Here is a 116,919-nt window from a genome sequence, read left to right as displayed (position 1 = left end):
GCCCATGTCTCAGTTGGGGTAAAAAACAGTGGCTATAGTCTATATTCAAAAGTATGTTGCCATATTATGTTAAATATTGTTGTGATAAATTTATGTTTGAGAGGATTGTCAGTCACAACATCACTACAAATAATACTAATACTAATAAAACACTATAAAGCTTTCATCCAACTCAGATCTAGCCTATCAAAACTTTAAATGAAGCAACTGTGCTTTTCTTTTAAATGCTGCCTGTTTCAAGAATACAATTCCAAGTCTTCTTTTTTTTATTTTCTTTTTTTTTTATAGGACCACCATCTATAGCATGCAAATTAGTGAGGTCCTGTCCAGATATTCACGTTTTAACGAGAAAGTTAGCTGTAATTAATTAGGCTGCAGGACTTTCTAAGCTATTTAGTGGGATCCGTTCATTGAACATTGAGAGCGCGTTTCTCCTGTCCAAGGGCTTTTCTCCTGTAGCTCTTCTCAGTTCGCATTGCCTCTCAGAGGGCAGAATAGCCCAAGCCTTGATCCTCGTCAGTTGTCATCCCCAGTTCGGGCCACTTTGGCCGCTGCTAGTGGGGAAGTCAGGCCTAATCCCTGGAAGGAATCAGGGCAAAAGAAAAGCAACAATAACCAAGTCAACCGTAAAAAATGAAAGCGAAATCTCTATTATCAGCCCCAACATTTCCCAGCGATGCAGTGAAATCAGGCTGGTTTGTCATTCGAGTCAGACACCGGGGGGAGAATCTGGGGTCGCTTTGGGTTGGTAGACTCACACGACGTTTAGAGAGCAATATTTCGGCGAAAGGGGCCTCGCATTTGCAAAATCCCCCTCACATCCCGCCATAAGCATTAAATGCAGTCTGACTTTATGTTGTATAGGCAACGCAAAACAAGAAAAGAGGCACAGTCCTTGCATAAAAGAACGCGGTTTTGGGGGATTAGGGACGGACCAAAGGATGGAGAATAACTTCTGCATAACTTTACAGCTCCTCTCTCTCCAGGTTTAGAGAGCGCACAGTCTTTAGTTAACCCTTAACTGCTCCCTACGAGACCAGAACCTAGTTTTGAATTGTATTTCATTTTTTATTTAGGCTACATTGAATTATATTTAGCTTATATTTATCTGGACAAATAAAAAAATAATCAATTGTCAATAACAATAAAGTTTTTAACGAGATAGATAAACGATAAAGAAAAACGAACATAGTCTAAAAGTTTAATATGGATGCCAAAATGTTGTTTTAGGATTTAAAACGCCTTAATAGGTCTCGGGTTAATGTAATCCCATATATGTGCAGGCACCATTTCTTTCACAAATGATTGTGAGGATCAGATGATCCATGAAATTATTTTCTTGAGAACCTGCTTTTCGTTTTAAGAATTCATTAGGACAATCTTTAGCCACACGCATTTCTATAATTTTCAAAATATAAGCCAAGTTATCCAGGCTCATCCCTTTGCTTGAGAGCTCTCCAGTCGATGAAGATGCTTCACTTAGGCAGCCTAATTAGTGATTTTTGTCCTCGCTCAATTGTCTCCGTTGTGCATTCAAATGAAGTCCGTAATGCACATGGCAATTAGGCCTGTCTGTATAAAAACCTGATTAGTTTCCTACTGATCAATAATCGTATTTATTATTTCTTCCAGGGCATGTGAGGTAGGCTATGTGATAAAAAAAAAAAAAAAAGAAAAAAAAAGGAAAAAGGGTTATTTTCACTGCAAACGTCCTTGGTATCACAGTATGATTCTGCTTGCAAACCGCTGAAATCAGCTGCCTTGGGTGACTTGGATCATCCAATTTAAGGCTATCACAATAACAGTGCTGCAGTAGTGGAGAGCTAATGCCACAATCCACGACATAAAACCAGCGAATTTACCCTCAGACATCAGCGCACGCAGTAGAATAGCCCTTAATGCGAGGCATTCTGAGTCCCCCATTTCCATCAGGCTCTCATGACTGCAGAATTGCCGCGGACTGCAAGTTATCAAGAGGCACTAATTTCACATTAAAGACCATTGACTGCAGTGGCTTGATTCGAGGGTTTGTGACAATTAACACAATCAGAATCGGAGCCCAGATCGTTTACCTTGACTCCGTAATTATTTTTTGGCCGCGTGCGCGCGCTAACACATTTGCAAAATTGCACGCGGTGTCAAAAACCGAGAAGAGAGAGAGGATGCAGCGCGTGTGTGTAAATCCACTGTCTCCAAACACAGAGATAATAAAATAATGAAAAAAGAATACAGTTAAGGTGCTTATTCCAGATTTTCATATCAATTGTTTGTTATTTCTGAGGCTGCGGACATTTTAAAATTCACCTTGAATTGATTAATATTAGTGGTGATAATTAAAGCAAATAGAGACTATTATGTGCATGATCTAAAACCGACGGAAAGTCCTATTCTGAAGCGCGGTAGATGTGTTTATGATCCAAGTAGGTTAAATACAGCAAATTAATGTTAAATGTATATTTCATAAAAGAAATGTGCATCACACATTTTTTGTTAAATAGCCTACGTACATGGGCAGAGATCACTGATCTAATAATTCAGCTCTTTCTATAATAGCCTACTTGTGCAATATGATCCTATCTATGAGATAGCTTTTATCTAAATTAAAGCGAATAGTTTAATTTACACAATAAATTATAGACACAAAACAAGTGGAGTTTGCTGAAACTGGGCTCAATTTCCACTTCTTTCAACTTCACCTGTCATTTAAAATCCCGTCCATCGCGAGATTTCCATAGTCACGTGATCGAGACGAAGGCTAGAAGAAAACAGGAAGCTGTGCAGAGTCTGGCAAAGCTACAGCATTCTGTGTTTGGAGTCCAAAAAGATATGGATTCGTTAACGAAATTTACATGTGTGGTATCATGCTTATTTTCAGGATGGGCGATTACATTAATTAACGTTGCTAACTGTTCGGTTTACCCATCGGGAATGAGTGTCGATGTCGCATTAAAGCTTCCATCAGCAGTCATGCCTGTATCTCAGGCAAGCGGTTTGGGGTTCTTCTACTCTCTCAGTCTTTCATCTACGTTTCCAGATGACTTGGAAGTGAACGAGTATTGTATTAAACTGCTTCATATCTACGGTGAACGCTACGTGACTTACGCCAACTGCCTGGTGTCTTACGCACGACCTGTCAAAGTCTGTCAGAACTGTTACACTCACTTCAACAGTCTGACGGAAATATATACAAATATATCATCAGACCAAGTAAGTGTTTAATTTACTCTAAATGTCCATCTATAACACTAAACGTGCCTATAAATGGTTTGAAGGTTGTTTGACAGAATTGGTCAACCACTGGTCACATGCACTCATGTCTCGTGATTGTGTGTGTGTGTGTTCAGTGTGTTTCAACAAGCCTGACTCACACTGACTCTGGAATGTTTTAGTGAGCTTATGCTATTTTAAGTTAATTTAAATTAACTCGAGTCCTTCTGAATAGTTGCACATCTTTGTCATCTTCTTATTGCACCTTTTTAAACTGAACAAATAGCTAAAGATGCCAGTACATACTGTATATATTTTGATTAACACATATGCTGGTTAGTGGGTGTTTTGTCACTGTACACACACACTGTTATTATAAAATAAGTTATGGTCTGCAGATGTAGAAGTTAGTGCTTAATAATTTGTGACTAAATTATGTCTTCTCATAGCTGGGACCCGGAAATGTTAGTTGTCACGACAGCCTGATGCGTTCTGATAGGTTGATGCTGCTCTATACCCTCTACAGCAATATGGAAGAGATCTGGGAATCAGCAGAATGCAAACGTAAGTAACATAACCTGAAACATTGTAAGGTTCAATTGAAATTGGCATTAGACTGGATCCTTTCTCTTAAGCACGTTTCTTTCATTTTCACTCTTAACCAGATGATATATTTCTCACCACTTGCAATATGAAGAAATTGTCATGTGTAAAATTCACATTTTTCCTCATTAGAATGTCTGACTGAAGATGGAGAGGCTCTCACCAATGAGACCGTGTACTTCATGGCCATTCTGAATCAGTCACTCAGCTGCTTTGAGCAATATCAGGTAATGTCGAATGGCTCACTTAGATCAATAGATCACAGTTAAAACAAATCCTTGAGTTTGAGAGTATCCTGTTCTCTAAGCAGAGGAACCACACCGAACTGTGCAAAGACTGCAAAGCCTCGTACAAAAGGTTGAACGAGCTCTATGGTAGAATGGAGAAAAACCAAACGCTCTGCATTGATATAGAAGACGCAGTAAGTACCCACTATACACAAACCCTGTCATTTGACAAAAACAGTCCAAAAGTTATTAGCAAATTAAGTTTTACAATGTGCAAGTTTGGGAGAATTGTAAAATATCACCCTCAATAGCACTACATCTGTAACAATGCTTTTGTACACTCAGGCCCCATCCACACTACTGCGTTTTAGTTTAGAAACGGAGAATTAAAACGAATACGATCTCCGTCCACACCAGCGTTTTAGCTGCGTATTAGAATTGATCTCCGTCCACATTAAAACGACTGAAAACGCGGATCACGTGACCATTCACCAACACTGGGCATGCGCGTGCCGGTGTAAACCTAGAGACTTTAAAACATAGACTGTAAAAAAATGCTTTCAAACATCAAAATGTCATTTTTTTAATATGTATTTGTGTCAAAATGACATATAAACATCTTTTCCTATTCTATTTTGCCTGGAAATGCTTCCAAGACGCTTGCGTGTCGCATGAAAAATAGGCGTCTGTTCTATTTCTAGCATGCATGCGTTTACCGCGCGAGCCTTACTTTAGCCTTACTACGAGCCGCGTTTACTTACTGTAAGAAACTGTTCCAGCGGGTGGAGTTTACTGGTACTGAATATTACCTGTGCATACTCCATGACTGATGACACCCAATCATAGAGCCGAGCATGAGCCTCTGCGTCATCGTTTCTAAAGTCCTCTGTTTTGACCCGTCTTCACTAAAACGCCCTCCGGAGATTCAAAACGAAAAACGGGTCGGCAGTGTTTCTAAACTTCTCCGTTTTGGGTCTCCGTTTTTGTCGTTTTAGTGTGGACGGGAGGTGCAAACGTAGCAAAAGGTCTCCGTTTCTAAACGAAAACGCAGTAGTGTGGACGGGGCCTCATTTTGCCCCCAATTTCCAGTCTGGACAAGTCGACGCTAGTTGATTCTGCAAATATTGGGAAGTTGGAGTTTCTGTAGTTTGTGATGGGCACAGACTTCTTTTTTTTTTGCTTCAGACTAGGATTGCATCCAGTTGGAAGATATCAAACATTTTTGATATTTTGAGCTGATTTTAGAAAACATATTGTTTTCATTTGTCACGCCTCCTAGCAATGAAGAACATGTTTCTGTAGCTGTGTCCCAATTCAGAGGCTGCATCCTTTGAAGGACCTTGCTCCCCAACTTCAAAGGCCACACCTTCGAAGTCCGCGAAGGTCGAACCGAGCGATGTTCGGGATAGTTCACCCAAAAATGAAAATTCAGTCATTTACTCACCCTCAAGTTGTTCCAAACCTGTACGAGTTTCTTTCTTCTATTCTCTTCTACATTCATCTTGAAGAATGTTGGTAACCAGACAGTTGATGTTAGCCATTGACTTCCATAGTAGGAAAAAACAATACTATGGAAGTTGCGACGGGACATGTCGAACAGCTCCTCCCCTTTTTTAAATAGCCAATAGCGTTTCGTCTGTATCACTGCTTGGCCAGAGCCGCTGAGCTTGGTAAACCCGCAGTTACCTCCTAATCTCGAACCATTTCTCCTCCTAATCTCCTCCATATCGCTTTAAAATATAGCATTCTGTGCAGAATTCAAATGGGTCTGATACATTTCCCTGGTATGCTCTGACTCGCGCATATGATCCGCTCTGTGCTATCATGTCTCTGGACCAGAGCAGACTGTGTGTGCGCTGCGGCGGTTCACGTGATACTAATGTGAAACCAGACTTTATTCGCCCCAATGTAAAGCATATTTACACTGTCTGAATCTTCCCTCATTCCCTACATAGTGCACTATGTGCCATTCACCATGTAGCAAATTGTAAATGTGTGAACAAATGAGCCATTTTAGCCACAGCTTCAGCATCTATTTATAATGTAGGGGACGGGATGCTTTAGATTCTAGAGAGCATTTGATTGGACAGAAAATCTGATCAAAATCATTGATCCATATTGGTGGAAGTGAGAAACCGAGAAGTTTTGAATGCTTTTGGAGCACACTACCTTATAGATAACAGTAAGGCTTACATATTCATACTAAAAGCACTAAAAACTTCATGGGTACTTTAATTGGGACGGTCTAGCCTGAGGATTTCTCTTGTTGCCTTGCAACTGTGACAGCGGCCATTGATGAGCGCCAGTAACTTTTGCACTGTACTTTTTTGAAAGTTATATTAAACTGTCTGAAAACAAAACAGGGTTTGCAACCTGTCTAAATCTCTTCACCTTGATCCATTTATGTACATAATAAAGCATCTTACTGTACGTTCACACCGCCGCCGACTTGAGCTGCAAAGAAGCTCTGATAAGTAAGATTTAAGTCAACATTTGAACCACTTTAAAGTTTTTTTTGTAAATTAATATTGTTAGATATTCGAGTAAGTTGAAACCCAATACTTACATTTAAGAGTGTAATCTGGCATTTTCTCAACAAAAAAAATTCTAGTCGTCACCAGCGCAGTGAATCTTGGACTAGGCTAGGCTGTGGAGGATCCACTCGTTCTATCCTTTGTGGCCTAGGAAATGAAGGACGCATTTGTAGTCTGCATTTGAAGGATGCAGCCTCTGAATTGGGACGTAGCTTATGTGAGTTTGTTGTGTTTGGGACACCTTGAAAATCTGGTTGTGTATGATGGCCAGTTTTCCTCTATAACCATTTACAATTCGGCAAAAAGTGTGCAATGCCTAGTGTTTAAAATATGTTCAGATTTTAAAAGTCATGTAGTGTATTCCAGTCTTAATAAACAGTAGCATTTCACACCATTCTCACGGCTTGATTCGCACAGAATGGATGAAAATGCATGATAAAATTCATTGTAATTTGCTTTGGATGAAATCGTCTGCCTAATGCAGTAATGTAATATAACACACTGATCCAACAAAGAAAAAAAAAAGTTTTTTGTCAGATAAAGATGGAGCCATTCGATATTGTGAAACTGATTACCTTGCTTACTTCTCAGATGAACATGACACGGCGGTTGTGGAGTAAAAACTTTAAATGCTCGTTGCCTCGGGAAGAGACGGTGCCTGTCATCGCGGTGTCCAGCTTCATGCTCTTCCTCCCCATCATCTTCTACTTAAGCAGCTTCCTGCACTCGGAACAAAAGAAACGCAAGCTCATACACCGTGAGTAACTTGCTTAGCTGTGCAAATAGTCTCTGCAGAAGGTTCAAGGAAAAGGACAGAGGTGTTCGACGGTGTTAACTGTGCATGCTTTCAGTTTTATGGTCAATTACTTGCTGACAGTACTTGCCTCAGATCACCAAGACTACTACTTTATTAGCATCTTTCAAAGCGTGTAATACACAAACTGTTTTTAATGCTCTGAGCAAAGTCTCTGACTTGAAGGTTAAACTGTGCAGTGCATCTCCTGCCAGTCTGGTTTTAATCTATTCCTTCATCTTGATCCACAGCCAATAGAGCCAAGTCCAGCAGCAGCCTAATGAATATCCAAGACAAATTCAGCTGAGTGGAGATGAGGCCAGGAAGAGAGGGCACTGAATCTTTAATTCACCTCTCCCGCTAAATCAACAGGCACTTTTATCATGGATGGATGGGGTTCATGTCTTCTCCTGGACTCCAAGCACATCCCGGTTCAAAGACTAATGTTCTCCAGCTGCTGTGATCACATTCTCTTAAGTCAGAAGTTTTTTTTCTTTTGTTTTGCACTATTTGTGATTTGCACTATTGATTTAGGTTCAGTGCTTTTTTTTGGCTTAGCTGTTAAGACATAATTCTACTGTTTTTCAGAGAGGATCAGTGAGCTTTTCAGTAATTAGAAAGGATGTTGGTATTATATTATTGTATTTAAGGTATGAAAAAGACGTGATCCTGAGAAAAGGTTGCTTTATCTTTTACATGAAACTGGTTATGCTGCATTTTTGAGAGAGCATGTTACATTTTATACTCTCTATTTTCCTTGGTAGTAATGAATGCGCGCGCACACACACACACACACACAAATAAATGACATGGCAATGTACCACTTCTGGAAGCACTCCATGTGCATTAGAGAAAGGTCTTGTAACAAATACCTTATTCAGGGTCAAAGGTGTATGCAGTGAGTAGAGGAGAAAAGTAAAGGATGGCAGAGGCAACATGAAGCCTTTTAGATGAACCATGTGCTTGTTTGCTTTTTATGCTTTTTACAATGGAGTTGCCATAGTCTTCACCTCATTGTATGGTTAGATACTGTCATTATAAATGTTTGACGAACAAATGAGACTAATTAGAGTTAGGCATGGAATAAGAAAGTTGAATTAACGATATATCAGAGGAAACTTTTGATTTTGCCCATTGCTGAGTATTAAATTATGTAAAGTGTAAGTTATAAGAAAACCCCTTGCATTCTTTTGTGGTTGTGAAATAGTTTTCAATCTACTAGTTTCCTCATACCTCTATTAAAATATGTTAATTGTGCTTAACTCCTAAAGCCTTCCTTGGAGGGATTGACAGGCTCGTTGTTTTCATGGCTATGTGGACTTTCCTTGGATTGCAAAGCACCCGTTTCCCCAGTCATTAGCAGCTAATCTAAATGTAGGATAAAGTTACTTGGCCGAATAATCGTAACAACACATCCGTTTAAGCCGCATTGGCTTTTTGGTCTTATGGAGCCGAGCCATTGCCTATCACACTGCCTCATAAGCGCATTTTGCTTGATTTGTCCAATCATATGATCGTACAGGAAGATGTGGGGAAAAATAGCCTTTTCATACGCGGCTCATGAGTGCAATGTCTAACAAGAATGACAGCTTTCATCCCTGCAATGGCATTATCCGTTAAGCATTGGTGAAAGTCATTACTCCTGACCTGACTGCCAAATGTAGCAACCAGGCGAATTTCATGGCCACGTGCTCGACGAACTGACGCAAAAGCTGAAATAGCTTTTGAGACGTATGACCCGAGCTTACTTTCCCTGACAAGAACCCTAGAGAGGATGAGGGGAAACTGGTGGAAAATATGAGATTATCCCACATCACGTTTTGCCCCAATAAGAATCAGAGCAGTGACTTTGGACCTTAAGCAATGAGCCTGTTAAGAAATAACCCTGAGCCTGAAACTCAGTAGGGGCTTTGAAATCCAACAAACCTTGAATGTTGCTGCTGCATTTTGTTTAAAAGTTGACATTAGGATTTTGGATGATTAGAAATGAAATCATTCTCGTCTGTTGATGATTGCTGATGCTTTTAAGGAGAATTCGTATACTAACAAAAAAAGTCTTATATTTTCACCTTTTGTAAAGCTGTAATTTACTTCGACTAATAAAAAGACATTTCATTCTAAAAATGTTTATTGTATAATTAATATTTATATGTATAATTTACTTAGTACAGCAATGTATATAGCAATGTGAATTGAGTTCATTACCACCCCTCGGGCTTGTTTCCAAGCATCAGCAGCTTTAATTGTAATTGACTAAGAAAATAATTCTTTGTTAATTTTATTTTGTGTAAAATGTAATATTTTGTACTTTAAAAAAGTTTCAGTTTCTGCCTTTTAATTATTTAAAATGGTCTCAATATTGCTCAAACTTAGTTTGAAGGAAAAATAAAGTAAGATATTGATAGTGATAACTGGTAAGTCATTATAATGTGTTATTTTGTTTCTTGTTAGTTAAAATGTGTACAAATTAGATAAAATACTGGAAAACACAACCGTAATTGCATGCCAAGTGTGTTGCAACAAGAAAAATCATCAACTAGCTGATAAAACCCTGGTATAATAGTAATATAATAATATATACACACCTGTTATTATATCATAATAATATTTGGGATATAAGTGAAATATTGTTGATTTAACACAAATTAGGTTCACTTATCAAATTTTTATCTTTAAACTTGTCTGATTTGTATCTCTGGTTCCTTCTATACCAATCTGCACTGTCATCCATCACATTTAGTATTTTTATTCTGTGTAACTTTGGTAGTTATGCAAAAAAAATTAAAGCTGTCAGTTAGTAAATTAGCTAAAGCTGAATATGGTGCTTTGTTGAAGAAATATAGCTTTATAATTAGAGAACTCTCACTTAAGAGCCAGCGTGTGTTGCTGAATGAAAGGGGCCATTATGACCTCATAAGGGTTAAAGTCTGAAGATCATGGGATTATGGTATTATGATTATAAAATCACTTCATCACAGTGGTCACTTACACCACTGATGGCTACAGAGCTCTCCATTCCAGCCGCTGATCATTCTTAAATGCTTCACCCCATTACAAAGGTCATATGAGAGGTCAGCTGGAGGAGACATCGCAGATGCTGATTGGTGTGTCAGAATCCTAAGGTGGATGACTTCTGTTCCCTGTAGCTTTTTTTAATAAGACAATGGGATCACAGTCGGCAAGGCTTACACAGACACAGGGGGTCTGGCAGAATAAGAGCTTTTGAATAAGGGGCTATGGCATAAGGGCAGAAACATCTGACCCTGTTGGGCACCCCTGCCCACTCATCTCTGGGTACAGTGCATTGCCCATCAGCTGGATAAGACGGCTAAAAAGCCTCTTGAGGAAAATAATACACAAGATTTCAGTGGGGAAATAGTGCTTCACTGTGGTGCTTCATCTTCATCAGTGATGAGCTGCATTCAAGTCTATTTCTAAAATGGGTTTAGCATCTGAATAGCTCGGTGCAACATAACAGAAAGCATAGGATAAAATGAATAAATTGTTCCACTTATTTAAGCCTATACATATACTTATTTAGCCTATATATCTTGTTACGCACTGAACTCAATATGCTAATATTTTTTACTCTCTGTTTGCTAATGCTAATGTTTGTTTACTCCTTAATTACATTCATACTGAACTTCCTCTAAGAAAGAAAAAAGTGTATTGAAGTGTACAAAATAAGCAGACGAGCTCTGCAAAAATATCACAGTAATATTAACATATTTTACCAGGGCAAACTGTTTGATAGATAGCCTATCCAGCGACGCCATGTTCGAAAATATCTGATCGTCGATCGATCAGAATCAAGTATTATAGAGTCTTGCGTGATAAATTGTGTAGGCTACAGGGTCAACTTTTTGTTTCAAACAAAGTTTGAATTCATTGAGTTCATTAGCCTACAAATGCACTGGGGCCATGAACACAATTCTTAAATATTTATGGACATGACCTTTATTTTACAATTTCTACTACTATCCAGTTTTAAAATAACCATGACCCTCATTGTAAAAAGAAAATTTACATAATATATTTGGGCATGAAACAAAATTAATTTCTTAATTTTCATGCAACTTGTTATGGTTGATTTTTATACAGATTTATGGCCTTATAGAGCATATAACCTCCATTTAATAATGTGTAAATTAAGATGAGGGTTGTGACCTACACAATTACTCCCTGCATATTTAACTCTGTCTGATTAACGGAGGACGGTAAGAGCATCTCTCAAGTCTGAAGTAAGCAGTCTCATCACTGTAGCTCTTATTTGTTATTTTCTGCTGCCATCATCATTCAGGTCAATGGGATTGAAGAGGAAATGGCAAAGGTTATTGAGCAGGGTTTGAGCATGATCACTTGATGTTTTTTTATTGTAAACAATGTGGAATTTATTAACAGTTGAACCATACTGAGATATATGGAGATGGATCATAAATAAATCAGATTGTATTACTCTGGTGCCATCTATCGATGGAATTTGATTATGCTTTATGATTGAATTAATAGATTGAGACAAGATGTTTTCATGCCATCACTGCTGAAAAAAAATCTTAAACCAGACTAAATTGGTTTGCTGGTTTTTAGACTGGTAGGCTACATCAGATTATTGGTTTTATCTTACCAGCATTTAAACCAGCTAAACTAGAGTAGAATACCTGATTGGCCAGGCCGGCGACCAACATAAACCAGATGAGACCAGCTATCTTGGGCTGCTTTAAGATATTTTCAGCCTAATTGATTGGTTTGACAGCAATATTCACTGAAGAAAATCAATCACATTCGGGAAAAGCCTCTTTAATCCACCACATATATGGATTTGCCATAAGAGGGCGGCATTGCACCAGTAGCCAACCACTGTCGGGCAAAAAAGCTAGTAGGACCAGTCGTGTTTCCACTGGCACGGGGATTGATCGTGCCAAATCGGGGGCAGCGGCCAGGGGTTTTTGTCCCACCGAATATCTTGGTCCAAAGCGGGCCAACTGGGAGTGGTCGGGAGTCAGGAGCACCGCTGCTCATTTCCCATGTTTTCATATCAGGCTAACGTTACCAGCTAACCTCAACATTTAAGGCATTTTAAACCATTTCAGCTCAAAAGACACTTTCAGACACCAGCGAAATAACTTGAAATAATAAATACATAAATGACTTTGAACCGGTTCGGAAAGCATGGCGCTGGAAACATGTATTGCTTTTTTATTAGCGGACAGTTATGATGCTGAAGATTTCTTATATTTCAAGAAAAATGCGACTCGCCGGAAAGCCAGGTGAATAAAAACGGTTAATATTTAATACTTAATATTATTGCCGTTGTTGCTTCATTTAGTAAACAAACAGCACGGCGCTCTTACTCACTACAGCTTGCAACAGTTAGATTATTGGAAGTATTCATTATGTTTCCCAGCCTGTTGAAAATCCATTTTATACTGGAAATGTTTCAAACGTGGTTGCTCTTCATTTGCTGGTTGACAATGTACTAAAAACAGCTTGGCTTAGTACCTTTGCTAGCTTCCTGGTTGAGGATCACCAGCACTCACAGGAAAAAAAGGTACAATTGCTGTCACTGGGGCAGTAGGTGCTAATATGTACATTTTAAGGTACTAATATGTACATTTAAAGTATTCATATGTACATTTCAGATACTATTAGGTGCCATTTAGGGGTAAATTAGGTACAAAGATGTACTTTTCTATTTTTCTTTTCTTTTTTAGCATTTGTGCATTAAGGGTAATGCCCCAGTGGCAGCTTTGTACCTTTTTTTTCTCCTGAGAGTGCCAATGACCAGCAGCAACTAAATAATAATTAATAATTTATATTTCAACAGAATGAAGCTGAAAACTAAACAAAGTGATAATCTGAAAAGGTAAGACGATCCACACAGCATTTGATGAAAGAAAGTTTCTGTCAAGACATCTTTATAATGAAATGTTAGATAAATGCTCTAACATTATTCTTTTTCACGTGTCAGAGAGGAAGAAAGAGAAGTGTTCAATACCGTGCTGCAAAGCTTGACGATAAGTGAGTTTAAGAGTCACTTCCAGCTGACGCCAACTCAAACGGAGGTACTTAAGCTAATGCTGGTCCTACTATTTGCTAATCTCATTTGTATTTTGTGAACAAATTGTTCTTTTCTTTTTGTGTTTGTAGGAGTTGGTTCGGCTGCTGGCACCCTGTAAATGGACTGCCATTAGACGAGAGGGATGGACCGTGTGGCATGCTGTGCTTGCTTCTCTGTGGGCTCTTTCTACCCAAGAGTCTTATCACAGTGTGGCAAACCGCTTCCACGTCACAGAGTCACTCATTTGTGATCAGCTGGATGAATTCTGCATCATTATTACCAGCAATTTGCCTAATGAAATTCACTGGCCTCAGGGGGAGGAAGCAGAAATGTCTGTGCTGGGCTTCTTTTCTACTGTGGGGTTACCAGATACTCTCTGTGTAGTAGGAACGTGTTTCATTCCTATTGAGAAGCCTTCTGATGTGCCAGATCCAGAGGTATATAGAGATGCAGAGGGGTTGTACTCTATAAAACTCATGGCTTTTTGCAACCACAAGGGTCGTTTTACCTATGTGACTGCAGAGCACCCTAGTAACTGGCATAACTCAAGAGTGCTGTTAGCCACGGAGATTGGCAAGGCATTGCAGGAAGACCCCGTGGCTCTCCTACATGGCAAGCACATCATAGGTGATTCCTCCTTCCCACTTTCAGAGCACTTCCTGACCCCGTTCCCTGATTATGGCACAGTCGGACATAAAAAAGTATGTTATAATCAGAAAGTGCAGTCATCTCTTGCAGTGGTGCAAGGCTCCATTCATAATCTGAGATCTCGTTTTCAAAGGCTCAGGTGTCTGCAGAAGCAGTCCATCTGTCAAACCAGCTTAGCTGTGAAGGCCTGCTGTATTTTATACAACATGTTCCTGGAAACGTATAATGTGCCAGTGGATAGCATGGAAGATGATATAACCCAAGAACCTTTCCATGAACTACCTTATGGACACTCTGGAAGTCTTGGTGGAATCTCTAAAAGACAAGACATCGCCGCCTTACTTGGGCGAACCACTAAAAAAAGAAAATGAATGTACAATTAGAAAATTATTTTCTCAGTTTTGCATTATAATCACATTAATATGACAATGTTGAAAAAATGTCCTAATTTAAATTGTAAGGTGACTTTTGTGTAAACAAGTCAAAAAGCACAGTAGTTTGTCTTTTTTGTTATATGCACTACTATGTCGGAGTGATATGTCATACAAAATATATTGAATTAAAAAAAAATCAAGTGATTGTCTAATAAAAAACATATTCTTTATTGAGGATTGAGGATCTCTATTCATCTGAAAATACTTTTATGGTTTATTTAAAATGATCCATTACAAAAATCTGGGTCCAAATCTGGTAAAGAAAAAAGATTATTATATAATATTGTATTGGGGTCCTTGGCTGAGAGTGTGAGGGCCCCAATGTCTGTAAAGGTTGTTGTTTAGCACGCTAAATTAAACGCCAATAGAAACTTAAAATCAGGGGTTTCAACTAAAAATACAAATTGTGTAAAAACAAGTAATACTACAACGCGCACGCGTAGAACACGTACACTGTTCCTTGAAAACGGCGCACAGGTTTTTCGTATTTCAGAGCTACGACAGCAAGCGGCGAGGCGTTATTAACACGCCACAATAAATGCCTATGTCGTGCTAAGAGTAAAAATATATTAATATTTCATCCTACCAACAACAATCGCAGTACTGTAAAATAAAATGCGTTTTAAAAATTATTTTTTACATAATCAACTGCGGGCAAAGTCTTAATAAAAATAATACAAAACACAGGGGACTTTTATTTTGAAAACAATAGCTATCGTGGCAGACAGTGCGCGTGGACGCTGGCTTCCCTCTCCCGCATATGTGTCTAGTCCTACAGTGAAGCGACTGGTACGGCGGCAAGGCGGCAGAAAAAATCGGGGATTAGTGCCGCTGCGAAATGGCTGGACAGCAGTTTCAGTACGACGACAGTGGCAACACTTTTTTCTATTTCCTCACGTCCTTTGTGGGACTAATAGTCATCCCAGCCACCTATTACCTCTGGCCCCGGGATCAGAATGCGGGTAAGGCCCCATATGCTAATGCACTAACGTTACCAGCTAACCAGTGTCCTGTCGCTTGCTGATCACCCTGATCACCAGATTGCCTTCTCTGCGAGGAATATTTGTTGACTTTTCTGTATTTAATAAAACGAATGCCGAGAGTAAATCCATTAATGACACCAAGGGCTCGCCAGAATGTTAATGTGTGGCATTAGCAGCTGACCCTTATTCAAATCAACTAGACTAGGTGGGATATTTCCAGTAACGGATCCTAATACAGATAAAAATAAGGCTTTTCAGGTTTCTATTTGAGCATTGCTACCATCACACATCAGCTACATGCGTTAAATGAAGTGGTCCTTGGCTTGTTTTCGTATGTCCTCATTTGTTTACGTTGTCAAACACATTCAGCTGATCTGATCATATAATATAATGCAGTGATTTAAAAAAAATATATATATATATTCCGTCTGCATGGCATTCAGTGCCACTCCCACTAATTTGTAAGCATGTGTTTTTCACCTTCTTGTGAATTGTGCTCTTTCATGAACTGCATGTTTATTTCATTTACATGCTGTTTACATGCAACAGATAGACATGCTATTAAGTCAAGTCAAACTTGATCAAATTCACAGCAATAAATCCAGCAGCAATGGCATGTAGTTTCTGCATAAACACAAAAATAAACTGACAGGTAAAGGGTACAAATTTATAATTAAAATTAAATGCCTAAAGTGACAAAACACATTTATGTTTAAGAGTATAAACAGCTGTATAAACAGTGCAAGTGTTCAGCTGTGCAAACAAGAATGAAGTGTGTAACACAAGCAACATTCAAGAAAAACTATAGTTTCTTGGTTTTTACAGCTTAATTTTTGTGTGTGTGCGGCTGCGTATAAAACCCTCTGTCTAGATATTGTTAACAATGGTTTGATTTCACAAAAATCATTGTCTTGTTCATTTCTGTTATATAACATTAACATTTTTGTACATTTTCAGGCAGCTTTTGTAATATGGCTCTCAATGTAAGAGGGTCACATTCAGATAAAAATATCAAATGCCATGCCAAGTTTGCAAAACCCCACTAAACTAAAAAGTACCATAGTACTGCCATGCTTTTTGGGCATGCTAAGACTAATATTGTTTCTTGCACGTGTACTGTAAATATGGCAAGCATTCATTCCAATGAAATATATCAATGTACCACAGCATTATTATTTGTATGTATCAGCTGTATGTTTGTTTGCATGGTGAGTGAGGATTAGATTTCATTGCACAATTGTTTTTTCTCATTCGTGTCTGTTACTTAAATTAATTCACAGAGCAATTGCGGTTGAAGAGTTTACGAAGAGTCCATGGGAGATGTCTGTGGTATCGCCTTCGGCTTATGAAATCACAGCAGAGCGTTGTTCCAACACTTAAGTAAGTGATTGTTTCTGTGAAAATGGTGCGTTTCAGGGGAATTCATCTCATTTAGCTTGATTTGCTGTCTTTGCATTTCGTTTTTAACATGCATAGATTGTTATTATTGCAGACCAGTAGTTGTTTGTATACAGTGTGCACTGGGGAACATTTGCATTTGAATGACTGAGGCATTTATATAGCGCTTTCATATGTACTACTGTACACCCAAAGTGCTTTACAATCATGTCAGAGGATCTCTCCTCAATTTGTACAACAGCATCTGTTTATGATTATGCACTTTTTAAAAATTTATTTGCCCTTTATGCATGTTAAGTATATTAAAGGATATAAAAAAACATGTATTGTTTAATATATTAACATATGATGTATTAGGTATTCTGAAAACATTATTTTTTATTACGATTCACCATTAGGACAGCAGTTATTTCATGATTTTGTAAGTTTTTGTTTATTGATATCACACTATTTGATTTGATTTCTGATTTTTCATATAGTGATCTAGATCTGTTTGATTTTAATGGGCAGATTCAAATGTACTCTTGTAAATTGCTGTGACAACTCAGCAATGCAGCACAGTGGTGCAAAACTTATGAAATTATTAATTCTTCAACAAAATAATGGCCTCAGACACTTTTCAAAGCTCTGCACCGACTATTTAAAGCACAAAGCTTGGATCAGTTCAGATGCATGGAGTATTCAGACATCCTGTCTTTCATGGTTTAAATCTGCTCTTTTGGCTATTTAGTCACCATTACATATACATTATATACTGTCTATTTAATCATAGCTGCCACCTTTTGAGTTTAGCTTGGAGTGAGATTGAGGAGGGGGGAGGAGGAGGGGGGAGGGGGAGGAGGGGGAGGAGGGGGAGGAGGGGGGAGGGGGAGGAGGGGGAGGAGGGGGGAGGAGGAGGGAGGAGGAGGAGGAGGGGGAAGGGGGTAAAAATAACAATATTGCATCACAGTAAGTGTATTGTGATTGTCAAAACATTTTAGTAACTAAACTGAATTTTATTAGGTTTAGTGACAACATGTTTATATGGTACAATTTCTGGTAAGCTACGCTTTTTTTATTTTTTATTGCTTGAAACAAATTTCAGGATTTCAATTCAGTTAAATTCTTGTGATTTGATTTAATATTGACTAATTTGCATAAATATTAGGTACACAAGATAGGCGTTAGTTTTTCTCAAGAAAAAAAAATAATAAAAAAAATAAATATATATATGTATATATATATATATATATTATATATTATTTATATATATATATATATATATATATATATATATATATATATATATATATATATATATATGTGTGTATATATATATATATATATATGTGTGTATGTATATATATATATATATGTGTATGTGTATATATATATATATATATATATATATATATATATATATATATATATATATATATATATATATATATATATATATATATAATGTGTGTGTATATATATATATATATATATATATATATATATATATATATATATATATATATATATATATATATATATATAGCTGCGAGCAGCGATGAAGGGCCAAAGCCGGCGGGACCGCCACCCCGGTGTTAAATAATGCGTTTTTTATTATAATAACTTTATTTAATGATATAAGTAAAAATATAATAAATATGTAATATAGTACACATATTTAGCAAAATACTCTCTATAGCTCTTTTCTTCTAGCCAACATGCCTATATTATGGTCATTAAATGGCTTTCCTGAGGTAAATGTTATGTGACATAATAGTTCTCCAGCTGTTTTATTGGCCCTTTCCGCGGATGAAAAACACTGATTGATCGATATTATGTATGATGAATATACATTTCGGTAAGTTTGACTGTATCTTTCAACATTGTTCATTCGTGTTTTATTTACTATTAGCTAGTAGAGATGATCGGTTCACGTGCCGCTAGGGATCTGTCACGTCACATTTACAAACGGCAAATTTCGTAATAAAAGTGACAGAATCTGAGAGCTGAGATTTTCTTTTTATATCATAACTAACCGGCTCTGTCTAGTCTGTCGGTCTCCGTGTCCTCTTTGCTTCGTGATTTTTCTGTGCGTGAGAAAATGGATGTGTGGCGTGAGAGTGTGTGAAAAGTGTTAATTGCGTGAGTCTCACAGTAAATGCATGAGAGTTGGCAGCTCTGATTTAATTGTAAATTGTTGTTACAAACTAAAATCCACTTTTTTGTTGTTGTTCTGTCATTTTAGAAAAGCAGCCCTGTTGTTTGGGTGGGCAGTATTTCTTTTCCTGGCCTATAAGGTGTCTAAATTAGATCGAGAGTACCAGGAGTATAACCCCTATGAGGTCCTCAACTTGGACGCGGTAAGGACGACATTCTTGCTTTCTCTCTTGTTAATCTTGTTCTTTGTCATTTTAATCTCCAAACTACTACTTCTCAAGATTAATAGATCCATTATGCTCCTCTTTAGGGGGCATCTGTTGCTGAGATTAAGAAGCAGTACAGAGTTCTGTCTCTAAAACACCATCCTGATAAAGGTGGAGATGAGGCCATGTTCATGAAGCTGGCTAAAGCTTACTCAGCGTAAGACTCCTGCCGCCACACGTTTTATTCATAGTTGCCTTTGAAATTTAATGTCATGTTATTTATGGCTGTGGCAACTAATTTTTCTGTGTGAGTCAATCTTGGTATTGCAGTGTGTTGTTTTAGCTTGCACAATACAATTCATAAAAAAGCTATTCATAAAAATGTCATCCACTGTGCCAGAATTAAATGCTCAATCTTCTTGAAATACCCACGCTGCACCTTTCTATTTTTTTTTTTTTACATATTTTTATTGAAAAACATGGAGCATAACAAGAACATTTCCAAAAAACAAAACATTTTATATATATTTTAACTATCTTCCCACCCTCAGCATCCAAAAAATCAGTTACACAGGTATAGACGTTATTATACAAAGGCTAAGACAGACATGTCCACATATTTTCAAATACGTAAGCACATCATATATACACATCATATCAATCAGTGGAGTGAGAGATATCTAATATTGCCTGTATCGATATTTGGTTATTTTCCAGAAAATGTATAAAAAGATAATCTTTTAGTTTGCCCTTTATACTGTAGGTTATTCTTTCCAATGCAATACAATGTGACAGATCTTTTAACCAATGATCAATGGATGGACCTTCTATGTTCTTCCAGTAAAATGCTACTTAACGTCTTGCAAGAACTAGACAAATCGCTGCACCTTTCTATTACTTGTCAATATGGCAGTGCATGTAATAATCAGTTTTTTTAATCATTTTCCACGCTCATACTTTCTCACAGTTTGACAAACGAGGAATCACGGAAGAACTGGGAGACATATGGCAACCCTGATGGCCCAAGAGGTGATGATTTCTTTAACTTGTTAATTTGATTGATTATTTAGTGTTCCCTAAACTGAAAAAAAATCTCATTTTATCTCGATTTCATTTCACTCTTGATCAGTGACGAGTTTTGGGATTGCTCTTCCTGCGTGGATTGTTGACCAGAAAAACTCCATGCTGGTGAGTTTTTCCAGCTAAGTTTTAACCACATTTTAAGAGTCAACTAAAAATGATATAAATGCCCCAAGAGTGCAATAACTGGCAAAACCTGTTTGCGTGTGCCTTTCACAGGTGCTGCTGGTCTATGGGTTGGCTTTTATGGTCATCCTTCCTGTGGTTGTGGTAAGCTAGTCTTCTAGTGGCGATCCATAACTTAGACATTAGATTTAATATAAAACATGTACACTACTGTTCAAAAGTTAGAATGTGTTCGAAAGAAGTCTCTTATGTTCACCTGATGTGTTTGATCAAAAATAATTGATATTGTGAAATATTATTACACACAATATTAGAATAAGTGTTTTCTATTTTAATATATTTTAAAATTGTATTTATTCCTGTGATGACAAAGCTGAATTACCCCAGTCTTTAGTGTCACATGATCTTTCAGAAATCATTCTAATGTCTAATTTAGTGCTCGAGAAACATTTCTTATTATTATCAATGTTGAAAACGATGTTTAAATGACTTAACTGTTGCTTTTGATCAATTTAATGTATCCTTGCCGAATAAAAGATATGAATTCATAAAAATAAAATAAAAATAACCTTTTAAACAGTAGTGTACCTTGTTGGGTCGTTTTGTACAGGCATTTTAGAAACTGTAGTATAGAAATCCTTTAATTGATTTCCTTTGATTAATTGATTGGCAAACCAAAACTGTAACCATTTCTAATTATTGTTGTGAGTGAGTGTGTGTGAGTGAGTGAGTGAGTGAGTGAGTGAGTGAGTGTGTGTGAGTGAGTGAGTGAGTGAGTGTGTGTGTGTGTGTGTGTGTGTTTTATATTGTACTTAGAAATGCCCAACCAGGGACAGGAGTTGAAAATTAGCATTAGCTATAAACTTTATATGCTGTGCATCAGTATTGTAACTATGTTTGACTGTATGCTCCCTGTTAAATAAATAAATAATATTCTGATAATCCGTATATTAATGTGTGCATTTGTGTTTAGGGCACATGGTGGTACCGTTCCATCCGCTACAGTGGTGATCAGATCCTGATCAACACAACGCAGCTTTTTATGCACTTTATGTACAAAACACCTAATATGAACATGAAACGTAAGTGCAACACCTAGAAGGACGTGAAGGCACCATTCAGAAAGCTACTTTATGACTTCCTTTGGGGAATTCCTCTGACTGAGTCTCTCTCTGTCTGACAGGATTGGTGATGGTGTTGACGGCAGCATTTGAGTTTGATCCTCGTAGTAACAAAGAGGCCATTATAAGACCAACAGACAACATAGAAGTTCCCCAGGTAAAACGTTCAAACATTTATATGCAATGTTTTGTGCCGAAGAGGGCTCTTGGATAATGATTACAATTTAAATATAATGCTGGGCGTTTGTTCCTTTATGCAGTTGATTCGGGAGCTGGGGAACATTAATGTTAAGAAGAAGGAGCCTCCGTTCTGCTATCCCTACAGCCTGAAGGCTCGAGTCTTATTACTTACACACCTTGCCAGGATGGATGTTTCTGAGAACATAGAGGAGGGTATGCATGCATTCACACACACCTCTCTAGTGTCAACATTTATTCCTGTAAGATAATACCACAACAACTACCTGTCTAATACAATTCATTACATTTATGCATTTGGCAGACGGTTTTATCCAAAAGAATTCAAGCTATACATTGCAAGTATGTGTGCTCCTTGAGAATCAAACCCAAACTTGTCGTTGCTAATGCCACGCTCTGCTAGTTGAGCTAACTGAACTGTGTTCATGTTGAATTATCATTGCAGATCATTTAGGGTTATTAATGTGAATTAATTGGTAGTTTTGTATCTTCTGCAGATCAAAGGTTTGTGGTGAAGAAGGGCCCTGCGTTACTGCAGGAAATGATCAATGTTGGCTGTCAACTCACTATGATGGCAACCAGTAGAGGAGGTAACTTGAAAACTATATTTTCAAATATTGACTGATCGACTAAGGCTTAATTTTAATATACATATACATATACACTACAGTTCAAAAGTTTGGTTGAATTTTTGATTTGAAAGAAATTAATACTTTTATTCAAGAATGCATGACATTGATTAAAAATGGCAGTAAAGACTTTAAATTATATATATATATATATATATACACACAGTGAGGAAAATAAGTATTTGAACACCCTGCTATTTTGCAAGTTCTCCCACTTAGAAATCATGGAGGGGTCTGAAATTGTCATCGTTGGTGCATGTCCACTGTGAGAGACGTAATCTAAAAAAAAATCCAGAAATCACAATGTATGATTTTTTTAACTATTTATCTGTATGATACAGCTGCAAATAAGTATTTGAACACCTGTCTATCAGCTAGAATTCTGACCCTCAAAGACCTGTTAGTCTGCCTTTAAAATGTCCACCTCCACTCCATTTATTATCCTAAATTAGATGCACCTGTTTGAGGTCGTTAGCTGCATAAAGACACCTGTCCACCCCATACAATCAGTAAGAATCCAACTACTAACATGGCCAAGACCAAAGAGCTGTCCAAAGACACTAGAGACAAAATTGTACACCTCCACAAGGCTGGAAAGGGCTACGGGGAAATTTCCAAGCAGCTTGGTGAAAAAAGGTCCACTGTTGGAGCAATCATTAGAAAATGGAAGAAGCTAAACATGACTGTCAATCTCCCTCGGACTGGGGCTCCATGCAAGATCTCACCTCGTGGGGTCTCAATGATCCTAAGAAAGGTGAGAAATCTGCTTTGGGGGTGTTTTTCTGCACATGGGACAGGGCGACTGCACTGTATTAAGGAGAGGATGACCGGGGCCATGTATTGCGAGATTTTGGGGAACAACCTCCTTCCCTCAGTTAGAGCATTGAAGATGGGTCGAGGCTGGGTCTTCCAACATGACAATGACCCGAAGCACACAGCCAGGTTAACCAAGGAGTGGCTCTGTAAGAAGCATATCAAGGTTCTGGCGTGGCCTAGCCAGTCTCCAGACCTAAACCCAACAGAGAATCTTTGGTGGGAGCTCAAACTCCGTGTTTCTCAGCGACAGCCCAGAAACCTGACTGATCTAGAGAAGATCTGTGTGGAGGAGTGGGCCAAAATCCCTCCTGCAGTGTGTGCAAACCTGGTGAAAAACTACAGGAAACGTTTGACCTCTGTAATTGCAAACAAAGGCTACTGTACCAAATATTAACATTGATTTTCTCAGGTGTTTAAATACTTATTTGCAGCTGTATCATACAAATAAATAGTTTAAAAAATCATACATTGTGATTTCTGGATTTTTTTTTTTAGATTATGTCTCTCACAGTGGACATGCACCTACGATGACAATTTCAGACCCCTCCATGATTTCTAAGTGGGAGAACTTGCAAAATAGCAGGGTGTTCAAATACTTATTTTCCTCACTGTATATATATATAAATCCTATTTCAATTAAATGTTGTTGTTTTGAACTTTCTATTCATCAAAGAGCCCTGAAATATAAATGTATCATGGATTCCAGTAATGCAAGTAATGGCTGCTGAAAATTCAACTTTGCCATCACAGGAATAAATTCAATTTAAAAATAAAATAAAACAGAAAATTGTTAATACTTGTAATTTGTAATACTTTTTAATTTATAAAAATGCAAATAAATGCAGCCGTGGTGAGCATAAAGAGACTTCTTTTAAAAACATTTAAAAATCTTTCTGATTCCAAACTATTGAACACTAGTGTATATGTGACCCTGGATCACAAAACCAGTCACAAGTCGCACGGGAATATTTGTGGCAATAGCCAACAATATTATCGATCTTTCTTTTATGCCAAAAATCATTAGGATATTAAGTAAAGATCATGTTCCATGAAGATATTTTGTATATTTCCTACTGTAAATATATAAAACATTTATTTTTGTGAGTGAATGCAGCACAATCGCGAACATAAATGGACGACTTTATAGGTGATTTTCTCAATGTTTCGATTTTTTTTTTTTTGCACCCTCAGATTCCAGATTCTCAAATATCGTCCTATCATAACAAACCACACATCAATGGAAAGCTTATTTATTCAGCTTTCAGATAATGTACAAATCTCAATGTGACTGGTTTTGTGGTCCAGGGTCACATATGAAGTATCACACGTGATTAAAACATGTTTTTTTGTTGCTTGTGTTTGATTTTCCAGGCCTTCGGGCCCCCAGGCTGACGTCCATAGAGAACTGCATGAAGCTGTCTCAGATGGTGGTTCAAGGCCTGCAGGAGGCCAAGTCTCCTTTCCTGCAGCTGCCCCATTTTGAAGAGGAGCACCTCCGATACTGTATCTCTAAAAAGGTACATCTTTCTCAAAGGCGTTACAGCACATAAAAGGATCTGATAGGGCAATTTTGTTGTTGTTTATAGTATAACTATTAAAAACTGTGGCATTTTATTTGGTAAATCCATGCATACTAATAGTTAGGGCTGTGAGGGAATCTGCTACATCAATTATAGTTGCACTTTCTAAATTGTGTTGGCTGTTTTTCTTCATAATAAGTTTAATACAAACCAGTAGGGCTGGGTAAAAAAATCTCATTTTTACGAACCGATATCGATTCTTAAATCTCAAGAATCGATTAGTCATCCTGTTTTCATTTGATGAATGAATGGAACATTGTTGCGCGCATCCCATCCAATAAATCACAATAATCTTTGTGCTTTGTTACTAATGATATGAAATAAAGTCTTAAATTTCAAATTAAGTCCATTTTCTTACGAAATCCAAAAACATAAACAGTTTTGGCGCTGTGGCGTGAGATCGCTCTGGCTCAGCTCAAGAGAAGCAGCAGCACATGATCTCTTCCGCCTTAATAATACCAGTTACAGCGCGAAATAAACATGAATGAGCGTCTGAAAGTGTGTACAACTTATCGAAATCCGTATCATGTCACATGGAATCGCTCAATCAGTGTTTCAACCGTGGAAAGACGTCAGTTAAACAGCTTGTAACATGTCATGTAACGTCACATTTGACCATAAACTCATTAGTCAGCTAGAAAAATGAACTCTAGAGAGGAGCATTTTGCTAAATATATGCACCATATTACATATTCATTATAATGTTCTTCAGTATTTAATGTTTGAATAAATCTGGCAAGTTTTTATGACAGCCACCATTTAAATGTTTATATTTCATATAACTTTCTTATTATACAAATAAATAAGTGTAATTTAAGTGTATAGCTACAAATCAGTTAATTTTTACCTTTAACATTATAGTAGGCTACAACTGACTCCCATAGTTAAGCGATTTGTTTTCCTGCCATGTATTGTACCTGATATCCAAAATAATCAATATTGAATCGAATCGAATTGCAAGCTTGTGAATCGAAATCGAATCGAATTGTGAAATTTGTGTCAATACCCAGCCCTACAAACCATAGTTACATACCCCCACTTAAACTATTGTTACTATGCAAAAACTATGGTTTTCAAATTTGCAAATTTCTCTTATTCTCAGTATAAGGTGCGGACGTTGCAGGATCTGGTCGGTCTGAAGGACTCTGACAGGAGAAACATGCTGAGATTCCTGGGGGATGAGAAGTATGATGAGGTCATGACAGTCCTCGCGAGCTTCCCCCATATCACCATGGAAACTAAACTTCAAGGTGTGTTTGTTAGTCAGCGTTTGTACACTCTTACGTTCAATAAAAACAATATGTGTGATTTAAAGACTTTAACTCTGTGTATGTTTCCTCGCTCTGCAGTGTTGGACGATGAAGATAGCAATAACATCACAGCTGGATCCATCGTCACAGTTACGGTTACCTTGACGAGGAAGAGAATGTCTGTAAGTAGTATATTTACAAGAATATCTCATGGGCCACCATTTCTCATCCAGATGTTTACTTGAAAAAGGGTAGTGCTGCTCAACTATAGTGGTTGATTGGTACACACATTGCAGTTGCAGCAGGCATCCACAAGAGGCCAATGCTGAGCTGGTTTTTGTTTTTTTGGTTGAGAATTAATTTCAGTAAGACAATCACATTTTACCAAAAAAAAGTCTTGATTATTTGAATTCTTTTCGCACAACAACATTGTAAATTTGTACACTAAGGGTCTCATTCATGAAACACGAGCAGAACGAATTTGTGTGTAAATCGTGTGTAAAGTGGTTCTGGCGTATATTTTCGGATTCATTAAAATGTTCGTATTTTCCAAATGTTAGTTGGTACGAAAGAAATCTACACCTGGTCCCAGCCACGCGTAAATAGTGCGTTTAACATCCGAACGTTTTGCTCATTAATAAGCTGCATTTTAATTCACCTTAATCGGATACATATTTACACAGCATTTTGAAAAAATATTATATATAGTAATTACATACGGTTTTTCTTTTTACTTTTATTACGAGAGCCAGTAATAGCATCTGCAAACGGAACAAGTCGCAAGTCTTTTTTTTTAAATCTTTTTTTTATTTATTTTTCTTTTATTTTTATATTCACGCTGTTTATTCATTTTTTTTTTTCAAGTCCGCAAGTCACAAGTGTTGCAGTCAAGCTTCATGTCCAACCATTTTCTTTTCACTTCTGGGACTGTTCGATTAACAGATGAAACTCCATTAACTGCATCTGTAATATGCTGCCAAGCATTTTTACCTAAAGCATTTAGGTAAAAGCATTATTACCTAAAAAATCCTTTTTTTTAGGACCTGATACGCCACTATGTACGCTTGAAAATAAAATGTGGCGTTTTGAATGAACTTCTGATAATAAAACTTCAATTTCTGCATCTGAGAAATTTCTCTTCTTCATTCGCTTTTGAGAAGACATGTTGAAATCCTTCGTTTCGTGTCATAATATGATGCATATAGTTGTCAGTCGGTTTTAATGGGCGGGATTTATGTTAATTGAGAGAATGAGCGTGCACGCGCGTCCCATTTACGACTGATTGGAATTCATTAACCCACACACACATTTCACTATCAAATCTGACGTTTACGAAGTATTTGTGAATCAGGAGAAGAGTTTTCGGGAATGTCTCTTTACGCGCAAATCACTCACATATTTACTTGTATATTTACGAATGTTTCATGAATGAGACCCTAAATTTGTATTTGTGTTTAGGAGATGTTCGAGAAAGAAGAGAATACACCCCTATCTACAGAGGAAGCGAATACAGAGGAGGTAGTAATGCTTTTAAGTTACACATTAATCAAACACAAAATTATAACGATTTAAAAATACACATTTGCATCTCGCTATTTTCTCATTATCATGTTTGAACGTTTTAAAATGATTAATTTGTCATTTGCAGCAAGGCGATGCCAAAAACAAAACAAAAGTTTGGCAAAATAAGAATAAAGGAGCTAAAAAAGCTGCCAAGTCCAAAAAGAAGAAACTGACTAAGAAGAAACCAGTCGCCCAACAGCAAGCGAAAGGAGACAAGGCCAAACAGGCCAATGGCAATGTGGCAGGAAATGTAAGGAACCTAGAACTTTCTATATATTCACTGGTACATTTTTTTATTTTTTTTTATTTTGATAAAAATAACCTTCAATTTTACCGTACAAAAGATTGAGGTTAGTACGTTTTTTTAATTATATTATTAATACTTTTATTAAGCAAGGATGCATTAAATTGATGCATGAAAGTGACAGTAAAACATTTATAGTGGTACAAAATATTTCTATTTTGACCAAATGCAGTTCATTCATCAAAGAATAATTTTAACATTAATAATAATAAACGCTTCTTGAGCACCAAATCAACATATTAGAATGATTTCTGAAGTACCATGTGACGCTGAAGACTAGAGTAACGTCTGCTTTGTCATTACAGAAATAAATTACATTTTAAAATGTAAAATTAAAATAGAAAACTGCTTTATTCCAATAATATTGCACAATCAAACAAATGCAGCCTTTGGTGAGCATAATAGACTTCTTTAAGACAGTTATCTTGCCATCCCCAAACTGTAGTGTAATCATTTTAGTCAGTTTTACTTTGATGCACATTTTCTGATATTGTTGACAGCAACCACAAATCTTTCATCCCATTGCTTATGTCTTTGTTCACAGGAAGTTGCTGCATCAAAAGAGGAAGAGGACGATCTCTCTGATAAAGGCAGTGAATCCGACGAAGCAGAGGGAAATAAGGACTCACCCAGCGAGAGAGATGAGGAGAGTGACAAGCAGAGTGACACGGAGTTGGACGAGATTGCCGGAGATGATGAGGAGGTGTGTGTCGAATCGCTTGGATGAGTGACTGCTGATGGTAGTGTTCCATAACCAGCACGTCTTTTTCCTATAGGAATGGGAGGCCCTACAACAGAGCATCCAGCGTCGTGAAAGGGCGCTATTGGAGACCAAGTCTAAGGTCACACACCCTGTCTACAGCTTGTACTTCCCTGAGGAGAAACAGGAGTGGTGGTGGCTCTACATCGCAGATAGGAAGGAACAGACACTGGTGTCTATGCCCAATCATGTGTGCACGCTCAAAGACACCGAGGAGGTGAGGCCACTACCACTTGTTTGTGCTCTATCACACCTTTCTGTTGAGGAAAGTTGAAAGAGGTAAAAGAAAGGATGACATTGTGTTGCTCATTGTTTTGGTGGTCTTGGAATTTGGCTGGGTAAAAAATATCGATTTCTCGATTCTCATTTTTACGATCCGATATCGATTCTTAAATCCCAAGAATCGATTAGTCATCCTGTGTTCAGTTGATGATTGAATGGAACATTGTTGCGCGCATCCCATCCAATAAATCACAATAATCTTTGTGCTTTGTTACTATTGATATGAAACAAAGTCTCAGATTTCAACGAAATTTTCTTACGAAATTTAAAAACATAAATACCGTTTTGGCAGCACATGACCTTCTCTTCCGCCTTAATAACACCAGTTACAGTGCGAAATAAACATGAATGAGCTTCTGAAAGTGTGTTAAAAGATAGAGTACAACTTATCGAAATCCGTATCATGTGACATGGAAGACGTCATTAAAACGGCTTGTAAACAACGTCATGTAACGTCACATTTACCTCAGAAAAACCATATCCAGTGACCATAAACTCGTCAGTCAGCTAGAAAAAGTAACTCTGGAGCATTTTGCTAAATATTTGCACCATAATACATATTCATAATAATTGTTAATATTCTTCAATATTTAATGCATGTTTGAATAAATCTAGCAAGTTTTTATGACAGCCACCATTTAAATGTTTACATTTCATATAACTGTATTACTCTAAAATTAAATAAGTGTAATTTAAGTTTTTATACAAATCAGTTAATTTTTACCTTCAATATTATAGTAGGCTAATGAAGCCTATAGGCTACCACTGACTCTCATAGTTTACAGCATTAATTAAGAGATTTGAAATTTGCCATGTATTGTACCTGATATCCAAAATAATCAATATCGAATCGAATCGAATTGCAAGCTTGTGAATCGAAATCGAATCAATTGTGAAATTTGTGTCAATACCCAGCCCTAATATCCAGGTTTTCCCTCTTTTTTTCAAGTCTTTCAATAGGAAAACAAAGGCATTTAGAACTGGAATAATAACAAAAACAAATCACAATATGGTGTTCCATTATAATATAGTTAAATGGAAGAATAATAGAATGAGTGAGTGTTTTGCTGTGTGTGTGTGTGTGTGTGTGTGTGCGCTGCAGTTTTCCCCATAGCCTGTTGCCAGGCAACCTCCACACTGCAGTCTCTGTCTGGTTACAGGACAGCCAGATGCCTGTCATAATTCTGTCTGACATGCTGAGTGCTTCCTCTCTGTGAGGAGCATGAGAATGCAAGGATGTAAACAAAAGGGTCATAAATCAGCCCATATTTCCCAATTACTCCTCCATATTGAGTTGTGCAAAGTGACCAATGATTATGTAAACTTCCTGTTTGCCTCAGGTTGAGCTGAAATTCCCCGCTCCATCCAAAACCGGAAACTATCAATATTCTGTGATTCTCAAATCAGATTCATTCATGGGATTAGATCTGGTCAAGCCACTCAAGGTCAGTTTACCTTTTTCACTCTCTCTTCTTTGGAAATGCTCTTTCTTATTTGTTAAATTATTTTTTATTAAATATTTGTTGAAATATTTTATGCAAAAATATACGCACACTGGGGTCGATTTAAATTTTGTACTTAAGTTTCATTTTTAATGTTTAAATTTTTTTTTTTAAAGAAGTCTCATCTCTTATCTTATCAAAAATACAGTAAAACAGTAATATTGCAAAAAATATTATTACAATTGAATAGAACTGTTTTCTATTTTAATATATTTTTAATGTAATTGTGTGATGGCAAAGCTGGATTTTCAGCAGCCGTTACTCCAGTTAATCAATATATTAACCAATTAATCTTTTTTTGTTTGGTTTTAGCTGGAGGTTCACGAGGCGAAGGCCATGTTGGATAACCACCCGCAGTGGGATATCCCAGAAACTGAGGAAGAAGAGGATGACCCAGAGGACAGTGATGGCATTGAGGAGTCTGAGGAAGACGAGGAAGACAACGACTAATCCAGTCATTTCATGCAAACTTGAGCACAGCTCATACACCCATGTGCCCACTCATGCGTGCACGCACACACACACACACACACACACACACACCCCCACACATGCTCCCACGCACCCACATAGCCCCAGACCATTGCCGTCTTCTGGGCCGCCACACACCGGAGGCAAACAGGAGACAAGGACGTTGACGCCCCCTCTTCCTGTTTAAAACCCTCATGAATCACAAATCTGTCTGAACCGTTTATTTTGCCAATCAAAACAAGACTTAAGGAACTGTTGGTTATCTTTCCCTGCGTTCATCCAGTCGTTATCAGTGGGATGTCACAGTGGTTGTGTGTGGGATCCAGCTGTGTTTCATATTCCTCTCCACTTGACGAAAAACATGTCTGACCAACCAATGCGTCAGAAAAAATAAAAACCAGAGTACCGCTGAAAAATCACACACCTCATGACTGTCATTTTTCAATGTCATGTCCGTTTATGCTTCAAGGGTGTTTTCTACCTTATCATTTTGTAGTTTTATGTAGTTTATTAGATTTCCCAGGTGTTTCCACTTTTCCGAGGCTGTGTGGAGTGTGATGTGGAGTGAGCACAAGGACTCGTTGCGAGAAGAAGCCGCACTGTGGGTTGCATCTCAGATTGTCTCCATTGTCCTGAAGTGTGGAAATTCAATACATTTCTAAATCTCACCTATCTTAACTTCTTCCAGCTTCGCATCACGAGCGCAGGTTGTCTCAGCCTCACTAAAATGACTGCAGACATTCCACAGCCAGGTCTACTGTTCAGTCCGGATTTAACTTTTAGTGTTGCTTTACCTATAACTATTGTTCCGCTGTTTCACAAATAGACAGGTAGACTGATTTCTTGCCACTGTGTATTAACATGGCCTATTTTTTTTTTTTTTTAACTCCTAGGACAATTCAAGTTTTGGAATATTGAAATGTGAATTTTTTCCCCTTATATATTTATCCCACTGACTTTTTGAACTGGAAACAGAAAATTCCCCACTGTTACTGACTGCAGTTGTTACAAAGAGTGCGTTTCTAGCGTGAATACACACAAGTACAGGTCTTTTCCCATCAATCTGTTGGCCATATAGGGCTTTGAAAGACAGGTGTGTGGAATTTAAACCAAAAAAATGATCAAATGACATATAGGACTTTTGGCTTCCCATATTCCTCAATTATTGATAGTTTAGCTTGATTTATTTTTTTAATATAATATATAATTGTTTTACATTCCACTCTCATCGAATATGAATGCCTTATTCAATGTATAAAATTTGTAGTGGCCACAAATATTGCAAATGGTTTCGGATGGAAAAACACCAGTGATGGGAATAATTGAGGGTCAGTGTTTATTTCTGTAAGGTTATCTTTTTTTTTTTTTTAAATGGCTTAAAATTAATGGGAGATTTTTTTGGATGTGATTTTCGTTCCATTTAAATGTTATTTTGCACCAGTGGAAGGTCTGACAGCGTATTGGAAGTGCTGATTTAGTGGTTGTGAAAATACTAGTCTGGTTTTTTTATTTATCAATCAGTGGGAGAGGTGAAGTGACTGATATGAAATTATTTGAAATGTAGAAATGCGAATGAAATGATAATCTTTCAATTTATTGTTAAAATTTTTTATCATGAATTTATGACAGGAAATTGGATTTTCTTGTTTGTTCCCAATAATGTATGTATTTTATAGTTACATTTGGAAAATTGCAAACATCCGTAGAAAATTATTTGACTTATTTCCCCTCGTGTTCATTAGCATAAACACAATGTAATCTTTATTGACATAGGGAAAGTGTCATGTTCTGGCTGCATGTAACTCACACATTCACAACCAATTTTATGAAATAATAAAGGTTTTACAGATAAATAGAAATTTTAGTATTATAGCTCCAAAAAAGATTGTAGCCTCAGAATTCATGCTGTGACAGAAGCGCACAGATTATGAGAAACGTCTCCGAACACACACAGAGAAACTCACCGGCCAGAGAAAGGGGAGAGTTGCCTAGTAAACAGTATCTGCCACTTTTGTTTACAAGAAACTGTCATTGTAAATGGAAAATATATATTATTTGTATTTAAATAATTTCAAATAAAATAACTTTTTAAATGATTTTCTTTTTGATTACACATGACTGAACACAGCTTTGAGATGTTCTCTGAATCTGCATCATTCTTTGATAAATACATGGTTTTATAGACTAAGAGTTTACTAAGCTTTATTTGTCTGAAGATATGTGGCCTTTTGGAGATTTTTTTTCTTAATTTTCCATGACATTTTCATAAACATTTTGAAGAAATATTTGTTAATGATTTGTTAAATATTATAAAAAGTTACTTTAAAGTGCTACAAATCCTGCTTTTTCTTCAGCCTATTGTTGGTGAGCTGAGAATGAGGTCCTGGTCTGTAAAGTCTATACATCAGCATCCCGTTTATTTTTCAAACACACAGTTTCTGAAACTTCTATATGAGGCTCATATATAATGGGTTTGGCTACACACACTGTCAAATCTGCTATTTTGGACTTTGAATTTATTGAATTAAACGAGAAACAAATGCATTTAAATGTCTAGATTTTAGACGTTAGATGTTTTTACATGTAAAAAGCAGCTAGCTATCACAATTTACAGTGTAATTTTTTTTTTTTAAATACTGAGAGTATATTCCTAAATAATTTATAGTAGGCTACTCATCGACATTTTTCGCCTTTCTATAAATATTTTTGCCGTTGTAAGGAATTGAATGTATTAAACCAATAAGTTAGTCAAGTCTGCAGCTTAAAGTCAAAACTTCACGCGCTGACACGTCAACATGTTATTATTAGGCTATTTATATATATATATATATATAAAACTAATGTGGACAATATTCGCTCTATAATAGATAGACAATAACTATATTCGTGCCATGCTTTAGATATTTAAACGGATTTCCGTGATAATATAGGCTCTGTGAGTAGCTATGCTCATAAATGTGCCGTATTTTCCTCATTTTTACCACATAACACTATGACTGCCATGCTTTCGGTGTATTTCTGCAGTGCGAAACCAACATCAGTTTTCGTCCCATGACCTTGAGTGGCTTCCCGAACAGGTTGCGATACATATTCAACACCCAAATCCAATATGATTTTTTTCTCCCCCCTCTTCTGAATAGCTTTGAGTAGGCTAAATGACCACAAAGAACAGTGACATGCATTTTCAAAAGAAAAAATAAATAAACAAATAAATAAAGACGAATATAGGCGAATCAACTCAATGCACGAAACAACAATAAATTAAACGCATTTTTTTTAAATTCTGTGCAAGAATAATAATAATAAATAAAAAACACCAAATAATTTGAGTTCTTAAACATAGGCCTACTATTAATGATTTTACATTAGCTGAATGCGGGCAGAAGGGGTTGTAAGACGACTGTTGGTAAATTGAGCTTACTGTAATATGAAATAAAATTTGCAGTGAACTTATTTTAAACAAGCTATTTATGTAAGCCTATTAAAAAAAAACACGAAACTGATACAATTTATTTATAGTGAGCTTGTGCAGTGGGCTTTTAGGACAGTTGATGCAACACATTTTTAATAAAATTACACCGATCCTGCTGTATTTTCTTCCTTATAAGTCAGTTGACAATATAAAATCAACTGTTAAAAAATCTAAAGTTCATAAACGTTGCTTTATTAGCGAAAATAACCGGATCGGAAACACTGTTTAAATTAGCTCACAATCCTCCACGGAATTTAACAAACAAGTTTCAAGTGAGTTCAAGTGGGTTTGTTCCAAAACCCAAGAACCGAAGAGAGATTTCCAGCTCCATCCACACACACACACACACACACACACACACATGCAGTATTTATGCAATAGATTTTGGGATACAGTCGGATATCCTGTGTGGGTGTTTTACTCTACATCGTTTTGCATACCTAGGCGAAATATATAAACGTTTCACCATACGCCCCCGTGCCTAGCCATTTAATTAGATCCCCGGGGTGCGGATCAGTTTGGCACCGTGTCTGCGCGCCAGCGAAACCGGCTGTTTTTTTGTTTTGTTTCTTGCTCCCGGAGCCCTGGCCGCGGTCCTCGCGCGAACTCACTCCAGCACCGGCGGCGCGGGGAGAAAATCGAGCCCGCAGTCCAGCTGCTGCTGCCGGGGTGAAGTGTTCTGCACGACTCGGACTCACGACCATCCAAGCGTTGCAGCCGCCGACAAGCAGAGGTAAATCATCTCGGCATTAGCTGCTTTTTCCAAGTGGATCTTTGCGGTTGTCAGAGTCATTCGAGACGCCAAGTTCATCGATGCAAATATGAAATGGTCACTGCGATGCCGTCCGACTGGTGATTAATTAACATTATAGACTGTATAATTACTGTTCATTGCATATCTGTCTGTTTATAAGAGTATCTTGAGATAAGATTGCACTTAATATTGATATCGCTGTATACAACACAGATTGTTCTAATGAGGTCTTTGAATGTTTGCAACTTTGAATCTGCAGCAAAGCTAATTTATTTCATTCTAATGATACTAAGAAATATAATATAAAATGTTACATATTATATTTTTTTTATCTGAAGATCAGTTTTAATTACACCCACAGGAAAGAAAAGTCAAAGATGAGGTGTTTATCCTATACAGCAATGAGATTAAATGGAGAAAAATGCTTAATTCTCCTGAAAATGACCCCAGCAATCTCACATGCAACCCCCCCCCCCCCCCCCCCCCCCCCCCCCCCCCCCCCCCCAGAGAAGTTTCAGAAGAGATCTCAGCAATGTCTCACACTGTGCTCGGAAACTGGCAAGATACCAAAACACTGCAATTAAAAGCCAGATATGTTGATTTCTCATCAAATTATCTGAGCCATGTATGAATCCTCATTAAATGTGTAATTAGGAAACTTCTGAGGCGAAGTTGATACCTTAATGAAACAACTTTCTAAGTCTCCTGAAAAAACATTTCCTCTGGGAAGGGTTGTTTATGTGTTTTACTCCGCTGGGACAATATCTGCCCCACCTGTGCTGGCTCTTGTTTTGCTGGCAATTTCCCTAAAGTACTAAAGGCCTGCATCTCAGCCTGGTGGGATTTGTGAATAAGAAAGCTGAATATGGTTTGCTTTATTGCATTCAGCTAAGTAAACTACATTTTGCCAGAAAAAAATTGGTTTAGTGTATTGTCAGAGAGCCATTTGTGGGCTATACTTTCTTATTCTTCTGGACTTTGATGGGATGAAACTTTGTAGTCATGATTTTTAGCAGTCATCATTTTGGGATAATTATTAATCCTCCAGTAATGTTTTTTTGGGGAAAAAACAGCAACTTCAGGGATTAAGCACGTCTGAAATGTCTTCTGTGGAAGGTCGCTCACCCACACACACACATAGACAATGCAGTGGTGTGTGTATTAACAGACCCTCAGGCACTGTGTCAGAGTGAATAAGTGGATACACACATTCTTTATTATTGAACCAAATAAGCCCCTAGAGATGGACTGTGTGAAAGTGTGTTTGGTTACAAGGTTAGAAAAACACGCTGGCGTCACAGAGAACTTCAGGGTCATGCAAAAACAGCCCTGCCCTTTTAGTTTATGGTATGTTCATGTGAGGAAATACCACTGCGTGATAGATAAATAATCTTTTGTTGACCCTGCGTTCAGGCATCAGAGATATCAGCAGGATATTGTACGGTACTTTAAAATTCACCCTGGTTCCTGATCTGAAAATGGACCTGAAATAAGACTTGATTGTGGAGTAATTGGCCCAAAAGTGGCTAATCTTTTTTTTTTTTTTGTGTGTGTGTGTGTGTGTGTGTGTGTGTGTCATAGACAGAGACATAGTACCTTTCCAAGTGCCGATATGAGCTTGGCAATCTTCTGAAGTGATTCTTGAGAGTATGATTACGATTGAGATTCAGCTGGGTGAAATTTTAGATCATCCTGAAGGTCATTTAGATGATCCTCACCACGAACTCCCCTATTGTTATGTGTTCCCCACATCACTTGACAATTCACTATTACCATTGTTTGACCCTCCCCGTTTCTGATTGCACTGTTACCTCTTTTATATGTGGCTTTCTTCTAAATCCTGCCTTTTGCCCCATGTCTCAACCTCCTAGTTTTAACTGAGATATTCAAATATGTCTCCTGTTCTGGAAACACATACATTAAAGCTGAAAGAAAGTGAGTATTTCTTACTGAATGTAGTCCAGAATGAAACTCAGTCTTCTTGTTTTGATGACTCAGCCTAGCAGAGTATCAATGACAGTCCGAGCTCCGCACTCCTCACGTCAGAAGGAAGGGTCAGTTCAGTTTTCTAAGGTTGTGTTTGGTGTGTGTTAAATTCATCATAAAATCTCACTGTATTTCAAATGGTTTTGAATGGTTTTGTTTGTTATGTTATGCATGTTGAGATTACCCAACCACTCAAAAGTAAGAGGGTTTAATGTTTTTGAAAGAAGTCTCTGGCCCACCAAGGCTGCATTTATTTGATCAAAAATACAGTAAAAACAGTAATATTGTGAAATATTATTACGATTTAGAATATTTTAAAATGTAATTTATTCCTGTGATGGCAAAGCTGAATTTTCAGCATCATTACTCCAGTCTTCAGTGTCACATGATCCTTCAGAAATCATTCTATGGCAAGCCGTTTTAACATTTAATCATTTAAACCGACTAGTCTCTATTTTCATGCTACTAGTACTTATTTTTTAGATACTAGTATCTATTCCATTAAGTACTAGTACTTATTCATTAGCTACTAGTGCTTATTCTTTAGGTACTAGTACTTATTCAATAGATACTAGTACTTATTCATTAGTTACTAGTACACTGTAAAAAATTTGCTGTAGTTTTGCAGCTGTTTGCCAGTAACTTACTGTAGATTTAAATCGATGTTATTTACTGGCAACAGTTTGTTCAAAGTTAAATGAACATTAAACATTAACAAGTCTTTGTCTTTACAGAATAAAACTATAAAATAACAACCTAATGCAAAGCATTCTGGGAACCAGAAATCTTCATCAACCTTTTTCTGTTTTTTTCCTTCAGATTTTGGTTCCCAGAATGCTTTGCATGAGGCTGTTATTTTAGTTTTATTCTGTAAAGATAAAGACTTGTTAATGTTTAATGTTCATTTAACTTTGAACAAACTGTTGCCAGTAAATAACATCAATTTAAATCTACAGTAAGTTACTGGCAAGCAGCTGCAAGTAATACTGTAATTTCTACAGATTTTTTTAACAGTGTACTTATTATTAGATACACATTTAGACACTTTAACATTTCAGAAGGATGTGTGTGTGTGTCTGTGTGTGTGTGTGTGGGGTGAATGTGAATCAAGAGTCACTATTTGTACTGGGCACAAGTGAATTTTAATGTTTAGATGCTGAATGTGTCTGTGTCTCTGATTCTGTCGGCTGCTGCTAAAGTAATTTCTCAAGGGGAGACTAAGCCTCTCTCAGCCTACAGAGCACAAGGGCAAATACGAATAAATATGATAAAATATGGATGAATGCTAATAAAGCACTGGCCAAATGTGGCCCTCACTAAAAGGATTATCTGGAAGGGCAGACATTATTACGGGGGCAGCTGACGGTCTGCCTTAAGACCAAAGCATGCAAACTTCTGCATCCAGATTACTCATCTCAGTTTTATTTATTATATAATGGCTAAAAGGGATGAGGGTTCAGGTTTGATTTAGCTTTAGTTTTTTGTGGTAGTGCAACCTAGCTCTCTTTTGCACTGATTTGTTGTGCTGAAGGCTAAGGAGGTATCAAATGTAATCTGACTCTCAGGGTGTTATATGACTGAGTTTCATTACTCTCATTAAACTGAACGGTTCATTTTTAGTGATTACTTCAGCCCCCTGGTAAACTCACTTACATCACACATCGGTCACTGTTTACAACCCTTTGTTACACTAGTGTTTCCCTGGAGTTAGCTCACTAACATAATATTCAAAGCCCAACCACATTGATTTGGCTGTTAAATTAAAATGAGGAATGGAGTGGCCAGAAAATGAAACAAATTGTAGGACTATTTTTCTGTGCACTCCATACACTGTTATGCACAATTTAAACATCCAACTACTTTAAACATACAATACAATGTACACAAAATGCTGGGTTGTTTTAACCCAACTTTGGGTCAAATATGGACAAACTCAAACATTGGGTTAAAAATGCAATTTAAAAATGTAACCCAACGGTTAGGTTTATCCATATTTGACTAGCATTTTTTAGAGTGTAATATTCTATCAAAGGCTGCAATCTGTGCCTTAACACCTTTCAAATTTAGCAGTGATTTTACTTTTTTTCCATTAAGATGCACACTCTAAATATCAAATGTTTCCCTTAGGAGAAAAATTTGGACAAGTGAAAATATGATTAAAACATTACGAGTTAGCTATGGAAAAGGGTAAATTAACCCAATACCGTTCGCAAATACATGTATCGATAAAGCCACCAAAGGTACTAACCAGTAAAATATGAATTTATGAAAACTAGGTTGGTGGTTGGTTCACTGTTTGACAGAAAAACCTTATGTGCCGTGAGTTTGAATGCTTTACGTTTCCTCTTAAGACTGTAAAGAAATGTCTCAAAGGATGCTTGAATTATAAATTAAAGGGGTGGTTGATTATGATTTCACTTTTCTAACTTTAGTTAGTGTGTAATGTTGCTGTTTGAGCATAAACATCATCTGCAAAGTTACAACGCTCAAAGTTCAAAGCAAAGGGAGATATTTGCTTTTAAAGAAATCGCTTTTTAAGGACTACAACAAACGGCTGGTAAAGACTACACAAGCTTCCTTCCGGGTTAGTGACATCACTAACCCTAAAATTTACATAAACCCCGCCCCCGGAACATGATTTATAGATTATCATGACAGAATATGCTGATCAATGACTAGAAGATAGCTACACATAAGCTACATAAATTCACCAACTAACCATTCAGAAATGTTGTCTACATGTTGCCACTTCTTCTTGAGGCTCTCCATCATTGTCTGACTCTGGTTTGAACATAAAAGGTTACAAGTTTTTGACATTTTCAGTGCATGTGTGTGTGAGGTAAAAGGACACGAGCTGTTGAAGCTCCGCCCCCTGTGCTGGGAGCAGCAGCTCATTTGCATTTAAAGGAACAGACACAAAAACTGTGCATTTTTGCTCACCCTCAATAAGTGACATGCTATATAAAAATATCTGTGGGGTATTTTGAGCTGAAACTTCACACACACACTCTGGGGACATCAGAGACTTATTTTACATCTTGTGAAAAGGGCATTGTACCACCCCTTTAAACGACAGGAAGAAGGAGAGGAAGGGACTTTTACTTTTTTTGTCTTGAGTGCTGAAAATTCATCTTCTCCTCCAGTCCAGTTTTTCCTAACAACAGCTCTACTGTTTGGTACAGTTGGCTAATTTGAATCTCATTTTTATTATGATTACTTTTCTTTTGGTCAGTAGAAGTCATTGCCTTTTTTTTTTTTTTTTTACCCAAATTCAACATCTGATTTTAATGATGCACATTTTGTTTTGATGCTGAGAGGGATGGAAATGGTTTACTTGTGGTTATAAGGACTGGAATCTGAGCACTGAAAGTAGTTTTTTAAGAAAAAAGTAATTCTGGTGGTGATTCTGATTAAAGGGATTTGTCCTCCAAAAAATGAAAATTCTGTCATCATTTAGGGTAGGGTAAACCCTACATTGTGAGGACCAAATGTTTTTGTTTTACTTTTTTTGGTCCCCATGAGAAAAACAGCTTATAAATCATACTAAGTGATGTTTTTTTTTTTTTTTTTTGAAAATGTAAAAATGCAGAAAGTTTTCTGTGAGGGTTGTGTTTAGAGGTAGGTTTAGGGTTAGGGAATAGAATATGCAGTTTGTACAGTATAAAAATCAATATGTCTATGGAAGGTGCCCATAAAGCATGGAAACCCAATGTGTGTGTGTGTGTGTGTGTGTGTTTGAGTGAGATGTCCTGACCACTTTGGGTCATCTTTACTTTGAAGATGTATTGCATCACCACTCTGTGGAATAACAAACATGCCCACCAGTGGGTGGGTCAGAAATGGCTGCCAAGATATATTCCTTTGCCAAAAAAAGCAATTGGTCTGATTTTTTTTTTTATTGCACTGAACTTCTAACACAATGACTCCTTCAATACCTTGTCAATGAAAACCTCCCTTGCACTTTAAGAGGTATTTAAATGTGCTTTTATGTGTGTAACTGGTATTCTGTAGTACCAAAGTCCAAGTGTGCCTCAGATATAGACTTTTGCTAGCCATTGTTAACTTCTATTCAGTAGCCTACACTATCCAACTCGCAGCTGTTTTTTCCATTTAATGTGTCTCTTGAAGCTTGATGTTGCCCAAAAGTTTCTTGGATCACCTTGATGCAAATGCTTTTTCTGCTTGTGTGCATTTTCTTCCGAGCTAATGAAGGTCTGTTTACTCCCACATCAAAACTGAAGAAGCACAACACTATATTCGTACCAAAAGCAAAGCGCAAAGGCTTAAATGTAAAATATAAATTCATACAATATATAACACACCCAAAAATGTTTGGGTAAAAAAGAAAAAAAAATCAATTTTCGATTATTTGTTTTTTTTTTAAATGTGGTTGATTTTCGATATCGATTCTCAAAAGCCACGAAATCGTATCAATCCCCAGCCCTAATATATAGTATGCATTTATAATTCCTTGTATAAATGCACATTAAACACTTTTACATTTAGTCAAGAATTACTTTGCTCTGCTTATTTTTCTCTTTTACCAAAATGTTTTTTTTGTTAATGATTTTTCGTTGCTCCACTGACAGCTGTCTATCCAGAAAACACTTTTTTGGGGAAAAAATAGTTAAATAAAATAAAAATGTATTATTTAGATTCCAAATATTCAAAGATTTGTGAATATAGACCTTTAAATTCCCAGTGTTAATATAATACATTTTATAATGGATGGTGAGAATGAGATGGTCTCCTCAGAGAGCGATGGAAGCTATTTAACATGTATTGGTCATTTTGTTCACATTAGATGTTAGGCTACTTGTTACCTTAAAAGAAACGGTAAAGATGTCGCTGAGAATGATTCGATGCACTCTAATGTCCTCAGTGGTGTGTGTTTGTGTCTCCCAGTGTAATGTTTTGGTCGCTGTGGGAATGAGACTGCGTGGCAGGGATTTGGAGGATTCCACTGTCTCCTGGATACCAAGTGTCCTGGGTGTGCAGAGCGTCAGGCTCCGCCTTCGCCTTGATCGCCGTGACGACAGGGGGAGGGGCCTTTGGCAACTGGTTGACCTGGGAGAGGAAGTGCAGAGTGGGCAGCGGATACGTGATAGGACACCTCCTACTTGTTCACAAAGTAAGACATTCATTCATGATAACTACAGTTCAAAAATATATAATCCATTGATCCTGAATTGCCAATGTGTTGTTTTTATAATGACAAGAACATTATGTGCATGGCTTGGAGTTATACTAGCATTCTTGTTAGTGTCGTTTCCTCACGTCCTGTTCATGAATGAAAAAGGTCAGTTCTTCATTGTATAAACAATGCTATATATATGCATACAGAGACCTGTTTGTGTAATACTCAGGGTTTTACCATCATTAATAGGGATTTAGATGGTTCGCCAGCTGGTGGAAAGGACCGCAAAGATATGAGAGAAGAATAATTAGGCACAAGAGGGAAAAATACAATATTAGAGAGGATAAGACTGGAAGAGCGAGAAGATCCTCCGTTCATTACATTGGACCCTGGGATTCTGCGCTGCTTGACTCCAGAAAGATTAATGCAGATTAATGTGTCATTCTTAATTATTGCAGTCCCTGTTCTCACGCTGTGTGAAGAAATGCTTTGTTGTTTTGTTTTTCAGGTAGAATACAGTATTACTTGTCTAACACATACACTAATTTTTTGTGTTATTTTCTTACATTTCGATCACATGGTCTTCAGTATCAGGTTTCCCTTGTCTGTTGCTATGGCAACTTGCCATGAATGAAGTAAATAACTTTTTGCCATTAGAGGGTAACACATTCATTTATTTTTTTTCTTTCTTCACAAAACCCCTCCTCTATGCTAGGCGTTGGCTGGAGGACTTGGCAAACAATGGTTGATTTTCTATTGTTATTAAGGTACAATAGAAGTTAGTAGGTGTGTGTGTGTGTGTGAGAGTGAGTGAGAACTGCATGTTTTGTGCATGTGTGTGTAATCAGTGGGAATGTTTTAGGTATGATTTCCAGTCAGTGGCTGCATGTGACTCTGAATCCAGACATTGATGATCGATCTCTCTTTGGTTCACCTAGAGCTTTTGTTCCAGTCAAAGCAGCAATTTGTTGACATTTTGTGAACATTATAAAATGCTGTGACAAAATAGTGTCAATAAAATAATATGAAAATAGTGATAATCATTTATTTCTAATGATCCTCTGGTTCATTTTTAGCATACTTCTCTGACATCATGCATGCCACATTTGTCATGGAGAATTAAAAAATTAAAATCCCAAACCTTTTAAACTGAGGTTATTGTACCATGCTTCAGGCTTTTGTCCAGCTTCCTCTCCTTCTCTTCCATTTACATAGACACATACATGAACACACTCACACGGTAGCAGTCCCTCATCTGCGGTGTTAATGGGTTTGAGATGATTGAGTTGCCACTAAAGATGAATCCATGACTTTAATTAACTTTTGATTTATTGGCTTCTGTATTCCAGGCATAATTAGAAATTAAATATAGTGATCCGCTGGATGGGTGAATGGCGCCCAGCTCTGCGTCAGGCTGTGAAATGTGTCTAAATGTATTTCACAGAGTGTCCAATGAGACAGCCGTGAATGTCCCCTTTCTGAGTTTTATATGTCACTGGTTTTCAATAGATGGGTTTCGGTAATATGGCAAATACTAATACAATATTTAAAGCTACACTGTGTAGGATTTTCTCCCATCTAGCGGTGAAATTGTTTATGATTACCAACTGAATATTACTTTCTAGCCCCTCCCATCCCGAGGGCATTTTAACTCCTACGGTGGCCGTATTATTTCAAATCTGCCGGCAGTCGCGAGTAATCTCCCCCTCGCATTCGTCACGGTGCCACTGAGTGTAAAACGCGAAAGGCGAAGCTTGAATTTCCAGGTATGTCCCTCTTTGGCTAATGTATTTTCAAGATGGAGGCGCAACATGGCTGCCGCCATTCGAGCGACTCGCTCGTATGTATTCTATGGCAGATTCTACGCTTACGAGAATACTTGATTAGTTGGTAGAAGTAATTACACATTAATGAGCACATATCATTTTGAATCAACTTAAAAAATCAACTTAAAAAATTACACAGTGTAGCTTTAAGGTGCGGCTTACACAACACTGTTATAAAACGGATTTGGAATTCTTTTTTTTTTATTAAGTTTTGGCCGTTCATGTACATGAAAACGGCATTTTGGGGGCCTGAAAATGTAAAGGTTTGAAAATGTGTTTCAAAGTGCAGGTTTTTGAAACCGATACCTTTATCATCTCTGTGAAAACCCCCCAAAAAAGTAACTTTGTGAAAACGGTGATGTCATGCGCATGCATCAGGTGCGTAGTGTTTCTTTACAAAGTGACATTGTCAACTACTGGGGCTGCTGTCACTTTAAGAGCGCATGCGCAGACTGAATATACTGACACACATCCAGTTTCTTTCTCAACTGTTCACTTATGACAGAGAATACTTGTCGAGATGGGTATTTTGACATCATTTTGTGTATGTGTCCGTTCAAGCGCAAGTAAACGCGAAAGAGGAATCAATTCGGTGCTCGAGCGCTGTCTGAAACGTGCCTCTCTCTCTCTCTCTCTCTCTCTCTCTCTCTCTCTCTCTCTCTCTCTCTCTCTCTCTCTCTCTCTCTGCATGCGCGCTCTTCAGGTGTACTAGGCTAACGGATAACCACGCATGAGTTTTCACCTCTTCTTCCGCGTTTAAAATTGTTTGAATGTGTAAATTTGCAAGACAAGCACGAACTTTCATTCTATGATGGTTAAACTTAGCAGTTGATCACTTAATCAGTGTTCCATTTATTTGTGCAGTGCTCACGTTTAGGGGATTTTTTTCCCTTTTAAGCAATTGGTTTTTATCTTTGGGCGAGGGCTTTTCCTTCATATTGTTTGTTTATGGTCCTAGGTATTCCGTTCAAAGGAAAAGGATTTTGGTTTTAATACATTTTTTATCAGGCACTGCAAAATTAGTAATCTGGAAAACAAGGAAAAATAAACTTCTAGGGCAGGATGCAATAAGTGTTGTTCCTATGTTTTTGGGTCTTGTGGCAGCTAGACTAAAAGTAGAGTTTGCCTACTATAAGTTGGTGGACTGTTTACCAAAGTTTGTAGAAATCTGGTGTGTTAATGAGGTATTGTGTACTTTATGTGAATAATTTAACATTAAATTGTTATAATAAAGGTTTATTTTATTTTATATTAAAATTCAATAAAAAAATTCTCCTCATCCCCCCTCTCTCTGTCTCTCTCTCTCTCTCTCCCTCCCCCTCTCTCTCTCTCTCCCCCCCTCTCTCCCCCCCCCTCTCTCTCTCTCACTCTCCCCCCTCTCTCTCTCTCTCTCTCTGCATGCGCGGTCTTCAGGTGTACTAGGCTAACAGATAACCATGCGTGAGTCCCAATTTTCACCTCTTTTTCTGCGTTTAAAATTGTTTGAATGTGTAAATTGGCAAGACAAGCACAATAAACTTTCACTCTATGATGGTTAAATCTGTTGATCCACGAATCACATGCGTGCCGAACCGTGAGGCCTGGTCCGTACGGTAGTTTTGATGCTATGTTGGGTCAGTCACCATTTGGTTCTAGTGTTAAATGGGTCCTAACTCAAAACTAGTTGAACCAGTGCTGGGATTTGTATAGAGGCTTTGGTTTTTCTGAATAATTTGTGTCAGACTAGCTTGGTTTCTAGCACAGTTTTCACGAGTTTGCTCATTGTTTTTAGTTTGCTTCCTCTTAGTGGCCAGTAAGACGGCTCCCCAGAAACCACTGTCTTTCAGCCATGAGCGGATGTGATTTCTGTGATAGCAGCTAGTGCTCTGACTGCCAGCAAGAGTCTTTACAAGTCCCTTTAAATAATCTGTCTTTCTTTCTTTCTTTCTTTCTTTCTTTCTTCGCTATTATCTTTGCATTGGCAAGTGCTGTTGTCATAGCAACCCACATAGGTTATTGATCTTGCTGATGACCCATTTGATTTTGTGTACATCTATTGTAGTTTGAACTTTGCTGGTGCTGCTGTTTCTGTTCACGGGTTTATCCATTTGTTGTGTACAAAGCATGCGGCTCTTTGTTGAAAAGGGCTTGTAAAAAAAAAAATATATATATATTTTTTTTTCATTCCACTGAAAATTATGACATGGTGATGCTGAACTTTAATCATTTTATTCCAGTTCAGTTTGTTGGTGTGTATGAAGACGTGTGTGTGTGTGTGTGTGTGTGTGGTGGGACTTGAAAGACAATTGGCTTGACCTTCTGTTGACCTGGAAGCAGTTTATCACATGCAAGTATCCAAGTGGGAGGTCAAGGACAGGTCTGTCTGATAGACGGCGTGTGAAGAAGTCCCAGTTGTGTGTTTGCTGTGTGTGTTTGTGTGATGGAAACAAGTGTACTTTCATAGTGCTTGTAGACTTACCGAAACAAAGTGCTGAGATAGAAGGGGCCAAAATGTAATTTATTGCCTCGCTGCCCAATGGTTTAACCTTTTCATATAAAGACTTTTCCTGAATCTTATTTCACTGTCCAGCTCACATAGTGCTTAATCTTTCGCCTGTGTATTTAACAGCATTCTCCTGCACAGAGCAAGTCAGCAGATACGTGACTACGCTGTCTGTACACTCGCCAGTATGTGATAGTGTGAGTGTGTGTGTGTGTGTGTGTGTGTGTGTGGTACATGAGCCAGACCCCCCCCCCACCTCCGACTTAGGGAGTGCTACACATTCCCAGCGTTCTTCCGAGGGGGGTCGGAAGGGAAGGAGGAGGCTTCGTCCAGCTCTGTACAGTGCCAGGACTCAGAGTGTTGAGATTATCCTGTAGCTCAGTTATCAGGCCAAGAATAGGGGGCTTTATCCAGCTGCGCCTCGTGAAATCATCTGCTTAGGTTTGTCTGGTCAGATGCATGGTTAATGAAGCTACCTTTTCATTGACCTATTGACAAGTGACTAGCACCATCACTGATGAGTGAATGTTACGGCGAGTATAAACTCATAAGTCTCATAAGGGCTGAGAGCTCAGAAGCGTTCTGTTATGTGCTGTTGGTTCATGTTTGTGTTGTTGATAAGGTGAATTTAGTCTTTCCTCTGGTTTGCCTTTAATATATTGTATGGGTTTTTGTGTTGTTTTTAATTTGCTCTTTTTTCTTGGAGTGTATTGTGCTGTTTGTGTTTTTGACACACTTATGCAACATTTGTGATTAATTTTCATAGTAGTCTAATTAAAAAATGCAACTTGGTCTTGATTCATAATAAAGTACCTGAATTTTTGTAAAAGAGGTTATCTAAAGTCCTCCAAGCTTTAATAAGGGTGTTTAAAACTATGCAGCTTGAATTCCTTTGTATAAGATTATTAATTAATCTGAAAGGGACTTGAACATTCAAGAGCTGGATTTTAATATACAGTACTGGTCAAAAGTTAGGAAACATTACTATTTTTAATGTTTTTAAAAGAAGTCTCGTATGCTCAGGCCTGCATTTATTTGATCGAAAATACAGATTAAAAAAAATAAATAATAATAATATTAATTCGTTTAAAATAATGGTTTTCTATTTGAATATACTTTAAGATATAATTTATTTCTGTGATGCAAAGCTGCATTTTCATCAACCATTACTCCAGTCTTCAGTGTCACATGATCCTTCAGAAATCATTCTAATATGCTGATTTGATACTCAGTTATTATCATTAATATTAGTAACAGATTGTAATGTTTCCAAACTTTTTACCGGTACTGTATATTTGTTTATTTATTGTTTGTTTACCCCTAAAATGCAAACAATTATTTTGCATCATGAGTTCATAACTGTCAATGTCAGTAAATAATATAATGCCACCCTATTTAAGCAATTAAAAATTGTCTGCAAAATGTAATAATAATAATAATAACAGAACAGGTTTAAATAAAAGATTAATTAGCCTACAAAATATAATTTCACCCATATATTGTATTTTTTTTTTTTTACATATTGCTTTGTTAAATATGATAAAATGTTCTCAATTAATAGCTAATTCATGCTTTTTACTTCTTTTTTTAACAGTATTTTAGATTAGTTGCATGTGTTTGTTTTATCTTTTTAAAATATTATATACTAGCCTACATATAAGGTAATCTACAGTTAACCAGTTAAATGTAGGCTAACATTTTTACATTTTCAATCTATTAAAACTACAAGTTCTTTGCTATGTCCGCATAATTGTTTATATTATTTAAGCATAGAGAAAAAAAAACCTTGAAATCAGTTTTCTGTCCAAATTATGTGAGAACGCATACATATATTTTTGAAGGGTTTTAAATGTTATATTAATCTCACTATACTTCCAATTTGTTCTAGTTTAGCCTGTAGATTTAAACCTACAGTGAGAATCTGCAAATTCAGTTTTACGCATTTAAAATTGCCCCAAATATTTAACTACTATTAAGGTTTTTTCGTGTTTTTGTTGTTGTTGTTGTTGTAAAACAACTCGCCCGCTCTTTAAAATCATAGTTATTTATTAATTATGTATTATATTAATTAGTAGCCTACGTGTGTAATGAATCTTTTTTTCTTTCTTTTTTTGTGTAAGCTGTAAGCTGGTTACATCATTAATATATATTTTTTAATCAGCTAACAAAATTCGGTCCATTAGCTCTTGGCAGTGGGGATTGCGTTTTGGGAGTCTTGGCTGTGGTGTAAATTATTCCGCAGGCTCCGCATCAGCATATGACTATGGCAAAGGGAGGATGTTAGGCGCCCAGTTGCCATGACGACGGAAATGGGACGAGGTAGCGACTGCGGAGCGCGCGGTGGTGTCGAGAGCGCGCGGGGGTTTCAGAAGCGGCCGGTCTGTCTGTGGAAGCGCGCTTGATACGCTATTCTTGACATTGCTGATAACGAATCCGCTCCAGAGCTGAGTGGTCGGTGAGTGTTCATACATTAAAAAATGCGTTTGCGGCTGATTTCGCGGTGAGATTAGGAAATAAGGAAGGAAGACCTCGCGCTATGCAACACGGCTCGTAAACATGAACACGCGCATGAGGAACGGTGCTCTATTTTTGACGCTCTATTTTTAATGGCGCGCGCGCTCTCTGCTTTCTGAACGGTTTGCTGTGCACCGGTTCATAAATTCATCGGAATTAGAATGGATTTATGCATCTGTAGGAAACCACAGTGCTCGAGAAATAGATTAATGTAATTACGCATGGCCTGGCTGATGCATGTGAGGAGAGAGAGAGAGAGAGCAGGTGAGCGGAAATAATCTGATGTTTAGAAAGTGGCTAGGAAAATAACTTTGAATCAGGGTCATCCCTATTTATCTTGTAGACAAATAATAGTTATTAAAATGACCCATTTCTTTATATTTCGGCATAATATGTCACATGACATGTTACCTGATGCTTTGGGCAAATAACTTATTCTTATAAAGTATTCACTATTCCTCATTTAGTCTTATGAATATTTATCTTGGATAAAGCAGATGCAGATTCATGTCTTTCTTATTATCTCTGCTTTAACAGCCGAGCTTCAAACTGTCTATTGTCTGTGCACACTATACAGCGAATGCACTTCACACATTGCAAAGCATATTTATTGCAAAAAAACCTGAATTTGAAAGTAGTGTGTTCTGTGGATTCGATTACAGAAGATTATAATGTAGTATGATGGAAATAAAATAAAGTAAAATTAACAATAATTGATTAACCTGTTTTTTTATTTTATTTTTATTATCATTATTTTAATTGTAGTTATGAGATAAAATGTGTCTTATTAGTTTCTTTTTCCAGGAAATCATAATTAAATCATAATAATTAATTTCACCTCGAAAGGTCCAGGTTCTACAGAGTTCCAGGGAATACTTAGTTAAAAAGGTTGGATGAGAGCAGGGGAAGCCGTCTGTCAGGGCTGATCTTGAGGCCAGGCGCCACAGCTGGAGGGGGAGGGGATGAGAGTGAATGAGGGCTGGGGGAGGGGGACCGACTGAGAGAGAGAGAGAGAGTTGGAAGAGCAGAGGATAGTGAAGATGCTTTTATGTGGCACAGTGTCTGTTTCTTCCACCCTCTGCACTGTGTAAGCCACCTCACAGCTTTTGTTCTTCATATATTTCCAGCCCAGTTTGCTGAGAATTTCATATCTGTATGGTTTGAGCATGTTTATCTATGGAAGTTTGTTTCTGCCACTGAATAATAAATAAATAATAATAATTGCGACTTTTTATCTCACAATTCTGACTTTTTTTTTGTCACAATTGCGATATATCAAGTCAGAATTATGACTTTTTTCTCAGAATTGCGAGATATGAAGTCAGAATTGTGAGAAATAAAGTCGCAATTCCGAGAAATAAAGTCGCAATTCCGAGATATAAAGTCGCAATTCTGAGAAATAAAGTCGCAATTGCGAGATATAAAGTTGCAATTCTGAGAAATAAAGTCGCAATTGCAAGATATAAAGTCGCAATTCTGAGAAATAAAGTCGCAATTCCGAGATATAAAGTCGCAATTCTGAGAAATAAAGTCGCAATTGCGAGATATAAAGTTGCAATTCCGAGATATAAAGTCGCAATTCTGAGAAATAAAGTCGCAATTGGGAGATATAAAGTCAGAATTGCATGATATAAAGTCGCAATTGCGTGTTATAAAGTCAGAATTGTGAGATATAAACTAGCCTATTCTGAGGTAAAAAAAAAAAAAAAAAGTCAGTCTTTTTTTTCCTTAGAATTGGACTTTATATCTCACAATTGTGAGTTTATATCTCACAATTCTGAGAAAAGATGTCAGAATTGCGAGATATAAACTCGCAATTATGTGATATAAAGTCAGAATTGCGTGATATAAAGTCGCAATTGCGAGAAAAAAAGTCAGAATTCTGACTTTATAAGACGCAATTGTGACCTTATTTCACACAATTCTGACTTTATATCTCGCAATTCTGAGAAATAAAGTCAGAATTGCGAGATGTAAACTCGCAATTGTGAGATAAGTCGCAATTATCTTTTAAAATGTTTTATTCTGTGGCGGAAACAAGCTTCCATATTTTTCCGCTATTTATCCAATGAATATAAAAGTTCCTTTGTGTAACCATGGTCAGAACGTGTGGTTTTTAAATTTTTTTTTTGAATATATTTATTTATACTAGTGATGTTTCCAAGAACAGCAGCTTTGCAGGTTGAACTACAAGTTGCAGTGTTTAGGCCGTGGTCATATGTTTGAGTTAAACTTCTAGTGTTGTTAGTTTTGCTTTCTCAAAATCAATGTGTTAAAGCATTGACTGTAATTTGAATGCAAACAAACTGTTTTGATTTTGGTTGGTTTGATGTTTATTTTCTGTGAATTAAGTTTAATGGAAATGGCAAGGTTCTCATGGTCATTGAAAACATGTAATATCGGGGAATCAGTTATTATAATAAGTATATAGCATGTACATGCGGAACAGGACTGTAAAATAAAATACTGCCATTTTCTTTTCTTTTACTATTTTTGATTTATTGATGTCTATTCTTTTCAAAAAATTTCATCAGCTAAAATTGCTATATTATATTATTATTTTTTTTTCTTTCAGATTACTAAAATTATCCAGTAATCACGAATGACTGACGAATGAAAAGTCATGGAAATTCATTGGTCAAAAGGTCTGGGAGCCCAAAATTTCTTACTGACTACACATATATTTGTGTGTGTGCTTGTTTGTAGTTGGTGAGTGAGTTGGAGAGTTACAAGATGAATTGATGGTTGGGAATTACAAAAGTTGTGGTTTGTGTCTTTGTTGCTGTTTATAACTTTGAATTATCCAATGAAACCCAATCCAGAAAGTTCACATAGAAGACATAGTATACAATTTAAAGTATTTTTAAAAGGAAAATCTCCATCACATTATGCAGTCGAAACAGTACACATATCAATATGTTTACATTCAATCAAGAAAAAATATTCAGCATACAGTATTAAAAATGATTAAATATCATTGTAAATGCAGTTCAGCATTCTGACATTGACACTGTGGTGTTCTCTCAGGTCTGATGAGTATTCCTGCTGCTGCATCAGTTCAGTCAGGAGGTGGAGAGATGCAATCACCTGGGGCCATTAGCCCTTCATTCCTCCCGCCCCCAAGTGGAAAAGTTCCAGGTCGCAAGAGGGGTCGCCCACCCCTGAAGAGGCACCCGGAATATCAGAGTCGCTACCCAGAGTCCCTCCCACCCATTAAAGTGCCTAAGAAAAGAGGAAGGAAGCCTGGCTTTAAGGTCAGTACACATCAGAGTGTTTGTGTGTTAATTTAAATATGAGTATGTATCTGTAGACCACAAAGATAAGGCCTTTCCATAGTTCAAAAGTGTCTGCCAATTGCATAAATGGTGCATTTAAATACATACTGGTGCGCGTGTAATGCTTATTGCATAATTATTTAGCTAGAGGAGCAGAGTAATGTCTTGTGTGTGTTTGTATATAGGTAGGCCCGTCTGATGTTGACTGTGAGAGAAGGAGGGGACAAGGTGGTTGTTCTTTGACTGATGTATCTGCAGTCTGCTGCTGCGGAGTTATTTTTAGCTGTGTGCCTGAGCACAGGCCTCATAATGTCTCTGCTGCTGATTTAAAGAGCTACACACTACCACAATGTGTGTGCAACTGTGCATGTTAGGAGATTTGCAGTAAACATCCTTGCAAGACTTTTAACTACCGGATGTACACTGATGAGCCAAAACATTATGACCACCTGCCTAATATGCTGTTGGTCTTCTGTGTGCGGCCAAAACACAGAGGCATGGACTTTGCAAGACCCCTGAAGTTGTCCTGTGGCAGGGCTGGACTGGGGCTAAAATTCGTCCCTGGACAAATCCAGCCCATCTGGTTCCCCCGGGAATGTTTTGCTGAATGAATACAATAAAACAGCACAGAAACAAATAATAATAGATATTATAGATTTATTATACAATGCAGTTAGCAAACATCTGGGAAAATGCTAACTTTAGCCTGATAGCACTAAAAGCGCACGTCCCACCCTCCCTGCAAATCGCCGTCCAAAGCCACGCCTCCTGAAAGCATGAACAGCCAAGAAGACCGGAAACAACGTTACTGTAATACCAATATCATGTGTCATTCACCGGTGAGAAAACTTTATAGTACAGTTAGTAACACTACAATACCAAACGTAAACAAATTCTTAAAAACAGAATATTTTCGTTTAGTTTAGCTAGCAAAACTTGTCAGTGTGTAATAATATTTCTTGCATGACAGGGTTTCCACAATGAGAGTCTGTTTGGCTCCGAGTAAGATAGATAGATCGTAGATCCTTTGCCAGTGCCACTTGTTGTCGGTTCAGAAGGAAAGTTAGGCTGTTGCTGCTTGCCTGCCATTCTCGCTCTATCTGCACAGCGTATGTGAACGCGCTGATGACTTATGTCTGCGTGAACAGCCTGCGCAGTGGTACGCAAACATATATATATATATATATATATATGTATGTATATATACAGTGCAATGCATAAGTGAATACACCCATGCTAAAGTTGACTAAAAAGAGGAATAAAAAATCATATTTTGGAAATTGAACTTAATGCCTTAATTAAAAAAATTAGGAAAAATCCAACCTTTAAGGACACCAATTTTCTTTGTGAATGAATAATGTATCGTAAATAAATAAATGTTCTTCCTTAAAATACATGGTGCATAAGTGAGTACACCCCTATGTTAAATTCCCATAGAGGCAGGCAGATTTTTATTTTTAAGTATTTAAAAAAAAAAAAATTTAGGATACTATGCATCCTGATAAAGTTCCCTTGGCCTTTGGAATTAAAATAGCCCCACATCATCACATAGCCTTCACCATACCTAGAGATTGGCATGGAGTACTTTCCATAAGATCATCTCTCAATGCAAATCAAACTAGCTTTTAGGCTAACTGAAATAAAACCATGCCAATCTCTAGGTATGGTGAAGGCTATGTGATGATGTGGGGCTATTTTAATTCCAAAGGCCAAGGGAACTTTATCAGGATGCATAGTATCCTAAAAATTAATTTTTAAAAAATACTTAAAAATAAAAATCTGCCTGCCTCTATGGGAATTTAACATAGGGGTGTACTCACTTATGCACCATGTATTTTAAGGAAGAACATTTATTTATTTACGATACATTATTCATTCACAAAGAAAATTGGTGTCCTTAAAGGTTGGATTTTTCCTAATTTTTTAAATTAAGGCATTAAGTTAAATTTCCAAAATATGATTTTTTTATTCCTCTTTTTAGTCAACTTTAGCATGGGTGTATTCACTTATGCATTGCACTGTATATATATATATATATATATATATATATATATATATATATATATATATATATATATATATATATATATATATATATATATATATAATTTTTTTTTTTTATTATTTTTTTTATATATATTTATTGAACATTTTCAACTTTAACAAAACACAACACAGATTCAAACCACGCTAAAAATAAATAAATAAATAAATAAATAATACCAAAAAAAAACAAAAAAAAACAGCATAAATGGTACCAAGCACATTTAACCTAGGCCCCCTAAAGAGTAAAAAAATAAGATGACATATATTTATAAAAATACATTTAGACCACTTAACAGAGTGATTGCTATCAGGATATGAGAAGACTTTCAACCAGCATAACAAAAAAATGTTACTGCAGATAATCACCTATGGCACCTTAATATTGCATTTTTGTCACAAAGAAATGCACTTGACAGTAAAGCATTGATTTTGAGCTGGGATGCAGGAGAGTAAATTTACTGCTATTAAATTCTGTCATCATTTGGCCCTCGTAAAAGTCGCGTAGATCTTCATTCCTGCCCATTTCTCCTGCATCCGATCCAACACATCGATTATTAGAACTGATTGTTTGCTTGCCATCTAATCTACCCAGACCTTAATAAGTGGACCTGTTAGGAGATGATCAACGATATTCACTTGTGACTGATCATAATGTTTTGGCTCATCAGTGTATATCAGATATAGTTTGTTATTGTAATTGTTAGTTTACTTGATTGTATTTTTAGTTGTAATAAAACATAATATAAAATATGACATGGCATATATATATTTTATAAATATCTTAATATATTTGTATTAATCAATTATATAATAATAATAATAATAATAATATATATATATTTTTTTTTCAGCTGAAGTCTCGCTTGATGACGCCCCTGGCTATCTCTCCTCCCAGCAGCACCCCAGAGCCAGACATGAGCTCAATCCCCCAGGACGCTGCTACTATCCCCCACTCAGCCACCCCGCAGGTCCTCACAGGTAACGGACACACACATCCGTAGACTACCAGTTTCACTATCTGTTGGGCCCTATAAAATCCGTTTTATTTTTTCCCAAATTCCGTTTTATTTTTTTCACAATTCCATTTTTTCCATTTTAATTTTTGCAAATTCCTTTTTTTCCGTTTTAATTTTTGGGAATTCAGTTTTTTTTTTTTTTTTTTACCCTTTACTGTTATTTTAGTCGTAAAAAGAGTGCTTTTAATGTTAATGATTAAAATGTACACAAATAAAATAGGAATGAACTTAAATTTATTGAGGTAACAACATCACATTTACTTTTCAGGACAAATACTGCATGATGCAACATAACACTGCACTCTATTACTTCAAGTAACAACAAAATATTAAAGGGACACTCCACCCATTTGCATTAAGCTTTGCATTGTTAGAAACCCAGTCATACTATTGAATGGTCGTGCAACACTCTCTCATTTTCCCCTGAGACGGGAGAAATCCGTTATTTACCTCTTACACTTCCTCCTACAATGACGCAAAAATCGTCATTTTGCGTCATTGTAGGAGGAAGTGTAAGAGGGGGGGATTTCTGTTGAGACTACAGACACTCGTTCCTCATCTTTCCCAGGGGGCGGGAACCGCTCACGCTACAGACCTATTACAGATCAGTGGGTGGGACTTTACTCTCTGAAACTGAAAGCAATATCCTCCATCTTGTTTGAAGCTAAGCTAACAGGCGCTGTGGAGACAGATGTAAAGTTATGACAATAGCGGAGGAGAGTGCTCAATGTGATATAGAAGAAGAGGATTTCGGATGTCTGATGCTTGAATCAGGTGTTTGTGGCTACCTTTACAAGCCGCATTATAGCGAAGAGCAGCCGAGGCAGAAGACCTGCCTGCCGCGGACGAGGAGCCCAGACTGGCTCGAGTTAGGGCGGACTGGTGGCGCCGGTGATCTCACTATGCAACTACGAACACAGAGATAGAGTCCGTCTGCGGCACAGAATTTAAACGATGACAATTTCTCCTGGACGAAATCTCTGAATCAGACGAGGACACGGACGTTTGTGTTGTGAACTATCCTAGTTTCGCACCGCATATGTTCTGACTGAACATCCAGGTACCATGCAATAATTCACCTTTTCGAAAGAAATACAAACGAGGAGTAATGCACTAATGAGTTCGCCAACTAACTAGACATTTTGTGTGAAATGAATTTCAAGCTCTGGTGGTAGCTAGCCTTGTAGACGGAAGAGTGATTTCTCTTATAGGCAGATATGCGCTGTTCTGGATTAGTGGGAGTGGCTTGCGGAGCTGTGCAATGTGGTGCATTGTGGGAGTTGTTGTCTTTCATACAAATGCGTCCTGAAGTTATTTTTTGTCTTTCCTCGGTCACGAAGGCACCAAATTCAAAATTTATTTTACATTTCGACTACATATATGACCCACTTTAAATAAAAAACAATGTTCAAATGGGTGGAATGCCCCTTTAATGGTTATGAGCTTTAAACTGTCAGTAAAAGTAAAAAAAAAAAAAAAAAAAAAAAAAACTCTTAAAAAAAATTCTGCTTTAACACTAGATTCCACGTTAATTTGCCAATTCCGCAATTCCAATTCCGTCCACGATTCCGTGATCGCAGAAATTATAGGGCCCTATATCTGCAGTCTGAAGTATTGCCATGCCAATCCCAGAAACTAGTACCCAGGTCTAACTATTAAGGGAATAATAAAATGTGAGCATTAGAGAATCACTCTCCTCAGAGGAGTCACATTATGACTCTCTGCCGTCTCATTCTGTTTTTAGTGGCCAGTAGGGACTGTAACTATGATAACTGTTATTTTTTTAATCAAAATGATATGATGGGATGTGCGTCTCAGGGGTGAGAGAAGACCACCAACACTGTCTTTATAACAAGACCAGATATTTTCCCTTATCTTATTTAAAGTTTTTCAAAAATGAAAATTCTGTCATCATTTACTCTCCATCAAGTTGTTCCAAACCTATATAAATGTATTTCTTCTGCTGAACACAAAAGATATTTTGAAGAATATGGTTAACAAACAGTTGATGGACCCCATTGACTTCCATAGTATGGAGAAAGAAACGTGGTCCATCAGCTGTTTGGTTTCCAACATTCTTCAAAATATTTTCTTTTGTGTTCAACAGAAGAAACTCATACATATTTGGGACAACTTGAGGGTGAGTAAATGATGACAGAACTATCTATTGACTAACTATTTTGGGGGAACTATCCAAATAGACAACATCTATTCCAATGGAAAATTATCAAAATGTTTTGCCTGTTTGGTTTCATTTGTACTCATTCTCCGTCCTTATCTTATCTTATAGAAAGTTCTTTAAAATTCAAAATTATTTATTGAAGAAATGTATTGCCATATTATACACTACCAGTCAAAAGTTTGAGATTGTAAGATGTTTTTAAGTGTTTGAAAGAAGCTACATTTATTAGATTCAAAACAATACAGTAATATTGTGAAATCTTATTACAAATTAAAATAATTGTTTTTTTTATTAATTAAACGTAAATAATAATACGTTTTATCATTAAACATATTTTAAAAATGTGATTTATTCCTGTGATGGCAGAGCTTAAAGGGATAGTTCACCCAAAAATGAAAATTAGCCCATGATTTACTCACCCTGAAGCCATCTTAGGTGTATATGACATTCTTCTTTCAGACGAATACAATCATTATTGTAATTATTGAGTCCTGGCACTTCAAAGCTTTATAATGGGAGTGAATGGGTTTATGTCTTTGGAAGTCTATCAAAGTACATCCATTCATATGGAAGCTTGTTTCCGCCACTGAATAATAAATAAATAATAATAATTGCGACTTTTTATCTCACAATTCGGACTTTTTTTTCTCACAATTGCGATATATCAAGTCAGAATTGTGACTTTTTTTTCAGAATTGCGAGATATGAAGTCAGAATTGTGAGAAATAAGTCGCAATTGCGAGATATAAAGTCGCAATTCTGAGAAGTAAAGTCGCAATTCTGAGAAATAAAGTCGCAATTGGGAGATATAAAGTCAGAATTGCATGATATAAAGTCGCAATTGCGTGTTATAAAGTCAGAATTGTGAGATATAAACTATTCTGAGGTAAAAAAATTGATAATTAAAAAATCCATCTTTTTTTGTCCATCTAAACTCGCAATTATGTGTTATAAAGTCAGAATTGCGAGATATAAAGTCACAATTGCGTGATATAAAGTCGCAATTGCTTTTGCAATTCTGACTTTATATCTCGCAATTCTGACTTTATAACACGCAATTGCGACTTTATTTCACGCAATTCTGACTTTATAACACCCAATTGCGACTTTATTTCACGCAATTCTGACTTTATATCTCGCAATTCTGTAAACTCAGTCGCAATTATCTTTTAAAATGTTTTATTCTGTGGCGGAAACAAGCTTCCATACATTCATGATAAAAGTGCTTGTGTAAAAAAAATATCCATATTTAAAACTTTATCAACTAATATAACTAGCTTCCGGCAGATGGCCATACACATCAATTTACGCCAAAAGAGTAACCCTTGAACTTGACGCACAACGTAATGACGGACGCGGTTGCCCAGCCCTGTTTGTTTGAACCACGAGAGGCGTCAAAGCTTACGCTACTCCTACATCCTACGTCATACATCGTCAAGTGTTACTCTTTTGGCGTAAGTCGACTTGCGTAGGCCGTCTGCCGGAAGCTAGTTATTTTAATCGATAAAGTTTTAAATATGGATCTTTTTCTTACAAGAACGCATGGCTTCACTTCAGAAGGCCTTTATTAACCGCCCTGGGCCGCGTGGAGCACTTTAATCAGGGATGGATGCGCTTTGATGGACTTCCAAAGACATAAACTCATTCACTCCCATTATAAAGCTTGGAAGAGCCAGGACAATTTTTAATATAACTCTGATTGTATTCGTCTGAAAGAAGAATGTCATATACACCTATGACTTCAGGGTGAGTAAATCATGGGCTAGTTTTCATTTTTGGGTGAACTATGCCTTTAATATGCTATGATTTGGTGCTCAAGAAACATTTCTTATCAGTATTAATGTTGAAAACAGCTGTTTAATATTTTTGTGAAAATTAATATTTTGTAACAATATTACTGTGCAAGTACAAATTAAGCATGCAAACATTGTTGTGTCATTTGTGATAAGACTTTAATAATAGATCTGTCAATCCTAAACTCAGTATGTGTGAATGTAGCCAGTAAAGATTTCATACGGCACAGACACACTTACTCTTTGGGGTCAGGACCCTTCAGTCCATACTGCTGCCCATCCAGTTCGGAAATAACATCCATGACTAGAAGGAAAGGGAACGGAGAGAAAAGAGTAGTTACATCTCTTATTTCAAAGGTTAATAGGTGTGAAAGTCTCAAGGGACATTATTGAGGAACCTGACTGCTCTAGCCTTAGAGGCACTATCATCCAATTTATCTCTTCATTACAATGGATAGATCAGTTCTGTTCTGCTATATTGCCTTTTTAATGCAATAAAAAAACCTTACTATTTTTAAAATATGAGCTTGGAATGAATTCACATCACAACTCTAGCATGTGTAATTTTCAATTATGCCATTCAAAATGAATGCAGACAGATCTCAATGCTGTTCAAGGTCTACTTTAAACATGAGAAGTTGTGACGTATGGCTGAACTCCGGCTTGAGTTCTCAAAGCTTAATCCGTTTGCTGTAGGGAGTAGTTGCTGAACAAGAGGCTTTTGTCTGCCCACCAGGTTTCTAGACTTTAATTCTTTTTGCAATGGAAAAGTCATGCTCTCTTTTGGTCCCTCTCCTATATTTCAACAACCATGTTCATTTTGTTCAGGTTCATGCCTTCATGACACCAGCATTTTGTCTTCAATTCTTTTAAGAAAGAAATTTGACAATGCATCTCGGCGCTCGCAAACCTGCGTTCCGATGTGAGGGTGTTACCGAGGGAGTTGTTGCCGAGGTCATGACCTTAATGACCTCAGGTCATTGTTAACAGCTTTGGTGTTTTGTTTTATTCGGAAAACGTGTTTGTATATGACTGCTTGCAATTAAATTATATTGGCTTTCCTGAGGGTGGTTCATTTTCACTGTCGTTAAGCCTACACGTCTGGCATGTCAGTAATCTTGCTATTGGTTATCTATTTTAAGACTTTGTGTGTTATCTCTTGCTGTTCATTGACTTTATCCTGTTACACATTCTCAAACATAGCACAGGCTACTTCTTGAGATTATTTTAGGTGTGTCTGTGTGTGTGTGTGTGTATGTGTGTGTGTGTGTGTGTGTGTGTGTCTGTGTCTGACTCCTGGTCATGGTGCTTCTAGATGACAGACGACGAAGGAAATCCCTAAGCATGGCAATCTGTCAGATTAAAGCATCCTCATGCTGCAGACGAGCGAGGGAAGTCAGTGGGGACAGATTGTGTGGAGGAAATGGGAGGGGGACGAGTGATTGGTGGATTCCCACACACACTCTCTCTCTCTCTCTCTCTCTCTCTCTCTCTCTCTCGCTCTCTCTCTCTCTCTCTCTCTCTCTCTCTCTCTCTCTCTCTCTCTCTCTCTCTCCATATTTATCATTGCCGGAACGTCCGATTTATTCTAGTGAATCAGTTCGTTATAAACGATTGCTGACAGGTCTGATTCCTCCTAGTGAAACGCTCCTCTCGCTCTCAAAATGTTGAATTGGACAAAACAATTCTTTCTAATAAAAAAAACTCTCATTCAGTGGAAAGTCGAATCATTCTAGTGAGTTCAGTTGGTTCATTTGGACGGTGCGTCCAAATGAAAAGATTCAGATTCATTGATTCTGTAGCTACATGTTATTTACGCCTTTTTATAAAATATTTAGTTTAGCAAAATGTATTTGACTTCGTTATAGCAACAAATTAGTGAGTATTTTAGTTATTCTAGTTAGTCTTCACAGTTTGCATTTGATGTTGCCGCCCTACTTGTGATTGTTCATTCATTCAAAACACTCATTGCTCCCACAGCACTGCATTTGTATAGGGATATTTACCCATAACAATTTACAAAAAGTTATAGTTATGCTTAAAAAAAATAAAAAAATAAAAAAATATATATATATATTTTTTAAATTTTATATATATATTTAATATATATTTAATATAAAATATTTATAATATTTATATCTCAACACCAATCAACTAGCAGAATATCTGTAGTATTCCCTTTCGATTTCAAAGTGATTAATCTTGTGTGGTACAAAAGGAGCTAGCCTAGCATATAGCCTCTAGATATCACATTATCACTCACTGTCTCTCTCTCTCTCTCTCTCTCTCTCTCTCTGTCATATTTCTGTTATGTACCTGTATTGTTTTTGTTGATATTAAACGCTCATGCTTGTGTTTTTCCTCGTTTGTAAGTCACTTGGGATAAATAAATGCATAGAAATGGAAATGTTTCCTATTAAAGGGTTGTTGTTTTTTAGGGTAATCAAAACATTATTGGCTCTGGATGGCTCATAAAACCGCAGATGCTTTTTAGGTGTGATTTACAGTATGTGATCTAGTTTAATGGTATTATTTTAAGAAGAGGAGCAGGTGTATATTTGTAATGTTCTTTGTATTTCTAAGTGCTTGAATTTGTCAGAGAATAAAACTAAAATGTAAAGACTATTTTTTTGGTACATGTTTATATCAGGTTTAATTTTGATAAATAATTACTTTGCAATTACTGAAATGCACAGTACATGGCACATGATTGAAGCTGTCACAAGCGCTGAGTTTTTATTTTATTTTTTATTTTTATGTCGTTTCTCCTTTGTTGCCCTCTCTTTCTTTTATTGCTCGTCTCTTGGGTCTCATGACGAAACGATCTATAAATGTGGCCTCAAATGTTTGAAGATTCCTTGACAAATACCACAAGCCATTTTGTAGTGTCAATAAGGAAGACGTGCAGTGTGTGCCAATGTGTGTGTGTGTGTTGTACAATTTCATGTAGGCATTGTCTTTATAGATCATGGATTCATTTTTTAAATACTGTGGTGATGCTGTTAGTGCTATTGATTTTGCTTTGCTTTGCTTTTAAAAATACTTATTAACTTAAAGGAATGGTTCACTTAAAAATGAAAATTCTGTCATAATTTACTCACCCTCAAGTTGTTTTAAACCTGAATGAATTTATTTCTTCTGCTGAACACTAAAGAAGATATTTTGAAGAATGTCGGTAACCAAACAGTTGATGGACCCCATTGACTTCCATAGTATTTCCAAACAGTATAAACGTATATTTTCAGTACATAATACAAAATAAATCTCCCAAGCAAGAGCCGAACAAAACCAACGAATTGCCCTCCATTAGCATTCCAAGACTTAGTCAGACCATAACATGAACTGAGAAAAAAAAGAAGCAAATCCAGCAGTTTCATATTGTGCTTATTCTGTTAAAAATGCATGCTGAAAGCAGATATTGCTAATTTTAAAATCTCTCTCTGTCCATTTTATTCCAGTGTGTATCTACGTGAATAAGCAGGTGAACACGGGGCCTAACCTGGACAGGCAGAAGGTGCTGCAGCTGCCGGATCACCTGGGTCCCGCCAGGCCCTCTGTGGTGCTGCAGCAGGCGGTCCAGGGCTGCATCGACAGCGCCTTTCAACAGAAAGCCGTCTTCACCCTGCTTACAGAGGGCTACGGAGGAGAAAAGATCTCAGGTTCATTTGCATAGCCACCCTAATGCGTGCCTCCATGTATATACATATATGCACTACTGTTGCACTACTACTGAGCAGCAAATCAGCATATTAGAATGATTTCTGAAAGATCATGTGACACTGAAGACCGGAGTAATGATGCTGAAAATTCATGGTTAATTGAATTAATTGTTTTATTTTAAATTTTAGTGTACAAAGTAATGATCTAGCACAAAGTTAGTGCTGGTTTATGGGACATTTTTAAATATACTGTAAAGGTACATGTATACACACACACACACACACACACACACACACACACACACACACACACATATATATATATATGTATATGTATGTGTATGTACACAAGTGAGCACTGAGTAATATTACGGAATTACATATACTTGCTGTATAATTATTTTGTGAATCTACTTGTAATTGTGCAATTTCAATTAATAGAAACATGTGATTGACAGATATCCTCCAGATCAGATTAATCAGTATTTGGCCATTTTGAGGTCATCGTCATCGGCCATTAACTATGCCCACTTGGCTGATTATCAGAAGTTACATTTTGTTTTTGTAACAGTAACATAATCTACAGGTACTGTCGTCTTTACCACATTTTCTGTTTTCATGTTTAAGTTTAAATTTAATTTCAGCAATTGTGGTGCGTATTATTTCAAATGTTTATATATATATTAGCATTATATCTGGCATCTGGTCCGTTTATAGACCGTTTATAGGAGCATGTAATGCGGATAACACGGACACTGCAAAATAAAGTCTTACGGTCCTTGCACATTGAGTCCGAAATTTTCGTATGCAGTTTTTCATATTCGTCATTCGGGCTCTGAATTGTCAAAACACCTCTCAAAAGGCTTGCTATGGATGCGAAAAACAAACCCGATCCGAATTTTTCATGACGGACGAAAGTTTCGGAGGCAGTGTGTAAACGTGATTGACACAACGTGAGGTCGTATTTATTTTTTAACGTGGGAAAATTTTGTTTTTTCGTATTTACTGTAACGGCATTTACAACAGTGTGCAATTTACTTGAATTTAAACACTCTTTCTTTCTCTTCATCAGCCACCTTTGATGGTAAGCAGCATCTGTTGAGTTTGCCAGTGGTCAACAGCGTAGGTTATGTTCTCCGCTTCCTCAAGAAGTTGTGCCGAAGCCTGATGTGCGAGAACCTCTTCAGTGACCAGCCCATCGCTTCTTCGTCGTCTCCCTCCTCCTCTTCCTCATTCCACGCTGAAAAGCACTCAGACGGACAGCCCAAGTCAAGTGCGTGCTCATCAAGCTCTGTTATTCTACCCTGTTTTAAATACTAGAGCTGTGTTTCCGTCTATATCTACACAGCCTGCAGTTGAAGTGAACTTTTCTATATTAGACAATTCTTGTTTTTGTCAATTTTTGGTTTGGATGTTTTGTAATTTGGCTGTTTGACTGGATCTGCACTCGTTTCTGTCTCTGTCCAATTTGCCCTTCTGAAAATCCAGAGGAGGCCTTTAGTGCAAGCTGAGCTGTTTAAGTGGCAGTGAAAGGTTGAGTGCCTCTGTGAGTGGCCTGTGGTTTGAGTGTTTGAGTTCTGCTGGCTCCACCTCTCTCTCTCCCCCCCCCCTCTCTCCCTCTCTCTCCCTCTCTCTCTCTCTCTCTCTATCTCTTTTCCCCCCGTGAATGTGGTTTGGGAGCTCTAGAGATTAGAGCATTAACTTCAGTATGACACAATATCACACCGCTCAGCTACATAGGCAAAGGTTGTGTTGTGACTTAATCCCATGTCAATGGTTAACGTGGTTAAGAGAGGAAAACCCACTCCAGGGGGAGCCTACGTTACTCGTCAGCACTGTATGTTTATCAGTGTTTCCTACAGACGGGTGTGTTTGCAATGTCTACCAGCTACCTATAATTCATTCTAACTACATTAATAAAACAAAACTATTTAATAATATAAATTTTAACTAATTTTTTTATGTTTTATTATTCAGGTTAAAAAAAAAAAGTTTTTAATTTATTTATATATATATATATATTTTTTTTTATTGAACAAACAGTCAGTATAATGAACAGTCTGTATAATCCACTAACATTTTGAGTCAGACATGACAAAGTATTCAGAGAGTTTATTCAGTGAAGAATTCATCAGACTAATTCAGTCTCATAACTACATTTGTGTAATTCATAACTACACTAGTCATTCTGTATGTTTGCTTTTTAATGCAGAAAAACATAGAAAGATGTGTTTGCTTATCATTTGCATATGTATATAATTTGGTTTGGATGAATCCATACACAATCTGCTCTCAAAAAAAGCAATAATTGTCCTGAGCCAAATGACATGCATGCTTAACATGCATTATTTTCCCTAAATTGCTTTTCTTTTTGTGCAGCAGACTCGATGGTGGATGATTACCATGGCGATTCAATGGACCCTAAGCGCTATTCTGTTGACCCCAGCGACTCTGCTTTTGGAGCGATGTCCTCACCGTACACGGCGAGTAAACCTGCATATGGTTTTCGTTCTGGCCCCGTCTACTCTGGAGGTGTGTGCAGGCAGGCAGCCAGTCCCAGCACATTCCAGGAAGGAAACAGAAGTGGTAAGAAAGAGGAAATTAACACTTAAACAATAAAGCAGCAAAAGAGTTTCTGCACTACTTTAAAACCATGTTAATCAAATGAGATGTATACGAGAAGATGCCAAGAGATAATCAAAAAACTGAAAACTAAATAGTATATATAAAGTAGGCTACCAATAGCTCTCAAGTAAGGGGGGTTGGAGCCCACTAGGAGGTCTCAAGATGACCTCAAATTATTTAAACAACAAAAAAACAGATATTTCTTATATATATATATATATATTAATTAGGGATGGGACGGTATGAAAATTTCATATCACGATAATAGTGACCAAAATTGTCGTGATTATCAATATTATCACGGTTTTGTTAAAACGAGATGAAAGTGTTCAAAAATAACTGATGCTCACACTGAAAACATTTCAACAAGTTTTTATTTGAAAATCAACAAACAACAAATAAAACCAGCAGCTCTATGCTCTTTTTTAAGCAATATTATATTCTGTGGCTTTTCCTTCCTTAAAATGACCATCGTCAATAACAACGCATTATAACACAGCGCACATGTATCGCAACGGACGCACACGCGCTCTCTCGTTTCATTCAAATACAACTTGCCATCTTGCGTCTCCGTTTTCGATTGTATTGAAAATGAAATCAGAGTTGATTTATTGTTTACTGAGTTTGATAATATTTTTGTGATCATGTAAGATTTAAAACATTAATCTGCCTTCCGCCATTCCTTCTCGAATAAAAAACAACAACATTGCGCGCTGCGCCTGCGTCAGCCTGTTATTAAGTGAGTTATTAAAATCTCGATAATCAAGCACGGTTTTAATGATAATTCAATTTTAAATGATAATACTAACCGTCAGTACATTTTATCGTGGCTTATAGTGAAACCGGTAATCGTCCCATCCCTAAAATTAAATATATGTATATATATATATATATATATATATATATATATATATATATATATATATATCCTTATTAGGAAATTCACTTATATAGTGAATCACAAACAACTGGAAAAGTCATGGAGCCTTCTAAAATGGTTGTGGTCAGTAAGTAACCACATTTACTGCAGATATGACATTTTGGGAACACTTCCTATGAAGCCTGTATTTATAATGCATTATAAGGGTATTCTTAATGCATTATAATACATGCATAATGCCTTACAAACAACTTGTGTATCATCTGATAAATAATCATAACAATAGTTACAATACATTAAAATACTTAGCTATTTGTGGTTATAACTTTTAAGAGTATAATACATAATAACACCAGATAAAGCCTGTATTTATAATGCATCAAACTGGTATTCTTAATGCATTATAAGGCCTATTGCCTTATAATGTGTTTTTACTCTTAAAATGTATAACATATTATAAGGTTGTTTGTAAGGCATTATGTATGTATTATAATGCATTAAGCATACCCTTAAAATGCATTGTAAATACAGGCGTTACTGATATTTCTAGTTTTAACCAAGAATGATAATCCTAGCCTTGTCTGAACCTGATTTCTCTGTCTAGCCTACAGTCCATCCCCAGATGGAGGGGAGGCGAAGCCCCCACCCAGTAAGGATCCCTCCAGGTGGAGCGTGGATGAGGTGGTGTGGTTTATCAAAGATGCAGATCCTCAAGCGCTGGGCCCGCACGTGGATCTCTTCAGAAAACATGTGAGTTTGACTGACACATTTATTTACAAGTGGCAAACAAACACCATGTGTTGAACATATTGTCAGATAACTAATCCCTGTGTAGGTAACATTAGTTCAGCTTCAAGTTAGAAAACCAGATCAATTCAAGGTCACATGATTGGTGATATAACCACCTGAGCTGAATGTTAAATGGAAAAGATTTCAAATCTTTGCACATTGCTTATTTGAAACAGAACAAAAAGCAAAGTACAATTTAACACCATCTAATGAAATTGAATTTTACTCTTCGCACAATTAAAGTGCAAAAAAGGCTGTGATTTAATTAATTATGGAAATGTGTCCAGTATGTGCTCTGAGTTTGCTGGTTTGTGTGGTTTATCATGCGAATTGTAATTGGAAAGCACTGCAGGTTCACTTTGGCTTCACATTATGTAATTCACCACATTTGCTACAAGTGAAGAAATAGAGGGGGAGATTATTATTATTATAATATAAATAGAGATTATTATAATATTTTCCAGGTAGAATGAGCAGTTCAAGTCAGAGTAAGTGGAGCAAAAGCATTACTATACCATTACCAATACCATTACTACTTCTGTGCAAAGTTCATCAATATTTTTGTATATTAACTCTGGACCGCTAACACTCTGTTAAATCTAATGTAGTTTTTGGGCCAGATTTTTGTGCATGTGTTTTTCCAACTCAGAATATTCTAATATCCTTAAACACTGTAAAACATTGTGTCATGTGTACAGTAAGCATTCTGTTGTGGACATTGTGATTACTTCTTCAGGAGATTGATGGGGATGCTCTTCTTCTCCTGAAGAGTGACATGATCATGAAGTACCTGGGACTCAAACTGGGCCCGGCTCTCAAGCTCTGCTACCACATTGACAAGCTAAAACAGAACAAGTTCTGACCGGTCTCTGCACCTTACACACACACACACACACACACACAAACACAGATGGATTCACTCACAGTATTTACTCTCACTCTCATTTGTTGTAGTACTGGACGTTTTTATCGCCCATTCTTTGGTCATTCAAGGACAAGCACCAGACCATTGTTTTTTACTTGTGTGGTTCGTCTGCCTGTATATTAGGACATTTCACTGACCAGAACATTTGCTTGTTCTAATTTTAAGCGTTTTATTGATTACTTGATATCTGAACACTGCTCTAATCAAAAGGCAAGTCATCTCAGCTGCTTTCTGGGATTTGTTTTTTGGTTTTTATCCTCAAGTGAGAGTGCAGATGAATTATAACTGTAAATCATCCTCCTTCAAATGGACGGAGTTGTAACAAACGTATTCGGTCACTGACAAACTCGCTCCCGTTTTTACAGAGCCATGGACTGTGACTAAAACCCTGTGAACTTCAGCCACCTGCTGGTGAAGTGGAGTCACTGCAACTCTGTGACACTTTAACCCCCCCCGTTCTAACCAGGAACCATTCAGCTTCTTATTTTGCGGAGAGCTACTTCGAAGGCCGATAACCTGGGAGATCCGTTACTAACAGAATTCAGCATTGTGCTTTTCGACTAAACAGGTACAGTGTGCACACAGTCTTGGCAGGGTACAACTATGAACACTTTGCAACCAGCAAATAACAGGCACAAATGCAACTCTATTCAGCAATGGACCACCAGTCATGTCTTTGGAAAGCGTCCCAGCCAACCAGAGTCAGAACTAAACAGGATGCACTACAAGGCAGTGACTGCTTCAGTAGAAATGGTGCATGACGAACATAGTAATGCACACCAGGTGCTGTTTCTCAACCAGCAGGACACGTTTAACTAAAAGCAACTATACTGGTATTATACATTTCATACTGTGGACCAAATACACTGAAATTCTCATCAGTCCCAAAATTTCTTTTCGGAGCAGAGGCGTCATATTAAAAAGCTGCTCTGATATTACACAAATGTCAACTTGTGATTTACTTACAAAATACGTAGCACTTTACAATAAGGTTCAATATATTCAATACATTGGGTATAATGAACTTTGATACTGATATCTAGAACTTTGATAATGATACTTGTATCTAGGTTAATAATAATTTCTACATATTGCTTTAATTTAAATTTTAAATTTAAATTTAAATTTTAAATCAGCATATTAGACTGATTTCTGAAAGATCATGTGACACTGAATACTGGAGTAATGATGCTGAATATTCAGCTTTGCCATCACATGAATAAATAACATTTTAAAATGTATTAAAATAGAAAACGGTTATTTTAAATTGTAATAATATTTCACAATATTACTGTTTTTACTGTTATTAAATAAATGCAACCTTGGTGAACATAGCATTAACCTAGATTAATAAATGCTGTAAATGTTTTGGTTTATTGTTAGTTCACGATACCTAATGCATTAACAAATCTAAACAAACTGAACTTTATTGTAGCGTTGTCACAAATTTTGTAGGCATGTTTCAACCCATTTTTTTAAGTTGTGTAAATTGTCTTTATTTCACTAACATTTCGACTGTGGATTAGACGTGGATTTTATTTCATAAATGTACAGTGTATACGTGCACGATGTACTTTAGAGGTACTTCTCTGATCTAATGTTATTTTAACAGTTACATTTGAGCTAGGTTTCAAACAATTACTGCAGTTTGCTTTCTTTTGTGAAAAATGTGTGAAAAGAGTCATTTTAGTCTCCTGAGGCATTTCAGGAAATTATTTTATTATTATTATTATTATTATCCTTTTTATTATTGTTATTTTCTTCTTTTTAATATATATATATATTATTTTTTTGCACAAATGGCATTCAGAATTACTGTATTGCTTTTCAGGTGAACCTAAAGGGATAGTTCATCAAAAATGAACATTCTGTCATATTTTATTTACCCTCATGTCGTTTCAGACATGTAAAGTCCACACGAGAAATAAAGTCATACAAATTTGGAATGATGAGTAAATGATGACAGAATTTTCATTTTTGTATGAACTATCCCTTTAAGTCTGCCCTGATGATGTCATACATCTCCCAAAGTGGATTACACCCAAGTGTACAACATTTCTGTATCTGCAACCATGTGTAAATATAATAATTTATGTAGTAGCCACAGATTAAATTTACAATTTCAAAAGTAAAAAGAGCAAATTATGTAAAACAGTTTAGATTCAATCATCCAATGAACACATAGAGCTTTAACATGTAACCAGCTTTGCTGTGCTAGACTTCATTGTTGTACGATCTGCCTCTTAAAGCGACTGCTATGCTAACTTGCTATGCTAGCATCTGTACAGAATCGTTGTCTATAATTTTGCATCAGGGAGGCTGTTTAAGTGGTCTGTTTTGTCCCCACTTTTTATCTTTTTTTTCCTGTAGCGCCAGTTGTCCTGGGTTTAATAGCTTTCTCAATGAAAAATGTGTAAGAGGAGAATCATAAAAACACCAGAAAAAAGGGAATTAATCTGCGAGCTCTTAAATCTGGTGAGGTCAGGGTTCTTTATAAGTGAATTTACTGATTTGAAAAGAAGCGTATTCATTTTTTTTCTTTTTTTTCATGAACCGTCTCTTCTGATTGGTTGGAAAAAGTTCAAAGGTATAAACACAAGATTATAGAAATATATTACCCATGTCTGATGTTCAAACTCTTGTATTAGCTTTAAAAGCAGACTTTTTTTATTTCCACTCATGTACTCAAACAATGGGAATATCTTGTTGGTTTTAAAAGCCCTTTAACTGAGTAATAGCAGCACTGAGCTTTTAAATATGTTTGCAAGCATTATTTTTTATGGCTGCACTTAACTAAAATCCTACTAAGCTTTGACACTTTCATAACAATTTTTAAAAATGTTTTGGACTGTTTATGACCTCGCACAGATATTCTGCTGACATTGACCGGCTCCGATGTTCCCGTCAAGATATTACCAATGTTTGTGTCAGGAATATGAGTGGGCTTTTATGGATGATCTATTCTTCAGTTCAGTTCTGGATCGTTTTGTGTGCATTCATATGTCAGGTTTGCGTTTGCCTCCGCACCATGTCATTCATTGTCATTTTTGATATATAACGGAAAATGTAAGTACATTTATGAATGCTGCTCTCGATGATAGTCCCATGTAAGACTTTAAATTTGTCAGCTCACAAAAGAGTTTTCATGGAAAACGGGGGACTTCAACACGGACCATTCATGTTGGTGCTATAATATGACTGTGTATTTAACGAATAATGATTTTATGCATATGATTTTCTGGTTGGTTTGCTTTATTTCTTCAGATAGGCTTCAGTGTTGTGAACTCTCGTGACTGACGACAGGCTCTGCATTGCGTGTCTGTTTGTGAGGTTAATATAGAGCATTATGAAAGAGTTAGAATAAAGCATTATGAGCACCCTATATACTGAACTCCATTTGTAAATCTATACGTGGCTATAGAGTGGTGCAGGGAGGATTTTGAATTATCACAAAAAATAACAAAAGTTTATGATAGGCCTTGTCCATCAAGATCATTTTCACAAATGAACACAACTTTAATGAATTTTGAAGCCTAAATACAACCATCAGAAATAAAAATCTAACCTTAGGCTATAAACAAACTATCAACGTCACCACAATCAAGCTTCCGAACAACTCTTTCAGCCTTAATTAAAAATAATTTTTGTAACGATACCATAGAAGAACCATTTTGGGTTCACTAAAGAACCTTTCAGTAAATGGATCTTAAAATAACCATTTTTTTTTCCTGTGAAGAACATTTTAATAATCTAAAAGAACCATTTTTTCACTTTAAAGAACCTTTAGTGCAATGGAAAGGTTCCAGGGAAATAGTTTCTTCATGGAACCACAGATGCCCATAAAGAACCTTTATTATTAAGAGTGTATAAGAGTGTTCCTGTATCCCTAGCACTGCTCTTGTGTAGACAGACACAACTCGGTATAGCCAGAACATGCATATAAATGTTGCTCCATGCTCAAGGCCAGAGACTTCAGAGCATGCTGAATAACACTTCCCCAACTCCATACATCTTCATCCACAATATAGCCATTCTATTGTGGCACTTTTCCAAATTCAAGGTAATGACACTGTCAGTTCTTTTACAGGTTTCATTGTACAAAACAATTTTCTTATATACTGTCCAGATTTACAGTGTGTATTGAAGGAAAGGCTGATCATCTCAGCCATCTAAGCTTGCCATCAACTGAGGCAAAGAAAAATGTGATATTTGTGATGTGTGTTCATGATAAAAAGAAAGGAAGGTATGAAGGTTGATACTTAAAAACAAGCTAATCTTAACCCTATATTAGGGAATAAATGTGCAATTGATTAAAAACATTTAAAGTGAATTATAAAGCCATTTTGAAGTGGACAAATAAACATAATTAAAAAATATTTATTAAATGTTTAAAAATGTAGTTAAATGTAACAGGAAAATAAACTAATAATGCCAGTTTGCATAAATAGTTGTTTAAAACGGTTTATTTTGAAACGTTTTATACATACATATACACACTTAAATGTTTTATTTAATTTTAATTAATACATCAGTGGCAATCCTAGTCCTCCATATAACTGTTACACATTGAAAAATATTGCCTGTTATTATAACCTGTCCTGTTGTGATGTGCTGACTATCTTCTACATATAGGTGGCACTATTGTGTCTTAAATGTGCTGTGTGTAAAAACAGCTGTAACAAAACATGGGCTAATATATCATACTTTACTCCCTCGCCTCACACTCCAATGGTGTGTTTTGGAATACTTATTTCTGGAGAAAAAAAAGAAAAAAAAAAGACCACCACAATGATTAATAAGTGTCATAATCTGAATATATGCAATCAGATTTTGTGCAATTATTTTGCATAGAATTTAAATCCATCCATACCTGAAGATAATTAAATAGCTTTTCAGCTATGGTTATTTTTTTATTTACTTTTTTTTTTTTCTGCTGTTTGCCTGACCTCTCTCTCTCTCTGGCAGGACAGAGTATAATAGATACGAGTTGATATTCACCACATGTTTTCATGGAAGGGAGGTTTTAACCTGAGTGCTACATAAAGAATGCACATCATGAGTGTACATGTTGTTATTTTTTCACATTTTTTTTTATTATTATTTGTTTATTTTGAGGCTGTTTTTTTGATGGCATCAAAGAGCACCCAAGCACAAGAAAAATATTACAAGAATCAGAGAGGGCAGGTCAGGCTCGCTCTAATCTTTTTGAAACTGGAGCGTCCATAGAATACAGATGCATCTGAAATGAATGTGTATCATGCTGAAGGGGAAGCACTCAAAAGCTTCTCAACATGCAACAGTGGAACAACAAACAACACTACTTCCCCACCAAATAAAACCCAATGTGCCTTTGGCCAAGTGTGTCTGAACGGAAAACCAAATATAGAGTCTAGAGATTCTGGAGAAGCTCTTAAATTAATGTTGAAAGGATAAAATGTGCACCCTAAAGGCATGAAGAATTTTTTTTATAGAATATTGCACAAAGAGTATATGTAAGGGATAATCCACGGCTAGTTGTGCATTAAATTATTTTAATACACGACGTGGAGGCAAAGAACCGCCCAACGCGAAGTGCGTTAAAATCGTTTAATGCACAACTAGCCGTGCATTATCCCGCGTATACCATGGTCACTTGCCAGCATTGACAACTTTAAGCTGTTATTGATGTTTGCAGCGTAATATTTGACCGGAATGGTAAAATGTAGGCTACTGTTATTTTCGTCAGTTATGGCTTGTTAGATCTAGTATTCTGTCCGCTTTGAATCAGACACAGAGATGAAGTAGTGCGTTAGATTACATTAATTTGAATGAATGAATTATAGCATTTATTTGAATTAATTATCGAGAGCGAGAGAGATGAGAGAAAATAAATACGACCTCACGTTATGTCAATCATGCTTGCACACTGCCTCCGAAACTTTCGTCCGTCAAAAAAAAAACTTCGGATCAGGTTCAATTTTCTGCGCTTTTCGCATCCATAGCAAGCATTTTGAATGGTGTTTTGACAATTTAGAGCCACCGAATCACGTATATTCACGAATACGAAAAAACGCATGCGAAAATTTCAGACTCAGTGTGCAAGGATCTTAAGGAACACTTTTTTTACCTTAAAATAATGTTTCCAAAATCGTATCAGTGGTTCATCAAGTCGTAACAGGGTGAAAGGCACTTCTGGATTGGCTTTTTACAGCCGTATATCTGCTATAACCACACCATGCAAGTTTGCCAAACCGGGTCGCGTTTCTGTAGTTCGAATGAGACATAAGAAAACTACAAATTTGACTTGCTTTACGTCAAGTGTTACAATAGTCATTATTTTGTTTTTCTTCGTTTCTGATGTCGCAATACATCATTCTTTCATGAAATCATGCAACATACTCTACCTTGTCAGTGGACATCGTTCATTCCAAAGCCGGTGCTAGATTAACAGCGAGCGTGCGTGCGACAGTCGGCTGAGGGCGGCGAAATGATTTACAACAGCGGTAATGGACAATTCCGCTTCCATTCCTGTAGGGCGACCGAAGAGGAAAAGTTCCTTAGTGTTGCTTTAATATAGAACGGTGATAAAACAGACTGTGCATAAAATGGTTTTATTGCACACCTTCCAGCCAATCAGAATAGAGTATTCAGACAGACCATGGTATACTATAGAATATTCCCTTTCCCACCATTGGAAATGTAAACATAACCTCACATAGAATGAAGTGCTATATATGTGAAAATCTGGAAATATATATTTCCAGTTTGTGTGCTTGATGAGAAAATATTACAAAGAGTGTGAGTGTGTGTTAAAGCTTTATTATGTGAAAGCTATCACCTATTGAACACCTATCTATCTATCTATCTATCTATCTATCTATCTATCTATCTATCTATCTATCTATCTATCTATCTATCTATCTATCTATCTATCTATCTATCTATCTATCTGTCTATCCATCTATCTATCCATCTGTCTATCTATATCTATCTGTCTGTGTCTACAAACTTTGCTTTATAGTTAGAAACTATAGTTTTATTTATTTGAGCATCAATTTATGTTAATTTTACTTCCTTACATTCAAATTTGTACTTTGTTCTGTTTCCTGTTTGGTGTCTCAATTCAAATTCAGGAACTGAACTGGAATTTTAAAAAGTGATCTCAATTCAACTGAACGGCACTCAACATGTTCAGTCTAAACCCTAGACTGTGACATCGATACATCTTTATTATTATTATTATTATTATTAATAATAATATTTTAATTTTAGTCTTTTTGTCTGTCATATGAAAGTGTAGACTTTTTTCTTTCCATAAATTTTTTTTTTTAGCAAATTATATCGTCAGCATAATAATTGTGAAAGTCGAACAGAAAAATTAAAAAAAAAATTTAATCCAGATATTCAATGTAGTTTCCGACTTTTGAACCTGAGTGTCTATCGTAACACATGAAAGAAAAAGCTTTAGGGAAACATGCCCACAGCAGTGCAGGCTTCTTGTAGAAGAGTTATCTGTCGACTCATCATCTCAGTGATCATGGAAGAGTGTCAGCAGACCAACTGAAGACAAGCCTCTCCTGTACATACAGCTTATCTCTCTAGGACGAGAGAGATAAGCTTTACTTTGGCACAAATATGTCACAAAGATATTGAAACATTGTGCAGTGTGCCTCGAATACCACAGCAAGCTCTCATCTCCCCCTACACCATCCGTTTGGAGATGTTTTTAAATGGGGGGACAGCAGCAGATGAGAAAAAAGGAAGTAGCTTATTGGATTTGACAGACGGAGAGTGGGATATGTCATGCCCTCCCTGTGGGTTCCTCTAAATCCTGTTTGAGTAATCATTTTATTCTGAAATAGTTTGTGAGACAACTCTTTTGCCTCAGGAAATTAAGATAGATCACTTTTATTTGCTGCTGCTTCATCATGTCTCTTTCTTTGTCTCTGATTTACTCTCTCTCGCGACAATTGGAGTAGGGCTTGCAACATTGCTTTGTTATCAGGTCTTGTATGTATGCATTTATTTATGCACACGTGTTTTACCAGAGCCTGGCTTTTTGTTTTGATGCACATGCACCAAGGAACAAATGATGGAAACATAACTAAATCAAGACATGATTACAGAGAAGATGACAGGCGAAGTTAGTGAGAAGGGGGCAGGGGAGCTTCTGTGAGTCTGTTCCTTCAGATTTGGCGTGAAACTGCGCCGTCTGTCGGGCTGAAATTATGATGTTACCAGGGTTTGACTGGCAGACTGACGGATGCACAGTTTGCATCTTGAACATTATTACAGCTGCTCCAGGCCTGATAGATGCATCTACTTTTTCTGCACTCCCACACATTCACATGTCTCGTCGGGTTGAGCAGGAGAGCAAATTCTCTCTCTCCGAAACGCAAAGGAATTGGAATCACATGGACTAAAGATACTTATGGTAACTTGAAAAGGTATGTAAAGGCCTGTTTACACCAATATAACTATATTAGCATCCACACCAGCGGATGAAATTGTTCTATTTATTCTAAGCCTTCTTCTATTCTGCTTGTCTGCCGCTTTAAATGCTTGAGTTTGTTACAGCAGGATGGATTCTGATTGGCTTTCTGATTGTTATTTCTGATTGTTTTTCATTGTTCATCAGCTGGATAATATCGTTCTGAAAGGGATTCCAATATCGTTTGTTTGTGCCGTTATCATTATAGTTGTGGTGTGAACTCTGCTATTCTTTAAAGGGGTGGTATAATGCCCTTTTCACAAGTTATAAAATAAATCTATGATGTCCCCAGAGTGTCGATGTGAAGTTTTAGCTCAAAATACCCCACAGATATTTTAATATAGCATGTTAAAATTGTCACTTTTTGAGGGTGAGCAAAAACACACCGGTTTTGTGTCTGTCCCTTTAAATGCAAATGAGCTGCTGCTCCCGGCACAGAGGGCGGAGCTTCAACAGCTTGTGTACTTTTACCTCACACAGACATGCACTGAAAATGTCAAAAACTTTTAGCCTTTGATGTTCAAACTGGAGTCAGACAAAGTTGGAGAGACTCAAGAAGAAACTACACATGTAGACAACATTTCTGAATGGTTAGTCGATGAATTTATGTAGCTTAGGTTTAGCTATCTTCTAGTCATTGATTAGCATATTCTGTCTTGATAATCTATAAATCGTGTTCCGGGGGCGGGGTTTATGTAAATTTTAGGGTTAGTCACTAACCCAGTCCCTACAAGCCATTTGTTGTAGTCTTTAAAAAAACAAACAATTTCTTTAAAATAAAATATCTCCCTTTGCTTTGAACTTTGAGCTTTGTAACTTTGCAGATGATGTTTATGCTCAAACAGCAACATTACACTCTAACTAAAGTTAGAAAAGTGAAATCATAATCAACCACCCCTATAATATTGAAAACGATTTTTAGAACTTCATGGCTACTGTGAATTCGGACATACTTTTGTAACATACTGTTTTTCGCCTATATAGCAGGAAAGTATGCGATTTCGGCTGCAGCCCATCTCTGGAAAATTTGCTCCAGCTACTTTGACTGAGGAGAGTCTGCTGACAAAAAAAAAAAAAGACAATGCGACTGAGCTCGTAATAAAACGAGAATCAACTTTGGCTTGGCTTTTTGGAGATGGCAAGAACTGTATTTGAAAAAGGGACACGGAGATGGTGTTTCTATTACTCAACAGGTGAGTAAGGTATTTTAATGAACAGATAAATTGCCATATGTAGCTCAACAGAGTTCATCGTAAAGCATTATCTATCTTTTATTATGGTTGCTGTGGCTTTATGCTGGAATATATTTTCAGTGAAGTACTGGGTCTATTAATGGGTATAGCTACAGTAACATCTTCAGCTAGTCAGCTTGAGATCCTGTTTTCCATGTAAACTGATTATATCTCTTAAGCCTAGTAGTGAATGATTTATGAGCAGTAGAATAACCATATTCATCCACACGGTCACAAAGCACAATTAAAACAATTTTCTTCTGCAAAATGCATGTAATTTTGTTTTTTAACTGCTAGTGGGCCAAAAGTTACATGGTATACCTTGAAAGAGTAGGACTTGCATTATTATAATGTGTCTTTGGTATTTAAATTGTATTTAAATGTTCATGTAAATTTAATGATAGCATCACTTGTGCAGTTTTTTTCAAATGCATGTCCTTGTTTGCACAAGAATGTTTGAAATGTATTTGTGTACAGAAGACATTGACTACATTATGTTATGAAAATAATAGCACGGTGTTTCACTTTAGTCTCACTAGCTAAAGGGAATAAAGCCACATTTATCAGTGCAACGGGTATTAAAATATGATGTTTCATCAAACAGATATGACATTTTAATAATATCTCTATAGAGGGGAAAGATTCAGCTGTAGGTTGTCATTATCTATATGCTGTGACTGTAAGCCACAGAGCAGCAGTTCAATAATGAAGTCTGCGAGGAATGTCCTGCTACTGAGCGAGAGTGTTGAAATCCTCCCGGAGACCAAGCAACGATCACACCGACAGCTTAGGTGAGATTCCCCATCTCCAGCTTAATTGAAATGCCAAAAAGAGCCTGTCCTACATGTGTGAGAATGACAGGTACAATTTTTCAGCCCCCAATTTTTGCCTTTGCGCCTGTGGGAGCGATGGCTGAGGTAGGCCTCGCTTTATTCCCAACAGCCGATCCCTGGGCTGGGAGTTTGGGATCTATGGATGAAATAACCCCTATGAATTTCCAAGTCAAAGAATTAGCATTCTTGTTCTGTGTTCTGGGAGTTACTTAAAGGAAATTTAGATTTGAGCTTAAAACACTGTGTTAGCTGTCAGCTTTTCAGCTTTAAATTTACATATGAAAAAGAGGACATGATCAGAAAGGATAGTGTGCACTGTTGGGAAATTATGTTAGTTGTGCGGTGCAGGGTAGTTTTCTGAAAGGTTGAAGCCTGTCAGATTTTTGGGAAAAGTTGTGAAGTTAATTCTAAAAGTTGTTAAGTCATTCTAAGGATGTTACTATATTTTTTAAGGAAAACGAGGCTAATGATTACAGTGCTAATGAAGGCTTCTGTAATTAACTTGTTTGATTGTATTATTGTAATTCCTGGCAATTTTCAACGAATGATGAAATGATTAAATTATTAAAAGGGATGTTCCACCATTAAAGTTAAATATCAGTCTTTGACATATATCTCAAGTACTTTGCCAGCTATTTAATCTTAATCAGAGTTACAAGAAATATAGCCCCATTGTCCAAACGAAATCCATTTCATTTTATGCATAAAAAAACTTGCAAACAAAAAAGTGCAGTTTAGCCAATAACAGCCCTATTTTTCAGTTCAGGGAGTAAATGGTTTCTTAAAGTTCTAGCACTTTAATGCCAAGAGACTTAATACTTGTGTAACTTTATTCCATTTGTCAATAAGAAGTGGAGATTTAAGATATGCAGCAATATATAGATCGTACAGAGATTACAACAGTAAAGAGATTGTTATAAGGTGTAAAATAAGTTAGCATGGGAGAAATAAAGTTATACTGCTGTCAGGGAACCAAATAATTTATCTTTAATTTTCATTAGTATAATTTATGTTTGTAACCTTAAACACTCTCTTGAGTTGATAACCATTGGCTGAGACGGATATTGTATTGCAATCCGGAGCCAAAAGAAAGTGTACACCAGAACATACCCATGCTTGTTGAATTTCATATCCATGGGCATGAAGAGGAAAGTTGGTCCTCCATTTGCTGTTATAACAGCTTCCAGTGTCACTTGGCATTTACTTCTTTTCAGACACAAAAGTATCACTGAGGTCAGGCATTGATGTTCGTTGATGGGGTCAGGCTCACAGTTGACTGCTCCAGTTCATTGCAAAGGTGTTCAGTGAGGTTTAGATGTGGTCGTCCACACCATACCCATAACCATTTCTGTTTCTGAGACCCTGTTTCATTCACAGAAGAATAAAAAAGTTCCCCATTCTACTATAAATGTTTTTTTTTGCACTTGTTAAAGCTTAAATAGCCAAAGCCATTAATTAGAATGGGGTGTTCACATACCTTTGGCCATGTTGTGTATCTCAGATTTTCTAAAGTGCCTTTTTTTCTCCATTTTTTGTGTGATGCAGATTGTGTGTGTGTGTGTGTGTGTGTGTGTGTGTGCATTGTGCAGCCAAGTCTGTGAACTGCGGCAATGTCTTGCCATGGCCCATTCACTCCAGACTCACGAATGCCTGCCAAGTGTCTCTCTGGAGCACCATTGCCCTTTACATATGACCCTGCTAAATATCTTCACCTCCTCTCACAAATCTTTTGCAAAAAGACATGAAACCCAATTTCTTGCGAGTGTGTGCACATACACCTGAGAGGATCGGAGTAATCCATGATACCAAATAGGCATTTGTTGAGAAAATGTCTGGAGGAAGGAAGAATGCAGGTATATTTGGCTGCTCATGAAGTCTGCGCCTTTGTGTGCTTGAGAGAGAGGCCAACAGGGCTTGTTTAAATCGCTTTTAGCACACTGGACGGTATCAAACTGAGGTTAGAATTCAGCCTTTCTGCAGATTTGTGCTGCTGGATAGAAAAAGTGCTCTGACAGCTTTAAAGGCCCTTGATACGCAAGCTGTGAAAAATGTGCTATGCTGGCATATAGCGGCTAGTAATGTGTGCTGTCTAGGTTGAGCACTCGCCATAACATAACACCTTTCCCACTGCAGTAAGTCTAATCCTAAAGCTATAATCAGAAGGATAGTGGCATCAATTGTGAGAGCAAATGTGGAAGACAGAAGCATTAAGAACAGACTCATCTGTCTATAAGCAGTTTATTTTGAAATTCCAGCCTTGAAACAGTTAATATATAATTTTATACCATACCATTTAAAAAAAATGTCTTATGCTCATCAAGGCTGCAATAATTTGATCAAAAATAGAGTAAAACAGTAATATTAAAAAATATGATTACAATTTTTAAAATTTCTCTTTGACTGTATTTTAAAATGTCATTTCCTGTGATAACAAAGCAGCATTTTCAGCAGCCATGCTCCAGTCTAGTGTCATATGATCACATGATTTTTTAAATGATGATTTGGTGCTCAAGAAACATTTCTTATTTTTATCACAACTGAAAACAGTTGTCCTAATATTGTGTGGAAGCCATGATGCATATTTTTCAGGATCTGATGATACATAGAAAGGTTAAAAGAACAGCATTTATTTGAAATAGACTGTGTAACAAAGTCTTTACTCTCATTTTGGATCAGTTTAGTGCATCCTGAAGTGAAGTATTAAAAAAACTGACTCCTAACTCCTAATATATGGAAAGAGGGAGAGAGAGAGAGAGACCATAAAAGGTCAGCCTTCTGTTTTCTTCTATTCGATGGTTGGACTTTCCTATTGTTTTATAATTAAAAAGTTTGTCTTCATTTGTAATCTTTAAATCTTGATAAAGGTGTGTGTGCCAAAACACATCGAACTGGTTTAAATATAATTCCCCCATCAACAAGTGTTGATCGATTTACTTTCTTCAGTAGTTTCATAGCGTTTCCATGCACACCTGACTAGTTCTCGGTCCTGTTTCACAGTCCATATTGCCCTTTGCCAGGCCTTCCTCTATCTTCAAACTCTGTCTGTTTGAGTCATGTCAGCCCACCCAACCCATTACCGATCGGCAATCGGCTTGAAACAACTGCACTTCATCTCAGCAACCATCAAACATTCTCTATCAACTGCCTAAAACCCATCCTGCTCAGCCACCTCTTGTAGACACTCATTCATCAACATCGTGTCTGTCAGCCACATCTTATGAACACCAGTTAGCTCTCATCGCCCTCCCCAAATGGCCTATCTAACAGCGTCTCAGCTGTTAGACCCTCCAAACTGTGCAACTGCATTCTCATATCGCATCTCTCCACACACACCCACACATACACACAGTCTGTGTAATGGGCTTGAAGAAACATACTGGGAACACTATCAGTGTGTTTGGAGACAAAGAGAGATGACAGCTCTGATAGTGAAAGAGAGAGAAGGACATGATGATGTAGAGCGAGGGAAACGGATGCGGAGAGCCAGAAAACAGCATGGAAAATTCAAATTAAGAGAGGTGGCGTGCTGTAGTGGAGAGATGGATGGCAACAAAGTGGTTGGGGAGGAACGATATGGAAAATGATAAATACAATTTCACAAAAGAGAGAGGGAGAAAACGGCATGAGTCCCAGGCTAAGCAGCATGCCAGCAGTGAGGTATTTCTCAGATTGATTATCATGGGACACGCAGAGCTCTCACACTGCGAAATGGCTGATTGGGCGTAATTGGAAGGGATTCAGGGTTAACAAAAAAACTAGCCTCAAATTGTGCTATACTGCCTCCCCAAAACATTTAATGTGGCAAAAAGGGACTTGGCGTGGAGTGGGAGCCAGGCTAATCAGACTCATGAAGCTTTGTGAGCCATGAATGTTTAAAGGGCCAAATAAGCAGAGGTGGACAAAGTACACAACTTCCTTACTTGAGTGAAAGTACAGATACTACTGGTCAAATATTACTCCGTTACAAGTAAAAGTTGTAAAGACCGATTTTTACTTAAGTAAAAGTACAGAAGTACTCGTTTTTAAAAGTACTTAAGTATCAAAAGTAAATATCAATGCATTGTTTTATTATTGTTGCATTGTTGTGTGTAATACTTACAGTACCTTATGCCTCTGAGTCTATGCCTGCCCTCATATCAATATCACATTTATTTCTAGAACACAGTTCCAGTAGTGGGATTGAATGTGAGATTGAATAAGTCACTCAATAACGTCCACAATGGTTTCAGACACCCAAATGGCTGTTCCTTAAATAGTGCCCTATTTAAAGTTTTTTGGCTTTTAGTATGAATATGTTAGCCTTACTGTTATCTATAAGCTAGTGTGCACCAAAACAATGACAAAATTTGCATTTAGAAGACCAAACCCAACGCTGAAAATGAAAATCAGGCTGATGTCAGAATCCAACGCTGGATTGACATTAATCTCCAACGCTGGACGGTGTATTGTGGTTGAAAATGAAAAACGGGTTGACGTCAGAAACCAACATCAGTCGGGTTCTGACGTCAATCTGACTTTCATTTCCAACCAAAATGCAACCCCAGCAACCAAAATCATCCCCTGACTGACATTACTACTTTCTACTCAAGGACCTTGACAGATTTGTAGCGGAGTAAAAAGTACGATATTTGTCTTTCAAATGTAGTGAAGTTAAAGTAAAAAGTTTCCAGAAAAAATAATACTCAAGTAAAGTACAGATACTCAAAAAGTGTACTTATTATGTACTTGTTACTGTCCACCTCTGCAAATAACTCTCACTCTCTGTGAAAATCAGGGAGTTTTTTTAACTTCACCCTCTTGGACAATCAGGCCTCAGTTAGAAACATATGCTCCATTCATGTCCAAAACAGCCATCACTCTTGTTTTTTTAGATAAAGCTTTGATTTTGGGGTCCTAATAAGCACTCTAGCCTAAGCAGGCATTAGAATAATAATAGTTTTCTAATAATAGTTTACATTTATTTTTATGAGTAATTAAATGATCAAACAAATTCTCTGTGTCTGGAACTTTAATTAAGAGAGGCTGGGGCGAAAGTGCATAAGCAACCAAATAAAGATCCCATGAGAGGAAGACTACGAGTGCCGATCCTACACTTCTGGGGGCCCTAAGCAAAACTTTGTGAAGGGACCACCATCGAAATCTATTCAGAGCAGTTTCACTGTCAACAAACAGTATGCGAGTTGAATGTCAATAAACATTAGTACTAATGAATATGGTATCGTATGAAAAAAGTATATAAATATGTAAAGAAAAACCCTTTAAAACATTAAACTGCCAGTTAGAACAATTTAAATTAAATCCAAATTTCCATTGACCGCTAAATAAATGCTTTATGAAAGTGCGGGAAGTGCTTTATGAACATCTAGCTGTCAGATATCACACAGCTGAAATGATTTTCCAAATACGTGATTCAATAATTCTCTAAATGTACTAACTTTAGACTCCTTTTTTAGACATTTTTTTTTAAAGCACTTGGCAGGATTCACAGGACAGCTTGCACGACTGCACAGGAATGTGTTTATTTCTTATACATTAAACCATGCACAAGAACGTTTTGATTATTGATGTTTACTGACACAAACTGAAAATTACATTTCATCATGGGACATTTCTAAAGAAACACAGTTTACTAATATTCAACCCAGAGATCTGGACTCTGTTTTTATGACTTTATTGGTTTGTCAAGACTAAATAAGTAAATGTTATAAAAATACATTACTACTTCATTCTGGGCACATTGTCTTCCTTTCTTTTTTTTCTCTGCTTCGGACAATAGCTTCGTTGGGAAGCCAGCAATTTGTCTGCCGCACTGCATGATGTCCGAGTCCAGACAAATATCCTGTCCTGTTTCACAGACAAGGCTTAAGCTTATTCCAGACTAAAATGCATTGAGCTGTTTCAACTGAAAGAAACTTGCACTAACACATCTTAAAATATGTCACTGCCATTGTTTTGTCTCAAGATGCAAACCAGTAATGTTTTTTTCGGTAACACTTTATTTTACACTGTCATTGTTACATATGTTTACACACATAATTACTGTAGTAATAACTATAAATTATGCATAATTACATGCAATTAACCCTAAACCAAACCCTCATCCTAATGCTAACCCTATAGTAAGTACATGTAGTTAATTATTATTACTCAGTACTTAAATGTATAATTACACTGTAATACTGACAGCTTAAAATAAAGTGTAACAATTTTTTCTAAGGCACATTTATAAAAGCACTTGAATGCCCTAATTGAACTAAAGCCTATTCCTGGCTTAGTCTAAGCCCTGTCTGTGAAACCGGGCCATTATGTTTTATTTAGCAGTCATGTATTCACTTAGATCATAGATGGTAAAGACTATTTGCAGCTAATACAGGCAGTTTACCAAGGAAATGCATGGTACATTTTTTTTTTTTTTTTTTTTTTTTTTTTTATAATTATTGAAAACCAGACTCCAGAGAATCCAGTTTTGGTTCTGACCGGGCAAAAAGTCTACAGGACTAGTTCGCAAAAGTCCCTGGAAATGTTAACAATTACAGTAAGGTTTCAGTGCTACGCACTTGAACCCCTAATAAACCAGTATTGGAAAAAGGACATTTCCACATGACTCCATTAAAGTTGAATCTGCATTTAAATTAGCATGTTATAAAAACGATGTTTATATTATATAGTGGTATGCCACTTAAATAATCTTTGAGAGCAAGAAGCCTACGCACAGGTAGTTTGTGTATAGGGAGAACTGGTACTACGTCCTCTGAGGGGCGATTGATTTCAGGTCTTTATTGGAGCAGGAGCAGATACTAAATCACTGCTAATTAATATGCTAAAACTTTCCCTCTAGCACTTATCTCTCACCACAGAAGCCTGGGCTTAATTATTTAATTACTGAAAGGAAAAACCCACCCTGACGGGCAGCTTCGAAAGCAAGACAAAATAACCTTTTTAAAGCAGTGCGGGCTTTATATATTATATATCATTTAACTAATATAGCCATCACAATAAAACATTATTAATACATTTAATTAGATTAATATAAAAAATGTCATTTTACTAATATTTAGAGTGGGAACTGATATTTATATGCATTTTTATATAGGCAACCTGTGCTTTTATTATTAAAATCACATTGATTCAATTTCTCGCTATGACAATTCTCACTACCATAATATTATTTTATTCATAATAGTTTTCATAATATTTAATATATATGCATTTCAGTTATTATATACAGTGTATATATATATATATATATTACCTGATTTCATTCTTTGTTGTCATTTAAACTCAAAAAGTAGATTTTTATTTTTCTGACTATACTTTCATAAAGATGATGTGAAATACTTTCTCACATTCCAGGTTGATTTAATAAGTTTAAATCAATGGCAGTCAGGGGGACTATTCAGAAAACCTGTTTAAAAAAAGAAGTAATTACTTTAGTCATTACTTGTTTGGTAAGTGGTGTCATTAGACATTTCACCTGTACAGCTTCTTTGAATAAAATTATGATGCAATATGTTGGATTTGAGGTAATGTTTAGGTTTTTCTACAGGTCTTGCTCTTTATCGACAACTCACACATTCATGCATTTCAAATGAATGCCCATATTCAACAGAATGAAAGGATCTGTCAGGAGGACCAACCTTCCATGCCATGCCAATCGCCTTATCTAACCGCAGCAGTCAGCAAAATCTACAACTCAACCTTCGAACATCTAATCATCTCAGAACATCAGGCCTCTCTCCTCATCCCGTACCCGAGTAAGTCCAAATAAATAAATAAATAAATATAGCAGTCCCTGAACATGCCTGTTTGTCTGTCAATGTCATTTGCACTTCAAAGTGTGAGGAATGTAACCGGAGAGCGAGCGTCTCGTTGTCAAACATGTTTGGGTGAATCGTTTGTTTGCCCCGCGGTTGTCTCTCTTTGGTTTGTGTCTGGCTGTGGTTAAACCTAGCATTGATGCCGGCTTATCTCTGCCACTCAGAGACTCTGCTGTCTCTCTCTATCTCTGTCTCTCTCTCTCTCCAGAGATTGCCCTGGAGAAGGATGTACGAGAGAGGGAAGAAAAAGAATAAAAGTAACATAGAAATATTGGAAAAATATTGTAAAGGTCACTGAGATCACATCTGTGATAGTAGTGTGTGTTAAGTCTGAGGTATAAGTTAACCCATGCGGTACTTATAATGAGTACATGTACATACAGTACTGTGCAAAAGTCTTAGGCATGTTAATACCCCCCCCCCCCCCCCCCCCCCAAATGTTTTTAAGTCAGTAATTTATATCTTTTGCTGTAGTGTGTCAGTAGGAAATATCAGTTTACATTTCCAGACATTCTTTTTGCCATTAACTGTAATAATCCAGTGAGATTTGTGTATGCACAAGGAGTCTGACAACAGCCGGTATGATCTGATCTCACCATCATCGAGTCCGTCTGTGATTACATGAAGAAACAGAAGAAACTGAGACAGACTAAATCCAGAAGAACTGCGGGAACGTCTCCAAGATGCTTGAAGAAACCTTCAATATTAACATGCCTAATACTTTTGCACAGTACTGTATGTACTTATTATAGTTATTACAATAACTGTGTAATAACTCGGCACTTACCCTGAACCTACTCCTAAACCTACACTTAACCAATGTAGTTACCTTATATTAACCATACTTTCTTAGGTAAGTACATAAGTGCCAGTCTTAATCAAAACTTGTATGACTTTATTTTTTCCCCCTGCAGAACATATGAATTTCATATGAATTCATGTGAATTGTGCAAAAACATAAGATGTAAAAAAAAAAAAAAAAAAAAAGTAATCATGAAATTCCTCCCCTAAACATAACTGTAACTGGGGTGTAAGCAGATAATACGAAATGCACAAATTCATACAAATTACGCACCAGTTCGCCAAAACATAAAATTGCAATGAGAAAAGAGTGAATGGAACAATTCTTCGAAATGTCTCCTTTTGTTTTGCACAAAAAAAAAAAAAAACGTTTATGGGTTTCAAATGACACAAGAGTAAAGTACATAATAATAAAATGGGTTAATTTTCCCTTTATTTGGAAATCTTTCTAGATTAGCCTTGTTTTGTAGTTTGCCATTAGTAATGTGCGTCCTGTCCCTTTACTTCACCTCGTCCTTTGCTCCACTTCTGCATCATCTCCTGTCACATTCCCCCTTTTCCTCTCCGTCTTCACTCGACTTGTGCCGTGTTGCCACAATCCCAGTTGGTGCTGGCATTCCCTTTTGAAACGCATCCAAATCAATTAGCAAACTCCTTCCCTCTTCCATCAGCTCCACTCTTTCCTTTTCTTGGTCTGTCTCTTCTTGTTTCTTGTCTCCCGCTATCAGTGTGAAATTTGCGAGGAAATACACAGCACATATACAAGAATTGTAATACTATAAACCTTATGTAGCTCCGCCCCTTTTCAGCGCTGCGCTCGTTGTCTTTTGACTTCCGGTCTGTATTTTCACAGCGATCTTGCGTATTTATGAATGAACGGCTCGTTTTAAAATCTTCCCGTTCTACTGACATTTGTTAAGACATCTGTTTTAAACATTACAATCCTCATGATAACTTTCGTTAACTTTACATTAATTAAATCCACTTCAAAAGCTAATTACTCCTGACCAGCAATACCATAGAAATATACAGAGCGACTGCAAAAAACGGAAGTTCAAAGACAATATTCTAAAGATGGCGGCGCCCTCGTTTCTCTGGCGCATAAGGTCTATAAGTCAGAACATGTAAAACAGTGTTATTGTCAAAATAAATAAATGAATTCATGCTGCAATAGGCTTGTCAGTGGACAGCTGCACATCCTCTCACACACACTGAAACACTGAAAGATTCTCTCCTTCTTGTCGACGGTGAGAAACATGGGCTAGTAGACCTCTGATGGTCTTCTTGTATTTGAGAAGATAAAGAAAGAAATGTGTATGCCGTTAGTATATAGAAAATATTTTTTTTAAATTTCAGGGTTTCAGGGTGTAATACCTTTATGAGTTAGGAGCCATGGGTTAATCCCTTAAAATGTCCATTTAAACAGAGCTTGAGGGGAAAAATCTGTAAATAAATGCTTTTTTTATATTAAAAGAACGGTCCTATCGACCTTCAACTCAATGGACGGATCAAACTTGAATTACTGTAATTGAATGAAAGTAGAAATAAAAGTATTTTTCTCCAAAATGCCGCTAGGTCAGTGTTGTTTTAATTAAATGAATCTAGAAATCTATAGTGTCTCTTTTCAAAAGGAAAAAAAACAAAGAAAATGAAGGGAAAGTGTAATATGAGAGGAAAGAAAAAAGATGGCTCATTTGATCAATATCTCCCTGCCTCGAATTCAATCAGCGGGGATAAAAAGCAATTCTCCAATCGCCCAAAATAATACATCTCCATTACTCCGCACGAACTCCCATCATATCTGACCCTTCGTTCTATCCACACCTCACACACTCACATCTTTTTAATCTGCGCAGAGATACAGGAGAAGAGCGGTGGAGTTGATGGTTGATTGAGTCATGATAAATCAATCATCCCAAAATAACCCATGCTTTTGGCACCTGTCATTTCATTTTCCTGACCCCAGAGCTTTATGAGGGGAATATCGTGTTTGATAACATTGCTTCAGATTTACAAGAATGTCAGCTGTAAAATATGCAGAAAAGGATGTGCATCCAAACATGTGCGTGGTGGTTCAGTACATGTCTGTGTTATTGTTTCACAAATGGAAGTTGTAGCAGCTGTCCATCACTCAAAGGCATAATCAAGAAACCAACAGCAATAACAGCGTGACACATTCAGTATTCCCCGAGAGCATGTCTGGAAAAGTACAGTCTCAAAATACTGATTCATGTTACAGAGGCTGGTAGAAAATAACTGCGGGATATGAAAGCCCTGTGGGGAAGGCTTTGCTTATCTCTGCCTGTTTATAATTCATTCCACTCCAACACACCTTATCTGTTTCCTATACCTTTAGAGGCTTTTTATTATGCTTTAAATTTAGAGTATCTCTGCACACTGGTTGGCGTTAGAGGGCAACAGTACATGTAGATTAAACATTGCATAATGGCTCACCTTTGCCAAATAAATAATAATAAGGGAATAATGTTTCTTAAATAGGGACCAAAGACTATAAGTAAATGCCAAAGTTGTTTTACATTTAAGGAGTGGTGGGGACCCTTACAAAAAATAACTTTATTCTATAAGTGCTATAAGTGTGCTATTAGTATACTTCTTATAAACTAAAAATAAGTAGCTTCTCAGAAATATACAAAAAATTACACCTAAGTATACTTGACTTATACTGTCAGACAAGTCTAAGTATTTTTAGCCTCTATTTGTACTCAATATTTTGATCGAGATCTACTTAAAATGATGATTAAGTATTCTAAGTATACGCCTTTTAAACACTTTTTTCACATAGTTTTACTTGCATACATTGTTTGAAAATATTGATTTATAAAGAAAACACTGCTGTGACGTGTGGTTCTGCAGTTAAGCATTGCTTACGCATGTATACGCTAACACGATCATTAAACATTAAACAGCATATAAATAAAACTGCCTAACGTTACTGAATGAAATGAAGAGGAAACGACTGTGAAGCTTTAGGGGTGTTGATGGACTCGATCTACTCCATCTGTGCTTTGATCATCGTTCTGAATCCCATACAGATTTAGTCTTGTACAAAAACATGATTTTCTCCACTTCTTGCTCAAAATGTTGCTTTTTTTTAAATGAAACTTAACCACATTCTCGATAATGTTGATGAAAAAGAATGCATGAAGCTAGAATTTGTTTTGTTGTCTTTTTAACCAAAAGGCTCTATTCTTTCTTTTGATATAGGTATGAGATATTCATACAACAAAATATTCTGGGGGTCATGAAAGTTTTGTGAAAATGATTTTTAAAATATGCAGGTATAAAATGAATAGCCTACTTAAATAGGAACATATTCAAAGTGCAAAAAAATAATAAAAATAATACATATAGTAAACTATAAGTATGATGTTAAGATCACTTAAATGTGATGTTAAGTTCACTTAAAGAAAACTTAAAAGTATGCTTGCAATATAAAACTACAATCGTAAACTAAAAAATGTGCTATATTTAACTAGTAAACGATCAGTATCTATAGGCTACACTGAAAAAAATGATTAGTTGAATTTAATCAATTTTTTTATCGTATGTGGTTGCACACAATTGATTTGACCTACATTTAAACAAATGCATTAAGTTGAACTAAAATTGATTAAGTTCAACTTAATGCATTTGTTTAAATGTAGGTAAAATCAATTGTGTACAACCACACATGATAAAAAAATTGATTAAATTCAATGAATAATTTTTTTCAGTGTAAGTTCACTTGTAGTATAGTTGCAGCAGTACAAATGAAAAACACAGTTATAAACTAGTCGTGTACTCAAACTGTAACACTTAAAGTACACTTAAAAGTATACTTTTATACCCTAAAAAGTGGGCCAATTTAGTCCCTAATATTGAAATAGTACACTTACAAGTAGGCCTATACCTCTTGTATTGATATTAGTACTTGATACAGTACTTCCACTTAAAAATATGCTTGAACTTTACTTAAGTATACTTATAAAATACTAATAAAATGATTTTTTTGAAAAGGGAGTAATTTAACTACATAGTGTGTGTGACACATGGCTCAGCTGCTTTTCCAGAACAAGCTACTTTTTTTGAGCTATGTTTTTTTCAGAGTGTTTTGAATGATACGTTGTAGCGACTTGACTTACAGAGAAGTAATTAAAAATCTCTCTCTCTCTCTCTCTCTCTCTCTCTCTCTCTCTCTCTCTCTCTCCATATTTATCATTGCCGGAACGTCCGATTTATTCTAGTGAATCAGTTCGTTATAAACGATTGCTGACAGGTCTGATTCCTCCTAGTGAAACGCTCCTCTCGCTCTCAAAATGTTGAATTGGACAAAAAATTTTTTCTAATAAAAAAAACTCTCATTCAGTGGAAAGTCGAATCATTCTAGTGAGTTCAGTTGGTTCATTTGGACGGTGCGACTAAATGAAAAGATTCAGATTCATTGATTCTGTAGCTACATGTTATTTACGCCTTTTTATAAAATATTTAGTTTAGCAAAATGTATTTGACTTCGTTGACTTCGACCTCATATATATATATATATATATATATATATATATATATATATATATATATATATATATATATATATATATATACTGTATATAGATATAGATATAGATATATAGATATTTAATATAAAATACTTATATAATATTTATATCTCGGCACCAATCAACTAGCAGAATATCTGTAGTATTCCCTTTCAATTTCAAAGTGATTAATCTTGTGTGGTACAAAAGGAGCTAGCCTAGCATATAGCCTCTAGATATCACATTTATCACTCACTGACAGATGAGGCTCTGGGATGTTGCAGAACAGCATTTTTCCCCCCTTACAGATTCTTTTTCATTTATCATGTTTATCTCCGCATATTGTGAATATTAGCTATAAGAAACAAAGTAGTTCAGACCACCTTAGAAGCTTTTATGAAGCATTGTGATTTAACATTTTAATGAAACCAAACCAAAACAACGCATTGTTTGCTTGTCAAAGCTTATTAAAATGATAGCCTGTATTATAAAAGACTTTTTGTCAATGTATGACTGAACTTGAAATGATTCATTTTCAGATGTAGGCCTACTCCGCTTGAAAACAATTCCATCCCATGATACAGACGATGGCTCTCCATCTCCCGCCAGCGCTATGAACATAGTGGTGTGAGTCAAACCCTTTTAATTAGATTCCCAACCTCAGTCCTCCAATTTTTAGCCGGAGACATGGAAAACAGACCATAATCTGACAGGCGTCTGGAGGCAGATGGAAAACTCCAGTCTTCCCTTTAGAGAAGCAGTGAAATGTGGTGCATTTCCCCTCTCTTCACACCCTATTACCCCTCCATCTCGTCCCAATCTCCCTGATGAGAATGCAGCGGGATCCAGGAAGGAATGGGATGTGTGGCTACACAGAGGCGCAGTCCTTGTGGTCCACGAGCACCAAGGCAAAACCGCAGTGTGCCGAGAAGGTTCTAATTCAACGGGCAGGAGACGGGCTGAAACACATTCCTCCCGTCCACCTCGCGAGGAAATGGCACATTTGGAATTCAATATAAACTCACATAACACTAACATCTATACTTATTAATAAAACATATAAATATATCCAGTTGGGGCTGGCCTGTCGGAGGAACTTTTTAAGGCACTTTGTCTGGGGGGTTGATAGGCTGTGCTTGAGGGGGTTCCTGACATCTGGTGCTTGGGTGTGTGAGCAATTGCTATAATGCACTCACTCCATTACCTTGCCACAGTGGACAAACGGGTAATGGGTTTCTTAAAGGTAAACCCTTCCTTCTCTCCGCCTTACCTGCAAAGCTAAATCGAAAACGTTAGTGACTCTGACATTAGTAAATCAGATGCAGACCAGTACTATTTAGAAGGGACCCGTCCATGTTAATGTGACTTATGCTGCATTGCATTTGAAATGCTAAATGTTATTTATTTCTCTTATTTTTAAGAATAAACCTCACTTAATAGTGTATTGTTAATTGCTGTTCATGCTTAAAATAAGAAAAAAGTTCACAAAAATTCAATAATTCTATAAATATTATTTGAGGGGGAAAAAAAGCAAATCATGCAATTTTACTTTTTTTAAAAAAAAGATGTTCAATTTTTTTTTTTACTGGAAATAAAGGCAAAAATAATTTTTTTACATTTTTTTTTGTGTGACAATAAAATCTCTGAAATTGAGCCTTTATGTTTAAATACAAAACCATTTCCAAGTGTCTTGCTTTCAAGCATCTTTGGTGACTGAATCTCTTGGATTTTTCTGTGACTGGAAGGCTTTCAAAAGGATATCAAAAGTAGGAACACCAGCACCATTATAGCTTTGTTCAAAAACTTTTTTCTATATGCCAACATGGAATTCATTAATCCTTATCCAGTCTGACTAGACATTCTGGCTTTTTATATTCTTCCTCTGAATGTCTTTATTATAAAGAAAACAAAATCACCGATAACTCCTATAAAGTTATATTTCTTCTTTTTATATTTCTTCTTTAAAATGCTCTACACTGACAGCAGAATTAATACCTCAATTAAAAAGCAAAGTATAGCAATTACCATGCATTTACATTTATTTTGCATAAATCAAAGGATTGCGCTTGTTTTTAAGTTTTTCTAAAACTAAAATTTATTACCCTTTAAACTCACGGTGAACAATTTAAATAAACTCCCTGAGAGTAGAACACTGCGATAACAGTGCAGAATCTTTTTGCAGAAATAATAAAGAATATATTACTGAGTATAATGGATGAAATTAGAGTGTCAAACAACAAAATGGCAGCCACTGTAACAATCAAAATTCAAAATGCGAACAATATTACAAGCTATAAAAAATAGTGGCATGTTAAACAGAGCAGAATTATTGTAGCAGGCAAAATAGTAGTGCAGAGCGCACATTTGACTTTAACCTGCCTATAGCAAATATGAATCTTGACTAAGCCTAACATATAGTAACATAATATTTTGGGTGGAATCAGGTCATGTGATGTTTTTGCAGTCATGTCTCAAGTCTTAACCTTGAAAACCTATTAATAAAAATGAATAATTTTTTTTTTTTTTTTTTACTTTATAAAGTACTTTGGTCCACAAACAATTTGTTTCTCAAAGGTCAACCCAGTATGAGGTAAAGTATGGAGCAGTTTCCAGGATTGGATGTTGAATGGCACTGGAAAGCCCACACTAGGGCAAATGGGAACAAACAAAAACACTAATATTAGCTTGCGCAGTGGAAAGTCATCTTTTATGACAGCAAGTGTAAAGGGTTATGATGCACTGAGACAGGGTGTTATTCTCTTATCATCCTTGACAAGCATATTTTAAACCTTGTTGGCTATTGAGTGTATTATTATTTTAACTGTGAGGTTTGCTTAAGATCAAAAGGAACATATTTATTATATTCTTACTGATAGGTTTATCTGTGATTCAGTCTTTATGTTAATATTTTATGCTTTTTGTTATATTGAGCTAAACAAATGCTAATCAAATTTGTAAACAGCTGTATACAGATACATTACTACTGCATAACCCAGCAATATTTTTAACAAGAAAAGCATGCAGGTGGCAGGTTTTTCCACTATTACTGTAAATAGATCTCTGCTTGAATTCAGAGAAAAACAGTTTAATGCATGTTGACAACAAAAGGTCACATCTCATTTCTCATCAGGTGCGTGTTTTGTTTGCAGCAACAGGTACTTTGATATTGCAATCAATTTGCTAAAAGTCAGATATCAGGCTTGACACCAAAAGTATCTTTTAATAGTCATTTAGTCAGCTATCGTATAATCAACCGATGGACTGGGTTTCTAACCTATACCGTTAATAGTATTTTATCATTTCATTTCATTTTATTTATTTTTAATTTCATTTAATTTCATTAAAAAATGGTCCTTGAAAGGTTCATAAGGCTGAATAATCAAAACCGAATCTTATGAGCTGTTTCATTTTCTATTCGTTTTATATGGTTTAAATTAAAACAACCATTACCAAAATTGTTACGTGGCTAAATACACTTTGTGAAATAAACATGAAAAATGTTATAATATTATGTATATTTTACATTTATAAAATAAAATAAATAAGGGCTGCAAATTTGTATATATGTATATGTATGTATGTGTGTGTGTATATAGATGGTATATATATACATGTATATATAGCCTACCTGCATACCTGTTGTCCTATATATATATATAGCAGTATCTGGGAAACTGTGACCTCTGCTGGCGACAGTAGAAACTGCAGGCAGTGATGTGACTAATTCTGAAAAAAAAAAAAAAAAAAAACAAATTCTTTGTGGTTCTTGTTGATATAAGAGGTACTCAAAGAATAAATTGACTGTTGTTATTCATAGAATTTGTATTGTTCCACTTGGATAGATAAGATGAATTAATAGATAGAGGAGCAATTCCAGCACAAAACAACAGATGCATCAAACATAAAGTAAAACAAACCCCACAATGCATACAAGACAAAACAGTGTACACTGCAAAATACAAATGCGTTTGCTTTACACTTTAATGCGAAATGCGAGTGAATTATCTGGTGATGCCATTGTGCCCTGAAATGAGAACAACTGTCGGTGCGGTGCCATGTTGTCACTCCTCATGGGGGTTACTGTCAAGTGTAATGTGTGGCCGAGGACTGTGGGGAGAGGAGGAGACAGTGTTGTATTGTTTGATAGGCAGGATCACCTGTGGTGCTTCTTACAGCATCATGGTAGAATAAGCTGATGGCTAAAGGTGTTCCCAGATTATTACAGTGCTCATTATAGAGAGGATGTGCAGACTTGTTCATTATGGACTCCACTGTTGCTGCCTCTGCCTCCAGTGGATTCATGGGTCATGCTAACTGAGTAATGGTAACTGAGCATTCTTAGATACTTGAAATCTCCGCATCTGATATTGCAATAGTAAAGAGAAACAAACTGGACACTGTTACATGGTGAAACACTCGAGTCATTTCAGAAGATTCAACTCCCTTTAATGGCATACCTGTTGTCCTCCACTTCAGTGAGTTTGGAATAAATGTATATATGTAGCAGAGCAATAGCACATCTGAACATAAAATATTGCAATCCACATTCCACACAACATAATGGGAGACATATCAGAATTCAAAAGAGGACACATTTTTAGTGTGCGTCTTACTGGCTCATCTGTGACCGGGACAGCAAGTCTGTGTGGTGTGTCGATATTTATGGCATCCAGAGTAATGTCAGCATACCACCACGTAGGACAGGAGTAACTGATGACGCAAGAGGAAGCTGTCTGAAAGGGATGTCCAGGTACTAACCCGGATTGTATCCAAAACAGAAACATAAAACCACAGCAACCCAACTCACTGCAGAATTAAATGCAACCTAAAAAAAACCTTGACTATCCTGTTCAACGAAACTGTTCGTCGAGAGCTCAATATTCATGGTCGTGCTGCTATAGGTTTCATTTGTTCCAACAGTGCAAATCTTGGGCTGTGGACAATGTGAAACATTCTTTGAGTTCACCTTCACTGGTGTGGAGAAGCCCCAAAGAGGTTTAACCCCCGGACTGTTGCTGGCCAGAGTGAAGCACGGTGGTGGATCAGTGATGGTTTGGGCTGTATTGCCAATATACTGTATATATATATATATATATATATATATATATATATATATATATATATATATATATATATTGTGCTTGATGGGCCAAAGACTACCGAACCATGGAGGACCATGAGCACCTAATACATCTCCCATGGCATGGACAGCCACCATATCTAAAGGGTTTGAACATGGAGATGGCAATACCAACAAATCACACATCTTCCCACATTACTCCCATCTTACGCAGTCTACATTGGTTACCCATCCGCTATCGCATTCAGTACAAGATACTCCTTATTACATTCAAAGCACTCCATGGTCTTGCCCCAAACTATATCTCTGAGCTCATCCACACATACACACCTGTCCGCACACTTAGATCATCTGATACCGGTCTGTTGAAAATCCCACGACACAAACTATCATCATTTGGTGGAAGGGCTTTTTGCACCGCTGCGCCAACAAATCTGCAATCTCTCATCACTACAAGATTTCAAAACCCGCATCAAAACACATCTTTTTGTCACTTGTTTCCCTGACCCCTGAATGTTCTGATTCTATATGTACTATACCTCTACTATGTTATCCTTCACAGTTTATATGTATCGTCTCTATGTCATGTTTCTATGTTATGTGTATTTGTAATTATTGTAAAGCGACCTTGAGTCCTCAGAAAGGCGCTATATAAAATAAACATATTATTATTATTATACTGGGAAAATATATAGCTTGAAAATACATCACTGGATAAAAGCATCTGCTTTTATAAAAGTAAGTAAATGTCAATGTAGTGATTCCCAAGAAACACTGGGTGTACTGATAAAATGTATATAATGAACTGTAAATTGCTTCTGAGCAATTTGAGTCAAATGAATAATGTAAAGGTAAACATTACAGACATCTTATCTAGTTTAAAATGAGAGTGATAAGGTGAAGACTCAATTGCCTGCCAATGAGTTGAACAGATGAGGTCAAAGACAAGGCAATCAATGAGCCAACATTGAGATCAGTGACAAGATCATCTCTGAGGTAACTGATGAAGTCATTACTGAGAGTCACATGGCTCCTGTGATATGTTAATCAACAGTGCGTTATGTACCTTTACAATACTGAGTGTTCTGAGACATGTTTAAGATGCTTGAGAAAGAAAACCAGTATACTACTGTAAAGGGGGAACACCAGGAGTCCTCAATGGGCCCATTATTCTCCTCTGCCCTTTGCTCTCTCGGCTGAATTGAGTCTCTCAGCTCACACCATCTCTATTTGTAGGGGTCACATTTCTGCGGGTAATCCCCGGCTTATAAAGTCATAATGCAATGGTCCAAACATGCTCTGTATTTCAAAACTTGCATATCTGATGGATAGATATGAAAATGGTAAGATATGGTAATGGTAAAAAAGATTAAATAAATAAATAATTTCCATTTGATAAATTCTTCTAAGGTCTCTGGGTGATGTTCGGCATGTGCTTCTATTTTCACTTATCTTCAGGACGAATATAGACCAATTAGAATTGGTTTCGTTCATTTACTGTGGAACATGGATGGATTTTCTATCTCTGTGTCATGAATTAAAAGGATTATGTTGTTTGTCTGATCACATGCTAACCTTGAAGTATCACAGTGTCTCTATGGTTTTAAAAGGATATTCTGCTAATGTGTGTGTATAAAATTGAAAAACTGTTTACAAGGGACATTTTTTTCAAGTGTCACATTGATTGCTAAATATTCTGTGTGAGACATATTTCTTTGTAAAAATGTCTGTTATCTTGCTATTTTATGACAGTAGAAATAATCCATTTAAATGTGTATATTCCCTTTTTTTGCCCCTATTCTTATTGTTGTGTGCTTTGTGCCTAATTTTTCTCTTTTAGATGCATGCTTGAATGATATTTTGTGGTCTTTGCAGAGAAAAAGCAAGACAATTTTACCCTTTTAAACCATGGGGAGGAATTGAACAGATGAGTTATTGAAGCTAAATATTACTGTAAAAGGGCAGATCACAGAATAAAAATTAAACCGCCTTCTTACTTTTGAATAGGTCAGTGGTTGAATGATGTGAAAGGAATCACTTCCACAACACCTGTTATACGCAGATTGTTTCTATTATATATTATATATATTGAACATTAATAAAATATCTTTGCATTTGCATTCATTATTGTGGTATTCATATTTATTCATAGAATTTACTTCCACTGTTCCCTAAGTTCAAACAAATGGCAGATCCACAACTTCTGATGGCAGAAAGTAGATATTAGATATTATTATATATTGTATATAAATAATACAAAATGTGCTAGTACAATAACCAAATGTCTAAAATGTGTGTTTTTCATATTTTTGAAGGGTCTATGGCATTCCCATTAAATAAGCAGTTCAAATAGTGAATGAATTTATGAGAACATTTTCAAAAAATCTTTTAAAGATTTTAAGATTCTTTAAAAAAAATCTACTTTTCCAAAAAGAATTGCTACATTTAAAAAAAGAATCGCTACTTTTCCAAAAAGAATCGCTACTTTAAAAAAAAGAATTGCTACATTTAAAAAAAGAGTCGCTACTTTTCAAAAAAAGAATCGCTACATTTAAAAAAGAATCGCTACATTTAAAAAAGAATCGCTACATTTAAAAAAGAATCGCTACATTTAAAAAAGAATCGCTACATTTAAAAAAAAAGAATCGCTACATTTAAAAAAAGAATACTAAAAAAGCTACTAAAGCTTTGTTGCCATTTAGTTATTACTCTCCAGCATACTCTCCAGTATGTGCATGGTAGTAAATGCATACATAAACCTACCCCAACATTTAAACCAGCTGAGATAGTCTGTGATGTTGCCGCATCAAAATATTGAATCTAGAGCACAGTAGCCACCGCCTTTCAAGTGTCTTTGGTCAGCCAGGCGCACAAACTCAATTTAGAGGTAATGATTACTTTATTGACAAGCCTGTGGCTTGCTCACTGTGGTATTGGAAACCAAGCCTCTCTGCAGCTCCAGCTATGAAAGGAGAAGTTAAAGACGGACAGAGATGAGCAGAAAGTGGAACATAAATCATAGCTCTCTCAGATGACGAGCTGTATGGTGAATCTAGCCAAAGCATTTATCAGACATTTCTACAAAAAAGCAATTGCTTTTCTACAGAGACAAATATGGACATCCTGTTTAGATGTGAGAACACACATTAAATATACATAGCTACATCATGATTTATCAATGAGAGTAAGGTTATGTATGAAAATTTATACACATTTTTTACAGCAATATATTTGGTGTAATTTTGCAATAAAACAAACTGTACATTTGATTGAAATAATAGTACACTCTAAAAAATGCTGGGTTGTTTCAACCCATGTTTGTGTCAAATATGAACAAACACAACCTTTGGTTTAAATGAAATTACATTTTAAGTAAACAACTTTCATAAACCTCTTTTTCAAGTACTGTATTAGTCTAAAATATAACAATGGCAATGTCTTTAAATAAACTATGAGGTGTTTGTATTTGTCATGCTTATGTGTGCACTGTGAAAAAAATTGTCACCATTCACACTAAAATCACATCTAAAGTGTGTCAAGTTGAAATTAGACCGTGATCTATAAGTGTTTTCCTTTTTTTTTGAGCATGCAGAAGTGATTGTTGAGTTGCTGTGCTCTTAAGTCTCCACTATTCATCCTCTCATGAAAATTAAATTGCTGACTACTGTTATGACATTCCACACATTAATCTCATTTTAATTCCTTATGCTTATTCTCACTCCCTTCTTCTCTTTTCTTTTGTCTTTGGACCGCTTTAACAGATCACTTTCTCCAGCAAAGGGACAAAGAAGACGATTACTAATTCTTTAGTCTCAAGTGTAAGGGCCGCCCCAAACGACAGTTTCCGATAAGTGGGTGAAGGTTTCACGTTCGGTCTTTTCAGTGTGGCAAAGTAGTTTAATTCCAATTAAACTTTTATCTGACTCCATTTCATCACAACCTCGAATTTAGGTTAGAATGCATTGGATTATTTTTTTAAACTCTTTATTAGGCTCTCCCCTGTGAAGGCCTCATCAACATCCTCAACAAACCTGTCTCCATAACAGGTTTTCTCCATGGCTGTCTCCATGAAGACTCCAATCTTTAACCAGATGGAACTGGATAAATATTCTAAATGTTCCGATCCAATCTGATTTCTGACCTGTAATGCCTGAATCATAATCATACACTTTTCGTTCGTTTGCCAGAGGAGAACTGGCCCCCCGAGGGGTTTCTCCCAAGAAGTTTCTCCATTCTGTTACCTGATGGATTTTTGGTTCCTTGCCACCGTCGCCTTTGGCTTTTGGCTTGCAGTTAGGGATACTTAACATTCTACAATATTTGTTGATGTGCATGCATTGACACTATTAAATGAGAACTGAACTGACCTGGACGCAGACATCACTGTTTTCTCCATAGTGGCTGTATAGATGAATTAACTAAATGAATAACTTTTTAACAACAAAAATGAACCATCACTGAACTTACTTAAGCTGGACAATGACAATTTTCTTCTAGATCTGCTGTACAGCCGAAACAAACTTTATTTACAAGCATTATTTTCCTGTTATCACTGTAAAACTGCTTTGAAACAATCTGTATTGTAAAAAGCAACATATAAATAAAGGTGACTTGACTTGACTTTATTGAAATTACACCCGTTCATCCAGATTCCTATAACACTTTGAGTCTCGCACCGGCCGGTAATCTCATTATCACAAACTCGTCAGTCTTGGTCATTAGACAGAGGCGATTGACTAATAATCTGGACAGCCATACTCTACTTGCTCATTCTAGAATATATTATTTAGTCCCCACAGATCTGAACACACTGAATTAACAACACACTGTTGCTCTAAACGTAAAACCAAGTATTAGCCTCTACTATCTAAGTATACATGACTAATACCAATGTGTCAGTCGGACACAAGCCAAATGTAACAATTTATTATTAGTCAGGTAAATGTATCATGCCAATTACATAATCAGTCCAAAGATAATCAATACATAACATCAAATGCTCTGAGTGTCTGCATTACGGGCTGACGGGCTTTCACCGAACCTCTTGAAACATTTCTTTTAAATACTCGGATCAAGACAGAAACCTGAGCTAACAATGGGAATTTGCATTAATCAAGGTCCCAGACTTGGGTAGTTTACACCTTACTGAGGACAGAAGGTACAGTAATATGCATTATCCACCCACTACATAAGCAAAATATCTTTAAACTCTTAAAACCTTTATTACCTTTTGGTTTACTTCTGTGGGGATGAGACCATTGTACCAGTCGCACTGAGACATTTCAAATGATATCAAACATGTATAGTGTTGTATGATAATTGTTCACATTAAACCACATAGATTTTTGGGTGAATTTTTGATTCATCCAAAGAGAGAGAGAGAGGAGATGGGGGAAGAGAGGGGGGAAGGAAAGAAATGTAAATTAAGACAATACTGAGGTGATTTACTAAATAGTTTATGGTGAATTTTGCAAGAGAGAGTTAAAATGTTAATTTCCAGAATGGTCCTTTTTTTCCTCAGAGAGTATGCAGACTGCATTACTTTTTAAGTATTGCTGCTTTTGTTTGACGCCTTAGCAGCTGTAAATCCTAGATTGGTTTGAAAACAACAACAACAACAACAACAAAAAACTATTTACACCAAGGTCTTAGGAGAACAATATCTAAGCCTTACCAGAGTGTGTGAAAACATTAACTTGATGCAATTTTGGACTTTTTTGGAAAGTCTTATAGGTTTGGAACGACATACGGGTGAGCAATATATGACAGAATTTTCATTTTTGGGTGAACTATCCCTTTAAAGGTATAGCCTAGTTCACCCTAACTATTGGTTGGACCTCAACATTCTTCAAAATATCTTCTTTTGTGTTCTGCAGAAGATTAATCCCCTCTAAAACCATAAAAACTCACCAGACTGACCTGCATGGCAAGACCACAATAGGCTGGTTTAAGTCGTTTAGAAGTACTTCAGAAGGCTAATAGAAAACAACCCAAAATGTATAATTTGTCTTGATAATCAATTTATATTTGACAAATATCAATGAACATATTGAGGTGAATGATTTTATATGGCTGCCAAACAATCACTTTAACATCTTTTGAAGGGCAAAGGACCCTTTCTCGCTCAGCAGCCACATTATCTCAGCATGCCAAAGCAACATGCTAATACTAATCAAGAAAAGCAGTGGGATCGATCCTGTCACAATGAATCTTAAATGAAAGAAGGATGAAAAAAGGCATAGAGGGAGGAAAGGGGAAGGTAACTGATGTTATGTTCCTTCTTGAATATTTGCTAGCATCTGTTTGTTGCGTTCAAATATGCTGTAGCTTTTGTTCTCCTAGTCTAATCAGTATTGTAGGCATCACAGGAAGGTAATTGTGATTGAGAGAGTCTGAGTGGGTTTGTGTCACTATGCTGCTCAGAGCTACATGGGCTGCTCACATCTGATTTGCATAACTGTGTTTTAATCAAGTTTATAATTGGCAGCTGCTTTTGCCCCCTGAACTGTAAAATAAATGCAATCTTTTGGAAAGTGATGGAGGGAGATTTTTGGGGAGGGGAGGGAAATGGAGGGTAATGCGTGTTTATATATTTGTCTACATTTACTACACATTGTTTTGCACCGCAGGTACTGCAGGCAGCACACCTGTGTAAATGGAATAATAAATTGCACATGATTGTGTGCTAAAGGCAGCCACAGCTCCCACAAGGCCAGTAACAGGGAGGAGAAGATGACTGATGGCAACCATGGTGGAGTTCTGCCTGCATTTTAACTGTCTTAGTTAAGGATTAGAACACCACCCAAGGGTTGTCACAACCTGATTAAGCTGGCAGGAAACAAAATAATCTTAAAATAGCTTGGTGAGAACATGCAACAAGATTTAGCTTTAGTGTATTCGTCTGTTTTTTTTGCAAGAGAAAATCGAGAGGGGTCAGTTGAGGTGGCTCGGGCATCTTTTCCGGATGCCTCCTGGACGCCTTCCCGGGAAGGCGTTCTGGGCATGTCCCACCGGGAGGAGACCCCGGGGAAGACCTAGGACACGCTGGAGAGACTATGTCTCCCGGCTGGCCTGGGAACGCCTCGGTGTCCCCCCGGAAGAGCTGGAGGAAGTGTCTAAGGAGAGGGAAGTCTGGGCATCCCTGCTTAGACTGCTGCCCCTGCGACCCGGCCCCGGATAAGCGGTTGAAGATGGATGGGTCTGTTTTTTTCCAGTCCTAGGTTGCGTTGAAGAATAAACTCCTCGGCCTTAATGTGTGTGTGAGTTTATTTAAAGAGATAAAGTACCTCATCCAAAATCATCAGCCGTTCATATTATAACATTTTATTTTTTATAGGGCTCAGAAAAGAAATAAAATTTGCGCCTTCAAAAGTCAAAAGTTTTAGAAATCATGCTCAAAAAAAGTTCTGTATTCAGAAAAATACAGTAAAAACAGTAATTCCTAAACATTGAATGATACATGTATCCTTTTTGTAGTTTGAACATTTAAAGGAACTGTATGTAAGATTGTGGCCAAAACTGGTACTGCAATCACTTTCAAATTACTGTAGAGCGGTGTATCTCCCCTGACTCGAGGTTGCCAGATAGGCTGCAGGATCCAGCAGGAACATAGGCTGCTACAAGGAGCTTCCAATGGCAAGTGACGAGTCCTACACAGTAAGTTTTTTTTCTGACTTTGTCATGACGTATTTCGTATTTCCTAATAGGTTAGACAAACTTAGTCTCGCTCACGTTGGAAGTTACAGAGCTGGGGACTATTTTCAGGTGCTGCGTCATATCATTATGCCTGCTGGACTCATGGTACGGCAGCAAAGTTTCTTGATTATTACGCAGGAATGAGAGTATAGTTCCTAGCCATATCAGCCTAGAAAATCGCAACTTTACATTTTCCGTCGGTCTTAGTACACGATGTAACTACAGAAGAGTCAAGTTTTAAACAGGAAAAATATCGAAACTCTTTGGTCATTTTTTTGGAGAGAGATGCTAATGGTCCTGTCCGATTCAATGATCTATGCTAAGCTATGCTAAAAGTGGTACCGCCAGACCTGGAGATCGGCTGAATGGATTCGAAAACGGTAAAACTGTTTAACTCTGGGTGAGTTGTAAAATGAGCCTATTTCCAAAAAAAGTGGAGTATCCCTTTAATACAATATTCAACATCCGTGTATTCCATGGAAGCAATGAAACAAGGATGAGTGAATAATGACAGAATTACAGTTTTTGAGTGAACTATCCCTTTAAGAGAACTGTCTAGAGAAATGCTCTATACAATGACAGTTGGCTTCAGGAATGGTCAAATCCCACAAACATGACAAGTGTGCGTATGTGTAGATGCTGATGATAAATTCAGGTCCATTTCCTGAAGAATTCACCGAGCAGGCTCTCTGTGATAGAATAAGTACCCCACAGCTTAAACCCTGACCTTGTGATAACACAGACAATATATCTCCTTCCTCCTGTGTCTCCCTCCATTCATCTGTGTCTCCCAACATTTGTCATTAGCTCTCTGCCTTTTTATATCATTCCCTGTCTCTTTCTCACTCTGTTTTTCTATCTTTCATGCTGTGTGCATGCTGTTTCTCCTCTCTTTTCCATGTGACCTCGAAGCTAAGGCCTTGGTCAGACCTCTGTGCGCAGCTATCTCTCTCCAACTGAACACATTATACGCTCTACAACCTCTCTAAGCTACTTTTTCATTCTCCAGCCCAGCTACAATTTAACTCACGTATGATATTAGCTATGAAGACCTAAGGACATGCAGTTTTTATAATCATTGTGGGACATTGTTTTGCAGTGAAACCTACAATGTTTTGCCAGTGGGGGTCAAAACTATTTTAAGTGGAACAGACTACAGTGAACTTTTTAACAGAATGTTTGAGCTGAATTTTAATCAGTATCATCCCATTGAAGGGCAGAGAACAATATAAGGTAACACTTTAAAATACTGTTCTATCATTAATGAATAAGTACACAGGAACCAATGAGTAACAATATATTAACATTCTAGAAACTGCTATTAACAAGAAACTCAGATTAACAAATTAGTAAGAAATAGCGCTCAGTTGAGGTAGTTCACTATTAGTTAATCAATTCTAATGTGACGATCACTAATGACTCAAGTATTACCAGAGTATTACTAATTATTTGGAACAGTATTCTAAAGTGAAAAGCATGTTAACTCCCTAGTAATGACTGAAGTCACTGTACGCTTTTTAGGTTTTTGTAAGGCTTTTTTGTAAGGTATAGTTTCTTGTTAGTTATACTAGAATGTTAATATTGCATTACTGATTTGCACCTGTGTAGTTATATATTAATTATGGAACCATATTCTCTAAAGTGTTACCCAATACAGAGTCTTCACCGTCCTAAGTCCGGTGCACAAAGTACAGTTTTTCAGTCCTTTAAAATAGTTGCTTTTCAGATATGTACAATGAGCCTGGGGAAAAGTTTGAGCAGGAGCCAAAGCAAGACTGTACCATATTCATTTTATGTCAGATTGTACGATATACACCTTTGTAGAGACGTTAGTCATGATTGGTAGTGTTGACTGGGCATTTTCCATCATCATTTGCGTTACTTTATGACACGCAACATTGAAGTAGTGCCGCACAAACGCCCTTTGTCAGAGGTATTTATCACAAGGCAATTAAGTGTCACTGTTGATTTTGCCCTAAAATGAAATCTTTTACAATTCCAGGAAAAATTACTCATATGCAGTGGAAGCGCTATGAAATGTGTTTGAAATATCTCCAATCAATGTAGGTCAAAAAAATAATTTAAGTAAACTATAAAAATTATGTGACGCTCTTATTTTGAGTCACAATTTAGAATGAGCCGTTAATAAAGAAACACAATTTTAAGCAACTGTCTTGTGCTATTTTTAATTGTTTTATTTTAATTTTATAAAACAAAGTCTCAGGTTTCAAATTAAAGTCACCATGAAATCAAAAAAATTTTTACGGAATACTTTATATTTATTATAAATGATTTATCAGTGCACATCTTTTTTGTTTTCATGTGCCCTCATATTCTTTAATCAAAATAACTTCCCCTCCTTCTTCCAGCCTCTTCTCTTCTCTTCTCTTCTCTTCTCTTCTCTTCTCTTCTCTTCTCTTCTCTTCTCTTCTCTTCTCTTCTCTTCTCTTCTCTTCTCTTCTCTTCTCTTCTCTTCTCTTCTCTTCTCTTCTCTTCTCTTCTCTTCTCTTCTCTTCTCTTCTCTTCTCTTCTCTTCTCTTCTCTTCTCTTCTCTTCTCTTCTCTTCTCTTCTCTGATATTTACCGGCACGAGGGCGGGAAAATCTGTCACTCACAATGACATCACAGCAATAGCAAACCACAATGATCCAATTGATTCTCGTTAGACAAAATCATGTCCCGCCATTTCCAGTTCGAGAAGCAGTTTCTCTCAAATATATATCATAATAGGAAAGAAAAGGCAATCGCTACTTCCATTTCATACCGACTTTAAGTGTTTTTTATTACAGAATTAAAAAAATAACTCTCACTTTGACACTCTTAAATTTATGTACGATTTACTAAAAGTGTCCATCTCTCATTCAATGTCTGTATAGCTCATTATTTAGTGAGAAAAAAATACTTCAGAGAAGAGCATATATCTAAAATTGTTAAATATATACACTATATTATAAATGTCAATTGCAAAACCTATATTAGGTTTCACAGATGAGGCTTAAAATAATCCCAGACTAAAATGTTTAAACTGTTTTAACTGAAAACAACTTGCCATTGTTTTTTTCCTCAAGATGAACACCAGTAATGAACTATGGCCTAATCCTGGCTTAATCTAAGCCCCGTCTGTGAAATGTACATGTATGTCATAATAAAGCTCTAAATTCAGAAATGTCTGAACATTGTTTAAAATCTTGTCAGTAAATAATTCCTCTATGCATGATTTTGATGATTAAGTGCATCATTAATAAGTGACAAAGTTGTAATGTGTTTTTTCTATTTTGTCTAACTTTCAGAGAACAAAGACAGTGAGAGTATTCTCAAAGAGAACTCAAACAACTGTTTAACGTCTCCAAGCACCAGATATAGAGAAACAGTCAATGGAATGAAAACAGGCAGGCCAATGACATTTCAGAGCATGACGAGGCGCAGAATGTGCCCAAAGCACAAATAACAGATGTCACGTCACTGGCCAAGAAATATGCAACAAAGCCATACATATGCAAGCACAATCTGGCAATATAGTAGATGAGACATCCCTCCCTATGTAGACCTGAGACACAGGATGATAAGGCCCATCTCTTTTCATTAAGATTTAGTTTTTAGCTTCATAAATTGCATTAGGCACTGCATCTCTCAGTACAGTGCGTTGCTCTTATTAATGACTCAAGCCAAGAGCAGGGACGCTGTCTTCTGATTCGCTGTCTCCTCGAGGCACGACGCCCAAAGAGCAGGCGAAGCAAATTAATTGGATGAGCAGAAATGCAGACAGTGGAAAATTGGAGCTCTAGATCTCGTAATGCATTCATCATTTCTTTTTCTTGTTTTTGTGCCACTGTTGGATGCTCACTAGTTCTTAAAAGTACGCTCACTGCAGTCAGCTCACAACTGCATTTCAATTTGTCTTCATTTGGACGTTGTTGCTTTTACATTCAAGGTTGTCTTTAAACTATTGATGACAAAAGCACTCCATGGATATAAAACGGACAGCGCTCATTTTCAAGGATTCAAAAATGTGTCATATTATATACATATACAAATACATACAAAATGCATGTTTGAGCTGTCTTAACTGAAGGCAACTTGCACTGAAATATATAAAAAGTGTATGTGTGTGTGTGTGTGTGTGTGTGTATATATACACATACAGATTATGTTTTTGTGTAAATGCTCCCAAAAAGTAAAAGATGAGCAAAGCATATCAAAGATTATCATAAAAATATATAATAATAATAATGAAAAATACATTTAGTAATGTAGTGATAGTAAGTTGTGTCATATATGCACCTGTGTGAAGGCATCAAACAGAGCCTCTGGTGTGCTATAAGTCTTCAGGTGCTTTAAGATCCTTAGGTATTTGTCCCAGCTGATTGTGTGCAATAACAACAGCCTGACTGGGGCAAATTCTGTTTGGCTTTTCAAGCTCACCTCTGGCATTTAAGTTGCTCTTTCAAGCTCTGCTACAGATGTGGGACATCTGTATCCAGCATGAGAACATACAATATTTAAAGCACACTCTTGCCTGAGCATAATGACACAAAGACAAATAAGACTATGGAAGTATTCATGGTCTGCAGAAAGGATTTTGATTAGGTCCATGAGAAGTAATGTGTGATTCCGCAGGCGTCTTGCAGCCATTGCAGATTTCTTTTTCGGTGGAAAAACAGAGATTTGCAATTATGCTTTGTTTGAAGTGCAAACACACACAATGAATTGTAGGCATGTTTTTCTTTCCAAAAATCCCCCACTGGAAAATTATCTTTATTATTCTCATTAAAATTAATTGGGAACTTTGGTAACTTGAATTGGTAACACTTCAGTTTAGGGTCCAATTCTCACTATTAAGTTGGTTATTTATTAGCATGCATTTTACCAAAATATTGGCTGTTTATTAGTACTTATTACATATTACTTGCATATTAATGCCTTATTCTGCATGACCATATTCTACATCCCTTAATCCTAAACTTAACAACTTTACTAACTATTAATAAGCAGTAATTAGAAGTTTATTGAGGCAAAAGTAATAGTTACGAGTTAGTTAATAGTGACAATTGGACCCTAAACTAAAGTGTGAATTGTTTATCCCTACACTAAACCACACATATCTGTCATACATGCTTAAAATAAAAGTCCTCAAGTGTTAGTAAATTGTCATGTCAACTAATGTTATCGCAGAAGATTAATGATGCTCTACAGTAGCATTGCATTGGTCATGATCTCTTTTTTTTTAATCTTGCAAGACGCATTTATCATGGCTGAAAACATTAACTATTACAACGGGTCGCTCTCAGCAACAGTCTCTGTATAGGCTACTTCAATGTAATCATATAACCACTATTGAATATCATGTTTGACAGATACTGTATAGCCTAACAAACTAAACTTGCTTTGACTGATGGAGAACACAACAGTGAAAAAACAGAAATACTAATTTATTTCTCAATGAAAATAAAGGGAATCTGCTAAATGAAATCAATAATGGGGAAGCGATATGATCAGTATCAAGGGTAAACAAAGGGGACGTGAATGCGCCATAATGGTCTGAATACGAACAAGAGACAGATTGTGCCTCTATTTGAGTTGTTGTCAGGATAATTACAAACTTCCTTTTGCCCACTGAAGCTTAGCACAAGTCCTCCTGATGTGCATTTCTCTCTTCCCGTGTCTCTTCATGACAGAGCGAGCACTCTCATCTCTCGTTCTGCTTTCATTCTGCCTGCATCCTTTTTCATCAGCAACATCAATTTATCATCAGATAAACAAAAACAGTCATTACATTACGATCCAGTATCTGTTGTTGGGATGATTGTTCAATTGAAAGTTTAAATATTATTATAATGGCAATTCCATGAGGGATTACAATACAATCAGAATCATTTTTAGGAGAGAAGCAAAATTATTGTATTTATACACATCCTTTCTTCTTAAAGCAAACCACACAACAGAGAGGGAAACGCTGTTTTTCACACACATGCACACACACAAAATTACACACTATGACAATGTTGGCAAGCTAACAACAGAAATTTCTTACTGCTTGAAAAGGCTCATCATCGTATTAATGGTAACAGATAAAATATGCCATATAATTCAGCTGGGGCCCAAATTCCCAACGCGGAGTATTCAAACACAGAGAGAAATATGACAAAAAGAAAATCTCAGTTTTTCATTACATGTTTTTTTTTTTCTGATTCTTTTAAAATTCACTATTCATTCCTTTCCTCTCCTGACACACAGTATTATATACGAGGCAAGTGCTGAATATAAATCAAGTTTTTCTTCTGTGAAATATGATAATCTGTAAATTAGTAATAATTGGAAACTGAGAAAATGTGGGCTGCTAAATGACTTGTCTAAACCATATGTGCATTAATACAAAGAAGCACACTGACTTCACCTTAACTCCACATTGACGCACACACACTCACAAACACACAATGTGCCCATCTGTACCACAGGGTATTAAAAATATAATGAACATCTGACAGAATATTTCATTTAAGTATTGCCAGCATGCCTTAAAATGAAGGAGATCCTATATCTCTCCCACTCTTGACATTAATGTTGCTAGATGCTTGCATTACTGTAACTATCTTACATTTTGATGCACTTGGCACACTTTTGCATGTGAGAGATTTCCATGGGCAAAATTCTAAGAATTCTAACCAGAATAGGCAGTTCTCTCGCTCGCTCGCTCGCTCACACACACACACACACACACACACACACACACACACACACACACACACACACACACAATCTTGGTGATGGAAATCAGCACTTGCCATGTTAATAGCCATTTATCAGGAAACTGTGCCATTTGTGCCTGAAATCTTCAGGATTTTTAAATCATTTCATATGAAAAGATTACTGCTGAACTTCCAAGCAATCATATTTTCCCACAGGACCATAGCCAGCATATATACAGTACACTGTCAGAAAATAAATACGTGTAAAATTTGTACTTTTTTCTAGGAGTACAACAGCTTGTCACCCTTAAAGGTAAAAAGATGTCCCTTATCTACCCCGAATTTGCATATATGTACTTCAGAGTAGTAAATATGGACCCTTAAGGTAATGCTATCAATAAATTTACTGCAGGAGTAAACAAGGTACAAAGTTGTTCCTTAAAAGGTACTGCCTCAGCGATAAGCTGTTATATCACCCCTAAAGGTAACATTTTTGCACATAATTTTCGAGTGTATATTGAGGAACCATCAAAGTTTCACTCAGACAGTTTATATAAAATAAATAAATATGATTCACTCATTTATACTTCATGTGTTTTTAATGTCAACCCTTTAAATGAAACAGGGTGAGGGTTGAATGTTGAGGGACTGAGGGCAGTTCAAAATAAAAATAAATAAATAAAGGCTTATTAGCAAATATCATCACAATACACAACATTATCTAGTCAATATTCTTGGCCAGGCCAATATGACAAGTTACTTCTAGTCAGTAATGTCTGTTGGGGAGCATCATAAAGTGTTAGAAGATATTAAGCAGACAGTAATAATCTAATGACTGCTGTTGACATGTCGTGGTAAAGTTACTCATAGTCAGTAGAATGTCTAAAGTGTATGATGTCAGAAAGATCAAACAATTTCTATAGTGGAACATGTAACAACAGATTATTCAGATGAATTTCAGAATTGTATAAAATCCATTAAAATGTATTAGTGATGAATGAGGACATGCTGACAGCTCAAATCAAATTATCGCTTTATTTTAACATTTCTTTAACCTTTCACACTTAATCTAACAGCTAAGAGTTAAATATATCCAAGAATGTGACTAAGTTCACTAGCATCATTTCTGGAGAATAAACCAAATCATACGTGTTGGAAATGTCGCTAGAATGTTTACTTGTATCTTACATTATAAAATAAAAATTAGCTGATGTTGAGGTGGTAATGATTATGTAAAAAAAAAAAAAAAAAAAAGTAACAGTTGTCCATGCAAGTATTTTTTATACATATTTACTATATTTACATATTATTTAACATTATATTCACCTGTCCAAGGTATTCAGTGCCTTCAGGCTTGGTGGGACAGGCTCCAGCCCTCCCCATGACCCTAAAGAGGATAAAGCAGGTATAGAAGATGGATAGCTGGATATATTATATTTTGCTCACGCAAATACTAGTGTAATGCATATCTCACGCTCACTGAGTGGAAGCTAAACAAATGTTTAAATAAAGCTTTATGAGCAGTAAAATGCAATACTTTACACATAATACAGCAGAAATGTATTATCAAGCATCAACTCAATATGAATTTTTGTTGCCAACATATAATTTAATATCAGTTCATTCAAAGCAATATTGCACTCATGTAATCTAAAAAGGATCAAATATGAGTTTCCATCGAAATGAAACTGGGAGCTAATCTAACTAAACTGTAATCGTAGATTCATTCTGAAAAAATGGAAGGCAGCTTTTGGATAATTTTTTGACAGGCATCTTTTTACCCAAACAGAAGTGGAAATATTCTTTGAAAAGGCCTGATTAAATGTCAGCAATTTGAGTTAGCCATTTAACCGCACTGCTTTGTCCCAGTTAATCTCGTTTTCCATCCTAGAATGCACCACTAGCCTGCTTTATTAGATATGCTTATGAATATCTAATAAAAAGAATGGAAAAGGAAGAGGAAAATATTGAAATGAAAATGGCAATGGCATGCTATTGAGGGTTCAACAGGGCTAAATCCAAACAAAGATCTTCTAATTATAACGTTTTAATCTGTTATTATTTTTCATGTCCCATCTCACAATGACTGCGCAGTGCTTCAGTGCACTGTAAAAAATTAAACCGTGATTTTTACGGTAAAAAAACGGCAGCTGTGATTGCCAGTACTTTACCGTCAAAAATACGGTAGCAACGTTATTGGTTTTACAGACTTAACTTAAAATTTACAGTAATAAACCGTAATTCATTATCTGATATAATGTGAATTTAACATCCTATTGAAGTATTAATATCTGTTTTGTATCATTGTAATACACTGATAACCACCAATCACAGCAGTGATGAGAGTCACATGATCAATCAAAGCTCATCACAAGCGGCTCTTCCACAAGAAATGTAATACTAATATAATAGAAGCTGCACACAGTGTCATTCACACAAACATTAAACACCATCATGGTAACACTACACACATGAAATTAAAAAAATGTTACAACATTAAATGTAACATAAAACCCTAATGTACATAACTGATTAGAACAAACTAAGAAAACTATAAAGAAACATAGTTATTTTAACAAAAATAGATCAAATGTGAAGTGTCACTCAGGGAATTGTGGGAATGTCAATTTACGGTTTTTCACTGTAAATTATACAATGAGTTGTTCTTTTTCACTTTCAAAAACTGTACATTTAACGGTATTTTACAGTAAAATTACATTAAATGTACCATTAGATCTATCACAGTTAATTAACAGTTTTTACTGTAGTCTTTTACCGTTAAAATCACGATAATTTTTTACAGTGTGAATTAACGGTTTATAAATATGTGATTGTTGTTTTTAAGAAGATGTAGGAGGAGGATACTGGAGGAAAGTAAAGGTATTTGTTAATTGTGTGTAATACGTGCAAGGCACACTTAACATGTCTTTAGTGCTGGCACACTGGATTAAGACTTAAAACTGAAGCTTGATTTCACTCTGTGCAGTTTTCTTAATTAGAACAGCATGTCATTGAACTAAAAAAAAAAAAAAAAAAATCATAAACTGCAACACTCTAATTTGTGTTACAGAGATTGATCTAGTGATTTAGATTGTTCTGCATCACACATTAAATCAATAAAAGGATGCTGAATGTTATCACATTTGGCATTCGAGTCAATATGTTTTCTCTTTAGTCATGTTTTAAAATATGATAACAGTAATTTAATTCACATTCAACGACAACTGTTTTGACATCAATTGTTGTAACAAAAGATGTATTTTACAGATGCACTCTAGGTGTCCCCCGGTGGTGAACGTGATTTCACCAAGTACAACATGTTCCTGGATCAACATCTTTGTTGGAACAACATTGCACATTGCAATCAACCAATCAGATTAAAGGGACAGTTTAACTCAACGCTTACAACCAAGTGCTTCTACATCAGTGTTATTCACCGATCATTTCCCTCTAATTTTAGGGATCAATTATGGGTATAGGGTTAAGTTTAGGGGGTAGGGTTAGCGATAGGACAATTTTCAGACAGGAATGTTGATCCACAAAATATGTTGATCCAGGAACATGCCTTACTTGGCAAAATCACAGTGAGCGTGAGCTACTGAGAACAACTTTGTGTGGAGGTGAGAAATTAATTTATTTTCAGTTGTTCCAAAAGTCATAAAGCCTGAATCTACATGTAGGCATGTCTTTTAATATTCACAGTGAGAGTGAGAGAGAGTGTGTGAGAAAAAGAAAGGTGTAAACAGACATACTGAAATACACATGCAACCTAATTTCATTGTCAAATTTTTCTTTAGAAATCAGAATATCAGCAATATCAAGTTGAACTGAAATTAAAAATAATAATAATAAAAAACATTTAGTTTGGCTTTGCTTCATTGACAACAGCATGTAAAGATGGTCCACTGAAGGTAATTTACAAAACGCAGTTTATTTACAAAATGGAATCAAACATAAAACAAAGGCATGAACTCGAACTCAAACCATAATCATAAACATGGACTTAGACATAACGCTTACCAACAGAGGTTACAGGAAACAATACTTGACCAGGACACATTCTTCTTCTGATTTTTAATGGCGTTTGGAAAAACAACTTTTTAAAGTGCATTAACGGCTCCTTCTGAAATCATCCTTTCCTGCTTGTACCTAGGACACTTAATAATTACACTTTCTAATGACTCAATACTATTACACTGCTCACACACAGCCCAGTTTCATGTTTCCCTATTATTTTAAGCTTACTATTTAATCCAGTATGTCCAAATCTCATTCTCGAAATACTGTCCTCTTCTTTTTAATTTCTATTATTTTCTCTCATTCCTCCTACCTTCTTCTGGATACTGTAGAACATTCTTGCTTTTGTTTCCATATTCCACTCCTCCTGCCACTTCTTTTTCATTTCTCCTTTGATTATACTTTTAACTTCAGCCTCACTATAATTTACTGTAATATTTACCTCTTTTTTTATTGCACTTTTTGCATATTTGTCTGCCAATTCATTTCCGACTACTCCTATATGGGCAGGAATCCAGATAAATTTCACTATTACTCCTGCTTTATTGATTCTGTAAACAGTTTGGGCTATTTCCAACATAATGTCCTGTCTTGCTTCTGACTCCATGTTTTTGAAACTGGTTCGTGCACTACTTGAATCTGACCCTATTAACACTTTACTTGGCTTATTATTTTCTACCCATTCAAGGGCTGACCAGGACACATGGCAAACATGAGGGCTTAAATACACAAGGACTAATGACTAGACAAGCGACACCTGTGAACAATGAAACAATGAACCAATGACAACATGACACATCAGACAAGGGAACACATGGCAGGATCACATGACTAAGACATGAAACATGACATGACCAAAACAAGATGTGACACAGCACTCAAGCACTATGAACTCAAATATTTGCTGAACATCACAAGGTAATTTATTTGATTAGTGACCTAGAAATACCACAGAATCTGAAATATTTCTTATTCATTTCATGTCATTCTTTGTTTTAACTTTTTTTTTTTTATCCAAAAAACAACCCTTCATGTTGTGATTTGTGGACCTTGCTGTATCTCTTCTCAATGTTTCTGTTCATTAATCAACATTATTTTTACACTTATAAATCACAATGAGAAAAAAAATATATACAGAAACACTATTATTCCACGTCATATATGAATGAATACCACATTAAAGGTACATTAAAGGTGCTCTAAGCGATGTTGGGTGACGTCACTTCTTGTTGGTGTTGAAAGTATTGTCAAACAAAACGGAGGCTAGCTCGACTAACCCCCCAACCCCCACCCCCACCCCCAAATCATTCTTGTCGGTTATTGGCTGGAACACTGTTTGTTATGTTTCATGGTGCAGGCTGGGCCAGTTTGTTTTTGTTGCCGTTTGTGGAGCCTGGGCTGTCTACAGAGACCACATTTTTTTACAGTGTGTTCAGGGGACAGGCAGCTAGCGGATAGTGAGGAGATGTTTGCTGTATGTGACAAAA

General features: G+C 36.5%; 4 protein-coding genes across 9 annotated transcripts; all 4 read left to right on the top strand.

The window, feature by feature from the left end:
- The first annotated feature begins 2,728 nt into the window (after positions 1–2,728).
- On the top strand, positions 2,729–9,488 carry ostm1 (osteoclastogenesis associated transmembrane protein 1). 2 transcript variants are annotated; one of them, XM_084091328.1, is made up of 6 exons: positions 2,729–3,207; positions 3,657–3,771; positions 3,943–4,037; positions 4,121–4,231; positions 7,163–7,328; positions 7,616–9,488. In XM_084091328.1, the coding sequence occupies exons 1-6, from the start codon at positions 2,827–2,829 to the stop codon at positions 7,669–7,671; spliced, it is 924 nt and encodes a 307-aa protein (XP_083947454.1). In that variant the 5' UTR covers positions 2,729–2,826; the 3' UTR covers positions 7,672–9,488. The 2 variants fall into 2 exon arrangements, with proteins under 2 accessions (XP_083947454.1, XP_083947455.1); XM_084091329.1 differs by having other exon boundaries at positions 2,735–3,207; positions 4,118–4,231.
- Positions 9,489–12,185: 2,697 nt separating this feature from the next.
- LOC311068615 (uncharacterized protein) lies at positions 12,186–14,674 on the top strand. Its single transcript, XM_084091187.1, has 4 exons — positions 12,186–12,631; positions 13,189–13,227; positions 13,333–13,426; positions 13,512–14,674. The coding sequence occupies exons 1-4, from the start codon at positions 12,534–12,536 to the stop codon at positions 14,439–14,441; spliced, it is 1,161 nt and encodes a 386-aa protein (XP_083947313.1). The 5' UTR covers positions 12,186–12,533; the 3' UTR covers positions 14,442–14,674.
- Positions 14,675–15,212: 538 nt separating this feature from the next.
- Positions 15,213–33,005, top strand: sec63 (SEC63 homolog, protein translocation regulator). Its single transcript, XM_084091197.1, has 20 exons — positions 15,213–15,466; positions 16,768–16,867; positions 19,110–19,224; positions 19,332–19,444; positions 20,195–20,256; positions 20,357–20,415; positions 20,527–20,577; positions 21,407–21,515; positions 21,617–21,711; positions 21,815–21,947; positions 22,250–22,342; positions 24,569–24,714; positions 25,880–26,027; positions 26,127–26,209; positions 27,486–27,545; positions 27,676–27,840; positions 28,439–28,597; positions 28,671–28,871; positions 30,277–30,381; positions 30,751–33,005. The coding sequence occupies exons 1-20, from the start codon at positions 15,343–15,345 to the stop codon at positions 30,886–30,888; spliced, it is 2,259 nt and encodes a 752-aa protein (XP_083947323.1). The 5' UTR covers positions 15,213–15,342; the 3' UTR covers positions 30,889–33,005.
- Positions 33,006–34,761: 1,756 nt separating this feature from the next.
- On the top strand, positions 34,762–71,504 carry scml4 (Scm polycomb group protein like 4). 5 transcript variants are annotated; one of them, XM_084090758.1, is made up of 9 exons: positions 34,762–35,114; positions 42,027–42,252; positions 52,108–52,334; positions 55,253–55,379; positions 62,851–63,051; positions 64,124–64,324; positions 65,434–65,637; positions 67,161–67,306; positions 68,082–71,504. In XM_084090758.1, exons 2-9 carry the CDS (start codon positions 42,051–42,053, stop codon positions 68,205–68,207), a joined length of 1,434 nt encoding a protein of 477 aa, XP_083946884.1. In that variant the 5' UTR covers positions 34,762–35,114; positions 42,027–42,050; the 3' UTR covers positions 68,208–71,504. The 5 variants fall into 5 exon arrangements, with proteins under 5 accessions (XP_083946884.1, XP_083946883.1, XP_083946885.1 ...); XM_084090757.1 differs by having other exon boundaries at positions 65,431–65,637; XM_084090759.1 differs by lacking the exon at positions 34,762–35,114 and adding an exon at positions 51,656–51,725 and having other exon boundaries at positions 42,114–42,252; positions 65,431–65,637.
- The last annotated feature ends 45,415 nt before the right edge of the window (positions 71,505–116,919 follow it).

Source organism: Abramis brama (assembly GCF_963993115.1).
Source record: "Abramis brama genome assembly, chromosome: 18".
NCBI classification, from domain to species: domain Eukaryota; kingdom Metazoa; phylum Chordata; class Actinopteri; order Cypriniformes; family Leuciscidae; genus Abramis; species Abramis brama.
This window is presented reverse-complemented; position numbering and strand designations above follow the sequence as displayed.

Coding starts and splice junctions, on each gene's coding strand:
- LOC311068615 (XM_084091187.1), top strand. CDS start 12,534: ATGGCGCTGGAAACATGTATTGCTTTTTTATTAGCGGACAGTTATGAT. Junction 13,228..13,332: donor CAAAGTGATAATCTGAAAAG/GTAAGACGATCC, acceptor TTCACGTGTCAG/AGAGGAAGAAAGAGAAGTGT. Junction 13,427..13,511: donor TGACGCCAACTCAAACGGAG/GTACTTAAGCTA, acceptor TTGTGTTTGTAG/GAGTTGGTTCGGCTGCTGGC.
- scml4 (XM_084090757.1), top strand. CDS start 42,051: ATGAGACTGCGTGGCAGGGATTTGGAGGATTCCACTGTCTCCTGGATA. Junction 63,052..64,123: donor CGGAGGAGAAAAGATCTCAG/GTTCATTTGCAT, acceptor TCTCTTCATCAG/CCACCTTTGATGGTAAGCAG. Junction 64,325..65,430: donor AGACGGACAGCCCAAGTCAA/GTGCGTGCTCAT, acceptor CTTTTTGTGCAG/CAGACTCGATGGTGGATGAT.
- ostm1 (XM_084091329.1), top strand. CDS start 2,827: ATGGATTCGTTAACGAAATTTACATGTGTGGTATCATGCTTATTTTCA. Junction 3,208..3,656: donor CAAATATATCATCAGACCAA/GTAAGTGTTTAA, acceptor GTCTTCTCATAG/CTGGGACCCGGAAATGTTAG. Junction 7,329..7,615: donor GAAACGCAAGCTCATACACC/GTGAGTAACTTG, acceptor CTTGATCCACAG/CCAATAGAGCCAAGTCCAGC.
- sec63 (XM_084091197.1), top strand. CDS start 15,343: ATGGCTGGACAGCAGTTTCAGTACGACGACAGTGGCAACACTTTTTTC. Junction 15,467..16,767: donor GCCCCGGGATCAGAATGCGG/GTAAGGCCCCAT, acceptor ATTAATTCACAG/AGCAATTGCGGTTGAAGAGT. Junction 24,715..25,879: donor GATACTGTATCTCTAAAAAG/GTACATCTTTCT, acceptor TCTTATTCTCAG/TATAAGGTGCGGACGTTGCA.